General features: G+C 42.3%; 1 protein-coding gene and 2 long non-coding RNA genes across 3 annotated transcripts; 2 read left to right on the top strand and 1 right to left on the bottom strand.

Moving 5' to 3' along the window:
* Positions 1–45,630: 45,630 nt before the first annotated feature.
* EHF (ETS homologous factor) lies at positions 45,631–86,144 on the bottom strand. The gene is made up of 9 exons (XM_004446852.5): positions 86,030–86,144; positions 65,870–65,966; positions 61,879–62,124; positions 59,601–59,663; positions 56,852–56,920; positions 56,670–56,738; positions 51,538–51,600; positions 50,112–50,307; positions 45,631–50,008 (listed from the first exon to the last, which is right to left on the bottom strand). Exons 2-9 carry the CDS (start codon positions 65,961–65,963, stop codon positions 49,909–49,911), a joined length of 900 nt encoding a protein of 299 aa, XP_004446909.1. The 5' UTR covers positions 65,964–65,966; positions 86,030–86,144; the 3' UTR covers positions 45,631–49,908.
* Positions 86,145–86,877: 733 nt separating this feature from the next.
* On the top strand, positions 86,878–110,190 carry LOC139439837 (uncharacterized). Its single transcript, XR_011649921.1, has 3 exons — positions 86,878–87,173; positions 103,562–104,588; positions 106,643–110,190. It is a non-coding gene; the product is annotated as an uncharacterized lncRNA (long non-coding RNA).
* Positions 110,191–110,215: 25 nt separating this feature from the next.
* On the top strand, positions 110,216–118,645 carry LOC131280033 (uncharacterized). Its single transcript, XR_009187594.2, has 3 exons — positions 110,216–110,379; positions 114,508–114,626; positions 118,153–118,645. It is a non-coding gene; the product is annotated as an uncharacterized lncRNA (long non-coding RNA).
* Positions 118,646–122,430: the final 3,785 nt, after the last annotated feature.

Consider the following 122,430-nt stretch of genomic DNA (forward strand, 5'->3'; position numbering starts at 1 on the left):
CATTATTTACATGGTAAAACTTTAAAATAATAGAGATGCCTATGAATAGGAGAAAAATCAGGTCAACCATTTTTTGGTCACTTGATAAAATATTATTTAGTCGTGAAAAATAATGTTTAAGGAGAAGGGGAAATATGTGAGCGCCAAGAAGGAGACAAACAGAGGTTGGTGGAAAGCAGAGCTCGGTTTCTTCCTGGTGAGTTGTTTGGCTGGTATCCGTGGCAATTTTTCTCATCTGCATTGCAAACAGTGTTCAATGTAACAAATTCTACCCCTCCACCAATCCTGTGGGAATTCAGAATGATTGTTGCTGACAATAACGAGTTAAATATGAAGAAAAAAGATAATGAAATATTTTTTTTTAATTTGACTGGGTGAGTATTTAGAGTCACAGAGACTAATACTGATATAATATTACCAAACTTATTAGTCAGGGCCCTCCAGAAAAACTGAACCAACAGGACATGTAAATATTAAAAGATTTAGCACATGAATTGGCTCATGCGTTCACAGGGCTTGGCAAGGCTGAATTCCGCATGGCACGCAAGTTGGGAACTTGATGGCGATGTTGAATTCCCCAAGATAAGCCACAAACTGGAAACTCTGATGATGGTGATAATGAATTCCCAGAAGAAGCTAGCTTGCTGAAGTAGAGATAGAAATTCTTTCCAACTGCTGAAGCCCTCAGCTCTCCTTTAAAGAATTCAACCAATTGAATGAGGAGACTTCTCTCATCACTAAAGGCAATCCCGGGTGTTAATTGTAGTTGTAATCAGTCAAAGATACGATCACCAACTAATGATTTAAATGTCTGCGAAATGTCTTCATAATAACAAAATAACAATCAGGACAGTGCTTGATTCACCAAATAATTATACACAATAATCTAGCTACATTGACACATGAAATTAACCATCACACTAAATTTCATCTATGCTAAGATGCCTCTGATTTCAAGCTGTGCCATTATTTTACTTGTCATTAAGTAATAAATTTTTTAAAATGCCAGTTAAACCACAATGTTTAGCAGCGTGGCAAGCCTAGGTTTATACCCCAACTCTTTCATTTCTAGCTGTGTAACTCTGAACAAGCAAATTAAGCTCTGTACTCCTTAGTTTCAGGATGTGTAATATAAGAATAGCAATAGTACCCATTAACCAGGGTTTGTGTGGAGATTAAATGAGATAATGAATGGGGTTTTGCATGGTATCCAGGACATAGTGCTCATTGATGCTTAAAATATATTAGTTATTTTAGTATTAGTGAAAGGTTTGTAATAATAGAGAAAGTTCTCATGGTATGATGAAAAAAAGAAGATAAAAAATTATACTTGTCCATCAACTGATGAAAGGACAAAGAAATTGTGGTATAGGTTACTAGGAGATTGAATGGAAGTTTGGAATGGAAGCTGATCCTTAATGTATGGAGAATTTAAATAAGACTTGTTCTAAAAGTGTGGAAATGAATAGTTGATTGTAACACATGATAGTGAGTACCAGTAATATTGATGATTTATAATGTGATTGTGGCTGCAAGGCGTAGTCTGTGGATGTAAATGTCAATTGAAATTAAGCTAGAGGACAATCACTGATGGATAAGGATTGGGATTGGTAGCATAAATATTAGTATGTTCTTTTACAAAGTGTTAAGAATATGGTGATACTGGATAAATCCAGCTAATGTAACTTATGGATGATAGTGAACAGTAATATTGGAATATTTTTGCAACAATGGCAAAGAAGATATTATATTAAATCTAAGGGACAACAATGGAGGGGTAAATTAGGGCATTGGATTTTTCCTTGTGGAGTAATCAAAATGTTCTAAAATTGACTGTGGCGATGACAGCATAACTCTGTGATGAAAATGAGAACCACTGAGTATGCAATTTGATTGTACAAAGGATGGGACTATACAAAGGATAGGACTGTATAACACAGGCAGTCCTTTGGTGGAAGATGGGCTGTGGTTAACAGGACAAATAAAATTCTTGCATGAACTATAACAAAAATATATATATTAGTACAGGTGTTAATAACCGAGTGGGTCAGGAGAAAATAGACCAAATTTAAGATATGGGCTATAGTTAGTAGTAATATTTTGACAATGCTCTTTTACAGTTTGTAATAAATGTTTCACAACATCGCAAAGTGTTGGTGGTGGGGTGATGTATGGGAGCCTTGCATGATGATATGCAGGTTTGTTTTTTAAGTTCACAACTTTTACTAGACACTTTTTTTTTTTTTTTTTTAAAGATTTATTTATTTTATTTATTTCTCTCCCCTTCCCCCCCCCCCCACCCCACCCCGGTTGTCTGTTCTCTGTGTCTATTTGCTGCGTCTTCTTTGTCTGCTTCTGTTGTTGTCAGCGACACGGGAATCTGTGTTTCTTTTTGTTGCATCATATTGCTGTGTCAGTTCTCAGTGTGTGGGGCCATTCTGGGGCAGGCTGCACTTTCTTTCACGCTGGGTGGCTCTCCTTACGGGGCACACTCTTTGCGCGTGGGGCTCCCCTACGCGGGGGACACCCCTACGTGGCACGACTCCTTGCGTGCATCAGCACTGCGTATGGGCCAGCTCCACATGGGTCAAGGAGGCCCGGGGTTTGAACCGCGGACCTCCCATGTGGTAGACGGATGCCCTAACCACTGGGCCAAGTCCGCCGCCCTAGACACTTACTTTTATATAGGTGCATGTATGAATGAAATACTTCAATTAAATTTTATTAAAAAGCAAAAAAGTATATTGTAATTTAACCTCACCTATGTTTAAAAAAAGTATTATATAGAAAAATATTGGAAAAAGTATACAAAAACATTAACAGGTTTTGGGAGGTAAAACTATGGTTTTTTCAAATTCATATTTTCCTAGTTTCCTAACTTCTCTAATGGGAACAGAGCATTTGGTTATTTTAAAACTTTTCTTCTTGATGTTTCTTTCACAATTTGAATAAGGAAGCAAATGTCCCTATTGTAGAGTCAACAAATGCACCTGCAAAAACATACATCCTTCCTCTTCTCGGTTTGTCCCAAGGAGAATATTTTAATCAGCACATCCCTTTCCCCCTGAATCCAAGCTGAGATTTATAATCCTCAATACAGCAGTCCAGCTGGTCCTTCCTTTTAATCAACTGAAGTAGCACAATGGATGAAGCCTATATCTCTGGTCTCATGTATTATTCCTTCCAAAGATATTTGTGTGTTAACAGCCATCAGAACTTCAGCCAAAGACATAAAACTCTAGGTGGGATTTTAGGTGACTGTATTAGTCAGGGTTCTCCAGAGAAACAGAATCAACAGGAGATATCTGTCAATAGTATGTGATTCTGTCTCTCACGAAGCGGTGGGGATGCACAAGTCCAGGTTCCGCAGGCAGGCTTCAACCAGTCCAACGAAGCAAAGTCCAATGAAGGTTCTTGACGCGTTCTGGGAGATGTTGGCCGTCCAAAGACGAGCTGGGAAATTCTCTCTCAGTATTAGAATCACTTCTCTTTTTAAGGGATTCAACTGATTGGGTTAAGCATCACTCATTGCTGATGGCAATCTCCCTGATTGATGTAATTATAACCAGCTACCTATGATTTACCACTGCAGTAAAGTCAATGGTGACTAAAGTCCATAAATGCCCTCGTATTACAGTTAGCCTAGTGCTTGCTTGACCAAACAACTGGGCACAATCACCTGGCCGAGTTGACACAATAGCCTAACCATCACAGCGACCAATACCTGGGAGAGGAGACTTGGAAAAGGGGGACTTTAAAGCCCCGTAATCTCATTTTCCTTTACCAAAAGATTGGAGGATTAATGGCAGTGTCCATGTCTTAAATCTATGGTAAGGTTCCAGACATTCTTAAACAGTCACAGTATCAAGTATTCTACCACCTGTGATAGGTGACATATTCCAACCTTGGTTTTACTTCTAAAGTCCTTGCACGCATCCCTCTTTGTGTTCCAGGAGCCTGGCTCTCAACAGATCCTAAATTAATTGATTTTTCTGACGACCAATTCCTCCTAGCAAAGGGGAGCCCTCTTTCTTTGCTGGCAAAACAATGTATTCCCCTTGCTCCAGGACTTCGTTCCTTACCTCCTCAATCCACCCTAACAAGACAGCACAGCACAGATGACTGACACATGAACTAATCTTCCCAGGCGTGTCCTAAGGGAGACAAAATGGGTGGTCAGTGCCATAACATGCCCATGATTTGGGAAGCCACTGGAAATGACTAGCAGGTGATTCATGTGACTGTGTCATTGTGTGTGTTTACAGACACCAAAGCTACATTTGAGTTTTCACTTAGAGATTCAGAGAAGAAAAAATCTGAGGAAATAGCCAGAGGCTCGTGTTACTACAAAGTACGTGCAAAAGGTAGACGGCTAGGCTACCTGCAGATGGAGGCATTATAGCCCTTGAATCTCCTTTGGGGAATTAGAGGCTGCAGACACCTGTTCCTAGTGTAGAGCATGGTTTGCAAAGAGATATGTACCTATGAAAAGCCCAAGGAATAGGGAAGAGTGTGTCCTTTATACACTCAGAGGGAGGGATGGGAGCTGGTTCTAGGATAGCTTTTGACATTGTTGGTTAGTGCTGTGAAAAGAATATATGACTTCGTTTCAGAAAACTTGCATTCAAGTCCTGCTTCTGACACTTTGCCTCCCTGAGCCTCAGTTTTGTCTTCTGTAAAATGCTGATCATTATCATAGGGAGTTGAGATCAATAACTGAGACAGTTCATATGGGTCTTCTAGTATATAGTAGGTGCTCAATAAATGTTTTTTTTTAATTTATCCATTTATTTCCACTTTTTTCAGATAAGGAAATTTAAATTTAAGCCTGCAGAGACACTTTGATTTGCTGTAGGTCTCTCACTTCAATGGTTAATGGAGATATCATTTTCTCTCTAGAAAGTGGAAAAATTAGGACTCACATTGAGTTTTCCATTTTAAAATCTAATGCATTCTTTAAAAATTCTTTTTCCCTTCTCATTTACCAATGCCAGTTGGTGGGGGCCTCATTAGGGACTAAAGCTTAGAAGGGAACACAGGTTTTTACAGACAAGAAAGAAGATTCAACAGGAAGATCTCACTGAGAATAGCCACCAGCTCTGTAGAGCCATAGAGCCAGGCAGTGGCAACACAGGGAAGGGTCCAGCCCAGCATCCCATGTGGGCATCCACTGCAGTCGCCCCACACCACTGACTCAAAAGCCACACCATTGTAACAGCAATAACCTTCAAATGACAACTGTCACTTAGACTGCTTCTCACAAGCCAAATATACCTATTTCATAGGACTTTTATTGCAGGAAGGCAATATACATAAAACTCTTAGAGCACCTGGCATATAATATTTGCTCAACTAATTGTAGAGGCTAGTGCTTTGCATACATGGTGGCCTCTTTTCATCTTTGTTATAACTTTATGAAATGAGTACTACTATTATTTCTACTTTACCAACAAGAATATTGAGAATATTAAGGGGGAATGGGGTTCAAGGAATTTGCCCAAGGTCAAAAAGCTAGAAAGCAGTAGAAATTAGGATTTAATCTGAATTTAGCCCGAGTTCAAAGTCTGTGCTTTTAAATATTAGGAGGGTTCAGAGTCATGCTACGAAGAAGTTGTGACCAGCTGTATTTTCTCCCTTTAATGGTTCTACTGTCCTCCTTTCCCCATCATTTCCCACGGGGACAAAACCCTGAAATAGAGCCAGATTAGAAGGAAGCAGATGCTGTACTGACTCTATACTCACTTTTCTTTTCTTTTCTTTTCTTTTCTTTTTTAACAGTTTTTAGCATTTTTTAAAATTTTTATTATTTTTTTCTTTTTTTAAATTTTTTAATTAAAGTTAATAGATCAAAAGGAATGTTACATTAAAAAACTTAAAAAAACAAGAAACATAAGAGGTTCCATATAACCCACTCCCCACCCCCACCACATCATTTTTGTAAATTGTATTTTTTTGAAGATATATACATCACAAAAAAAAAGTTACACTAAAAAATACAAGAGGTTCCTGTATACCCCCCACCCCCACCCCACTCCTCCCACACCAACAACCTCCCTCATCATTGCAGCACACTCATCGCACTCAGTGAACACATTTTGGGGCACTGCTGCACTATACAGGTAATAGTTTACCCTGTAGTTGGAACTCTCCCCCAGTACATTCAGGGGGTTATGGCAGGATATATAAGGTCCAGCATCTAACCCTGCAATATCATTAAGGACAACACAAAATCCCAAAAATGCCCCCACATCACATCTCTTCTACCCTCTCTCTGCCCTCACTCTTTATTGCCAGGAGTCTCTGAGACTGAAGACAGATGGCTCAAGAAGAAAGAAACTGGAGTGGTTTTTATAATAGAAACCTTAGAAGTTACCTAATCATCAAAGTTAGTGGACTTATTGGTTTGTTTCATTTTTATTTCATTTGGTTTTGCCTTGGAATGTTTTGTCAAAATGAAATTTTACAGAAAAGCCCAAATGTAAAGCCAAGAAAAGTGGAACTGCTCTGTTAAAAACTAGTGGGGGCAGGGGGAGCCAAGATGGTGGCAGAGTAAGGAGCTCCTAGAGTCAGCTCATGGCACAGGGCAGTTAGTAATCACCCAGAGCTAACTAAAGCACCTGTTTGGGGGCCCCAGGAGACCAGAAGAGTATCCTGAAACATCTTTGAGAGTGTGGAAGAAGGAGACTGCCCATCTACAGAGAGGATTCATGAGTGGAGCACTCCACACCACAAAGGTCAGTGCCAGTGGCACAAGCTGCCTCAGAAGCTATTCCATGGCTGGAGATGGAAGCTCCATTTCCCAAAAAAATGGGGGATACTACTGGGTTGGGCTTTGCAGGCTTGAGGGAGGCTAGGGTTGGGAGGATGGGTCAGATGGTCCAAGGAACTGGGGAGAAGGACGAGGGGGAGCAAGTGAACATGGGAGATTGTTGGGTATGTGGTTGAAACTATAATGTTGAGAAAACCCTTTAGAAAATATAATAAAGAAGGGTTACTGGTATAAGGTGTTTGACGGGGGGCATTTGGCATAGGGTGCTCCTGGGGCAGGCTTTTAGAGAGTGTGCAAGTGCTTATCATGCCATAGTGTGTTATATCACTGGGTGGAGACCCATACAATGAGTGGGAAGGTATTATGCTTCCATCCTGGGGAGGCCTGATGTTCTCAGAGGGGAGGGTGTCTCTTGAGAGCATGGGTGACTCCCAATGGGGGAGGACAGACTAGTGTGTCAAGCCCTCAGCATTGGGGCAAGTATCTATGAATTTTGTCCTTCAAGCAATGAAGCTTGGTTGTCACTGTGGGCCCTAAGGGGAAGGGAAGAGAGGAATAAAGTAATTGGAAAAGGGGGTAACTATGGGACAATGGAAGTGTTCTGCATGATTCTGCAATGATGATACAGACCATGTTAAATATCACCAAAAATTTACAAAGGTATATAGTCTAAAATGTAAACCATAATGTAAACCATAATGGAACCATGGTTGGTAGCTCTGTTTCAATATCTGTACATCAGTTGCCACAAATGTAACATTCACATGTAAAAAGATCATTGCTGGGGAAGGGGGAAAGGGTTTGATGTTGGGTATATGAGAGTTCCCTCTTTCTATAAGTGACTTTACTGTGACCTTCAAAACTTTTTTTGATGATATAATAAAAAAAAATAGATGTAGACACTGAGGAAGAAATGGAAGAAATTGCCTTGCCACTGTACATACAGGGCAACACCTATTACAGTGAAAAAAGGCAAAATGTCAAAAAAAAAATTTTATGATACTTTTCATTTTTTTAATGCCCCAATTTATTTTTTACTTTACTTTAGTTTTTCTAAATTGTAATGTATTCTATTTCTAATCTTTAAACCTGTCATTACTATTTCATTTTCCTATTAATTGAATTTGGCAATATATTAGACTTCACTTTTGAAGTTTCGGATCACAGAGGGGTTCAACTATGACAGGGGAAGAGCACTGATGTGGGATATCATTGATGGGGCTGCATGGGTGGGAGGGAGTTCTCCAGGGCATGCATATAGGGTATATAGATATTTTCAGATGTTCATTGAGTATTGACATAGGGGTAGAGTTTCACATGACAACTGAGGGAGTGCTGAATTCCCATTCTAAGAAACTCTGTTACTCTCCCCATTGGAGCAGCAACAATCCCACAAGCACAGAGGCAAAGACCAGTGAAGAAGGATCATCCAAGGATGGGCCCTTGATATTGATGATGATGCTTATGAGCCTGTGTGCTTGAAATTTCAACTAGGCCTAGAGCTTCAGGGTGCCCAAGAGTTACTTCCTGAGAGCCTCCATGTTGCTCAAATGTGGCCACTCTCTAAGCCAAACTCAGCATGTAAATGCATTACCTACCCCCCAGCATGGGACACGACTCCCAGGGATGAGCCTCTCTGGCACCAAGGGATTACTACCAAGCACCAGCTGGTGATGCAACTAGAAAAAGATCTTGAATAAAATGGGAAATGGTAAAGACAAATGAGTTTATATGGTTAAGAGACATCAAAATGAGTTGAGAGGTCATTAGAGGGGTCACATTTATGCACATCTCAGCACGATCTCAGATACAGCCAAAGTCTCCTGAAGGCTACGGAGACACCAAGATCCTACATCATGACAGATGGCTCTGGAGTTCAGTGCCTTACCATTGCACTCTACTTTGGAATTTGTGCTCCTGAATGTGATGGAGTTGGACTCAGGTGTGAACTCTCTAAGCATGCCTCTTCTGTCACTTTTACTGAATCTGGGGTTGGTGCTGGGGTTGCTGTGTGCTCAGGAGACTTGAATCTCTGGACTGTCTATGAGCCAGCTGGGCCCTGAGCCTGAGCAGAGTTACAAAACCTACTTTCTGGTTCATTGGGCTTACCCAGGTTAGCTAATAAGGAGGTGAGGATGGTCAACCATCACACTTGGGAACTGAGAGTCTACAGCTGCAAGCAGGAGAATCCCATCATCAGCCATGTGGGACCTAAGCCCCTTCTCAATATAGAGGTGGAGTGGACATCACCATCCCAGGGTCCACAGGATGGAGGAATAAAATATGGATTAGACTGGACTTACTGGTATTCTACCATAGAAATATTGTGATTCAAACAATGGAAGAAATTAGATAGTTGATATGGAGACATAGCCATGGCAATTGCTGAAGGCAGGGAGAGAGAAAAAGAGATGTGATATTGGGGCATATTCAGGACTTAGAGTTGTCCTCAATGATATTGCAGGGACATATGCAGGACATTATATATCCTGCCATAACCCACTGAATGGACTGGGAGAGAGTGTAAACTACAACATAAAATATAATCTATGCTGTGTAGCAATGCTCCAAAATGTACTCATTAAATGCAATGAATGTACCACACTAAGGAAAGAAGTTGTCAATGTGGGAGGAATGGGTGGTGTGGGGACTGGGGTATAGGGGAACCTCTTATATTTTTTAATGTAACATTTTATGTGATTGATGTATCTTTTGAAAAAAAATAATAATAAAAGGAAAAAAATGGGGGAGGAAGACACAATGTGGTATTGACTTCAGCTACTGATTAGTGGGTTCGGTGGGCTGAAGTATAATCCTAGGGACAGTTAAACTTTGAGCCTGTCCAGGTCAGAGGGAGGCTAGTGGCTGACATTTTGATTCTGCCCCTGGCATGAGGGGGAAGTGGGAGTGATTGAAAATCACAGTGCTGGTAGAGACTACCTTCTTTCTAACCAGACTGGATTGCAGCTGTAGCCTAAACCCAAGTCCCAACTCCAGAAGGGAGGAAGGTGGGGCGACCTGCAACACCTCTCTAGGAAGCTGCAAGCCACACCATAGATGCCAGTGCCCATCCTACTCTAGAAGTGCAAGCCACCTCAGGAGCTATTTTGTGGCTGGAGTTAGAGGCCCCATTTCCCATAAACGGTGGAGGAAGAGACAGTTGTCCACCAACCTCAGCTACTGATTAGTGGACTCAGCTGGTTAAAGTACAATCCTAGGAACAGCTGGGTTCTGAGCCAATACAAGTGGGAAAGAGTCTGGTGGCCCCCATTTTGACACTGCCCCCAGCATGAGGAGAAGCCTGGCTGATGGAAAATCCGGTGAAGTTAGGAACTGGCTTCTTTCCACCAAGATCTGACTGCACCCCTAGCCTAGGCTCCAGCCCCATGTCCAGCAGAGAGGAAGCAGAGGCAATCCAGGCAATGGAAAGAGCTCTCTGCTGGCACAGACTGAATAGTTGGTCACCTGGGGCTGCATGCCCACTCCCCAGTAGGATAAGAAAGGTGCTGCATATCCTCAACCTCTCTGGGCAATGGCAGTTTTCAGTCCACAAGTACTGAGAACTGGTTTGTTAAGTGCCTTAGAACCCATCTCCACCTCTGTCTCCGTATAGGATAGGAAGAGGCTGGTATTCCCTCAGCTTCTCAGGGAAACTTCAGGCACTTTTGGCCTGTGCAAGCCTGGCCATTGGGCACCTGTGGCTCCATCCCCATACCCAATAGGACAAAAGATGGTCTGTGTTTGCTCAACCTCTCTGAGTAACTGCAGGTGTTTTTGGTCTATACAGCCTGGACTGAAAGGTATTTGTGGATCCACCTTCACCCCCAATAGGAAAGGAGGGGGCTGGGGTTTCCATAGCCTTTCTGGGCAATGGCAGACCTTCAGCCTACAAGGACTGGACTGTTGGATGCTTATGAATCCACCCCCACCCCCAATAGGATAGTAGGGGTCTGGTGTCTCCAAAGCCTCTCCAGCAAATGGTATATACTTTGGGCCTACAGGGATTGAACTGTGGATCCAACTGTAGTTATTTTGGACCCACATAGCATAGATTGCTGCCCACAACTATAGCTCCATCCCTGCCCAAGGTAGGGGAGGAAGGGGTGTGAGGCTTCATCAGTCTCTCCAGGAAGCTACAGTCTTGTCCTGCCCAACTTGGATTATTATACAAGGCTGCAGCTTTGTGCCTACATCTGACAGAGGAGAAGGGTGGGAGAAGCTTCATCATTTCTTGGGGCAATGTCGGAAGCTTCAGCCTCCATAGCTTACAGTACCAACTACAGCCTTGGCTCCTGCTACACAACCAGCAAGGGAGAAAAGGCAAGAAAGCCCTAAACTGAAGGAAGAAACTGCATCCAGAATACATCCATCTAGCAAGCCAGATGCGAAAACACCAAGAAAAAATTGCAATCCATACCAAGAAACAGGAACATATGGTCCAGTTAAAGGAACAAGATAAGCCTGCAGATGACATAAAGGAGTTGAGACAACTAATCTAAGATGTTAAAAAAATCTCCTTAATAAATTGAATGAGATTAAGGATATTAAGAAGACATTGGATGAGCACAAAGAATTTGAAAGCACACATAGAAAATAGCAGACCTTATGGGAATGAAAGGTGCAATAAATGGAATTTAAAATACACTGGAGTCATGTAACAGCATTTGAGGAAACAGAAGAAAGGATCAGTGAGCTTGAAGACATGGCCTCTGAAAGTGAACATACAAAGACCAGACGAAGAAAAAAATGGAAAAAAATGAGAAGGGTCTCAGGAAACTAAAAGACAGCAAGAGACATGCAAATATATGTGTCATGGTTGTCTCAGAAAAAGAAGGGAAAAGGGGCAGAAGGAATATCTGAAGCAATAATGGTGGAAATTTTCCCAACCCTATTGAAGGACATAGATATTCGTGTCCAAGAAGCACAACATACTCCCATCTGAATAAATCCAAATAGACCAACTCTGAGACACATACTAATCAGAATGTCAAATGCCAAAGACAAAGAGAGAATTCCGAGAGCAGCAAGGGAAAAGCAATGCATAACATATAAAGGATACCCAATAAGATTAAGTGCCGATTTCTCATCAGAAACCATGGAGGCAGTGTTATGATATATTTAAAATACCCCAAGAGAAAATCTGCCAGCCAAGAATATTATACCTGGCAAGAGTGTCTTTCAAGAATGAGTGTGACAGATGCAGGATATTTTATATCTACCATAACCTTCTGAGTGGACTGGAGGAGAGTGTAAACTAGAATGTAAACTATAATCTGTGTGGTGTAGCAGTGCTCCAAAATGTATTCACCAAATGCAATGGATGTGCCACAATGATGAAGGAGGTTGTCGATGTGGGAGGAGTGTGTGGGGGGTGTAGGGTATAAAGGAACCTCTTATATTTTTTAATGTAATATTTTTTGTGATCTATGTATCTTTAAAAAAAGAGACAATTAAATAAAATAAAAAAATTTTAAATAAAATATATACATACATAAGAGCTTTAAAAAATGAGTGTTAGATTAGAATAGTCACAGAAAAAGAGAAACTGAGAGAGTTTATAACAAAAAGTCCAGGTTTGCAAGAAATACTAAATAGAGTATTATAGCCTGAAAAGAAAAAACAGGAGAGAGAAGCTTGGAAGAGAGTCGAGAAATGATGACTCTATCATTAACTATAACTGAAAGTGTCAAAAATAAAATGACAGATAAAACACAAAGATCAAAATGGATGAAATAAGAACTGCTTTTACATTAATAACATTGAATGTTAATAGCTTAAACTCCCCAATCAAAAAAACATAGTCTGCCAAAATGGATAAGAAAATATAAGCCAGCTATATGCTGCCTGCAAGAGACTCACCTTAGACCCAAGGATACCAATAGATTGAAAGTGAAAGGTTGGAAAAAGATATTCCGTGCATACAGTAACAAAAACAAACAAACAAAAAAAAAGCTGGAGTAGCTACACTTATGTCACATGATACTTAAAGGCAAAACTGCTATTAAAGACAAAGAAGGATATTATATATTAATAAAAGGTATGATTCACCAAGAAGAAATAACAATCATAAATATATATGCACCTAAACAGGATGCCCCAAGATATATGAAGCAAACACTGGAAAAAATTGAAGGGAGAAACAGATATCTCTACAATAATAGTTGGAGACTTCAATACACCACTCTCATCATTGAATAGAACATCTGGGCAGAGGATCAATAAAGAAACATCTTAAATAATATGATAAATGGACTAAATCTAATAGACACATATAGAACATTGCATCCCAAAACAACAGGATATGCATTCTTTTCAAGTGCTCATGGATCTTTCTCCAGGATAGACCATATGTTGGGTCTTAAAGTAGATCTCAATAAATTAAACAAAATCAAAATTACACAAACACATTCTCTGAACACAATGGAATAAAGCTGGAAATCAACAAGCAGCAGAAAAAGAAAAAAATCACATGTATGTGGAGTTGTTTTTTTTTTCTGGCTTTCTTTTTTTTGTCTTTATTTTTTTAATATTACATTAAAAAAATATGAGGTCCCCATATACCCCCCAACTCCCTCACCTCCCTCCTCCCCCCCCCATAACAACAATCTCCTCCATCATCATGAGACATTCATTGCATTTGGTGAATACATCTCTGAGCACCGCTGCACTTCATGGCCAATGGTCCATATCATAGTCCACACTCTTCCACATTCCACCCAGTGGGCCATGGGAGGACATACAATTTCTGGTAACTGTCCCTCCAGCATCACCCAGGACAACTCCAAGTCCCAAAAACGCCCCCACATCTCATCTCTTCCTCCCATTCCCTATTCCCAGCAGCCACCATGGCCATTTTGTCCACACCAATGCCACATTTTCTTCGATTACTAATCACAATAGTTCATGAATAGAATATTAGTAAGTCCACTCTAATCCATACTCTATTCCTCCATCCTGTGGACTTTGGAATGATTGTGTTCACTCCACATCTATATCAAGAGCGGGCTTAGATTCCACATGGATGCTGGATGCAAGTCTCCTGCTTTCAGTTGTAGGCACTCTTGGCTCCACGGTGTGGTGGTTGACCTTCTTCACCTTCATGTTAGCTGAGTGGGGTAAGTCCAATAAACCAGAGTATAGGGGTTGCAAGTCTGTTGAGACTCAGGGCCTGGCTATCACGTGGTCAGTCCAGAGATTCAGGTCTCCTGGGTATACATTAAACCCCAGCACCAACTACAGTTCCAGTAAAAGTAACAGGAGAGGCTTGTGAACAAAGATCACAACTGAGTCCAACTCCATCACACAGAAACACAAACTCCAAAGTGGGGCCAAATGACATGGCACTGAACTCCATCTTCCATGACCATAGAACCTGTGGGTCTCTGTAGCCCTCAGAAGAACGAATACCTGGGGTTGTATCTACTTTATCTGTCTCTGGGACTCTGCTGAGGTGTGCATGAGGGCAACCCCTCTGATCACCTCCCGGCTCTTTTTGGAGACTCATAGCCATATAAACCCATTTGTCCTTTCCATTTCCCCCTTGATTTAGGTCAAAAAGCATTTTTAACTCCTGGCATTATATGTAGACTGAGATATTCTGCTGGTCTGAGTTGACCCTTTTATTCAAGGTCATTTTCTAGTTACATCATCAACTGGTACTCGGTAGTAATCCCTCGGTGCCAGGGAGGCTCATCCCTGGGAGTCATGGGGGGGGGAAGGCAATGCATTTACATTCTGAGTTTGGCTTTGAGCCTGGCCACATTTGAGCAACATGGAGGCTCTCAGGAGGTAACTCTTAGGCACCCTGCAGCTCTAGGCCTTGTTCTTATTTCAGGTGCATTGGCTCACAAGCATAGTCATTAGTATCAAGGGCTCATTGTTGGACCTTCCTTCTTTTTTGATCTTTGCCATTGCACTTGGGGAATTGCTGCTGTTCCTTTAGGGACTGTGATAGAGCTCCTCTGGCTAGGAACTCAGCACTCCCTCAGTTGTTTTTAATTGTATTGTATGTGGAGATTAAACAACACACTTTTAATAATCAGTGGGTCAAAGAAGAAATTTCAAGAGGAATCAATAAATATCTCTAGACAAATGACAATGAGAACACAACATAACAAAACCTATGGGATGCAGTGAAGTTAGTGTTGAGAGGAAAATTTATAGCCCACAATGCTTGCATTAAAAAAGAAGAAAGAACTAAAATGAATAACTGAAGGAACTAGAAAAAGAACAGTGAACTAACCCCAAAGCAAGAAGAAGGAAGTTTGGTTGTCACTGTGGGCCCTGAGGGGAATGGGAGAGAGGAATAGTATAGATGGAAGCAGGGTAACTGGAGAACAATGGAAGTGTTCCATAAGATCATGCAATGATTGATATAGGACATGTTAAATTTCACCAAAAATGTATAAAAGTCTAAAGGTGAAAAAGTAAACCATAATGTAACCAAAAATTTAGAAAATTGTACAGTCTAAAATATAAACCATAATATAAACCAAAATGGAACCATGATTGATAGATATGTTTCAATATCTGTACATCAGCTGCAGCAAATATAACATGAAAATGCAAAAAAAAATCATTGCTCAGGAAAGGGGAAAAGGGTTTGATGATGGATATATCAGAGTTCACTGTATTGTATACGTGACTTACTGTGATCTAAAACTTTTTTGAAGACAAAATTAATAATTAGAAGGAAAAAATAGCATGTAGACACTGAGGAGGAAATGAAAGAAATTGCCTTGCCACTGTACATATAGGGCAACAATTATTACAGTGATGAAAGGCAAAATGTCAAAAAGAAAACTTCATGATATTTTTCATTTTTTAATACCCAAATTTATTTTTACTTATAGTTTTTCTAAATTAGCATGTATTCTATTTCTAATCTTTAGACCTATCATTGCTATTTCATTTTCTTATTAATCAAATTTGGAAATATAATAGGTTTCATTTTTCAAGTAGTTTTGGAACACAGAGGAGTTCAATTGTGGCAGGGGAGGAATGCTGGTGTGGGGTGTTATTGATGGGGGACATATAATTGGGAGGGAGTTCTCCCAGGCATGTATATAGGGTATATAAAAATGTTCGGGGGAAACGGACTTTGGTCCAGTGGTTAGGGCGTCCGTCTACCATATGGGAGGTCCGCGGTTCAAACCCCGGGCCTCCTTGACCCGTGTGGAGCTGGCCATGCGCAGTGCTGATGCGCGCAAGGAGTGCCGTGCCACACAAGGGTGTCCCCCGCATGGGGGAGCCCCCACGCGCAAGGAGTGCGCCCATGAGGAAAGCCGCCCAGCGTGAAAAGAAAGAGCAGCCTGCCCAGGAATGGCGCCGCCCACACTTCCTGTGCCGCTGACGACAACAGAAGCGGACAAAGAAACAAAAGCAGACAAAGAAACAAGATGCAACAAATAGACACCAAGAACAGACAACCAGGGGAGGGGGGGAAATTAGATAAATAAATAAATCTTTAAAAAAAAAAACGTTCGGATATTCGTTGGGTATTATCATAGTAGTTACAGTTACAAACGACAACTGAGGGAGTGCTGAGTTCCTAGCCAGGGGAGCTCTATCACATTTCCCAGTGGAAAAACAACAATCCCCCAAGTGTAAGGAAAAAGACCAATGGAGAAGGATGGTCCAATGTTGAGCCCTTGATACTGTTGACTATGCTTATGAGTCTGTGTGCCTGAAATTTCAACTAGGCCTAGAACTGCACGGTGCCTAAGAGTTACCTCCTGAGAGCCTCCATGTTGCTCAAATGTGGCCATTCTCTAAGCCAAACTCAGCATGTGAATGCATTACCTTTCCCCCAGTGTGGGATATGACTCCCAGGGATGAGCCTCCCTGGCACCAAGGGATTACTACCAATCACTAACTGGTGATGCAACTAGAAAAAGACCTTGAATAAAAGGGGGAAATGATAAAGACAAATGAGTTTATATGGCTAAGAGTCTTCAAAAAAAAGTCAGGAGGTATTCAGAGGGGTCACACTTACACACACCTCAGCAAGATCCCAGAGACAGCCAAAGTTTATACAACCCCAGGTACTGGTGTTCCTGAGAGCTATAAAGACATGGCAGTTGGCTCTGGAGTTCAGTGCCTTATCAGTGGGCCCTACTTTGGAATTTGTGTTCCTGAGTGTGATTGAATTGGACTCAGATGTGACCTTTCTACACATGCCTCTTCTGTCACTTTCACTGAACCTGTGGTTGATGCCAGGGTTGATGTATTCCCTGGAGACTTGAATCTCTTGACTGTCCATGTGTCAGGTGGGCCCTGAGTCTCAACAGAGTTGCAACACCTACTTTCCAGTTCATTGGACTTACCCAGGTCAGTTAATAGGGAGGTGAGAATGGTCAACCACCACACCAGGGAACTGAGAGTGCCTACAACTCCAAGTAGGAGAATCACATCCATCAACTATGTGGGATCTAAGCCCCCTCTCAATATAGAGGTGGAGAGGACATCACCATTCCAGGGTCCACAGGATGGAGGAATAAAATATGGATTAGATTGGACTTACTGGTATTCTACTATAGAACTATTGTGACTACTAATGGAAGAAATTGTAGCATTAATGTGGAGAAAGTGGCCATGGTAGTTGCTGAGGGCAGGGATAGAGAGGAAGAGATGTGATGTGGAGGCATTTTCAGGACTTGGAGTTGTTCTAAATGATATTGCAGGGACAGATGCTGGACATTATATATTCCTGCCATAACCCACTGAATAGACTGTGGAGAGTGTAAACTATGACATAAACTATAATCCATGCAGTGCATCAGAGCTCCAAAATGTATTCACAAATGCAGTGGATGTGCCACAATGATTAAAGAGGTTGTTGATGGGGGAGGGGTATGTGGGAACCTCTTGTATTTTTTAAAGTAACATTTTTTGTGATCTATGTATCTTCAAAAAAATACAATAAAAAATAAATGCTAAAAATAAATAAATAAAATTAAAAAATAGAATTAAAATGAAAGTATGTTCTTCTAGAAGATTAACAAAATTGGCAAACTTTTAGCTAGACTGACTAAGAAAAAGAGAGAGAAGATGTAAATGAATGAAATAAAAAATGAAAAAAGGAATATTACTACAGACTCCAAAGAAATAAGAGAGAGCATAAGAGGATACTATGAACAGCTTTAGGCCAAAAAACTAGACAATGTAGGTGAAATGGAAAAATTCCTAGGAACATATAAACAACCTACTCTGACCCTAGAAGAAATAGAATACCTCCACAAACCAATCACAAGTAAAGAAACTGAAACAGTCATCAAATATCTCCCCAAAATGAAAAGCCCAGGAGCAGATGGTTTCAGAGGTAAGTTCAACCAAGCATTCAAGGAAGATTTAATATCAATCTTATTCAAGCTCTTCCAAAAAACTGAATAAGAAGGAATGCTACCAAACTCATTCTATGAAGCCAATAACACCCTAGAACCAAAGCCAGATAAAAATCTTATGAAAGAAGAAAATTACAGACCCATTTCTCTAATGAATACAGGTGCAAAAATCCTCAAGAAAGTACTTGCTAATCGAACCCAACAACAAAGTAAAAGAATTATTCATTATGATCAAGTGGGTTTTATACCAGGCGTGCAAGGCTGGTTCAACACAAGAAAATCAGCATAATACTCCACAATAATAAATCAAAAAAGAAAAATCACATGATCTTTTTGAGCGATACAGAAAAAGCTTTTGACAAAATACAGCATCCACTCTTGATAAAAATACTACAAGAAACAGGAGTTGAAGGAAACTTTTTCAAAATGATAAAGGCCATATATGAAAAACCCATAACTAACATTGAACTCAATTGTGAAAGACTGAAAGCTTTCCCGTTGAGATCAAGGACAAGACAAGGATGCCCTTTGTCATCACTGTTGTTCAATATAGTGCTAAGGGTTCTAGCTAGAACAATCAGGCAAGAAAAAGAAATAAAAGGCATCCAAATTGGAAAGTAAGAATTAAAACTTTTGCTATTTGCAGATCATATGATATTATATCTAGAAAATCCCGAAAAATCTACAATAAAGCTGGTAGAGGTAATAAGTAATTTCAGTAGAGTGACAGGATACAATATCAATATGCAAAATTCAGTGGTGTTTCTATACACTAGTAATGCACAATCTGAGGAGGAAGTCAGGAAAAAAATTCTATTTACAATAGCAGCTAAAAGAGTCAAATATTTAGATATAAACTTAACCAAGGATGTAAAGCACTTGTATTCAGAAAACTATAATGCATTCATTGCTAAAAGAAATAAAAAGTGACCTAAATAATTGGAAGAACATTCCATGCTCATGGATTGGAAGACTAAATATCATTAAGATGTTAGTTTTACCCAAATTGATATACAGATTCAATGCTCAATGCAACCCCAATAAAAATCCCACCAGCACTTTTTAAACAAATGGAAAACACAATTATCAAATTTATCTGGAAGGGTAAGAGGCCCCCAAATAACCAGAAACATCTTAAAAAAAAAAAAAAAGTGAAGTTGGGGGACTCTCGCTTCCAGACTTTAAATCATATTACCTAGATACAGTGGTAAAAACAGCATAGTATTGGCATAAAGGTAGACACATAGACCAATGGAACTGAATTGGTGGTTTGGAAACAGACCCTCACATCTATGGCCAAGTGATTTTTGACAAGCCTGTCAAACACACCCAGCTGGCACAGAACAGTCTATTTGACAAATGGTGCTGGGAGAACTGGATATCCATAGCCAAAAGTAAGAAAGAAGACCCCTATCTCACAACACAAAAATTAACTGAAAATGGATCCAACACCTAAATATAAAAGCAAGTACAGTAAAGCTCCTAGAAGAAAATGTAGGGAAACATCTTCAAGACCTGGTGGTAGGTGGTGGATTCTTGAAACCTTACACCAAAAGCACAAGCAATGAAAGAAAACATGGATAAATGGGACCTCCTCAAACTTAAGCACTTCTGTGATTCAAAGGTATTCATCAAGAAGGTGAAAAGGTAGCCTACTCAATTGGAGAAAATATTTGGAAACCACTTATCTGATAAGCGTTTGATTTCCATTCTATACAAAGAGATCATACAACTGATCAATAAAGAGCAAGCAATACAATTTAAAAATGGGCAAAAGATTTAAATAGACATTTCTCCAAAGAGGAAATACAATTGGCCAAAAAACATATGAAAAAATGTTCCATATCTCTAGCCATTAGGGAAATACAAATTAAAACAATGATATATCATCTAACACCTCATAGAATGGCCATTATTTAAAAAACAGACAACAATAAGTGCTGGAGAGGATGTGGAGAAACAGGAACAGTTCTTCACTGTTGGTGGGGTTGCAAAATGGTGCAGCCTCTGTGGAAAGCAGTTTGGAGGTTCCTCAGGAAGCTAAATATAGAACTGCCATATGATCCAACAATTCCTCTACTAGGAATATATTTAGAAGAACTAAAGACTATGACACGAAAAGACATCTGCACACCAATGTTCATAGCGGTGTTATTCATGATTGCCAAAAAATGGAAACAACCTATGTGTCCATTAAACAATACATGGATAAACAAAATCTGGTGTATACATATGATGGAATACTATGGTGCAGTAAGAAGAAATGAAATTGGGACACGTGATGACATGGATGAATCTTGAAGACATTATACTAAGCAAAGTAAGCCAGACACAAAAGAACAAATATTGCATTTTTTCATTAATATGAACTAAACACAAAGAATAAACACATGGAGTTAACACCTAGAGTATAGATTATTTGGAGATAAGAGGAGGGTTGAGAAGAACTACCGATGCTTAATGTACGTAGAAGTTTTAATTAACTTGACTGTAAAGTGTGGAAATGGATAGAGTTGATGGTAACCCATTATAGTGAGTAGCAACTGGTTTATAAATGGAATTGTACCTGAAAGGGCTCATCTCTCCCTGGGGCTCCAGTCTAAAAATCAAGTTCTCTCCTCTGCCATGTCTTTTTCTGTGTATCTACTGCTCTGTATCTCCTTGATTGTCCATTTATATAGCCCACAAAAGGGGCACAGGGATTCAAACTGAGTCACCCTAATGACATGGTTGAATCAAAGCCCTGATCTTGATTTAATCAAGTAAATGTAAAGTCTTTGGATTTAAATCAATCAAAGGGTATCATGCCTAGAAGAACAGACCAGTTTACAAACACAATTAATATCTCTTTTGGAATTCATAAATAATATCAAACTGCCACAACAGGTAACCTTTCTGAGAATATTTCCTCATCTGTAAGACAGCACTTTGATCCCAACCTAAGAGTTGTCAAGGGAATAAATGCAATAATACAGGAAAATTGTTCTATACAATGTATGGCATATAGAAAGCAGTGAACAGTTGTTAGCTGTTGGATCATCAATCTGGGTTGTTTTGCTTTGTTTTTGTAGGAGAGGGAAGAGTTTTCTTTTAAAGAGTTCAAATAAATAAAGAAAAAATATATTAAAATAATCATATACAGTCACAGAGAATGAAAATGTACATATCTGCCCTAATCCCACATTTATTTACTATGTTCCTAGAACTGTGTGGTCCTAAAGATGCAAAGCAGAATATTACTCAGTGCCTGCCCTGGAGGAGCTTGTCATCCAGTGTATATACAGTCAGGGGGCAGGAGGGTGGATGCCAAACTCTGCCCAATGTGGCAAATTATACATGCAATAGCTTGGAGTCCTGGACCCTGGTAATCCCTTTCCTGGCTCTTGTTACAGCAGGAAAAATACTAGAGGTCTTCCCAACCTGGGTTCATGATTTAAGATACTGCATTTTGCATCTTTCCCAGATCTAACTCAATCCTGAGCTTCATAACCAAACTCTGCCTTGGTTTTCCCAGTCCTGGTGTGATAGAATGACTTGAAAATCTCTTCTTCCCTTCCAGGGATGCCCTTGTCACTCTAGACTACCCCCTCGAAAGAAATATGGAGATCAGAATGAAGTTTTTAAATGATGACTCCTTCATGGTCTAGAAAAGGAAGAGGCAAGTGTGGAATCTTGGGAAAGTTACTTAATATCTCGGATTTAGGATAAGGAAACCAAATATAGGTGAACTAAATTATTCTACACCTATAAAGGAATGTATTAGTATTTATCGTTGAATAGCAAGTTACTCCAAACCTTAGTATTCTAAAATAACAAACTTTTTTTTCCTCACAGTTTCTGAGGCTCAGGAGTCTGGAATCTGTTTAGCTGGGTGGGTCTGGCTCAGTCTCTCATGGAGCTGCAGTCAAGCTACCAGCTAGTGCCACAACTGTCTGAAGGACTGACTGCGACTGGATGATTCACTTCAAAGCTCACTTACATGGCCATTGGCTGGAGACCTCAGTTCCTCACTATGTGGATCTCTCCATAAAGCTGCTGATGACATGGCAAATGGATTCCCTCAGAGCAAGAGATCCAAGGCAGAGAGGAAGCCCAAGAAGGAGACCATGACCAAATCTTGACACACAGTCACTAAGCCATAATGTCGTGGCCACAAAGAACAAACCCAATACAGCCTGGGATCAGACTCTACAAGAGTTTGAATACCGGGAAATGGCACTCATTGGTCATTGGAGGCTATCTTGGCAATTGGATACCACAAGGGGTACACTCCTTGCCATGAAGCAACAACTAGACCGTTACCTTTCTAACTTCAACATTTTATAATGCCAAGATTTCTATTAACCTGAACAAATAAGCTTTTCTATTATTCTTCATTCAACAAGATCAGAAAGGCAAAGATTTTAGAAGAAATTTAGTAGCAATGTAATTATTACTTTTATTTATTGCCTTCACTATGTGTTATGCAATATGCAGACTTTACATAGATTGTCCCTGGACTCCAAGTTCCTTGAGAGTAGTGAGTGTTGTTTGTTGGTTCATTGTCATATTCCCAGTGCCAGACCAGTACTGGTAACAAAAACTGGGCAATAAATATTAATTGATTGATGATTTAATTAAATCCTTTAAATAACCTCCCAAAGTAGATGTTATTCCTATTTTACAGAGGTGGAATCATAAAATTGTAGGCTTGCCCGAAGTTATAAAGCTATGAAGCAACAGAGCCAGATTTGAGATCAGGTTTCTTTGATTCCAAAGCCTGGGTTTTTACGCATCATACTTTACCATCTCCTTCACTTCCAGTGAGCATTCTGACCTGTGGAAACACACATACGCAAAATAAAAGAACTTGTGGTTACCTCAAAAGTCTAGAACTTCATAGCTGTTTTATAATAAGGTGTTTGCAATCAATTATAATTTGAACATTTGAATCCTTGTCACTTGTTATTGGGGTAACATTGTAGCTAAGGATAAGCACTAAGGGCTTGAAAGGAAAGGAAAGTTGGTAGATCCATGTGCACACACACACATGTATGTGTCGAGACCACTTACTCAGCATGGAAGACTTATATAAAGAGATAAAATTGTTAATATATAACTGTTCTAAGTGTTTTCTAATTCTCTGCTTAACAATGATTATTTTTATTTTGATTAGTCAATTCCTCCCAAGTCCACATGTTTGAAGAAAGAAGAGTTCTTCTTTTGCCAAAGGAATCAAACTGTTGGGATAAGAATCAGTTAAAAGGGTGGTAGAGAAGCTAGAGAAAAAAAAGACGAAATAGGCTTGGTGGAAGAAATCTTAGCGGGGGTTGAAGAATTGGAGAAAGAAAAGGTAGCAGCTGCTGTTGTGAGAGAAGTGAATAGAAGAAGATAAAGAAAAATTTTGAAGAATTGTTATGAATGTTTACCCTTCACAGGTTTTTAGAAATGTAAATAAAGAAGTGAGTTATTTTGAAGTTACTTTTTGTTTTCTGGATGGTATTCTTTAAGTAACATACTGTATTGAGACTGGACCACATGAGATATGGTTTTGTACAGTTATACGAAAGAATCCCTCCATAAGAAGTTCATAGCCAAAATGAAAACACTGTGCACTGAGAGATGCTGTTAAAGTTAGGAAGAGGAAATACAATATAGAGAGGTGGGAACATACTGCTAACAGGTGATGTTTAATATCCTTTTCTCCAGAGAATATTAATAGATCCCAATTGTTAAGTTATTATGGTGCCAGAGTACTTGAACAGAAATGCACATAAATTTATGTGGTAATCTTGAGAGCCATGGAGTTTTGTTCTGAACTCCACCTAAAAGTAGAATGCAGAGAATTAGGAGAAGTTTCAATTGATAGGCATGATGATGATTAAATGATTGGGGAATAAAACAAAGCCTGAACGAATTGGCAAAACTTAGTGAGGATATGAGAAGTCTGAAGTCATTATTGCAACTTTCCAAATATAACAAGAGTAAATTTTTACTGGGTTTCTAAGGGTTTGGTGATCAGTTGATCTCAAGCACTACTGAAAGACACAACAAGAGGTAACAGAGTCAAGTAAACATAAAATTATGTTCATATTAATTTATAACCAAAGAAATAAAAATAATAAGATGATTTTTTTTCATTTCTCAAATTAGTACTAATTTTTAAAACATTATAATATTAATAATTAGGAAGATTTGAGAAAATAAGCTTTGCTAAACAGGATTATAATTTGATATTTTTTCCATAGGGCATTTTAGAAATTTTTATCAAAGGCCAAAAATAATAATTCATAGCTTTGACCCAAAAATTTCCTTTCAGGACTGTATCTTAAGAAATCATTAGAAATCTAAAGATTAAGAAATAATATCTATAAAATTACTCATAATTCAAAAATAATGTGAAATAGCCTATATATCCAATAATAGAACAGTAGCAAGATATCAAAACTTTAAAAATGTTTATTTGATGGAATGAGAACATGGATAACTTCTATTTCCATGTCATTTCTCTTTGTCTTTTATATATTTTATTTTTAAAGAGATGATCAATTCTAACAGTGACAGGAGGAATCCGAATTCACTATGAAGAAATACAACCAGATAGGGCAGACTGTCAATCCCTGGGCACACTAGTGATTTACGTGGTAGAATTTTTGTGTGTGGAGATTTTAAAAGAAAGTCTTTGAAGACTTGGCCAAGGTAGTCAATGCAGAGATAAGGAAATATACTCCCCAAAAGATAGGGAAGGATGGGGGATCTGTGCAGTTCGTTTCCAAACTGGGTAATTTTCTTCCCAAAGAATTCCTACTAGTATTTATTTTAATGTTGGTCTGCTAGTAAACTAGTTTTCTTTGTGTCGGTATAAAATGCCTTTATCTGACCTTCATGTTTGAAGAATTTTTTGCTGGGTATAGAATTTTCAACTGGACCTTTTTCCGCCCCAGCACATAAAGATGCTACTCCATTGTCTTTTGGATTCCATGGTTAAGAAAAGTCAAGTTTTTTCTCTTTTTATTCTGTCCTCTTGTAAGATTTTCTCTTTGTCTTTGTCTTTGGGTTTTAGGAGTTTTAAAATAATATTCATAGATGTAGTTTTCTCCTTAGTCATTCTGCTTAGAGTTTTCAGGAATTATCAAACCTGTGAGTTTCATCCATCTTGGAAAATTCTTGGCCATTATGTCTTCAAATATTGCTTCAGCTTATTCTATCTCTTCTCATTCTGGGATTTCAAATATACAGTGTTTAGACCTAATTATTATGCTCAATATGTCTATTACACTCTTCAATTTTTAATCATTTTCTATCCCTTATTTTATATGGATGTTTTCTATTGACCTTTCAGTTAATTAATTCTGTCTTCTTCTGTGTTTAATCTGCTCTTGAAAATACTATTAATGAATTTATTAATTTTAACTAATTTTTAATTTTTAAAATTTTTTATCTATTTTCAGAATCCAATTTTCTGATGAATTTCTCTATATTTTGTCTTTTTTGTTATTTTTCTCAAGCCTGTTAATCACGACTATTTTAAAGGCTTACCGAAGTCCTATTGGTCTTTTTCTTTTGTCTATTCTTTCTTTTTTTTTTTTTCATTTGTCCATTTTCTTGACATACCTAATAATACTCTATTGACTTGTGTATGAAAAATTGTCAGGGTTCTTTTTTTAAAAATATTTTTATTGCCTTTTTTTAAAGATATATTGATCACAAAAAATGTTACATTAAAAAATATGGGTTTCCTATATATCCCACTGCCCATACCCTTACTCCTCCCACATCAACAGCCTCTTTCATCAGTGTGGCACTTTCATTGCATTGGAGGAATACATTTTGGAGCACTGCTACACTGCATAGATTATAGTTTACTTTGTAATTTACACTCTTCCCAGTCCATTCAGTGGGTTATGGCAGGATATGTAATGTCCTGCATCTGTCACTGCAATACCATTCAGGACAACATGAAGTCCCAAAAATGCCCCCATATCACACCTCTTCTTCCCTCTCCCTGCCCTCAGCAACTACTGTGGCCACTTTCTCCACATCAATGCTACAATTTCTTCCATTAGTAGTCACAATAGTTCTAATCCATATTTTATTCCTCCATCCTGTGGACCCTGGGATGGTGATGTCCACTCTGCCTCTATATTGAGAGGGGGCTTAGAACCCACATGGCTGATGGATGGGATTCTTCTGCTTGCAGTTGTAGACTCTCTCAGTTCCTGGTGTGGGGGTTGACCATCCTCGCCTCCCTATTAGCTGACCTGGATAAGTCTAACAAACTGGAAAGTAGGTGTTGCAACTCTGCTCAGGCTCAGGGCCCAGCTTGTACATGGCCAGTCCAGAGATTCAAGTCTCCTGAGTATACACCAACTTGAGCACCAACCACAAGTTCTGTAAAAGTGACAGAAGAGGCAAGTATAGAAAGGTCACATCTGAGTCCAACTCCATCACACTCAGGAGCACAAATTCCAAAGTAGGGCCCACTGGCAAGGCACTATACTCCAGAGCCATCTGCCATGACTGTAGGACCTGGGTGTCTCTGTAGCCCTAGGAGCACATCTACCTGGGGTTGTGTCTACTTTGGCTGTCTCTGGGATCCTGCTGAGATGTAAGTGCAACCCCTCTGATGACCTCCTGACTCATTTTGATGCCTCTTAGCCATATAATCTCATTTGTCTTTACCATTTCCCCCTTTTATTCAAGGTCTTTTTCTAGTTGCATAATGAGCTGGTGCTTGGTAGTAAACCCTCAACACCAAGGAGGCTCATCCCTGGGAGTCATGTCCCACAAAGGGGAAAGGTAATGGATTTACATCCTGAGTTTGGCTTAGAGACTGGCCACATTTGAGCAACATGGAGGCTCTCAGGAGGTAACTTTTGGGCACCCTGAAGCTCTAGGCCAAGTTGAAATTTCAAGCACACAGGAGATTCTTAATAATGGTATCTTCTTCTAGAAAGTATATACCCTTTTCTTTGATAAAAAGATTGGGGGCTTATCAAATTTAATCAATCAAGAACTAAGATTATTTGAAGTAGGTGTACAATTATGATAAGGATCTATTTCCTCTGGTTTATTTCCCCTTGCTGGGATTCTCAATAACAGCCTGAGAAATTCTTTGGAGATTCTTCTACCTGGTTGGTCTAATCCTTATCCTTTTGGCATTGTGAGACTGACAAAATTCCACTCTCCTTTTCAGAGCCTAGCTTTATTACCCACCTACTCCAAACAGCTTCAGAATTTGGTAAATATTTGCTGGAGGTGGTGGGATATCTATTGGGATTAGTATCCAGCTCGCACTTCATACTCACATTCTGACCCCTCAAGTATTTTATTTTTTGTCTTTACAGCCTCACAAGACTATCAAAATCTCTGCTGGTATTAATATTATTAGTGGCTTCCTATCCAGACCCTTTATGCCAAATCCAAAATTGAAAAAAGCCCTGAGTAAAAAAGTCAACTCATCTTTCTGCATGATTTACTCTCTCTGGGATTTTTTCCCTTCCAGAAAAGTCAGATAGATGAAAGCTAGCTAGCTAGATAGATAGATATAGATTTAGAGATATAGATATATATCTGGCTTTTCTAGTTGTTTATAGTAGAGCTACTCTATTATGGTGACATGAGCAGAGTTGTGTTTTATGCAAATTAGCTTGTCAGCAGTTTATGGAATTGAATGGAGAGATGCAAAAGGTAAAACAATGGGGAGACCAGTAGTTATTTCCTTACTTGTCTCTGCTTAAGAAATGACTTAACCTTTCAAGTCCCTCCTACTCTGAAAAAAATCATAAAAAGAGGTGTTCACCCAACAAAGATGGTTATGGGCTGTACCTTCTGAGAGAAATGATAAAAGGTAGTTCAGGGGTAAAAGTAAGGACTTTGAAGCTAGATAGAACTTGGCTTAAATCCTAGCCCTGCCACTAACTAATTTACACAACCTATCTGATCCTCCCTTTTATATCTATAAAGTGAAAATACTAATACCATATAGACTTTTTGTCAATTAAATGTAATTTTTAAAAAAGATTTATTTATTTATTTATTTCTCTCCCCTTCCCCCGCCCCTGCCCCAGTTGTCTGTTCACTGTGTCCATTCGCTGCATGTTCCTCCCTATCCGCTTCTGTTGTTGTCAGCAGCACGGGTATCTGTGTTTCTTTTTGCTGCGTCATCTTGCTGTGTCAGCTCTACGCGTGTGCGGCACCATTCCTGGGCAGACCGCACTTTCTTTCATGCTGGGCAGCTCTCCTTCCAGGGCGCACTCCCAGCGCGTGGGGCTCCCACATGCGGGGACACCCCTACATGGCACGGCACTCCCCGCTTGCACCAGGACGGCACATGGGCCAGCTGCACATGGGTCAAGGAGGCCCGGGGTCTGAACCGGGGACCCCCCACATGGCAGACGGATGCCCCAACCACTGGGCCAAGTCTGCTTCCCTTAAATGTAATTTTTTTTTGTCTTTATTTTTTAATGTTACATTAAAAAAATATGAGGTCCCCATATACTCCCCAACTCCCTCAGCCCACTCCTTCCCCCATAACAACAACCTCCTCCATCATCATGAGACATTCAATGCATTTGATGACTATGTCTCTGAGTACCGCTGCACTTCATGGTCAATGGTCCACACCATAGCCCACACTCTCCCACAGTCCATTCAGTGGGCCATGGGAAGACATACAGTGCCTAGTAACTGCCTGCAGCACAAGCCAGGAAAACTCTAAGTCCCCAAAACACCTCCACATCTCATCTCTTCCTCCCATTCCCTATTCCCAGCAGCCACCATGGCCACTTTCTCCACACCAATGCCACATTTTCTTTGATTACTAATCACAATAGTTCATGAATAGAATATCAGTAAGTCCACTCTAATTCAAACTCTATTCCTCCATCCTGTGGACCCTGGAATGGTTGTGTCCACTCCACATCTATATCAAGAGTGGGCTTAGATTCCACATGGATGCTGTATGCAAATCTCCTGCTTTCAGTTGTAGGCACTCTTGGCTCCCTGGTGTGGTGGTTGACCTTCTTCACGTCCATGTTAGCTGAGTGGGGTAAGTCCAATAAACCAGAGTGTAGGGGTTGCAAGTCTGTTGAGGCTCAGGGCCTGGCTATCACATGGTCAGTCCAGAGATTCAGGTCTCCTAGGTATACATTAAACCCCAGCACCAACTACAGTTCCAGTAAAAGTAACAGAGAGACTTGTGGCAAAGATCACATCTGAGTCCAGCTCCATCACACAGAAACACAAACTCCAAAGTGGGGCCAACTGACATGGCACTGAACTCCATCTTCCATGACCATAGAACCTGTGGGTCTCTGTAGCCCTCAGAAGAACCAATACCTAGGGTTGTATCTACTTTATCTGTCTCTGGGACTCTGCTGAGGTGTGCATGAGGGCAACCCCTCTGATCACCTCCTGGCTCTTTTTGGAGACTCATAGCCATATAAACTCATTTGTCCTTTCCATTTCCCCCTTGATTCAGGTCAAAAAGCATTTTTAACTCCTGGCATTATATATAGACTGATATATTCTGCTGGTCTGAGTTGACCCTTTTATTCAAGGTCATTTTCTAGTTACATCATCAGCTAGTACTTGGTAGTAATCCCTCGGTGCCAGGGAGGCTCATCCCCAGGAGTCATGTCCCACGCTGGGGGGAAGGCAACATGATGGCTGAGCCAGGACACAAACCCAGGCAATCTGGTCCTGGAGCTAAGTGTTTAAATATTACAATATACTGCCTCTCTGAAAATCTAAGCTGTGGTTGAAATCCCCCAATATGAATTTTCCCAAAAGACTAATGAAATGCTTCATTGTGTGAGTCAGCTTGAAAGCAATAGGTATCCTTTCAAGTTACCTCAAGTCCTGCAGTTGTCCTGGCCTACAGCTTCAACCAGATCAGTGATTGGTATCTCCAAAGCTGAGCTCTTTTGGAAGAATGCCGGAGAAGGCTTAATCTTAAAGACAGACAGTTGCAACCAAAATTTCTGATGAAAAGCTGTTACTTTCATTAGCATAAGTTCAGGTTTACCTTACTTAGGAGTCTGTCTCTGTTTCAGAATGCAAACTTTATCAATGCCTTAAAACACTCCATCAGAGAACAAAATGGATGAAGTCTTTCTCCCAACTCCCAATTCTCCCACTGGGTTCCTCTTGTCTCCCCAGTCTCAGGTAAAATACTCCTAAAAGGAAATATCTACTCTAGTAGGCAAGCTGTCTATACAATGTTCTACTTTACCTTAGCAAGAATAAAGTCCTTTGAAACAGGAGAAAAAGCGAAACTCCAAAAGACTGGGCCACATGCCTTCTCTTCCATGGCTTCTGAAACTTTGTTTAGGTCATTTCATCTACAAGAGAACTCTTTCATTAACCCACCACCAGCTACCTTCCTAATTACATCAATTAGCACTGTTCATTTTACCATCAACAGAAAATTCATTCTGTCTTTAAATTAAGGAATTCTAAATAGTGCCTGTAACTAAAAAGTCTAGCAGTAGGGGAGGGACAGGGAAACTTTAGATGGAGCCTGATCCAGAGGTTCATGATAGCATTACAAGCCAGCAACAGTACTTTGCAGTTTGGTTTTTCTGTCCCCCTAAATGCATTGACTTTATCCTTAGGCTGGTTTCCCTTGTGGAAGCAAAAAATAGTTGCAACAGTTCTAGGACTAAAATCTTAACATTACACAACCTTGAGGAAGAAAGTCTTATGTCCCACCATTCCCAGCAAATAGTCCTGATAGTTACTCTGATTGTGCTAGCTTAGGTCATATTGATAACCCTCCCCAAGGATATGGAATGATCTGATTTGCTCAGCACGGGCCATGTGCTCCATACTTGGAACTGAAGGAGGAGCTAACTTCCTCAGAACTACATGGCTTTCCAAAAAAGAAAGAAGAGAGACTGGATACTCAGGAGGCAAACAATGGGAATTCACCACAGTAATGAAATCTAGCCAACCAAGAAGTGAATCAAAATAAAGAAATACACAATGGATAACCATGCTAAATACATTTTAATATAGATCTAAGACTTAACAGCTATTGGAATTTTGCTTTTTATTTTGTCAATAAGAATAAAAATATTTAAACTTAAACAATGTAAAATTTTTTAAAAATCCTACCTCAAATTAGTAAGTGGGGAAAGGGAAATGTGAGGGCCAATGCAGTCATTAATCATCTTTTACAATAAGGAGTCTATTAATCCTTCTAAAATGGAAACATGTACTTTTAAAAAGCATAATTTTTATCCTACATCAGTATTTTCATACTTTATTTTCATGAACTTAGAGGTACATTTTTAGAACTAATATATTTTGTATTAAAGAAACCTTTATTTAAAATTCAGTGATTCCTCAATTTCTTTTTCTTCAGTTGAGTTCAAGTCAGATGGAATGGTTTTAAAATTTTAAATAGTATGTAAGCAAGGCCACATTTTTATAAATTATTTGTCTATATGCCTCTCTGTTATGTTTTTTATTGAATAGATAATACATAAAGAGGGCTCAGATATAAAGTATTATAGTGGAAAGTCTTGATTTCACCCATATCCTCCACCCTCCCAGTTAATAGCCCTCATTCTCTCATTTCATTACTCTAGATTCCTGGAATGGTATCTGCCAAATGCGTACAATGGTATTAGGAGTGGTAGGAATTGGGTATTTTTTTTTCACTTTCTTTGTATTTTTTGTATTTCCTGATTTTTTCAAATAAATAATCGGGCAAAATTTTTAAATTATTATATTAAAAATGAAAACAATTCCCTTCCTTCAGTGGCCAGTTAAATCCCTCTCTTTTGTGCTTATCAGAGCCAGAAATTACCTTGCTCTTCTCTACCATCCTGTAGCCTTTGCTCAATACCACTCACACACCACACACCTTCTCTCTAGGACCAAAGCTATTGATGGAAACCCTGCTGTGTGAATTCTCTGGGAGTCCAATCTATGGTTCTATAGGTAACATTACTGGGACCAGTTAGACTCAAAAAAAGTTGACATCCCTCACGAGTTTTGAATTTCAAATGGCATTCAATGCCCTGAGTATCTGTTTGAGGTTTTGGCAAATTTCTGCTTCCTATTTCTAAGAAAATAGACTCAAAGAAGGGACTTCATCCAGCTGTTCAGATCTCAGCTGGTGCTTCCTTTAGCAGCCAAGGTAGTTAAGTCATTAAGAAAAAGACATTGCTTGGGAGCTAGGTTCAAGTCCTAATTCTACCACATGGGCAGATTGTTTAATCATTCTGTCTCAGTTTCTTCATCCCAAGGAAGCAGCAAGCAGCTTTACCAAATATAGACACAATTCTTAGAACCAGAAGGGCAACTTCCTCTGAACTGCTTACATATATTCTGGGGACCCAGGTACTGCTGCTTTTGTCTCCACTCCCCTCCCAGCTCCACAACCCTACAACCCTACCAGAGAGAACTTAATGTTCACTTTAGCACCCAACCCATCCCAGGGGCGGGGGGGGGGGGGAGGGGAACAAGGGAGCCATTTTTAAATAGCTTGAATCATAAACATTTAAATTATGGAACTATATTAAAAATTTATTTTCTTAAATTCTTGAAAATTTCTCTTTTGAAAAACCTTAAGAGTATCTAGTCCAACCTATTGATTTATACTTGAGGAAAGCAAGGCTAGGACCTCAGGGAAGATGACACCAGAATTGCACAGAAGGGCTCAAACATCTTGCATAAACAACAGAGGAAATGCAAAGAGCTGTTTGAGGGACCTGCTTTGGGGGCCTTCAGAATAGGAGAGTGCTGCACACTGTCCAGGAGAGAGGGACAGAGAGACTAAGAGGCTGAAATGAAAACTGTGAGTTACTAGTCCCTGCAACCAAGACCAGCACCACCACTACCTTCAAGGTGAACAGACTGGGTAAAACCCATGGTTCACTGCAACCAAGAAGGGAATGTATGTCTTCCTCCCTAAGAGGAGAGAGGGTGTGGCAGAGGATGGAGAGTGGTTTCATTTTGGTGAGTTTAGCCAATAGAGCCTGTTTTGAATCTTGCCTCTGGCCAGACCAGAATCACCAAGCAGTGGAGGCTGAAAAAGAAACCTCTGTGGAAACAGTCACTGAAGTGTGCCATCTGCTGTCAAACCAGGAAACTGCAAGAAATAAAGATGCTTTTTGGAGTCTGTCTTATTCAGGCACCATTAAATTTGGCCTGCACATGAGGGTCTCAGGCCCTGTTTGATAAACTGGGAAATCTTAAAGATTTAGAATAAGTTGAAGAAAAATTAAAGAGCTGTAACACAAAACCACTAAGCAAGAGAAAGAAATCAACCATCAGAGTAAATTCACCAACACAATCAGAAGCCTAGACATCAGTAAAAAAAAAATACACATCATACTAAGAAACAGGAAATATGGCCTAGTTAAAGGATCAAATAAAAAGTCCTGATGAGACACAGGATTTAAGACAACTAATCAATAATGCTCACACAAAGTTGCTGAAAGAGAAAAAGGCTATTAAGAAGCCCCTGGGTGAAAACAAAGAGTGATGTGAAAACCTGCAAAGAAAAGTTACAGAGCTCATGGGAATGAAAGACAAAAAGGATGAGATTAAAAATACATTAGAGGCATATAATTGCAGGTTTGAATTGGTTGAGGACAGAATAAGTGAATTGGAGGACAGAGCATCTGAACTTGAAAAGACAGGAGAAAAGAATGAAAAAAATGGAAGAGTCTCAGGGAATTAAATGATAATGCAAAATATACAAACAAATGCATTTTAGGTGTTCAGAAGGAGAAGATAATGGAAAAGGGGCAGAAAAAAATACTTGAGGAAACAATGACCAAAAACTTCCCAAATGTTATGACATGAATATTAATATACAAGTAGAGCAACACGCCCCAAACAGAATAAATCTGAATAGACCTAATCTGAGATACCTACTATTTAGAATGTAAATGTCAGAGATAAAGAGAAGATCTGAAAGCAGCTAGAGAAATGTATCACATAGAGAGAAGCTCAAAAAACCTAAGAGTTGATCTCTCATCAAAAACCATGGGACAAGAAAGTAGTAGTATGATATATTTAAGGTTCTGGAAAAGAAAAACTGCCAGCCAAGAATTCTGTATCTGGCAAAACTGTCCCTCAAAAATGAGTTTGGGTTTAAAGTCATCCCAGCTAAACAAAACTGAGAGAATATTTTACCAAAAGACCAGATTTACAAGAGATACTAAAGGGAGTTTTGCAGCCTAAAAGGAAAAGACCAGGGTGAGAGATTTGGAGAAGAATGTAGAAATGAAGAATCTTGGTAAAGGAAACTAAAAGGGTAAAAAAAGACTAAACTAAGATATGACAATGGAAAGTCAAAGGATTAAATGGCTGAAGTAAGCAATGCCATGTAATGTAAGCAAAGTCAATATAATAACATATAATATTAATGGATTGAAATTCCCAATCAAAAGACATAGATTGACAGAACAGATAAAAAAATATGAGTCAGGCAGAGTGAGTGTATCTCAGTGATTGAGTACCTGTTTTGCAAGTACGAGGTCCCAGATTCACTCCCTGGTACCTCCTAAAAATATAATAAATAAAAAATAAAATAAAATGAATTTTTAAAAAATATGAGCCATCTATATGCTCACCTTTAGAGGCAAGGGCACAATCAGGCTGAAAGTGAAAGGTTGGAAAGATATATTCCACACAAACACTAACAAAAAAAGATCTGGAGTAGTGACACTAGTATCAGAAAAATAAATTTAAAATACAAAACTGTTATAAGAGATGAAAAAGGTCATTATATATTATTAAAAGGGACAATTCACCAAGAAGAAATAGCAATCATAAATATTTATGCATCTAACTTGGGTGGTCCAAAATACATGAAACACACACTGGCAAAACTGAAGGGAGAAACATACATCTCTACTAATAGTTGTAGAGTTCAATGCATCACTCTCAGCATTGAATAGAACATCTGGATAGAGAATATATAAGGAAATAAAGAACTTGAATAATATGATAAATGAACTAGACCTAACTGACATTTATAGAGCATTACATTCCAAAAGAGCAAGACATACATTCTTCTCAAGTGCTCATGGATCATATTCCAGGATAGACCATATGTTGGATCACAAGACAGTTCTCAATAAATTTAAAAAGATTAAAATTATACAAAGCACTTTCTCTGATATGATGGAATGAAGTTGGAAGTCAATAACCAGTGGAAAATGGGAAAATCCACAAATATATGAAGATTAAGCAGCACACTCATATAGTCAGTAGGTCAAAGAAGAAATTACAAGAGAAACCAATAAATATCTCAAGACAAATGAAAATGAGAACACAACCTATGGGATGCAGCAAAGGCAGTGCTGAGAGTGAAATTTATAGCCCTTAATGCCTACATTATAAAAGAAGAATGAGCTTAAATCAAAGACCTAACTGTATACCTGGAGGAACTAGAAAAAGAGCAGCAAACTAATCCCAAAGCAGGAAGATGGAAAGAAATAACAAAGATTAGAGCAGAAATAAATGAGGTTGATAACAATAAAATAAACCTACGGAGAGAATTTTAAAAACCTAAAATCTGGTTCTTATATAAGGTCAATAAAATTGACAAATCCCTAGTAGACTGACAAAGAAAACAAAGCTAGAGAGTTTAAGGAACTTGCCTAATGCCCATGGCTAGTTATTGGTGGAAACTTGATTGGAATCTATGTTTCCCATCTCCCTATAGTACCATATTATTGATCACACACCAATGTAGTATCCTGGTTATTTGGCCATCTTCCCCATAATGCACGAGCTCCAAATTAGTACTCCCTGCTTGTTCATGAGGAAGCTAAGTTTAAGAGAGGTTAAGGTCTCTGCAAATCTGTTCTCCAGTCCCAGTGATTTGAAGATACCTCCTTCCTAAAGAATGAATGGTCATCAACAGGCAGTGTAGTGGACAGGAACTGAGAGTAAAGCAAGATCTTATATTAACCCACTGTAACTTGGTCCAGTTATTTGACCTTGAATATATCTTGTGCACTATGGCAGCATTCCACGAAGTGCCTGAAACCTTGAATGTGATCGATAGTAGTTAAAAATTGTTGAATAAGTGAAGTATTTTTTTCCTGTACCATGCAATCACATCCTCCAGTTATTCTTCCTTTCCCTCTAAGAGAGAACCTCAATGGAGAGTCCAAAATGGCCCCAGAATCCTGTGTATCCCCTATCAGGTGAGATGTGTCCTCAGGTCAAACTTAAGAGATCTTCTCTATTTTCAGTTTCAGCAGGGATCATCAACTCTATCTAGTGTGAATACACTGTTTATTTTTCTTCTTCTCTTTTTGTTTGCCATTGGAAAACTCCATTAGTGGTGAATGACATGACCAAACAGTAAAGAGGAGAACAGTTGATGTGTTAATAACTCTTAAGTAAATACCATTTGTTATTGTCACCACTGAGGCTTTCAGAGAGGTGGCACCATTCCTGGTCCAGGACTATACTCTTGCCGGCTCTCTGTGTTACAACAACATGGGAAGACAGGTTTGGAGAGGGAAGGAACCTGAAATGGACTAGTTAACAAAAGGAAGGAAGGGTATGGGAAAGAAACAAGGACTCCGAAAGAGACACAGAAAGCAAGAGCAAGAAGGGTAGACTTATGCACACACACACACACACACACACACAAATAAGCAGAGTAGGGAAGTCAGAGGGCAGATGGTTAAAAAGGGACCTTTTACCAGATTCCATACTCTTGTGCTTCTTTCTCAGCAATGCTAAGGATTTCTGCAGACATATCTTGGCAACTTTGACTTGGTCCCTATGGTTCCATATCTGCTTTTCCATTAACATCTAGGATGTGCGATTTTCCCTCTGTGACCTGGCTAGGGCATAGAAAGAAGACAATTTTTGTTGGATTCAAAGAGTCAGCATAAGAAATTTGCATGGGATCACCATGGAGGCCATAAGGAAAAAGAAGTCTCTCTGAAGTCATATTATAGGTTGCAGACCCCTATGATTATGGGGCACTCATGGAAAGGAAATTTCATGTTCGGATAGAGAAGTCATAAATGGTAAAACCAGAAAATTGGTTTCCCTTCCCAGCTTCCCTTCTTAGCTGCCACTAATAACCTGGGTGACTTGAGTCTGTTCATTAAAGTTTTTGAGCTCTTATAACTGGTACTAAATTATCTTCTCGTTCTAAGCTTTTCTAGGGCTATGATTTTAAGGCAAATAAGGCATCAAATCCTCTTTGTACCTTCGTTCCTGGCCAAAGATGGTCAGGTCTGACTATAATTAATGGTAAAAATATCTAGAACAACATCCATGTTGGCTAGATGTCATTGTATACTCAACCTAGATTCGTCTAATGCATCTCTTTGGATTGTCACAATAATTCCTTTCCTTTGTTCAGTGCTTAATTCTTTCCAAAACATTTTCAAAGAAAGACAGTAGAACATAATGATTAAGACCCCAAATCTGGTCACAGTCTGGCAGAGGTCCAAATATCAGCCCAGCAACACAGAGCAGGTAAACTCGGGCATGATACTTTACCTCTCTAAGCCTCATCTATAAAATGTAGATAACAGTAAAAACTGTTAGGAAGGATTTAGAGTAAGGATTAAATGGAAAAATTAAAGCCAAGTGCTCAGCATAGTGTTTTCATATGCAAGCAAACCCTCCCATAAATTGCAGAAGGATCAACTGCTAGAATCTGTTCCTTTGATTCCCATGATACCACTGTAAAGTAGTCTGTATTTCCATTTAATTGATGAAGTAACTAAGAAATGGACAAGTTAAGTGACTGGCCCATGGTCTCCAACTGAGTTGAAGCCAGGACCAGAAATACATCAGCCTGTACCTCTTGATATCACTATGGAATCTCTAAGCTGATCTATTGAGAGGCTAATTTTTTTAATTTATTTTTTTTTAAAAAGATATTTAGATCACATAAATGTTACATAAAAAATATAAGAGATTCCCATATTCCCTGATCCTCACACCACCCACATTTGTCCGCATTAACAACATCCTTCATTAGTGTGGTACATTCATTGCAATTATGAACACATTTGGAGCATTGCTGCTAAGCATGGATTATATATATATAATTTGCATTGTAGTTTACACGCTCTCCCACACAATTCCATAAGTTATGACAAGATATATAATGGTCTGTATCTGTTGTTGCAATGTCATTTAGGGCAATTCTCAAGTCCTGAAAATGCCCCCATGTTACACCTATTTTTCCCTCTCCCTCCCCCAGAACCTCCAGTGGCCACTGCCTCCACATCAATCATACAATTTCTTCCATTGCTAGAAGCACAATAAGTCTAAAGTAGAATACCAGTAAGACCACCCTAGTGCATAGTTCATTCCCCAATCCTGAGAATTCTGGGATGGTGATACCCACTCCACCTCTAATTGAGAGGGGGCTTCAGTCCCATATAGCCAATGGATGGGACTCTCTTGCTTGTAGTTGAAGGCTCTCTCAGTTCCTTGGTATGGTGGTTGTCCATCATCGCCTCCTTGAACTGCAGAGTAGGTGTTGCAACTCCATTGAGGATTGGGGCCCAGCTGGCACATGGACAGTCCAAAGATTCAAGTCTCTTGGACACACACCTACCAACTTCAGCACTGATTATAGGTTCAAATAGAAGTGACCAAAGAGCCATGTGTAGGGAAACCACAACTGAGTCCAATTCTGTCACACTGTGGAGCACAAACTCCAAAGTAGGGCCCACTGGCAAGGCACCAAACTCATGAGCTATCTACCCTGACCATAGTGGAGAGACTAAATTTCAAGGGAGAGAATGTAAAGGGAGAAGAAAGGGGGATTGAGGATTTATTCTTTGGAAATACAAACAGAGAGATGGGAAGAATAACAAGTGAAGAATGAGTCCACAGAAAAGCAGGAGTCATACAAGGCTTTCAGTATTGCAGAAAACAAGGGAGTAGATCTTTTCCAAAAGTAAAGACAGGGCAGGGGAGGGTGGATCACCAGTGTCAAAAATCATGAAGTCAGAACAAAAGCCTCAAAACTTGAAAATAATAGAGATCCTTCATTTATCTATTCAACAATATTTAAGGAGCCAGGTGTATGCATCAAGCACATCCTAGCTCTAGAGATATGTTTATGAAGATAGCATAAAAGTCCTACTCTCCTAGAATTTACTTTATAACAGGGAAAGTGAATACTATGAGTAAACTAATAAATTAAAATATAATTTCAGAGTGACATCATTAACATGGCAACATAAGACATCTCCCGGAAAAGTTTCCCCAGAGAATCAGTGAATAAAAGGCCAAATCCCACTTGCTTAGAAATCTGGAGGACAGTAGAGACTGGAGAAGGACCCCAAAAATGCTGAATTAAAGAAAAATAAAAATATCAGTTTGGAAATTTCTGTCCAGGACCCACTTGTCCATTCCCTTCTTCCTCACTCTGTTCTGTGCAGCTTGGGAGTTGTATAGATGAAGTGGCCTGGGTCCCCCCATCACAGAGGCACACTATAGATCCTCACACAGCAGTAAGTTAGAAACCCATGCATATCCTGGCACAGGGACCCAAGTCTGCAGAGACCCAGGGTGGAAGACAAGCCTCTAAGTCCTGTTGGAGTCTGGGGAGAGAAACTGCAGCAGAACTGTTGGCAAGAGGTGCTCACTCAATCCAGTTTCTGATAGCTGGACACCTAAAAGCAAAACGGACTTTTGTGGAGTAATCCATTATGTTGGATTAACCCTGTCTGGCTCCCTGGGGTGGATATGTTAATGGGGCAGAAATCTGAGACAGTAAAAAATAGAGGTGATTAAACTAAGCTGCTATAAGACAAGACAGGTCCCAGAACTAAAAATTGAAAGGAAAAGGAGGCACTGAGTGAGGGAGATAATTTAAACAAATAGGAGCTGGTAAGAAAATTCTGCCCAAGAACGAAGAGAACAGATCAAGATTACCAGATAAGGAAAAGATTTCCCCTGGAGGTGAAACAATCACACACAAAAAAATGCAATCTTAAAAATTGTACCACATATCCAAGGCGAGAATCAGATGAAGAGCTGAGAAAATCTGAATAGTTAAATATGGGCTATTTTAAAGTCTGGAATAAGTTGGACCAAGCATCAAAGAAGAGCCTTAACATAAAGCCAATCAATAATAAAACCCTAGAAAGAGGAATAAACTGATTTTCAGAGTTAACCCATCAAGATAACCAGATGCTCAGACGTAAGCAAAAAGTTACAAGCCATATTAAGAAACAGATATGGCTCAATCAAGGGAACGAATTAAAACCTCAGAAGAGACACAGAATTTTTAACAACTAGTCAAATAAGTTCAACAAATCTCCTAAATCAATTCAGGGAAATGAATGAAAAGATGCATAAATAGATAAAGGATATTAAGAAGACAATGTGTGAGCATAAAGAAGATTTCGAAAGTATAAAAAGAAACGTAACAGAAATTATAGGAATTAAAGGCACAATAAAGATTAAAATACAGTAGAGGCATAGAACAGCAGATCTGAACAGGCAGAAGAAAGAATCAGTGAACTAGAAGACAGGACAATTGAAATAAGACAGTCAGAAAAGCAGAGAGAAGAAAAGAAAAATATGAGCAGTGTCTCAGGGATTTGAGTCACAGCACAAAGAGCAGAAACATACATGTAATGGATGTCCCAGAAAGATAAGAGAAGGGAAAAGGACATATGAAAAAGATACAAATATACATGTACAAGAAGCACAACATACTCCAAATGGAAGAAATCCTAATAGACCTACTCTGAAACACACACTAATCAGAATGTCAAATGCCAAAGATAGAGAATTCTGAATGCAGCAAAAGTAAAGTGATTCATCACATATAAAGGATCCTCAATAAGACTGTATATTTCTCATCAGAAAGCAGGGAGGCAAGAAGGCAGAGGTTGATATATTTACGGCACTGAAAGAGAACAATTGCCAGCCAAAAACTGTCCTTCAAAATGAGGAAGAGTTTAAAGTAGTCACAGATAAACAGTAACTGAGACAGTTCATCAAGAAGAGACCTGCTGTACAAGAATTACTAAAAGAAGTTCTGCAAGTTGAAAAGATAAGACAGGAGAGTGGCTTAGGGTAATGTGAAGAAAATGAAGATTATCAGTAAAACTGACAAACTTTTTGCTAGATTACAATGAAAAAAAGAGAGAAGATGCAAATAAATAAAATCAGGAATGAGAGGGTGGACATTACTATTGACCCCACAGAAATAAAAAGAAGCATAAGAGGATTTTATCAACAACTGTATGCCAACAAGTCAGACAACCTAGATGAAATGGACATATTCCTAGAAACACATGAATGACCTATACTGACTCAAGAAGAAATAGAAGATCTCACAGACCTATTATAAGTAAAGATATTTCATTAGTCATCAAAAACCTCCCAAAAAAGAAAAGTCAAGATCAGATGGCATTACAGGTGAATTCTACCATTCCAAGAATAATTAATACAATCCTGATCAAACTCTTTGTGCAACAAAGAACTTTGTCATGAAAGTGAAAAGATATAATGTACTCAGTGGGAGAAAATATTTCAAAACCACATATCTGATAAGTGTTTAATATCCAAAGTATATAAAGAAATCCTACAACTCAACAATAAAAAGCCAAACCACCCAATTTTAAAATGGGCAAAAGACTTGAATAGACAGTTCTCCAAAAAAGGATCTACAAGTGGCTGAAAATCTCATGAAGCTATTGGGAAAATGCAAAACCACAATGAGATATCATTTCATACACAGTAGAATGGCTACTGTTAAAAAAAAATTACAAGTTTTAGAGAAGATGTGGAGAAATAGGAACAATCATTCATTGCTAGTGGGAACGTAAAATGTTGCAGCCACTGTGGAAGATAATTTGACAGTTCCTCAGAAAGGTAAGTATAGAATTACCATAGGACCTGGCAATCCCACAACTAGTTATATCCCAGAAGAACTGAAAACAGGGGCACAAACAGATATATGCACACCAATGTTCATAGCAGCATTATGCACAATTGGCAAAAGATGAAAGCAACCCAAGTGTCCCTCAACAGGTGAATGGATATATTATTCAGCCATAAAAAGGAATGAAGTCCAGATGCATGTGACAACATGGTTGAACCTTGAGGACATAATACTGAGTGAAATAAACCACACACAAAAGGAAATATTGTATGACCTCCTTGACATGAACTAATTATAATAAGCAAACTCATAGGGTTAGAATCTAGGATATAGGTTACCAGGGGATGGTCTGGGGGTAAAGAATGGGGAGTTGATGTTTTATTTGTACAAAATTTCTATTTAGGTTGATGGTAAAATTTGGAAATGATGATGGTAATGGTAGCACATTACTATGAGTGTAGTTAACACTTAATTATGTATGTGTTAAAAGAGTAAATTTTAGCATATATATAAATATATGTTACTAGAATAAAAATCAAAAGATGAAACAAAAGACTGTATAACAGTGAACCCTACCTTAAGTGATGGACTATAATTAGTACAAGTATAAGAATGTTCTTGCATGAATTATAACAAATATATGACAGTAATACAAGATGATAATAATAGAATGTAAAAATATACCTAATGTAAACTATGGGCTGTAGTTAGAACAATTTTAATATTCTTTTACCAGTTTTAACAAAGGTACCACAGTAACGCAAAGTATCAACAATAGAGGGTATATGTGAATGCTGTATTTTTACATGATTTTCCTGTAAAACTACAACTTCTCTAATTTAAAAAAATTGTAAGCAGTTATGTATAATTCCAGATAGCATAATTTCTGAATATATAAAATGAGGATAATAGGAAGTGATGGCTGAGTAGTTGAGCAACTGAAGCTAGTGTGATTAAGTAAGACAATATTTTGAACTGAAACCTGAATGATTTGAAGGAGCCAGCCACATGAAGATCAAGGGAAATGCATTCTAGGCACAGGGAACAGTTAAAGCAAAGTCCCTGAGGCTAGAATGAGTTTGCCTATGATCTTCAATAAGGCATTTTTAGGAACTTGAAGTGAACAGAAGCCAGATCATGATAGTTAAAGGAGAAATGACTTATAAGGAAATAGAGAGCCCAAGTAGACTACTTATTCAAAAAGGAAGACAGTGATATTAGTACCATTTGTGGGCAGTGGCAGCCATTCCCTTCCCTTCCCATTCCAGAGATCTCCCATCAATGTCAATATTCTCACCCAGACAGTCACATCCTGGGAGCATTCAGATTAATGATTATAGGGTATCTGTGGGGTTTGGAGATAAGAATAACCAAATCATCCCACTCCATAAGCTCCAATGACAGCATCAAACTTGTTTGTACTCACAGATCCTGTCACCATTTTAGCAAACACAGAGATATTTGCTTTGGATCTTTACTTTTTGTTTTCTACTATGCAGGGTTACCTTTGGCTTCTAAGGCTCATCGGGTCTTATTTCACTGTTTGCTGATTTCCTTCACTCCCCTTTGCACCCTGACAGATTCTAGAGCAGTAGCGTACAATAGAACTTTCTGTGGTGCTGGAATTTTTTTATATTTGCACTAACACAGTGACCACTAGCCATATGTGGCTATTCAGCTTTTGGAATGTGGCTGGTGTGATTAAGAACTAAATTGTCTATTTTATATAATTTCAATTAGTTTAAATTTTAATAGCTACATGTGGCTAACGCCTATAGTTTTGGATAGCATAGTTCTAGAGAGTTAAAATTCAGGATAGTTCGTAGTTCCCAGAGTTATTTTCCAGGTTCTGGTGATTACTGAAAATGCATCAATGGAAATAAATAATGCCCCGAACAATAAATGAAGTATTTTCTTCTAAATGAGAAACAAGTGGAACATATTCACAGTTAGCCAAGTTTGATGTGCAGGAATATTATCAAGGTACTTAGTTCGCCCAAACATGAAAATGTCTCATTTCTAAGTCTGAGGAGTAATCCTCTCAAAAATCGTCATTTGTAAAGACAAAAGAAAAAAGAAAAAAAAACGTCATTTGGGGAACAGATGTGGCTCAAGTGGTTGAACACGTGCTTCCCATATCGGAGGTCCTAGGTTCAGTTCCTGGTGCCTCCCAAAAAAACAAAAACAGCAAGTAAAACTAAAAACCAACTCAGGGAACCAGATGTGACTCAGTGGCTGAGCACTGGCTCACTGAGTTCCCAGGTTCAATCCCCAGTCCCTGGCATCAAAAAAATAAGATATATTTAATTTTAAAAGCATCATTTACATAAATGTGTTCTCAGGTATGCTGGTTCCATAAAGTGTTTTCCCTCTCTTAGAAATACACAGTACATATAACATAATAAAAAGTCTGAGAAATCCTGCAGTCAATAACTCTGTAAAACATTAACAGGATGTTTTGCAGATATTTTTGACCATGTAATCATGTGTGTGTGCGTGTGTGTGTGCTTGTAACATTAGTATCCAGAGGAACCAGAGAAACATTTGGAAAAAGAGAGTCTTGGGCAAAAATGCCAACTCTACCACTTACTAGCTATGTGACTCCAAGAAAGTCATTTAATTTTTTCTGACCTTCATTTCTTTCTTTTGAAAACTGGAAATATTATTTAGATGTCACAAGGTTGCAAGAGGATTAAATGTAAAAATGTGTATAAAGAACATATTACAGTATCTGGAATCAAGTGAATCTTCCCAAACGGTTAGCTACTATTTTCATTATCATTTATGAAGTTGAGAGACTGGATGACTGAGCCTTCTGGGCCCGGGGAGAAATGTACTATGAACTGGGGGAGCTCGCTTACTGCCTTGAAACATTTTTGTTGAGAATTGAATTGGAAACCTGGATGTGAGAGTGATCTTTCCTAACCCATCTTTGGTTATCCTTTACTAAGGATGTACTCCTAACATCAAATGCCCCCTGCAATCCACTCTCAACACAGCAGCCAGAGGCATCCTTTTAAAACAGAAGTTGGAGAGTGTCACTTCACTGTGGCTCCCCATCTCACTGAAAGGAAAAACTAGAGCCTCCACAAGTGCCTCTAAGCTCTGTAATTTTGTCTCCAAGGGCCTCTCTTATGTCATCTCCTACTATTGCTTACTAGGCTCTGGCAAACAGACTTCCTTGCTGTTTCTTAGACATGCCAGGAACACACCTATCTCAGAACATTTGCACTTACTGGTCCTTCCATATGGCTCACTCTCCCCCAAATATCTGCAAGACTCCTTCCCTTATATCCATGAGGTCTTTACCAAAATGTTTCCTTCTCAACTCTGCCTAAACTTGCAAATGCCCCTACATGCTCCAGCACTATTCCTCTGCCCTGTTCAACCTTCCTATTCTACACAATTGATATGCTTTGTTTTATTGGTTTGTTTTTTGTTTCTTGTTTGTTTCCACCCAATAGAGCAAGTGCTCCATGAAAATACAGAATTTTGTCTCTGGTGTTCTCTGCTATAACCCAGAGCCTAGGACAGTGCCTGGTACATAGTTAGTGTTAAATAAATGCTTGAGTAAATGAATGCAGAAACTGCTTTTGTTCCGTTGCTATAAACTAAGTGCATTTCCTTGAAGTCCAGTTTCAGATGGCCTGTTGGAAAATGAAACACATTTTACAAGCTAGTCTCTGTGGTTTTTATTAGTGTTTTCTGGGATCCATCCAACAATAACCCAATTTTGAAAAATAAAATTCATTCGCAAAACAGAAATAGTTTGAATTTGACATAAAGGACAAGATTTCTGATTGAAAAAAAAAATAGTGGCTGGAGGGTTTTTTCCCCACAAATTGTCAACCCAGAAGTCAGATGGGATGAAAAGCAAGAATTGTACAGATAGCTACAGAAAGATTAATCCCAGTTTAGCTAAACATGAAGGACTGTACATTTCAGTGGTATAGAAGACACCATCTCAACAGGTTTTTGTAAATGTTCTTATTCCAGACACTGAATTGAACTCCAACACTGAAGATAATTCAGCTCTGATATTGGATTGCTGTGCTGGTTTTTTTGTGTTTTTTTAATGCATATAGTAAGCATCTGTCCAATAGGTACTTATCAAGTATCTGTTACACCCTATATAATTAGACAAGTTCCTCACATGTATGGTTCCATGTGCTACACAATGTAGACACTCAAAAAAATGCTTGTTTTATGTACAGAATAATATAATTGCCTTTCCCTCTTACTATTTTACTTTTTCCTATATTTTATACATTTGAAAAACAAGACACTTGCAAAACTAAAATCTAGCATGCAATACTAATCTTATCAAAAGATTCTCAATATTTTTCAAAAAGAAAAATAAAATAAAAACCAACCCAAAAATACTAAAACTTAGAACTGCTTTATATTTAAATACCAATTTACATCATATACACACATTCATAATCTTCATTGGTTAAAACAGGTCAAAGGTTCGTTGCTGGCTACTTGTACCAGATAAGTCTCACAGTTCCAAATAAGGCAACAGAATTCTCATCCAACACAAATGGACTTGTGGAACCGAACAGCTGGTTTCGGTTTCATTTCAGCGCAGGTAGGAAGGCAGAGTAAAGAGTCTCACAGTAAAAAGTTCATCTAGCAGATAAAATGTCCTTGAAGATTTGGCGGTTGTGCTCTTATTCCAGGGAGGAAATAACTCATGTCCCAATTATAGATAAGGCTTCCCAAACAGAGGAGTCTTCCAAAAGATATGAATTCATTAATTTGACAAATATTTATTGAGTACCTGTCTCATGCATTGGAAAACAAGGATGACAAGACATAGTCCCTGCCATCAAAGAGCTTACAGTCTAATAAGGCAAAAAAAAACCTTTAAAGAACTAGTGCACTCAAAAATAACATGGGCCTGCCTGCCTAGGGGCACACTAAGAGGTTATGACACATCTCTGGGAGTCAGGGCGTTGCTCAAATTTTATCAAGTCAAATATCTAGGCACCTCAGATTATCTGAGTCTGGTAAAATCTTAGCCTCAAAATCCCACAAAATTGCTAATAAGAGCCCAAGCCTTTGGCTTAAGGGGGGTTCAAGGAGACCATGTTTCATGACCACCTGTGCTTCTTGAGTCACAAGACATGTATCCCCAAAAGAACGTGGGGGCTTCACCTTCTGCTGGCTTATCTCTGGGACTTTGCTCTCCCTTTCAACACTGTGTTGGGAAGAACTTTGTGCACACCTCAAGTTGGCATGGCTCAATTACCTTGAATTCTCCAAGTTACAAAGAGTACATAGAAAACACATCAAACTCAGGCCAAGACAATAGAAAGACACTCTAGGAACTTAATAACGCAGCCTATTTAAGCAGATCCCAGGTGTCAAGAAATAGTCCTTCCAACAAATAACATAATCTGCTAATTATCTGCAGACCTGTTCAACTTAGTACTCCCAGATTCACTTACTACTTAGCAGTGATTGCTTTCCAATGGAGAGGTGGCAGAAAGAGCCAAGGCTAGTGTGGGAAATATACAGGTTTGGGGAAAGATGAATTCAGAGAAGGATCTAGCCACCTTAGATGATGAACTGGGGCAACCCAGGGAAGGAATCATAGAACTTCAACTGGGACACACCCCAGTAACTTCACATAATCCAGACACACATGGACACACAAATATTCCTTGTTACACCACTTTCAGATATCTGGATGGTTAATATGCTCTATGTATAGTATAGCCAGGTACTGGGAAAGGCGCATCATTCTTTACTCTTGCTTGAGCAGGGTATGTCTTTTCTGCAGGAACATCTCAGCTGCATAGTGAAAATCTTCACTGTTCACTTGTTTTTCTCAGCTCCCAAAGTAGCTATTGCTTGACAACACCAAGCAACACATTTGTGAAGGAGACCATGCCAGGCAGAAAGAAAAATAGACAGACTCGATTGTCCCTTCAGAAGGTCGTTCATCTTGCTAAGCTTGCTCCAAGGTCACTCACCTGTTTCTCATTATAATTAGGACAAATTCCTGATTTTCCTTACTTCCACTCTTCTGAATACATCACAAACCCTTTGCAACCTTCAAAAACGAATTGCAACCCCCCGCTGGGTAAGGCCCTGTGGTAGACACTCTATTAACTGAAGGAGACAAGGCATCCCCCTCCCTCTTGTTTATGCATGTCTTCATCCCCATATGCTTTACAGATAAAGAGCCAGGATAGAGGAGAAGGCCAAGGACACAGGCGGCCAAAAAGAAAAGTTGCAAAGGAGATCTGGATGTTCAACCCCATTTTCAAAATATCGACAGGCTCACCTCTCCCCAGATCACGTGCCCACATGATAACTCTCCAGGTACCACAAAGCAATCCCATTACTGAAGAAGAGGCCCCCAACTTCCTACTGGTGAGATCCTAAGCAGAGTTTGTTTTCCTTTTCTATCTTTCACTTCTTTGTTAAAAACAATCCTCTGGATGCAAATCAAGGCATTGTTCACTTTAGGATAAGTTCAGATGAGACAGGAAAGAGAGGATCCAAAGGAGTCAAGATTTTAAGACAGTTTTCCCTGTAACCCAGAGAAAGAGAGAGCAAGAGAGAGAGACAGCAGCATGTTCCTATTTCGTCTTTCTGTAATATAATTTTTACTCTGCTTTGTAATTCCGACAAAAATGTTTTCTATTCTAGTTCTTATCACACGACTGTTTAATTTGTCAGACTTTGGCTCTCATCTGGGTTTCTGAAAAGACGTTCCTCTAGGTATTTAAACCTATTGTCCCTAATATTTTAACAATTAAAAATTTAAATCAAAATTTTAAAAATTAAAAAATTAAAGGTTGACTTCAAAGTCTTGCTTTTGCTTCCCTCTAGGGACAAAAAGGCCTGATCTCTCTTTTTGCTCTGAAAATACATTACCATGTTTCCTCTGGACTGGCTGAAGCCATGGTTCTCTATAAGGGGCAATTTTGTCCATCCCCACCTTTACCTCCAGGAACATTTGACAATGTCTGGAGACATTTTTGGCTGTCACAACTGAGGTGGCAATACCAGCATCTTGTGGGTAGATGTCAGGGATGCTGCTAAATCTCCTAGCATGCATAGAACAACCCCCCATAACAAAGAAGTATGCTACCAGAAATGTCCAGTAAGCCGCGGTTGAGAAACTCTAGGCTAAAAGGATGTAATAGAAATTCATCAGTCATTTTCCTACCACCACCTCCTTTTCCCATTTATTTTTAGTGATTGGGATAAAAACAACCAAGGCTGGACCTTCACATAAATACAAGGGAGCAGAGGTGATTCCAGCATGGAGAGGGGGATAGTTTTGGCATCAGGGAAATCATTCCGAGTATAAATCCTCCCACCATTATTTTCCTTACTGATTTAAACCTTGCAGATCAGGTGATTATGCGGTGATTACAGAGGCTTTGGGGCGTCTCCATTCTTCACTCACTGGCTCCTAATGCTCAGGTTGAACTCCCCAGCATCTTCAGCGTTACCACGTCAATCTGAGACTCTGGAGTTCAACTTGGCAACTATGCCTACCTGTCTTGACAAAGTCACGTGGATGCTTATATATGGAGGATGCATCACCTTATTCTACATCATTTTGCACATAAAAACATTTAATGCCCTCTGATTTTTTTTCCTTTCTCTTAGATAAAAGCACAAGGTTACAAACCCTGTTATTCGTACAGTGGAAAGAACTTCACAATAGAGGCAAAAACAAATCACAACCACATACAGCATCATAGTTCACAGAAAACTGTGTACGCTTGTTCCCCATATAGGATATACTTCAAAGTAACAAAATAATTTTATCAACTGTAGTGTTCCTTCTTCCCGTTAGAAGTAAAAATTTCGCCCCTTATGGTACATAAATATCAGGAAAAAAGTAGTCTTTGAAATATTTACGTCCAGGAGTTCTCTGTTTGTTATTATTTGGTGTGTTTTGGTTTGTGTTCAAAGTGTTGGAAGCTTCAGTTTTCATTTTCTCTCCATCCACGAGCATTCTTCCCAAATTTATATACCAGTCGTCGTCCATCCACACGTTCCAGAATTTCTCTTTTGTAGTAGTATCTGTAACAAAGGAAATTGCATAAGGTATTTAGTCAGATGAAGACTTCTGTGTAAATGAGTGATCCTGTGGCCTCATCATTTTTAGCCACATAAAGCTCCTCACCTCATAGCCCGGCTGAGTTTTTCATAGGTCATGCTGCTGTTGTTTTTCTTTTTTCCCCATAGCTGAGCCACAGCCTCTGATTTCAAGAACCTGAAAATGCCCTCAGACCGGTCTTCCCACTTTATCAACCCTGGGTTCTTGTCTGGGTTCAGGAGGATGTCGCGGATAAATTCCCATAAATGTGTCCCTCGTGGATCTGACCAAAAAAAGTAAAATATGGGGTTATTAATGGCCTGCTTCACAGCAAAGAAATGGGTAGAGGAAGCATCAAGTTAGAACATCTCCCATCAAAGAGATACTCGCCTCCTTCTACTCATCCAGGAAGCTAATCACACACTTGTTGGAAAAAAAATGGAAATAAAAGAAATTACTTGAGGATGAACTCGCTCAATTTTTAATTTTACAAATCAGGAAACTGAGACCCAGAGAGTTTTTGACTTGACCGAGGTCAGACAGCTAACAAGTGACAAAGTCGTAACTAGGGAATTAGTCCCTTAAGTCAGGGGCATGGGGCAGGGGAGGGTCTTCTAATTATTGTTGACAAATTGCTTTACCCTGATTTCAACTTACTTCCCTAGAGAGCAACCACTTTTAATAATAATGCAACAATTATATCACTCCAACCCAGCAACTGTACTCCAGCCAAATGCCTATCAATAGGGCTCTAGAATTTTAACTCCTGGAATATGTTGGGGTAGAGGGGCAGTTGTGCTGTGATTTAGTGGCAATTTGAAAACAAAGCACATATTGTAGTGAGATTAGCAACCAAATTCAATTTACTCCCACTGGACATAGGAGCCCCCATTTGGGGGAGCTGTGTTAATTCGGTTCTGTGGGATGATGTGGAGCAGCTGATGATGAAGATGTCTGATCCCCTATAATTTCTAGATTATTCCATCTCCAATTTCTTTCTATGCACCCCCAACTCCATGTCTCTGATATTTCACACACTTTTACAAGTTTTTATTGTGGGAGGAAACCTGGCTTACAAAAAACTGTTGAATCTTGAAAATAAAATCAGTCCTTGGAGTGACAACTCCACAAAAATAGGAATCCAGCACTTGAGCAAAAGCAAGAGTAATAGATCTCAGCTGTGTCCTCTCATCTTTCTCTTCTCCCTATCTTTTTTTCTGGGAGAGAGCAAAATCTCTAACCCTGTGACCGCAACAACTTCTTAATCACTGGGCATCTCCATTCTAAAACGCTTATGGCGGAACGAAGAGGAAATATCCAGTAGAACTCCACTTTGGGAAACTAGAGAGGAAGGTGACTTTGTCAGTGAACAATGCGTCTATTTTCTCACCCTACCCAGTATGAGATGAAGAAATCAAGGCAGGTACAGAGGCAATGTCTGTCCAAAAGCAAGTAGCCTCCTGTTTTGCCCAACTTTAGGAGTCAGCGGCCATCTGAGAGCCAAGCAACTTACTGTGCTTTTTGGTGTGGGTCTTTGCAGGGTGGTCTTGCTCCTTTTTCATATCAGGAGACTCCGCTAAGGAGGAAAATGAGAGCCACTTAATTTACCTATTTCCTTCAATTATATTTCATTCATTCATCTATTCATTTAACCAAAATTTATCAAGCACTTACTACATGCCTGGCACTGTTCTAGACACTGAGAATAGAGTAGTGCACAAAACAAAAGAGGTGATAAGTGTTATGGAAAAAGAAACAAAAACAGGATAAGAAATGGGGATAGAAGCACAGAGATGGGTAATTTGCAATTTAATATAAATGGTCACAGAAGTCCTCTCTGATAAGGGCATCTGAAGGATGCAAGAAAGTTAACTATGCTGAGAGCTTATGGAAGAGTCTTCCCTGAATGAGAACAGTAAGTGCAAAGGCCCTGAGGTCAGTGGGTGCTTGTTATGTTCACAGAACTAGTGTGGCTGTGAGCACAGGGAGGATGAGTTGGAACTGAGGTTCAGCTCCTCAGGGCCTGTGGGGCTTTGTAAGGAGTTTAGTCTTGACTCTGTGAGAGATGGGAAGCCCAGGAAGAATTTAGGTCCATTGGAAGGGCTTTTTTTTTTTTTCCATAATATAAAAATGTAAACATGTATAAGAAAGAAAGATGGCTTTTAAGCTAGAGGAGTGCTTTTTTGGCATGCAAAGTTACACTTTAATCAGCTTGACAAAGGGCTATTGACCCGCCTGAACTCAATACAGAGGACTACAGTGGACTATGGAAACACAGATTAGGTTAACAAATGACTCATTATGGTAACTCTTGTGACTACCACTAAAGAAGAGGCAAATGTGCGAAAGAAAACTTCCTGTAAAGAAAACGAAATAATCTAGCAGTGTGTGAGTGTATGTGTATGTGTCTCAAAAGGCACTTTGAGTATTAGAAGGACCATGGGAGATCTTATAAAAAAATGAATGTAACATACATTCAACAATCAAAAGCCAATGAATTTTAATACAGAGACGTCCCTAAGCACAGGGCAATCCTGTTAAGCAATTAGGCTAGGAAGACACAAGCAAGCCTTCCATGCTCCTTAGAACACGGCTTCACGACCTAGGCTTCATGACCTACATGTGGCCTTCAGGAGCATGTGACCCCTTGAAAGTGCATGCAAAGGGAAAAGACAGCGTTCATTAGATTCTTAAGAGTGTTCCATTATTCAAGTTTATGAACCACTGACCATTAGCTCCAAATCAGAATGCAGGTTAAGAAGAACAGATACTATTTATTGAGCAGCTGATATGTACCAGGTGCTGTGCTGAACAATTTGCATGAATTATCTTATTTAATTTCTACAATAATCCTATGTGATAGGTACTATTATGACCCACAGTTTAAAGCTGAAGCAACTGAAAAACAGAGAGGTCACTTGACTTGCCTAAAGCCACACAGCCTAAAGGTGGAACCAGGAAGTGAACCCAAAACAGTTTGAATCCAGAGGCTTTACTCATAACCATTATTCTATGTTACTTTCAGAAACGGTGGTCTGCACGCAATCACCTTCAGCACATAGCAGCTTTCACGAAAGTCTTCCATGCCAAGGAATTCCCATTATTCCAATCTGACCAACTCTGTGTGTCCCTATGTGCATGGACCCATTTCCTCTCTGATACCCAGCTGGTCACAAAGTTTCTCCAAAATCTCCTTGGAAAGGTCACAGCAGGATGGAGGAGAGGGATTTAATACTATCTGAGGAGAAGCAAAGCCTCTCATTCAGGTTAAGAATTTCTCTTCCATCACCAGGATCAGGAGGACTTGCACCTGACTTGGTTTTCTCAGAAATCAGAAAGGACAAATTCACAGGAAATGCACGGAGACTTCTCTCCTTCCTCCCTGAAGGTTGCAGAGCAGGGTTGCAACATCCCATCAGGATGTGACAATATTGCAACAGGGCTGGCACACACCCGGGTTTCCAAGTGATACATCACTCTGACAGGGCCACGTTGTTCTGCAGACAAAGAGCAGCATTTACCCAGGAGGCCACAAGCTAAGCTCATTTTCAAATGGCATCCAGGAGGGATGCAGGGCCATTATTTCAGAGCCAGGGTTGAAGTCAGAAAAAAACGAAATGTCTCTCAGCTTATTGGCTTCAATCATTGCTTATTGGTTCCAAGCTAAATTAGAAGCAGTAACATTGGGGTTTAGGTAGTTTTCTGAATAAGATGAACACATTGGACCCTCTCTCCAGAAAAATGCACAGATGTATACACTCGTGAACTTTTATAAACAATTTCAAGTGTTCGCAACCCACCTCAGAGTCCTGGTTAAAAACTCTCAGACTGGATAAGTCACGAGGGAAAAGACGTTCTCTTTGAGATGTCAGTCATTTACCCAGGTTAGACATTTATCCAGCTTGGGAAAGATACAGCTCCCCGCCCCCCCCAAAAAAAAACAATCCCCACATAAACACGTTTTCTTCCTGTGTAGGAATAAATGACCAAAGGCAAAAGAAAAATTAAATTTCTTCCAGCCCCAATGTGCTAGGGTATGGTGTAGAATCAGGGAATTGCTCTAGCACTAAAATCTTTTGATCTAAAAGGTCATGTCAATATGATGGCCTCTCCTCTAAAATGAAAATCAATCTCTTTGAAGGGAACCATGTAGTTAAGCGATTCCTTCTTATAAAACAATGGCTTGCTCTGGGCAAGTTTTCCCACTTGGTCTTCTCTTGCTCTGCTCCCAGGCACTGCAGGCCGAGGTCCTGTCCCGGGCAGGGGCAGCAATGAGCCCCGGGTTTATGATGCAAGTGGGAGAGCATGACTTCAGCTAAACTGCTTCGCAAGAGGCAGAGATTAGAAGCATTTGCATATGATTCACCTGTGAGCCATTTCTTTACGGGATATACAAATTTCAGTGTTATAATAGATCGTGCCACCCTGGCTTTAGGCTCAACAAGTCAGGGAATAAATACATCAAGCCTGAGTTGGCGAGATTGGCTCGAGGACTAGAAGGCAGACCTGGAACACTGGCAGCGGCCATTTCATGAAATGGGCCACTGACAGAGAAATCAAAACAAAGCCTGCTTCCCCACCTGTGTTTATCACAGAGGGCATTAGTTCACGCGGAGCCTCGCCTTAGCTCAGCTTGTAATGTGCCTTAAAACAGAGAGAGAGATTTAACTGCACTCTATTTTATAGGGGCTTGAAATCTGAAGACTCAGGCAAATGACAAAGGTCTTGGAAGGGATTCTGGTCCCACCCGGCAGAGACTCAACTGTTCTAAAAGAACTGGAACATACCAGGCTATAATTAATTTTCCTACTGCAGGGTTGTTACTGAGCTTCCTTCTCCAAAGAATTTAGCAACCGGACTCTGAATTAATTCTTTCAGTGATCATTCTGACAGAGGGCATGGGTGGCTTTTCTCATTTTTCAGCCTGTGTTTTAATCACAGATTAGGAATGGGGTAAACAAGGGCGGTGAAGCACCGCAGATTCGTAACGTCCATTTTAAGGACAGTACAAAACTACAAGAGGCGGACTCAGGAATAGTGACTTCCCTACCCCAAATATGAACGCAGAAACTGGCCTTGCAAGGCCCCATGGATTCTGAAATTCAAAAGTTAAGTCAGAATACAGTAAAATGAAGGATGACCTGGCTGTAGGCATTGTGGAGCTGCAACTATGGCTTTTAGGTTTCCCAGGAGCCCCAAGACCTAACAACCCCTGAGATTCAGGAAGTGGTTGGTTCAGTCTTACTCGCTGCTGGAAACTTTTGCCATAAGTGAAAGACCCGACCGGAAGGACACGGGAGGCAACACCTTAGGAAGTTTGAGAGGAAGTCAGAGGTGACTAGATAGTTTCCTCAGCTCTTAATCCCTTGCCTTGACAGAGTGGCAACCATTGCCACAGAAACTTTGCCCCAGCTGGCTCTAGTTCCCCCAGAAAGGCAAACCTTGCTGCAGAGCCTTTCCAGTGTTTGATCTATTTCCTAATTTTAACAAATATTTAAATAAATATACATAATATTATGGGGCATAGGCAGGAGGGTGGAGTGGTGGTTGGGGGAGTAATGAACTCGCCTTAGTTCTTAACCTCAATTTCAGAAGAATTTACACTGGCTTCCCATCCTGTCTCATTCAAGGGGCTTAATCCAAACAAAACCTCAAACCGAAAGTTTTCAATATTTCAGCTCTCAAAAACACACAGTCAAAAAATGCAAAAAAAAAAAAAAGGAAGAGATGGCTGTGGGTGTTTGAGACCAAGATTTCTTTCACAAGGACTCATTTAAATCCCAGTTCCGAAGTTGCTCAAAATTCAGATCCAGGAGAAGCACACCTCATTCATGATGAGTGTCCAAGTTCCATTTCATAGACCCAAACAGATCCAAAAGTTTGCATCCAAGTCAAGGGACAACACGAAACCATCTATTTGAGTCCCCAAAGTACGCATTCCTAATGCTGTACATGCCAGTGTACCTAATTGTGAAGCGGGGAGGGGCTAATCTGAAAGATCCTCTCCACATTCCCAAAATAACATCCCTCTTAATTGCTGTAACATTGATTGAGAGTTTTGGATAGCCCCTAGATGCACCCAATCTTAACCAAATGGATGAGAACGTAAGTCATAAAGGAAGGTGCTCTGGCTGATTGGAAAGTCCAGACGAGCCATCAGAGTCCAACCTGAAAATTGACACGTTGCAGCCAAAACAAAGGGAATTTTCTTTGATACCCCTCCACCCAGAGACCATCACCACACTTTGCTGACCTATAAAATTCCACTGTTAGACCTTCTTTCTTCAAAGCCAATTGTAATTTGTTGAGATTTAAATACAGCCTCCTTTCTCATAAATATACCAAGGTATGAATTATTTAATCAGGTAGTTTCCCAAGAGCAAGTTTTTGTTGAAAAGGAAGGAGTGAACAACTCTGGAGAATGGTTTCACGGAAGACAATCCCTTTGCCTGGAGGCATCTCTGCTGGTAATTTTAAATGGGCTCAAAAGTAGACCTCTTTTAAATGTATAACTCCATTCCTTTCCTAGTCTTTTAATGAGAAAGACTCCAGCAAAGTGGAAACGTGGGATGCAAGTAATCCTCATTAATTCTCAGTAAGCACTTGCATTAGACACATGCAACCACAGACGTCAGGATAACTTACCGGCAGGAAGGTGACCTGTGGTTGTCATGGAGATCTGGGCCCGGCAGAAAGTTTTGCTGTCCAACAAATCTGTAGCAATGAAAAGATAAAGGGAAGTAAGAGCCCCTCTTCACAAAATAACACTATGGCTGTTAGACAGAGTAAGAATATAAAAGGGCCGTAAGTGTTGGGGAGTTAGTTACCTACTGTACTACCATAGTTGGTGTCGTATAAATAGTTCTCTTCTTTCCAGGTGTTCATGATCGAAGGATCTACAGAAGACAGAAAATGAGAACAATCAGCAATCATTTCCTCCAGTTTGGAGAGCCTGCTTTCTCTAGTTCACTGGTCATCCAAGAACACGGCTGGGGGAGATGGGGCGTCCTCCAAGAGAAGGGAGAAGAAGCTGCTTCGGCCACATGTTACGTCATAAAGTTCTCACATTTTTCTTCAGTGTCCTCAGGGAAATGAGCTTTGCTATGACCCTGTCAAGGCATCCCTACCTTTCACATTTTAGGGACCTGAGGGAAGTTACAACAATGGGATACTGCCCTAGACCAGAGATTTGGTTTCTCGGGAATTTTTCTAGGTAGGACACGGCAGGAGAGAGTTCAGGAGCTTGAGTTTATTTTAGACATCCTACTCTATAATTGGTAATATTTTTACATTGGAAAAGGGGGCATGTTGTTAGGGGACAAATAAATTTACAATGAATAATGGTCATCTTTCATGCTAAAATCTTTCTGGGAGAATTAACAAGGTTTCTTTCAGTAGAGGTCTCCAGTCTTATCAAAGATGCTCCAGAGTGTCTCACCTCAAGGTGTGTGAGCCCCTTCCCTTTAGGATTTCTCCAGTTAGGTTAAGCGGAGATAAAAAAATCTCAAAACAAAATTAAGGAGAAGGGGAGGAGAGTTACAAAATCAAATATTTCAGAGTGGGCACCATTGCCTGGTCCCAGAAAAATGTCATCAGTCTCTCTCCATCACGCAGGAGCACGGCTCACTCTGATTGACTCTTTAGATTTCAAATTCAGAGAAACTCCCCTCCACCTATCCCAAATGAAGTCCACCTCCTACACAACCCTCAGATCTGGGCTGGTCTCCAACGGAAGCCTCTTCTGTTGTCCAAGAAAAGCCTTTTCTGGCTGTCCTAGAGCTGCCAAGTCTGGCAGGAGCTCTCACAGTGCCCATGAGGAACTTTCTGCTATCCCCTCTTCACAGATCTGGGCTGCCCTCAGCTCCCCTCCTGCCCACTCTCTGAATTCTAGAGCCCATGTGGTAAGTCGCTGGCCGAGTTTCATTATGTTTTTATAGCATAAAAGGTATAAAACCTGACTCATTGGCTAAGTCCTCCTGTTTACGACATAGGGATTTAGCTGGTATTTTAACTAATAGCTACATGTTTGGGCACCCCAAGCCCAGGCTCTTGGGGTTACACCCTCTCTACTTGTTTGGTCACCCCATACACCTGTTGTTGTCTCTGAAAACAAAGTGAACCAAAAAAGGTTTGGGGGTGTTGGCCCCTCTACGAGCCTCTTGTCCCCTCCTCCCAGGGTGGACCTTCTTCTCCACCCTTCAGCTCAGCTTTTCTGAACTGGCAGCACAAGAATGTCTGGATGGTCAAGGAGGAATTATCAAGTTATTTGGGACCTCTCCAATACCACCCCTGGCTCTTCTGGTGGGGCAATCAGTCGGGTCAACAAAGCTGGGGACAGAGGGCCAATGTCAGTCAAGTCTGTCCGTCTCTAGGGCAGGCAGGTCGATAAAACACAGACCATCCGGGTGACCCAGCCCTGGGACCTGGGGAAGGGCAGGGCTAGGAAAGCCTCATTAACATGCTTAGCAGACGTTGTTTTTTCTTTAATAATGCCAGGCCAGCCCCTTTATAAAAGAGTAAATAACTACATGAGGCCAATTTTGGCTGCAAGTGACTCACAAATCACCCCTGGTTCCAATTCTGTCCTTGGTGACTGGCACGCAACCCTCGGGGAGGTGTGTGGCAAACGTAGCCCCACACTGCTTGCATTCTCACCGACTTGCCTTCTCACTGATGTGGACATGGGGAGTGGCCCTGGAGCAGTGGCAAATTTTAGCCAATGAAACCGCTGAGTTTTATCATGGCCCATGAGCTTTGAGGGATTGTATAGCTCTCCATAGAGTGAAAGAACATAGGCCATAGGTCAATATATTTGGGATTCTGATTGATGCAGGGCCCAAAGCAGAAAATTCTTCCCTCAAGGGAATTACTGTCCCCTCCAATTCCAACCAGATGGACAGAAAGTCCTCAAGGGAGAGATTAGAGACAGATGAAGGAGAGATGCTCAGGCCAGGAAAAAGGAATAAAAATGAACGTCAATGCTGTGGAACCCCAGACTCTGCTCAGAGCTTTCTTATACATGTGCACTTAGAGCAGGAGTTTGGTTCCCTCGCTACCTTCGGACATCCCTACAAGAGCCCCAGAAACTGCAGTAATCACAGCACCAAACCGGCATTCTCCATCCTCTTTGGAAAACACACTCCCACCGAGGGAAGTAGGAGAGAAGAGGTGCCAACCATTCCTCCTTTCCTCTTCCCTTGCTTTTTCTAACGTGGCCACATTTAATCCCTTGCCCCTTTTCATGGAGAGGAGATCCACTTTAGACTGCATTTTATTAGTTACTGACCTGAAGTCTAGATGATACCCTGACCAGTCATGGGAAGCAGGGAAGTGTGATGGAGGGGAAACTCTCCATCAGTTTATAAACCAGAAAGTTGGTGGTCTCTGGTCCCAAGGACAAGGAACAAGTTCACGGTGGGGTGGCCCATTGGAGAGGGCCAGGACAGAGGCCTCCCTGGGTTCCCTGCCCAAACGCTGGATGCATCCTGCTTCCCTGCTCTCCCCCATACTCCCTCCCAATTTTCTCCCCAGGGCTTTGCCTGGCCAAGTTGGCTCTCCTCATCCACTACTACTCACCAGTTTGTTCCGTCTTTACAATGACATTGTGTGTGGACTGGAACAGGTCACTGCTGCACTGGCCTGTGAGGGACGGATTGGGAAAAGTCAGAGAGGATCCTGATGGAGCCGAAACGTGGGGCTTAAACAAGGACGGAGCTTGCTTCTTTGAAGCCCTTGCTGGCTTGCCTTTGTTTGCTCATGGCAGGGGTCACCCTCAGCCTCTACAAACTCAAACCTTACATCCTCAGCCTCATAAGATCAGAAGTCTAGAACACCCATATCAGATGGAATTATTTGGAGTTGTGTTGGCAAGGCATCCAGTATAGAGGAACCAGAACTTCAGCAGTCAAGAAACCAGTTTTGTCACTACTGGCTGTGAGCCCTTCAGCTTTCTGGGTCTCAGTTTCCTCATCTTGTAAAATTAGGAAATTAAGTCAGGTAAAGTCACTAGATGACCTCTAAGGTGCTTTCCAATACTAAGATACGATACCAAATGAAAATATAAGGACAGCCATTTTAATTTAATTAGCTTAATTCTTCTTTGATATTAAATTTTATCAAACCCATCTTGATTAGAGCCAATCTATGGGCTACATCTGGATAAATGCAGTGATCCTTCCCTTATTTATGCCTTCAGCACATGTAAAGCAGTACACACCACACTCCTTGGTGTTTGCTCACAACTCCTTTCTAGTTGTATCATATACAAAAGCACATCTCTACAGGTGAATAAATATAGTATGCTTTCCTTCCTAGCTAGAATTGCAAATGTCTGTGTCAATTGTACCTTTAACCTCTCTGGCCCTGTTTCCCCATTTGTAGAATGGGTACAATAATAGTTCTTTTCTCTTAAGGCCATTAATGAATCAGTTCGCTGAGAGTGAGTATAAGTGGGTACTAAATATAAGTTAATATAATGCTTGCAAATAGCAAACATCAAAACAGGGATAGGAAACCTGGCTGGTCATTAAGCAAGTCAGAAGCATCAGCAGCCTGCTGTGAGCCAGCCAAAGCAAGTCACAGAAGGTCAAAGAAGGTCATATCTGGCTACAGCACAGCCTTCCTGCCTTAGGCTTCAATCAAGGCAAAACTTTAAAGGAGTAAATTTAATTGGAGGTAGGGAGATAAATGTTTTTAATTCTTCAAGTGTAAGTCTTCTCTTTCTGATGATTCCAGGGGGTTATTTATAGAACCTTGTCTAGTTTGGTTCTAGTAAAAGAAAAATGGGCAGCCTGGTGGTGATGTGGGCGGGAAGAGGGGAGTGCCAGGGCTCCTAATGAGGTCATCCAAAATGGCCACCACAGCCTCATTGCCCAGGTCCCGCCTCCTCTGTGCTGATGGCAGCTGTCAGGGTTTAAATTTGGTTCAGAGTTGTGGGACTCATGCTTCCCAAAGCCCCAGCTACCTGCCTAAGCACAGGCTCTGCTAATACAGATGGGCCATTTCAATGTGCACACACCAGATCACCGCTCCTAGACACCGTCACTTTCCAAAATGCCGGTAGTTTTCGGAGGAGCTAGTTTTCTTCAGCCATTATCAGTGGAACCTTTATGCCAGGGAAGTGTCAAAGACATTCTGCAAAATGAGTCCTTTCTTCTCCTGGGACTTAGAAGGCCGTGTAGAATGTATTCGTGTGTGAATGAAGCATCACCCAAGGCCAGCGTCTGGGTTGGTGGCCTGTCCGGGTGTGAGGGGAAGCCTCAAGACAGACATCGGGGGTTTTAAAACAGCACCAGTTCCAGAAAGCACAGCAGAAATATTCCACCTGTGCCCAGACCAGTAGTTCTAACCCTTTTTTGAGTTACAAATCTCTTAAGAATCTACTAAAATATTGTGCGCTTTCTCCTTGCCCCAAACTCAAACAAAGATCTAATTTTGCTTATCTTTTTCTTCTCAGGCCCTATTGTAAAAGTCTTGGATACAGAGGTTAAAAAAAAAAAGTAATGATGATCTTAAACAAGCAAGTGACTGGGAAATAAACTATGGAACCCTAGGCTGCAAAGGAAAGAAGAAAAAAAAAGTACTCAGAGTTAACATGTGTTCTGAGACTACCCAGCCAGCCCTGGTCTCCTTGAAAATTAACATCTCCGTGAGGAGAGAAGGAAAAAAAATAAATATATGGCATTTAGAGCTTCGCTCCTGTTCTCTCACCTCCCTTCCACCTTCCCTGTCTTGGGAAACAGGTAATTTGGAGGTGAGACCACAATTTTTCATCCCTGACAAGGAACCCCTGCTGGCTGTGGAGCCTCCACTCTTCTCAGCTGGTTCCTAGTGAGTTAGGGAGAGAGATAGTCACCATTCCACTTGAGATGCTGCAGGTTGCTGTACAGGAGCTGCCCTGCTGTCCCCGCAGCCCGGGTGAATTCCTGCAAATTCATGCTGCAGAGGTGCTCGCCGTTGATGTCGAACTCCTGGAAAGGGATGCAGCTGGCGTCCAGCTGGTTGGTGTCCAGGAGGTGCTGGAGCCACTCCCACACCTGGTACTTGGTCCAGTACTGAGGGTGGATTTCGTACCACTGGCCTCCAAAAAACCCGCCAGAAACTGCAAAACAGAAGGTGGGCCCATGAGTGACCCGTGGGTGTGCCTGGGCATAATCCAGACATGGGGATCCATTGCTGGCTGCCGGATGTCCCAGAAAACATACCACAGTCTGTGTGCATCAGCGAGGGGGTGGAGAGCCTGAGATGGGCTCATGGAGGTATGATTCTTTCCTCAGTTATCTTGGGGCCCATGTGTTAGCCTCTGTGCCTCTTCATGTCCTCCTGAGCGTAATACTACCTTCCCCTAGGCACTTCATGAGGACCTAAGATTAAGTGCCCTGAAAATGTCCTGTTCACCCCCACCAAATCACCATGAAAGCCAAAGCACCTCTATAGTTTCTGCAACTTATTGCTCACAACCCAAGTAATTCTCAATCTCTCCCTCCCTTTCTCCCTCCCTTCTCTTCTCTCTGCCGTTTTTCTCTCTCTCTTATATACACATATATACATACATACCCAAAATTCAGACCATTCTCAACCAAAGCTAAGGCCTGAGATGAAGGTTATTTTTCCTTTGAATGCCTTTGCTTTCCCCCCAAAGTGGTCCAGCTTACTTATCTGCTATCTGTGCTGATAACCCCCACCCCACCCCATACTGATGATTATAGCTACTATGATGTCACTTCCCTGCTCAGTTACCCTCAGTAACTCCCCATTATCCACTGAAATTAGGTACAAAACTACCCAGCCAGGCCTGGAGGCTCTTCATGAACTAGTTAGTGTTCAAGTGACCTATGGCTTTTTGTCTTTCTTTTCTAGGATTTTCTTTCAGCCTAGTTTGTATTCTACCTACTGCTGCCTATTGAATTCCTATCCAGCTTTCAAACTCTAAGCACCCTATAAAGCCACCACCAATGCCCCTAACTTATCACCAGAGATTGTTCTCCTCTGAATCTCTGGAAGGTTTGCTTGGCATTTTTCTTAATGGCTTTGGCCTTGTTCTACTTTTCTTTACCGTCTGCTGTGTACTGTCTTATTGTCCTTTGTAAATTGTATGCTCAAGGGCATGCACTTCATCCTACTCCTCTTTTTATCTTCTATAAAACCTACCTCTGAGTCCTTGCCTTAGCATGTTCTCATGCTCATATATTTATTTAATGAAATATTTTGCTTTAGAAAAAAATAATACAGGAATCTAGAAGAGTCATGAGGTACATTCACAAGATGGTTAATTCAAATACCACTGAAGAGGTGTAGTTCGTTCAAGCCAATAAAGATTGCTAAACCTACTACATATATAAAGCACATCTATATATGTGACTCAAGATGACTTAAGACTGCATGATATATTCAGCTCCAAATCATGGGGCGATGGAAAGGGATGAGCCAGCCTCCAGAAGCATTTGACAGGTCTGAAAAAGCTTACAGTCCCCTTGAAAACAGAGGTCAAGGGGAGGAGCTATATCTAGGCAAGGTGAGGGGCAGGGACAAGGGGAAGGCACTATTGCAGCCCGCCCAGACTGAAGCAGGGGAAATCCAGCCCAACCAACTTTGCATACCTCAAACTCAAGGATGGACCAATAGAAGAAAATATCATGCAAGAAACCTTCCTAACTTTTTTCTTCAAGGTCAGGACTTCTCACACATTATTGTGAATATGAATCACCTGGGATCTTGTTAAATGCAGATTCTAGTTTGGTAGGTCCAGGGTGGGGATGGAGATTCTGCATTTCTAATAAGCTTCCAGGTTAAGCCAATGCCCTTGCTCTGTGAATACATTTTGAGTGACAAGGTGCTAAAACACTCAGGAAGGTTGGTTCCCATAATGCCCTAGGCCTACCCCTCAAGACCTACAGAGAAGAGCCTGGCACAGGGCACGTTCCCAACCCAATACCACCTTTGCACACCCACTCAGAATCCACCCACTGCTTCCAGACCTCAGAAACACTTACAACAGGAGGTCAAACTCATTTAGGGCATGAAGGTGACCACTTTGGCAATACCTGCCAACACAATATGTTGTACTGATTCTACCTCTTTGCCAAGCAAAAACAGCCCTAAATCCTCAACTTGGGGCCTGAAAGAGAAACCAACAGGTAGAACCAGGAGAGCTGGAAAAGTCTAGTCTAAAAATTTTGTTGTTTAGAAATATTCCCAAATGCACAAACATACGGAGCTTAGACTAAATGTTTCCATTCCCCCCCAATGTTTTGACATCTCACAAATATTGCTATTCAAGGGTAGGATTTACTTTTTTGTTGCTCTCCAAATCTTTGACCTTTTATCCTAAAATAATCATGTTGCTTTGATATGCAGCTCTGAGTTTGCAAATGAAAGACAACAACTCTCAATAACCCAACCACAGTCCTGGGATAATTTCTTCGCCAAACTTATTATGTTCTAGATAAAGCATAGTTCTTGATGTTGCATCCTGTTATAAGTTGGAAGAACCAGAGGGTTCTATCTGAAGTTTACTGGGGGAAACTCCATCCGCCCATAGGGCCCATACAATTCCTGAAGTTTCAGGAGAAACACTGAAAATCCTGTGAGTTCACTTCTTCTCTGTCATTCAACTGACCTTCACTTCCCCATCAACCATGCCCAGGAGTTGGGCCTTCTTTGGGGCCCCTGGAAGTTAAGAAATAAAAATTTTACCTGAATTCTATTTCCCACTAAACGCGTTTCCCCAACTTTCTCCAAAACACATAGGAGGAGTGCTTCCTTAATCTAGGTCCGGTTGTCTGGGATCCCAAGAAATGTCCAGTCTGAAATACCTTCCTTGTCAATTTAGAATCCTCCTTCCAGGTCTGCACAGGGAATCTGAGACTTGTAACAGAAGATGTACCTACTCAGAAAGGGCAGTGATTTGGTGGGATGGATGCTCTATGAAGGGAAGGTCCCCTGTTCAAGTTTTTATCTGTATTTGGCTAGAATTCTAAATTAAAAAGGCAGAGCTCCACATGGATCAGTGGTTGTTAGAGAAGTATAACTCTCCTATTATCCCATTGCTCCTGCTTCTCATCAACAGGCCATTTCCATTTTTCAAGGAAAGCAAGAGCCACAGACTCTCTTGCTCGAGGATTAGCAGTAGGTCTGGGCCTGGACCTTCAGTTTGATGCACTGCAGTCTGCCTAAACTGACTACGTTCACAATGTACTTGTCACTTGTGGTTTGGGGCTTCTGATTTGGCAACAACTTTATTCAATCCAGCTTCTACCATAAGCCACAGGCTCGATCACCAAATCCTCTGAAAGCTCCACTAATGGGCCCAGGATTATATCTAACCCCTTCCTCTAATCAATATATCTAGGTTAAAGCACTGAAGAAGAGCACGGGGCATCCTAACAAATCTCTTCTTCCTTTACAAAGGGAAGTCCCTGGGAGATTAAATAAAAAGGTTAAGCTGCTGTAGCCCTCTGCTCCCCAACCTCCATCCTTGTGTGTCCATGTGTGTGTGTACTCACACACACACAAACCCTCACACATATGTACCTTCTCTCCTTTCCTACCTTAGTATCCCAGCCAAACACTGTTAAAAGTTTCAACACGTGGCCTTCTCTTCAAACTGCCTCCAAAGCCTCTCCAAAAGCCTTGCACCTTGTATATTTGGAGATGATGGAAAAACTCAAATGGGCTTCTGTTTGAAGGCTGGGGACGTTGGGAGCTTTCCCCATTCCCCTGGTTCCCACACTCTCCGTTGCATAAGACCTGTACTTTTCAAACGTTAAGCTGGGAGAAGGAGCATAATTAAAGCAAGCAAAGAATCCCAGTGGGGAGTGACACTGACACCCACTTGGCCCCCTTACCATTGCAAGTGGGGTAGTTGTCTGTCCAGGCTGGCTGCTGGTGGAGGTTGTTGCTGGGGTTGAGATTCATTACACCACTTCCTTCCAGAATCATGATCTGTAAGGGGATCAAACAGCCCGTTCAGTCAGTGCCTGTTGGACAAGCGTCATTTGAGAGTGCAGATTGTAAAATCAATTCAGGAAGGAAAAAAAAAAGGAAAATTTGTCCTTCCACCTATTGCCTCCAAAACATGTTGCCACAGCCCTTTCAGTAAAAACAAAACTTACCAGCAATTAAAAATTTCCAGGTCCAATTTTCATATGCATGAGGCAAGTTTTTACAGCCACCCATTCATAAATGAATAATCTCTGATCAGGAATGAAGCAGGAGGAAAATGCGATACCTGCTCGCTGGGCGGGCTGGCCAGCATCCAAGAGTTTTACAAAAGTGAAAATGCCAAAGAGATTGTGTTTAAAGTGGAATTTCAATCAATGAAAATCCAAGCCAGTGGCGGCACAAGCCCAGCTCCGGTGTTGGACCTCTGACCGAAGCCAGGCATTCACCAGCCTCAACACACCCAAGCAGCCCCACACCCAGGCACACAGTGACAAGTTTCTTCAGTGCAGGTATTTGCCAGGGATGGGCTGGCCATCAGAGGGCCACAGCTGTATCTTAGCTAGAGTGCCTAAGGCATTTGGCTCTGTGATAACATGAGGAACCGACCCATTTCTCTCACAGGACACTGGACACTGCCCCTTTCCTTGCTGCCTGGTAAAAATCATGACCAGCTTGCCCCCTCCTTTTAGAGACCTGGAGGACACAACAGGTTCTGAAGCTGACCCCAAGGCAACTTTCTCAGTCTGGAGGAGCAGGAAGTAAAGGGCCCAGGAGAAAAACCTTTATCCCATGGTCCTATTTGTGTTTTCTAAACAGCGTAAATGTTTAATACTTTAAACGTACCCTCTTCAGTGCTCCAACATCTATAATGCCCCCTCTCCCAAGCCAGCAATGCCCCCACCCCCCATTCTCAGGCCAAAGCCCCTGGAGTATATTCAGTCATTCAAAGGAAGAGCACCGTGTTCCCAGGCTGTTGGACAGGACCCAGGGTCAGCTAAGGCAACTGGCGCTTTAGGAAACGGCGGGGTGGGGAGGGAAGTATAGCCTGTTGGAAGGGGATCATAGGGAGTTTTCTACCTGTTTTAGGGACATTTCATGTCCTCAGGGCGTTGCCCATGTCCAGGATTTAAATTGCCCACCCAGAGCAGTTCCAGCCTTCGAACCCCTTCCCCTAATTTAGCTGCTGTTCTTCTGGGACTGGATAGGGTCTGAGCAGAGAGAGGAGGGATCTGGGAAAGGCATAAAAATGTGTTCAAGTACTCCTCTATTCAACAAATATTTATCTCCCTTTAATGGGCTAGACACTGTTCTAGGTATTGAAGATTCAGCAGTGATTAAGAGTTGAATTATTCTGGCATTACTAGCATGGTCACCATTGTTGGTTAGTAAATAATTAGGCCTGGATCCAGCCTAAGGAGAAGGTGGAGAAGGAAGGACGGCCCTGCCACACCGTGACAGTGAAGATGGGAGAGAGAGCTGGCGCCACATGTAAGAGCTTTGGAGCCAGAAACAACTGCAGCTGATTCCAAGCTCTCTCACTTATTAATTTAGTGCTAACTCAGACAAGTTACTTCACCGCTCTGAGCCCCACTGTCCTCATATGCAAAATACCTCTGCGTATGTCGGTTAGAGGTTAAATGAGTCTCTATACCTCAAGCACTTGGCGCAAAGTAGGACACAATTACATGGAGAGTCGTCACCTCTTGGGATCACCTGAACCAGAAACAGAATCGGGCCTCAGTTTCCCCACCTAAAAATTTAGACAAAGAAAACCTCCCAGTCCCCGGAGCCAGTGGCTGGGGGGAGGCGTGGACATGGCCCTGATCTCTTGTTTGCTCAAGGCTGGGCTTGTTCCTTGCCAGCATTTGCTCAACCACAAGCTGTAGGAAGGTTACTGTTTAACCCTGGAAGGGCTGAAGCTCAGATCCCAGTTCATTTGCATGAGGGATTGAGGGACGGGCCCACAGACTCAGGAAAATGGGCAGAGAAAGGCCTCCCAGAAATTCTTTCATGCGGATTTGCCCCCAGGGCTGTTTCAAGGTAGCTGTTTCAGTGGGAGCAAGACTTGTCCAGGCCAACTGAGAGCTAGCCACCTCTGCGGCAGTCTCAGGGATTTCTTTCACTGTGTGTTTGTTGCCCAACAAGCAGGAGCAAAGTGGTATGGGGGTTAAGCCCCTAGGATTTGAGGCTGGGGAGATGTGGGTTCGGATCCCAGTTGCCCTGCTTACTATGCAGAACTTTGGGACTTTATAGTCTTTCTAGCCAAAGATTATCTGATTCCCACTGTTTTTGGAGAACGACCCCCAAAATCAAAGGATGGCGAGAATCAAATAAGGTCATGTAAGTAAGAGTTCAATAAATATCACAGTGAAGGCCATTTCTCCACTTGTGGTCAAATGCCTGCGAGCCCCTTTCCTTAGAGCAGGCATCATTTCTCACCCATGACCTTCTGGAAGATTCCAGAACTACTCATAACCCACAGAGAAGGTTTCGGGTCTGCGGGTCACCACTGCCCCTTCCCTGCCCACCGGCTGACCCGCAATCACTAGCACTGGTTCCTGCTGGCACCCCCTTTCCAAGGGAAAGCAGCCAGCTTGGTGAGGGGCCCTTTTTTTTCTTTTACAGGGCACATTGAATGCTTACTATCAGAAAAGAATTTACGTGGCTTAACCCTTAGTGAGTCAGAGTTCACTTGAGCTCACCGAGGCCTGTGAGGAAAGAAGGTCAGTGTCTCCAGCCCAGCAGGGAGGAGCTCGTCCTCGGGTGGGCACGACAGCCTGGGGGCAGTCTAGCAGAAGGGCCTTTGGACAAGCCACACCTCTCTGAGGCTCAGCTTTTCAGGTGTAGAATGAAGACATTTTACCCCCTAGCAACTTCACAAGATCATTGAGGAGATCAAGTGAGATAATGGGTAATAAAAGTGCCTTGAGAATTGTAAAAAGGAGTTATTATAACCAACTCACTCACACCCCCATATTCCAATATAGACTTTCTATGGTACATAGTGATTACTTTATGGAATGTATAAGTGAGCCTTTTAATTAAAGAGTAGGGGTCTTATTGAATGCTCTTCTTTAAGCTCCCTGCTTTACGTTCAGCATAGCTTTCAGTATTTCCTTTTTTAAAAATCAAATACCTATGTATCTTTTTAAAAAAGACACTAAGAAAAGGTGAAAAAAGAAAAAAAGAAAAAAAAATCATATATGTAAAGAAGAGGCTTTAGAATCTGAGAGACCTGTTAGACCCTGGCTCCATTTGCGAGGCATGTAACCTTGCGAATGTTCACCTTTCTTGAGCCTCAATTTCTTCCTTGGTTTAAGAAAAAAAAAAAAAAAAGGGAGACAGGGCCATATTGATTTCCTCTAAACCTCGGTGCTGTTTTGAAGGATAAAAAATATAGTAAGTTTGAAGGAGCCTAGTCCAGTCCTGGCACACCTGCCCTCAATAAAAATGCTTCCTTTCCTTTCTTTAGACATTCATTTTCAGGGTGTTTCTCTACCATATCATACTTCTTCCAGGACTGTGTCCTCAGCTCAGAGCCTAAGTAAGGGCGATTACACCCTGTGAATCAAAAGCAAGTTGGGAAACGACTTGCTTCACTCCACCTCCAGCTTGAGGACTACACAGACTTTCACACGCACCTAAGACTTTACACCTTTGTGCAGCAGTTTCAGAGACTGCCAGTTTTGGAGACAGTAGTTTGCTCTTTATTTGAAAAGAGGAGCTATACTAAAGTATAGACAAGTACCTCATGTCATCCTTCTAGCCTGGCCCCAATTGACCTTGAGCAGTGTCTCCTCCATAAATTAGGGGCCACCAACTAACCTGGCAGGGCTTGGCCAATGCAAACCCCAATTCTGCAAGGAGAAAGCACTGTGCTCTGCTGAGTAGCCACAACCCGAATCCCTGGTGGGAGAGACAGGCCACTCTTTGCTCCTCACTTTTTTTTTTTTTTTTTAAGCGGGTGATTTCAGATAAATGCCTGAGAGCAGACTGAGCCCCTTCCCACACTGCCCGAAGTGGCTTTGGACTTGGATCACTTCTGCACCACCCACACATGGGGACAACGCCCCCTCCACTGCACCCATCGCCCTCCTTGTCAGAGAAGCACGAGCCCAACCACCATCTTACTCTGGCTGGACTGAATGGGGGTAGGGGGCATCAAACACTTGGTCTGACCCTGAAGTTTAAGGGACCCTCACATTTTGGCTGCTGTCCGAGGACAAATTTGTGTAGAGAAGAGGTTGAGGCTGAGCCACAGGGAATCACCTCTACTGAAATCTGCATTGAAAGGACATGTATTCAGGGCTGTGAGGACCTTCAAACTCAGCCCAGCACTGCTGAGTTTCTCAGAGGACAGCTCTTAAGAGTAAGAGCCTGAGGGAAGCAGATGTGGCTCAAGCAATTGGGCTCCCATCTACTATATGGGAGGTCCAGGGTTTGATGCCCAGGGCCTCCTGGTGAAAGGCAAGCTGGCCCATGTGGCGAGCTGGCCTACGCAGAGTACTGCCCTGAGCAAGAGTGCTGCCCTGCGCAGGAGTGCTGGCCCACACAGAGAGCTGGTGCAGCAAGATGACACAATGAAAAGAGACAAGAGGAGAGACAAATAAGAGATGCAGCAGATCAGGGAGCTGAGGTGGCACAAGGGAATGATCGCCTCTCCCACTCCAGAAGGTCCCAGGATCAGTTCCCAGAGCTGCCTAATGAGCATACGAGTAGACACAGAAGAACACACAGCTAATGGACACAGAGAGCAGACAATGGTGGGGGAAGGGGTGGCAAAAAATCTTAAAAAAAAAGAGTAAGAGCTCAATAATTAGATGGTGAGGGCTGAAATTGTGGGTGGCTGGCCTGGTGATTTGGGGAAGTACTAGCCTCTATCAAGCCTCAGTTTCCCCATATGACAAAAAAGTAGAAATGGAGTTGATATGAAAAGTAAATGAGAAATGTAAAGTATCCAGAATATTATCACAAACATGGCAAATGCCCAGTAAAATTTGTCATTATGGCATTTGCCCATGTCTCTCTTTGAACTGTACTGGTTGCTTTGGGAAGATGCTTGGGGTAGGGGTGATCTCCTCAGAGGTAGGATAGTTTAGTGATTGAGATCCCAAGGCTTGGTTCAAATCCTGGCTTTGTCAACTGACAAATGGGGCAAGCTTTGACAAGTTATTTAACATCTCTGGGTCTCGGTTTACTAGTCTATAAAATGGAGATGACATTAAAAGGGTTGTTGAAAGACAAGATGAGATGATCTCTGTGAAATACTTAGAAAAGTGTTTGGCATATACTAAGTACATGATAAATGTAAGCTGATTTTTATAATAATGATAAGAATAGAACTCTTAGAGCTGTGGTTGTTTTGTTATAATTATTATTATTTTATTGAATTCCAAGGAGGAAATTGAGGGCCAAGTTCATTTCAAGTAAAACCTTGAACTTCTATTGTTTACACAATACTCTACTCTCCAACTCCAACTGGCTGGCACAGTCATGCCTAGGATGGGATTTCCTGTCTCCCTAGCCCCTATCCTGAGTGCTGCTCTGTGGCTGCACCATTACAGCTGAGCAATGCACAGCACGTCTCAAGCATGTCTGGGCCCCTGCTCACAGAAGCTGTGAATGCCCCTCTGGGCACTGTCCTGGCCCAGGGGACTGAAAGCCACCTGTGATAAGTGTCTCCTGCTCCCCATCTTCTCATCAGACACACTGTGCCCGAGGCTGTCAAGAGCAGTGGGGACAGAGGGGCTTTCCTCTGCAGGCTCCGCGTTCCCTCCCACCTTTGCACACCCGTACACTGTGGCTGACTTGTGGGGTATAGACAGACCTGGGAGAGAGCAGCATGTCTAAAATGGAAGCTCCCAGCAGAGTGTGGCCAGAAGGTTTCTCTATCCTGTACGATTCCTTAGCACAGGGAATGCTCAATAACTGCAAAGAAATGGGCTCAGGGATTTGGTCTAAGAGGGAGAGAAAAGCAAGGGGAAGGGGCTATCACAAACAGAGAGTACTCCCAGCAGAGATAAGTGCAGCCCAGCTTTGGGGCCTGCTCAACTGGGGGGAGGCTTTTCTTTTGTTCAGTGGTGGGGCTACTGCTGTAAAATAATAGGAACTATACTATACAGCTAGGGTTCATTGAACATTTAAAATGTGCCAGCTGTGTCCTAATAGATTTAGACGCATCATCTCAGTCAAAACTTACACACTCTACATAGTAGATTCTATTATTGTGTCCATTTAATAAAGGGCCTATCTGAGACTCAGAGGGGCTAGGTCACTTGCTCAAGGTCACACGGCTTAGCAAGAATTGAAACTAGAAGAGAATTCAACCTCAGGCCATCATGCCACAAACTCCAGGCTCTCACTTTCTACTGAGAAAGGGATGCTTTGAGAAGAAAATTGCTCTCATCTCTATCACCCCAACCTCATTCCATACATGGCCATAGCATTCTCCTGTCCCTCTTCTGCCTCACACCTTTATCAAGCTTCTCCAAGACTTTAAAATTCTCTATTTCAACCGCTCAGGGACCCTGACAGGACTGTCTTCCCCTTCACTGGAACAACCTGCTTCTCAACACGCCCAAGAGCTCCTTCAGGATGAAAGCAGAAAACTGCTTTCATTTTGCCACTTGTAAAATATGCTAAGGTAGGAAACATGTTAGTGACTCAAAAGCAGGGCCAGTTTTCTTTCTGATACTCTATTATCAGTCATTAAAACAGATCTTCTATGTGCTTACTATACACATACATGTATATACCAATATATGTATGCATGCAGATATACATACCTACATACAATACGTACATATATTCTCCCTATGACTCAAAAAAAGTAATTTTCATTTTTTATCTTGGGGGAATAAACACTGGTTCCTAATTATTTTTGCTTTACTTCAATTAGTCCTCAGGCCAAAAAGCATGGTTTACTGCTGCCACAAGATTGAAGATACACTGGGAGCAGATCTTAAGCAGAGCTTCATCCCCTACATTGCTATCTCCAGCCTCAGGGGACTGCAAGGCAAGGAGAAAACCACTGCCTGCCTGCTTCCCAACTCACTCCTTTATTCATTCCACCGCATCATCTCCCAAACCACCACAGAACTGACTGCCTTGTGAATATTTTTATTCCTCAGGACAGAGGAGCAATTAGGCATGTTAAATAATTACTTTTGTGATGACAGTGATATTCAGACCATTCTCAGTCCTTAATCAAAGTTATCAGCTGGTGGACTTACAGCATTTGCCCTAAGGATGTTGCAACAGCTTACTGACTTCCTGTGTCAATATGTCTGCCATTTCAAAAACAACTGTTCTCAAGCAGGAGAAAAGGAAATTCATGTACACTCTACATCTAACTGATTGTGATACAGGCAATAATTCATGCTTTTACAAATGAATAAAACTGTGACTCAAGTTTGGGAAGGTATGTGATCTCTTGGGATTACATCACAGATAATGTCATACCCTCAAAGACTGACATTTCATGCTCCTAGTGCAACATCTCAAGTATTATTCCTGGACTTTCAGGCATTTTCATGATCGACGATGCAGTGTTAGGAGGCCAAGTCTGGATCCATTACAGGTAGGCTTTATTGAATGTAAGCTATTTGGAAATATACATATCATACTGATCTTTATCAGTCCTGGTGCCAGACCCAGACAAGAGACAGATGTTGACAGCAGACAGGCACCAAAGTTGATCAGAAGATTACCTTAGATGATCCCTGGGGCCTTTATCAACCCCATTCAGGCATAACTAATGAAGACAAATAGGGCAAGCCTGGGATCTTAAAAGGCCACAGAGACTTTCAACACCTCAACAGATGCTAGAGCACTCTCCTTCTACCAAAAACCACATCTACACATGGGTTTTATATTTTGCAAGTGCCACATCCTGTGAAAACTGTCCATTGATCTCTAGAGATCTGTGGACATCATGGGTCTTTATGAAGTCTTTCTTGTACTTATGCTGGACTGGAATTTAAAGAAATCTTTGTAGAAGAGTCGAGGTTGGGAGACACAAGATAGCTCAGAGAAGGTCTGAGAGATTCCATTCTTGTCCTTTTACTCTCTCTGTCAGCAGCTAGAGCAGGAAAAGTGCTGCATCCTGGCAAGGCCGTGCTAGGCCTCTGGCAACTCAGAAAAGGGCTCACCATTTTTCCCACCACCCCTAAGCCTCAGACTCTGTCTCTTCACTATGTCCCTTTCTCTATTCTAAAACAAAATGATCATAAGGTAGAGTAAATAAGGTGTAGCAAAAAAACAGACCTCACTCTTATTATAACCATAGGTCTTTGAAAAGATGCAAGTAAGACTGGAATGCCCAGGATTACTCTCATGAAGCTATTCTGCCATTTGGCTGAAGAGGCCATAGGAGTGTTTCTGAAATTTGGTCTATCAACCACCTGTACCATCATCCTTGAGGAGGACTTAAACTTGATGGTTCCCAGGGTCCCACCCCAGACCCTTGAATCAGACTCTGCATTTCTAAAAATCTTCTTAATGAATCCTTACATGCTCACTCGCACAGGTGGGAATTCCTGCTCTCTAGACTGATCTACTTGCCCCTCTTCAATTTCCCACCCCAAGATAACTAACTCCAGGAGATACAAGCCCAGAGGGAAATGCCCACTAAATTTGAGGGAACCCTTATAAAATCAGAGACAAAAGAAGCAATCTAGAGAATTCAAGCTCAAATCCATCTGTGGAGAATCTATTTCTATATTATTCACCAACTTGAAATAAGACAGTTCCTAATGCTCAGTATCACCAAATTGTTGACTTAAACGATGTTTGGCTTTTTATGAACATGAATTTCTGCAGGTCAATGAACAATGAACAAATGAACAAATCTGGCCTCAGAACACAGCATTTGCAGAGGGTCTCTAAGACAGTTACTTCCATCTAGAGAACCTTAGATCTCCACACCAGCTGAGTCCCACAAGCTTAGTCCTTAAAAAGATTACCGAACCATTCTGTTTTGGGGACTCACATCCAAGAAAATTGGTGTCTTGCCCTTTAGAAAAGAGATATGATCATCCAGAAATGCTTGTCCAGTTATTACAAATATTTATTCATCTCCTCAATTAATATATATTTATTGAATGCCTACCAGATGCTGGTTCCTAAGCCAGGTGCTGGAAACACAACAAAGCAAAACACAGACCCAGCCCTGCCTCCATGGGCTATTCCGCAAGGACACTGCTTCCAAACAAAAGCAGCTCTTTCCAAAGTCATCTCAGCTCATTCCCCGCCTCCTGGTGGGAATGGAAATGGAACAAGAGCAGAGAAAGCCAGGCAACCTGTTACAGCGTATGGAGACAACCAACCTTGAAAAGAACTTCAACTAAGTTTTAAAGCAGGACAATCCCCCTTCTCTCCGGCAAGCCCTTCACGGAAAACCCTTACTAAGACATGGAGTTGGCAGGCAGGATAATGCCCCTGCGTTTCCCAAAGCAGCCTCAGCCAAAACTGATCTCCACTTAGGGCAGAATAAAGCAGTTCGTTGTCTGGAAGGTTGAATGTCTCTCCCCGAGACAATGGTGTGTTTATGTGTCAGAGGGTTAGGAGCAGGTTGTTAACACAAAACCCACCGTAAACAGAGCTGGTAATTCAGTTTCTGGCAGGGGCTTCTGTTATCTTCGGAATACCTCCCAGAGGGGATAAGCCCTACCTTTTCATTTGAGTTGGCAGCAGAGTTATTTTTTTGCACCTGTTGCTCTGCTCCGATAACAACGCAGTTAAGCATTGATTTGTTGGAAAATAAACAGAAAAAAGCAAAGAAAGGCATCTGCCCGAACAGCCTGAGCTGGTTTGACTGAGCATTCATGCCAATTTGTTTTTCCTATAAAAATTAAAGAAAACCCTGTGCTTTCAGTTTGGATGGGACCCTCCCACTTGTTCAGAATAAAGTGAGGTATCGAAGAGGCCAGCCAGCGTTGGCAGGGCCAAGAAGCCAGAAGACACTGTACTTTTCCATTGGCTGGTTCTGTGAGGGCACTCAGGGGTGTCCAAGATCTGCAGAGTGACATGGCCAGCCTCCAGCCAGCCCAGGTTCAGATCACGAATCAGATTAACAAGGGCAGAGAAGGGGCTGTTAGGATATGATCAAACCCTAAACCAAACTCCCAAATGGTTGAATTCCAAAAGTCAATATGATTTAAAGGACTAGGTGTGGTCCATGGGTTACCTACTAAAGTGGAGATTCAGCATGCCTGAATCTCAGGCTAGCCTTTCCCACAAACTTCCTATGTCCAGCCCTGGGCAGAGAGCATAATTTAATTGCCCCCAGGCCTTCGGCCATCGGGGAATTGAGGCTACTTCATACCCACCTCAGATGCAGGCTGTGTAGACTCACTCATGTCCTGCCAAGTGACTTAAGGTCTCAGGTCACAAAAGGCTGGAGAGGTTCAAGGTGTAATTTCCACATTAATCCAAGCATTATCGCACTCTCATTTCTCATTAGTTTGCCAATATCACATGATGGGCTCAGACCAAAAAAGGGCCACAAAGAGCTAAACAAATCACTCAAATGGAGAGCATGACAACACTAATTAAGCAATGGCATCACCACCCAGTCCTCAACATACACAGTCAGAGGAAGTCTCTTCATATGTCTTTGTGCACTTTGGAGAAGAAAGAACTTGGGCAATATGCAATATTCCCCCAGGTAACCACTTCCCCCAGCTTTTCCTTGGCCAGGGCCTTCATTACCATCAGATCACTGGCCTAAAAGGGGAGTCACAGCAGTGGAGAAATGCCGTGGAAACATCACTTCTCAAGAAGCGTTGAGAACAGGGTGTTCCAACAGGGGAGGGATATGGCTGGCTGAGCATTTCCAAGCATTCTTGTCATGAGCAGGGCAGGGAGTGGAGTGTCTCAGAACCAAATTGGGCAGCCAGAAAAATAAAAGATTTAACAACACCCTGAGATGACTGAAAAATAAATAAGACCAACTGCACAAGAATGCAGGAAGGGTAGAGGGAGGCAAGAAAAGGGGATTGGAGCCTGGGAGAGGTTGGAATGGACTGAGACAATGGATTTGGCCAGTTAGAGTTTCAAGGTTCCTCCCAGGAAAAGACCAAGATGTTCAAGCCAAGAACAAGCCAACAGACAACATTTTGGGACTTCACAGACTGTATAATTATAAAACAACAACAAAAACCATGACGGTGATGATAGTTCATGTTTTTTAACATTTTCAATGTGCTAGGAATTGAGCAAGGTTTACATTAATCAACTCATGTCATCATCTCAATAGTCCTAAATACTGGTACTAATATTAGGCCCATTTCACAGATAAGGAGGCACAGAGAGATTTAGCAACTTACCCAAATATGCAGGGCTAATAAATGGACTGGCGATATTACAGTAAGTATACTGGACATGGGGAGAAGAGCTATATAATTCTTTATAGCTTCAAAAATGGATCTTTGTTATTTCTAAAGAGAAGGAGGATGTCCCTTAGGATCTCATACTTTTAATTTGAAAGTTGGGATCCTTTAAGTACAACTCCTCTGGGAATAGGAAGCATCATAACCATTCTTGTGCCATAATATGAAAGTTCCCCTTTAGTGTACATCAGTCTAGATGCTATGGGAACACCAATTCATGGCCACTCAAATCCACCCATCAAAATGACAGTCCAGCCTCCTGATAAAAGCATTAAATTGACTCAGGAGTTGGGCTTGGCTGCCTGAAACCACCTCAGATGTGCTAGCCATGATAAAAGAGCAATAAGAACAATCAGAAAAAAATTGTGAAAAATTAAGAGAAAATTATGGCTCTTCGGAAGAGCACCCGGATGTCTGAGTAGCCACACATTGGTCTTGATGACACAGTTGTTTGTGTTGTGGACGTGACACCTACTAGAGAAGACCTATGGGTGTGTCACTGAGGGAGCCTGAATTCCACCCTTCAGACAAAGAAATCTAGGAAGATTCTCCACCTCTCCCACCATCACCATATCTACCACCCAGTTTCAAACCAGTTTTTAAATATTTAGCCTTAAGCAAGGACTCAAAAAGATACTTGTACACCAATGTTCATAGCAGCATTTTTCACAATGGCCAAAAGATGGAAGCAGTCCAAATGTCCGTCAGCAGATGAATAGATAAACAAAATGTGGTATGTATGTATGTATATGATAGAACATTATTCAGTCACAAAAAGGAATGAAGTTCTGATACAAGCAACAACACAGGTGAACCTTGAAAACATACCGTTGGGTGAGATAAACCAGATGAAAAGGACAAATGTTGTATGATTTCACTTACATGAAATACCTAGAATATGCAAATTCATAGAGGCAGAAAGTAAATTACAGGTTACCGGAGAATGGGGGTAGGGAAGGAAGAGTTAGTGCTTAATGGGTACAGAGTTTCTGTTTCTAGTGATGAAAAAGTTTCAGTAACGGGTGGTGATGATAATAGTACAACACTGGGAATGTAATTAATACCTCTGAATTGTGTATGCGAAAGTGATTAAATGGTAAATTTTATGTTGTATATGTTATCACAATAAAAATTTTAAAAATAAAATGGAAAGGAAAAGCAAAAATAAAAAAACCAACTTAGTCCTAAAACACAGAATCTCTAAAGGCTTACTCCATTATAATATATTGAACTTAAGGAAGTAAGACAATCCCTGAATTTTCTCACAAATTAGAGGATCTCCTCTTTAGAAGAAGTTGGCATTTCTTTTTGTACAGACAGTCATTAAATGACAGTAGGCAAGAAAGCCAAGTTCCCTTTGAGTGCCTTCCTACAGGAACAACAGGCTCTCAGTGCACCTGGTTTTACTTTCCCTACCGAAACAGCCCTGCTCCACTTCCCTGGTTCACGCTGGTCTACGCAGCAAGCCCTCTGGAAAATGACAAATGGAAAGACCCCACCAGCAAGGCAAGCAACTGTCTACCAGAAAAGTTTTCCAAAGGAATCCTGACCTCTTCTAGCTGATCACTCAGCCCCTCCTCCAGCTGCTTTGGGAGGAATCCTTGGTGCTCAAATAAAATGATAATTCTTGCCAACTCAGAAACTACATCTTCCCTCCCCAACAGGCCTCAGCTTCCCACCAGATTTCAGTTAGATGAGCAAGAGAAGAATGAGTGACTGCTGTCCACAGAGACTTCCCAGGTGGCCGGCATCACCCTTGTCTCTTATTTGAACAATTTCACCACATTCAGACACAGGACTGACTATGTCATTTGCAGGGCTCAGTGCGAAAAAGGGAGAATTTCCAGGCAGGGACAGCAGAGCATTACATCAAATATGGGCCTTTCTAAGCTTGGGACCCTGTGTGGCTGCCCAGGCCCATGAAGCTGGCCCTGTCCAGAGAGTCACCACACATCAGCCTTCCTGGGTGCTGATGATCCATCGCCATGGGGAATGGGGAGAACTTGTCTGTCTTTGCCCTCTATTGACTTCATAAGGTGGTTGGGAGGACTCAACAAAATATGACATGGCTCACATCTGGAAAAGTATCTGGCTTACAGCAAGCGCTCCACATATTTTAGCGATCGTTACCTTCATAATCATCACAACCATCATCCTTATGCCAAGCTCCCTCTACACCTCCAAGGCTACCCATAGACAAGAAGAGAAGACAGGAAGGACATATTTCATTTATCAGCAGAGGCTGTCCAGAAGTCAGCTCGTTGGCCCTGTGCAAGAGAATCCTATAAATCAAGAGTTCTTAACCTTCTATTTATAGCCTGAACTCCTTTTTCATTCAGGTGAGGCCCATGCACCCCCTTCTCAAAATAATGTTTTTAAATGCACAAAGTAAAATTAATAAGGTTAGGAAGGAAATTTATATTGAAATTAAAGTATCAAAATATTTTTAAATAAATGTGATGTGATTTTTAAATAAATGTAATAATATATGTGCTCCTTTATTAACATATTAAATAAGAAGATCTAGTGCACATCTAATAACCTCAATGAGGTCAAACTAGTGAGGAAAGTCAGTAATTTTTAAAGACATTTGCAACAAGTGGGATGCAATACGGAAATGTTTATAATTTTTCTTGATGACAAAGTCATATTACAACTAATACGACTGTGGAGTTTTTTGTCACATTCATACAAAAAATGTTAAATTTTAGTTAGAGGTTAGCAAAAAAAACAGAGATGTAATTCTTTTACTTCCAAGTTCACAGACCTCTAGAATTCTACCCATGGCCACCAAGAGACTCTTAGACCCCAGGTTAGGAAGACTTGCTGTTTTATTAACAGCAAGGACTGCTTGTTAAACTCAAATAGCCTCTAGAACCACCTCCATGTAGCTAGAAAACTCATCCGTACAATATACCAGGAGGGAGACTTTCAGAAAGTCTTGACAAAATAACTAAGTAAGAATTTCTTCGAAGGCCCGAGGATGCCTAGGGTAGTACCTTCAGCAACAGTGGTCAGTAGACATCTGGAGACACTACAAGGATTTTAGGAGCGGGCGGTGGTGTATGAAGCTGCTGGTGGTTGTGTCAGCTGTCTGAGGGGGTGAACTTTTTCTGGAGGCCCCTACATCTCTACTTGCCAAGCTTCAAGACACAGCTGTGTACCTGCTCCAGGTCTTCCCAGGTACCCCATGGCTTATGGTTTGCCTACTCAAGACAAGGCTCCATTTGGAAGTTCCCATTAGCATAGTTTATCCCATCTCCCCATTGCCCACCTCCCCCAGGGTAAATCCTGTTGCATTTCCTTCCCAAGGCTATAGTGCAGAACCAACAATCATCACCATGAAAAACAAAATCTCAGAGATCCCACTCCAATCCAGTGGAGACTGCCCGAAAACACCCAATTTAAGAATTTATCCTCAACTTCCATTCCACAAATTAATATTTATTCACTCACGCACACATCCAGGCACTTCCCCATTCTTCATCTAGTTTAATCCTTACAACAATTCTCTGAAGAAGGTTTTATCAAGCCCATTTTCCAGATGAAGAAATTTAGAGTCTAGAACTTAAGTAGCTCATCCAAAATCTCGAAGCCACCCAGTGGCAGAGTCAAATTTGAACTCAAGTATTCCAACTATAAATCCAGTGCTCTTTGCACCACTTCCCAGTTGTTCTAGACAACACAAAGGCATAGCCTCCTGTCCCTCAGGCACATCGGCAGCCACAGTCTACCCTTCATCAATATTCCTCACCCCATAGTCTTCTGGACAGTGAGTCAGGTGGAAGGTAGTTTGGGCTCCCTGATTTTCCAAGTGGACATGGTTGAGGCAGAGGCTGAATTGAGGATGGAATCAAAAGCCCACAGTGAAGAGAAAACAAGCCTTGTCAATAGTTACATGCAGGCAGAACTGAAGACAGCCCTCACCTCTCAGAACCCTCTCACCTCCTCAACTGAAACACATCGTCACCCCTGACTGAAGATGCTTTCAGAGGTTCCTAAAGGGGTCCTGGAAAATCTCTCTGCAGTGACTGTATTCTCCAAGCACCATTGTCATGTATAAAATATAGAAGGCACTCTTCTGACCCCAAAAGAGACTCAGCCAACTTTTGGAAGAAGTTTGCATCAGGCCAAGAAGGGGCTGGCAGGGTGAGTAAAATTTCTCAAATCCACAATTAGGCCAATCAGAACTGAGCCCTCAAGATGGTTTATTTTGTGTCTATGACATAAAGTAAGGAGGAAATGGCAGAATCTGAAATTTTAAGCTCACACAATTGTAACATAAAAGTAAGTGTGCAAGTAGACAAGGTCATACAAAAGTAAAAATAGGTTGTTACTATTTTCTACTTCCAAGTTCACAAGTTATAAAATACTGGGGTTAATGATGTGGCCTCATAGGCTAATAATTAAAGCATTACAGCAGACGTTTGGCTCTGTTTTGGCTTTGGCTTTGTTTTTACCAGAAGCCTTCTTTTGAATGTACCTTTGCTGGCCATATGTTTAACAAATGAGCAAGTAGCCTTAATAAAGATCAAGATACCTTGAGAAAGGAGTGAGGGAGGCTCTGGGCCTAGGTGTGGGGGAGATTGGAGGAGGAGAGATAATGCAAATCCAGTGCGCCCGAGCAAGGAGCCCAGCCCCGTAAAACAAATCAAAGATGGAGTGTGGTTGGGTGCTAGCGAAATCAGTTTTCAAAGGCTGTTTTACAGGGTGTCTCTTTTTAAACAAGGCAAATTAAAACCCTGGGAGCCTCTTTAAGTGGGCCACCCTGCTTGACCCTTTTGCAGGTTCTGGTTATCCCAGATCCAGAGGTCAGGGCTCTGGAAACACCAGGACTTCCGGGTTGGACCGCCCAGTGGCGGGGCCAGCCGAGCCCCTCTAAGGATTAACCATAGAAGCTGCCACAGGAGAGCCCCTAACTCAAGAGAACTCAGTCAAGTGAGCTCATCAGCACCATACAAAGGGAATGGACTCAGTGAGCGCCAGAAGGTTCACCTTCCAGCTGGCCGCTTTGGTGTTTTATAGAAGATGCCCACTCATATACACTAACTGTTCCTTGTGGTCATGGGAACATCAGCTTCATCCGCATCTATACTCCCACCAGCTTTGGAACTATGAGACAAATTGATAAAGATGAGGTGGAAGTTGTGAAGGGAGTAGATTCTCACTCCCGTAATAAAGGCTCCAGGTACCTCAACTAGATATCTCCCTTGACTCAAACTCTGAAGACCCCCAGGAATGCCATTTAAGGACCTGTCTCGTCCTTAGGAGGCCATCTCCCACCTCAGGCCCAACTTTCCTGGAATCAGGCCCAATCTTCTGACCTATAGGCAGAGTTGTTTCTCCAGTTCATCAGAGCCATAGACAATTGGAACTGGGCTTTAAAAATTATCCAGGTTCAAAGCCATCTTTGTACCAATGAGGAAACTAAAGCCCAGAGAGGTGGAGCATGCTGCTCTAGGTCACACAGATTTGGCAAGGCTAGAAAGTCAGGTGTCCTGACTGCCAGGCCCGGCATTGCTATTACTCCAAACTGCCTTCCCCACTCTGGGCTCCAATCACCAAAACCCTGAGACTGAAATTCTCCAGCAAAGATGTTGGATGCAATATCAGTTTTTTTCTCTGCAGTCCAATACAGTGTTTATCAAATAACTCTATAGGAATACCTGGCAAGTTCTACACCAGCATACCCTCGCTTCTTGACATCAATGTCATTTGGCTTAAAAATACCCCCCACCCTAGTTTGGGTGGTTGCGGGCCATTCTCATCACTGCGCTGTTCCACTGGCCCTTTAAAACCCAGTCCAATTGAAATGAACATAACAAAACATCACATATTTTTTATAAGAAAGCACAATCACCTCCTCCTTCGAAGAAAGCATATTACTTTAAATAGAATTATTAAAAATTAGATAAGAGGATTTTAAAGAAACTTAATGATCTGACCCCTCCCCTCAGTTATTCAGCCACAGGATAAAGAGAGCCCAGGAAGATGTGGCTGCCTTCCTGCCCCTGTCGCTACAGGACAATCCTCAGCTTGGTTCCAGCTTACCCAAGCTGCAGGCCACCGCGCTTCATTCAGTTGCCCACTAACAAAGCCAGGGTAGAATGAGTGGTCCCTGAACACCAAGCCTGCAGAGCAGTCACCGCCTCCCGACCAGGGCCGGACTCAGACAGGAGTGGCTGTCACTTCAGCTCTACCAGAAAGGCATCTTAACCAGAGAAGAGGGCTGAGACCGCAACAACACGATGTTGCTGAAAATCAGGTTCCCACTTTCTACTCGGTTCCTTAAAACCGTGGCAGTGCTTCTCAAGGGTGTTAGCAGGGCCTCCCCTCATGTTCTTGGTATCCACCCCACCCCCTCCTCCAGAGGTCTTTGAAAATCACATCTGTTTGGAAAGCCTTAGAAATGTCTGTGCTGCAGCAAAGGGACACGACTGCATGGCTTTCCACAACTTGTAAAGGTCTATATGTCTGTCCTTGAAGTTGTGACATTGAACCGGATTCTTAAGCTGGGCTTTCAGAAAAGCAAGGTGGTCTAAGGAAAACAAGGCAATGCTAAAATTCCCTGATTCAGAGGGGTTGGGGGAGAGGGTTGAGGAGAAAATAAAACAGTGCCAGACTCCAGAAAGCGAAATTTTGCTTCCTAAAAGTGAACTTTGGCCAAAAGCACGCACATTCGGATATGATTTTCTTCCAGTTTCCAATTAGCTAATTGAATGCAGTTGAGTAAGTAGTTCAACCTCTCTGTTCCCATTTTGTCTCAGCCCCTCCAGGAGTCAAAAAGATATTGCAAAGAGCATCTGGATAAAGTTGGTAAATTAATGGAAGCACTTTAGCACCACTATAAGCACGGACTTGGGAAGTCAAATGTAGGACTTCTCAGAGGTCCAGAGAGGCTGAAAGCACTCCCATTTCTAAGAGCTCAAAATATATTAATAAAAGAAAAACTATCTAAAGAGAGTTGCTTGAATTTAACAAATAGATCCTTTTAATGCAAAACAACAAATAACAATTGAATTTGAGGACTTTTATAAATAGGAGGACTGTATCGAATGATTTGCGCTATCCACAACCACCCTAAAATATCCTAACATCACCATCTCAAAGAGTAACACGAGAATTTGCAGCAGAGCTACTCCCTCAAAGTTACTTTCTTTGAAAATGTTTCTGTAAAAACATTTGGGAAAGAAGGAGAAGGCTGTCCTCCACAATTTATTATATTACGAATGTGATCACAGACTTCCAGACTTCCAAATGACCCTCGTTTCATGGTCAATTGTTGTTTTTCAAATCTATCTATATGAGCCATTAGCTCGTGGTATGGAAATGGCCCCACATGAGAAGAAGTTGGATTGATGGGCTATCTCACAGCTCTCAGAATTCTAGGTCTCAAAAAGAGGACTAGGTAAGCCTTTTGCAAACTCCAAACACAGCTATTAAAACATTCTTAACCATCTCTTAAGAGCCTTTTAAAATAGTTCTCTTATCCATGAAGTTCTTCCTACTAACATGCCTTCGTCTCTCCAGTTGGAAATTGACCTGAGTGGAATTAGCACATGGCTAATCATGACCCCAACTGCTCCTTTACACATTGAAAGGCTCTGTCTGAACACTTATCTTCATATCCAGGCTGACAAAACCAATTCCTGAATGAAACTTTCCATCAGAGAGTTCTAAGAATTCAAACACTCTCTTTCTCCACAGGTCAGGACAGATAACCAGTAGAATCTCCTGTGAACTTGGACTCACAGAATCTTAGGCTTTGTCAGAAAAATACATCTACTCCCACAGGCATGTGCTAAGTCTTAGCAAGACAGATGGTAAAATGTGACCTTCCCACCTTGGTGCTGTTATATACCAACAAGAAGATTACTTCCCACTGTTTCCAGTTCTGTACACACTGAGGCCAACACTTCTCCATGGTGTCCAAACAAAATCAAAGAGTCCCTGTTAGAAGGTATGTGTTGCTGCTGAGTCACGTCTGCCTGTCTAGTTATCCCACTATGGAACACACAAAGGGCTAGTTTGTCCTCCTGTGATATGTTGAAACCCTTTGCCAAAATTGATTTCTTCTCCGGACAGAGTTTTTAAAAGGTATGTGGCTCTCCTCCATGCACCTACCTACCTTGACTGCCTGACCACTTTTTCCAGTGTGGATGTGTCCAACCCTGCACATTTCCAGTCATAGTGAGAATGAATTTGCCTTTGCCTAAAGCTCATGAGTCAGAAAAATTACCCGCAGAAGACCCTCTAGAAAATGTGGCCATGTGCTCTGAAACCCAAGAGCCATTTAGCCAACTAGTTCCTCACTGAGCTCTATCCGAGTCACGTTGAACTCTGCTATTAGAAGAACTCAACCCAGGGAAACAGCTGTGTCACACAGATAGCCAGTACCCAGGGGCTTCTCAGTTCAGCGATTGGGAGTCCAGATTCAGTGCAGGAGATTCACAGATAGCATCCAAAGCAGACCCCCTGCTCTCCAAAACAAAATCCCAATAAGAACCAGTGAGGTAACCACAGGTAAGGCAAGCCTCATTTCCTGCCATAACAGAGACCAGCTGCCACCGAGAGTCCGTTTTATTTTCATCGGTCTGATTCTAGGCAGACTCCTCTTTCCACACAGGTGTTTTAATTCAAGATTCAAAAGAAGATTTAAAAATAAAGACTTACCTCATTTACCTAAAGATTCTGGGTGGGAAATCCAATAGCTGTGGCTAATGGAAGGGAGGCAGCAGGCAGCAAACACGCCAGCTCCTATGGGGATGGGTTACCACGAGTGTTATCACGTCTGAGTCCTCATCAGAGTGGAGATAAATGCATATGACAATAATTTTAAATCATTTTGTAGGATGTTAAGCAATAAGCCACCAACCGGGAATTCCCTAAGTCACTTCCCCCTCCTCTGATTGGCTGCTGGGCCCTTTAAAAAAATAAAATAAAGGATTGCAAACATTGGCTCATTTGCATTTGGCCAACTCACACGTTAGTGTTCAAACGAAACAGGTCTAACCAGGTTATGCCTGTGTCTCAAGAACAGAGAGACAACCTGTTAATGGATGAGGAATTGATTTGGTGGTGACTGTTCTTTTCGGCTTAGAGGCTGTTTCAGGTGAAAAGCACGGTGCTCCCCAAAAGACCCCATCAGGAAGGGAGAATGCAAAAGCAAACTGAGCAGAAGTTTAAATCTGGAGGAGCTGGTGGTGAAGAGGAGTGGGAGCCCTCTTGCACATCTCTCTCCTTTACTAAACTGCCTTTCGTCCCCTCTGCTTTGGCACCAAGATCTCTGCCTGCCAGCGTGGAGCCTGGCTGTTTAAGGGGTTCCGAGCAGGGCAGCCCAGAACATGGGTTCTCTCTCCAAGCGCCATAACCACCTCTCTGACAGTGATCCTTGGCAATTTGAATGGACTCTGAAAAGTCAATCATACCCCGCCCCAGCCCCAGGAAAGCCCCAGCAGAAGGTTTGAAAGCAAGGATCCTGCAGGGAAGGTTCATTATGAATTACTCAGGGGAACAGTCAACTCTCAACAATGCAAGTGCTGGTGATCCAGGTGGGTGATTATCCGGGTTCTTCCTCTTGACACTCACATGATCTTTCTTACTGTTTACTGACACTCCCTAAGGAGCTGGAGAGGGAATGACCAAGGAATAAACTGGAAATAAAACAGCACAGTTTGAACAAGAAGGAGGTGAAATCTTTGAGGATCATCTGTGGATTTCAACTACCCATGCAAGCAGAATCCCCAGGGGCCAGAGGCATGTAGGGAGTTGCCTACACCTGTTTTGCTGGGTCACAACTGCACCTCCACCTATACAGGTGAGTGACCTGACCGCTCCTGGCAAGGAAAAATACCGTCCCCTAACCATTAACTTTCTCTCTTGGGTCTTCCTGGACACTGGCCTGGCATGAGCTCATTGTCCAAGCTGATTTCTTTAATCAGTGGGGGCCTCCCCTCTGTTGGAGATGGGCAGGAAGTTGAGTTTTGGCAAACAGACAAATGCTTTATAATCAAAACCAAGAACTTCTCTATGTAAAAAGGAAAATTCTGTGTATGGGCAAAGACGGATTGTTAATAGAAAAAAATGGTAAGTGGTTGCTGAATTAAGGAATGGTGGATGGTGAGTGTTTGAGAGTAATAATTCTTCCTTTTTTTTCTTTTTCTTTTTTCCTGAATGCAAAGGAGAAAAAAGCAAGTTTGGGGGAGTGTAAAAGGCTTGGTGTGGGAGCAGGGGTGGATTTTGGAGAGTTTTGGAACTCAGGCAGGGCACACTTAAAGGTTTGGGGAGGGCAGTTTAGGGAGGCTCTTAAAAGGCCCTCTGCCTCCCCAACTTCATCCAGCATTCCCACCACTCCCCAAGGTATTTCCCAAGGGCGCTGTTAAAAAGCAAGTCTGCTGTGTCTGATAAAAACAGTAAAGGTCATTATCACCCATTATCACATTAGCCTCAATTAGTTTATCAGCTCCAGATCTGACAGCAGGGCCCTGAGGGAAGAACCTGTGAAGTTTTGCTTGGAAGATAAATCAAGAGAAATCTGAAGTAGCAACTCCTCCCAGGACAAGGTGGTGGGGAGGCCTATGGTGGAGAGGGGAGAGTTAGCAGGACCAGTTGTACTCCAGGAAAGCAAACTTGACCTTCTTTATAAATTTGCTTGAGAAAGCAGGGGCTGGGGGAAGCGGGAGAGAGGGGTACAGGAGGTAGAGAAGTGTGGTCAAGAGGTGGTAACTTCAAATTCAACTCTAAAGTGACATGGCTCACTGGTCTTGTCCCAGCCACCTTTATTAAAGGGCCTTTAATTTATCTTTGATTCTGGCTGCATCTTCACCCATTCTTATTTTGCCCATTTTAGAACAGAGTACTGCTCCATTAAGGCACCCCTAAATAAAATCATTTTGAGGTACTTGTGGAGGAAGGGGAGGGAAAAGATGTCACCTCATATTCACAAGTGACAACATGGGAATTCTACATATGAGAAATGGCTAACAAATGTGCCTGATGCCTAGTGGGTACTTAATAAGGATTGATTCTTTCCTTGACTTGAGACTTAGTTGAACCTCCCAGAATAAAAACAAAGCACCTCCCCCCCTCCACCTCCACCCCACCCCCACCCCAAAGAAGCTATATTATTAGGCACATTGCATCCATAGAGAAAGTCCTCTGGAATATGTGGTCTTGTACCCTGTGGCAAACTTCCACAAGGTAATCAGCATCAAATTAGATAGATAGAAGGTAGAAAGGTAGAAGGATGGAGCACTGGATGGATAGATGGATGGATGGATGGATGGATGGATGGATGGATGGATGGATGGATGGATGACTAGATAGATGGCTGGCTGACTGGCTGGCTGGCTGGCTGGCTGGCTGGATGAATGGATGGGTGGATGGATATCCTGGGTTTTAAGTGAGAATGCTAAAAGTTGAAGTTGCTGCTGAAGCCTTCTACTGCAAGAATCTCAAACATATCTAGCATGTCCCTCATGGATAAGAAGTTTAGAAGTATAACCACAAAAACATCAAAGACTCCAGCCCTCAGCCCCTAGAAAAACCTTTATATGGACACATTGTTAGTTCCTTAAAAGTCACATCAACCTTCTCAAGGAGGAATTGGATGAGAATTTCATTATCATCTCAGACCTCCAATCCTAGGAAAAAATGCCATCATTTCTATGTTCCCAGGATTCTTTTGGGATTGATGTAGAATGGGGAAGTGAATCGAGTGGTGAGACAATGCTTACTGCCTTCATTTTATGGATGGGAAGACTAAAGGGAGAGAGGCAAACAGTTTGCCTTCAAAGCAATAACAAAATAATACTGAGAACTGGAACTAACTCTAGAAACCCAATTACTCTGCAGAGAAGTCTTCCTGGTCTTCCTACATGTCAAGACCCCATCACTGTCTCAGACCTGCACAAAGACACAGAGCATTTGCCGAGTCCTGAGGTTGGTGCCCACAGAAGAAGGTGGAACATATCAGACCAGTTTCTATGCAGTAACTTGGGGACTCCAAGTTAGTTGGGTTATCTAGTCACAAAATCAAAAAACCTCAGGGACCTTAATGTCCAAATCGAGGCCAAGACAAAGAATCTCTCTAAGCCAATTATCAAGCCATGAGGGGTCTTAACACCAACACAGGCTGTGGTTACAAGGTTAATGGGAGTCATGCCATTGTTTTCCAAGAAAGAGGATGCTCACTTACTTTACACAGTAGCTTTTAACTAGAGGCCCTATATTTATTTTTGAAAGCAAGTGTGTTTGTATATGTTTATGTCTGTCATCCCCTCCTGATGTCATAGAGTTAACCTCCAGGGCAGAACATGACAACCATTTAGTAAGAGCCACACTAGAATAGTAGGTAGGACTCATGATGATGGAGGAGGTTTTGTTATGGGAGTAAGGGGTGAGGGGGGTGGGGAGGTAGATGGGGACCTCATATTTTTTTAATGTAACATTAAAAATAAATTAATTAATTAAAAAAAAGAATATTAGGTAGGACTGACTGAAATAAGAACCTATAAAACTCACCATGAGAAAGAGGGAGATTAAATAGAAGTAGACTAATATCATTAATTACCTTGTCTAGAGTCAGATAAGGAAGTGAGGTTAATAAATTTTGTCTTGCCTCTTTCTCTACCCTCTTCCAAAAACCACATTTTCAAACTCTTTAAGTTTTGTGGGCTCTGAAGGTGGCACCTGATTTCTGTTTGGGAGGTCCCAATGTTGACAGCTGTCCTAACAGATGTGTGTGAAGCCCTCAGATCATGCCTTTTGCGATCACATCTGCACCTACACGCTGAACAAACCCTTTGCCAATGGCACCACCATTGAACTGCTGGAGTGGGGGACAACCTTGGTGTTGGAGGAGGGGAGGGTGGCTCACTTGTTTCAGGAAAGAAGGAGCCATCACATGTGCATGTGCACACATGTACACACACACACAGAGCTCAAACATCTGACTATATCCCCAACACCAGTCTTACCTATGCACCAAAGATGGGTTTTCTTAACTCCCTCTTTATGTTTTCTTTATCTTCAAGATACCTCCCTTCTTACCTAACAATTTGTCCCTGCCCTGTTCCTTCTGTCTTGCCTACACATTTATATTCTCTTTTTGACCTTATCTTTCTTCACAAGTGGCTTTACATGGTGCCCTGACAATGCACCATGCAGCACTAAGCACTTATTTCTTGAATCAAACTGTTTTGGGTTTCTAAACAGAGGTTTTCCCTCCTGGTCTTCAAAAAGGCTCATTTTCTCCATCTCAGAGAGAGAAGGAAGACCAGACCACCTCCAGGCAGCCTTCTTGTAGCCAGTATCATCTTCTTTTTTTCTGTGGAGAATAGTTTCTTATAATTATAGAAACAGTTTTCGTACTTCATTTTGGCATACTAGCCCCTTTTCCATACTATGGAACCCCAAAACGTAAAACAGATTAAAAGTGCATTGCATATGGATTGGAGTTGAGGCAACTAGAGCCTCACTTACTTGGCTTCCCTTCCCTCCTTGCCCAGAGGCAACTCTGAAGACCCCGTGTTCTCTGCTATATAGTCCTCCCTACTCTGTGTCCTTGCTCTCAGCCAGTGGAACATCAGAATTACATTTGCAAATTCAGATACCTGAGATCCTCCCCACACCTACGAAATCCACACCTCCAGGGGTGGGATGATAACAGAGAAAATAATTTTGCATCTGTTTTACTTTTGTGGGCTCTCACATTGTTCCATTGTTGATGAACATGGTTCCTATCCCAGAGGACATTTTAATGGTGCAGTTCTTAGATGAAGATCTCAGTGCCTAGTCTTTCTTACTCAGGAGTCATGAGAGACAACAAACTTCCAGACCCAGAGTAGAAGCTATGTAGAACCACCATGCAGATGTCAAATTATTCTGGAGAACCTGTGGTGTTCTAAGAACCTGTTGCCTTGCCCAGTAAAAACAAGATGGGGCTAAAGGTTTTTCAGAAGCAGCCTGGAGTGTTGGGAGGGATATAGTTTCTGAACCCAAAAGACCAGGATTACCTTGTCACATTTACTTAAATTTTAGGTCACAGTTTTCTCATCTGTTTATTGGGTATATTAATGTTCTTGGTAGGTTATTTGGAGGGTTAAGTGAGAAACTGAATAAAGCGTTAGAAGAGTGCTTGGTACTTGGTGGGCTTTCAGGAAATATTGGTTTACTCTATCCCTCTAAGGACTGAACTTGAACCCCAAGAGATCCCTTTGTCAGTATATGAAGTTTCATGCAGGTAGTCGGAGAAATAACCCTCCTTTTTGTGAAAGACAAAGTAGGAAGGGGTTGAGCTGGAAAGGCATAGAGAAAAGGGAGTAATAATGGCTACTCACATGTAATAAGTCCTAACCATGCACTAGCCACTAGACTAACAATTCACCTCATTTAAGCCTCACAAAACCCCAGCAGAAAAGTCCTATAACTAGTCTCTCTTTACAGATGAGGAAACTGAGCATCATAAGCTGAATAAATAACTTGGCCAAGGTAACATAGAAAAGCAAGTGACTGGAGCTCAAACCAAAATCAGTGTGATTCCAAATGAAATCTCCCAACTACAACCCTGTCAGAAAAGAGAAGCTTAGCAACTTGTTGAAATTTGGACTATAAAATCTTATATAGACTTGAAAACCAAGCTCAGTCTGGAAGGGAATTGAAGATATGAATATTTGTTAGAAAAGTGATATTGGAAAGTTGAAATGCAAAAAATATGAAATATACAAACTCCAGGCAGGATTGGGTCTTTTAGGACAGTCTTTAGTCCCTGCCTTTCACTACCAAATATTTAAAAGGCTTAACACTCAGAATAAGAATTGAGGGGAAACCCATTGGAAAAAGTTGTGACTTGGCTTTGCCTGGGAAGTCATGAGTCTCTTTGACACAAAGGTCACTCTACCATTCACCAGGGTTAACAGCACTGGACAGGCTAAATACCACAATGAGAAGCTCTTCAGCACCTGGATCCAGAAATAGCAGGAAGGAATAGAGCCAAGAGTTGAAGTGAAGGTGAAGGCATTCTATATGAAGGTTGAGGGCAGTGGTTACACCAGGTTGGGAGTGGGAGCTCTGTCAGTTTTTTCATCTCTATCTTCATAAATGATTGATGGTGTCTCAAAGCAATATAAAATGCTAACCAAACAGATTTTTGCCCTTAAACACCTTCTAGATAGAAATGAAGAATTCTGGATTTGCCCATGTCCCTGGAAAGAATGCATCTAGAAACCTCCTGGTAGTGATATCCAAGGTATCAAGCACATCCATGTGACTATGCAAAAACTCATTTGCATAAATAAATTATCCATTCAGTCCATTCAAAATATATGCACCTGCACCTTTGTGGAAAGTCAAGAAAGAATAATTCCATATTTGGGGGAAATCCAGATGAAATCTCCCCTGCATGTGTCATGGTAGATCTACGATCTTTCTCCTCTCTCCTCCACCCCCATTCTTAATAATCACATGTGAGTTCAGGGTTTTGAATTAGTCAATCTGTCACCTTGGACAAAAACTGTGTGCTAATCAGTCCTATTTTGAGATCTAGTTTCTCTTATGACCATGCCCAGGAAAGTTTTATGAGAGTCCTATTTAAGTTCTGAAATTCTAAGGACCAAAAAATATTGTGTAGGTTGGTATACAGTAAAACCGAAATAAGGAACTCTTTTGCAAACTTAACCAAAAATCTGCAGAGTCAGTTCATCTGAAAACTTCTCTTGGGATGATAACCCTGCTGGGAAAAGGACCAGCCACAGTTTACTCACTTCCTTACAGTGAAAAACACAAAGACCCTCAATTTATGTTACACTGGAAAGAATGAGGAGGGTGGGTTAGTCAGGGTTCTCCAGCAAAACAGAATAGATGGGGGGGGGGGGAGGGGAGAGAAAGAGAGAGTGAGAGAGAGAGAGAGAGAGAGATTCATTATATGAATTGGCCCACAGAAATGTGGAGATTGGCAAGTACTAATTGCATAGCCACAAAATGGCAATTCCAATGAATGCGAAGTTGAATTCCCCAGGAGAAGCTGGATGGATGTCCAAGGTAGAGACAGAAATTATTTTTCAACTTCTGAAATCCTCGGTTCTTGCTTTAAGACCTTGAACTGATTGCTGAGGATTGTCGATGCAATCAGCTGTAGATGTAATCAACTGACTAATGATGTAGATCCATGTACAAGATACCCTCACAGCAACAGTCAGACCAGTGCTTGCTTAACCAAATACCTGGACACCGTAACTAGCCAAGTGGACTCATGAATTTAACCATCACAGTGGGCAAGTGTGAAGTGTGACAGGCCATGCCAGGCTTGCTGTGGACTTTCTCCATCAAAGTGTACCCCAGGATTATGGTTCTCAAATTCATCTGCCCATAGTTCTCCAGGAGTTTCCAGAATCACTAGGGCAGAAAACCTGAGGGAGTTCAACCTTGGAGCTCACAATTGTGTGTGGTTGTGGTTGGGGAGGGGGTGCCTTGGCAAAAATCTGATTTTTGCTAATCCATTTTCTTTCCAGCTTGGCAGGTCACCTTAACTTGGAAGCTGAATGCACAGCCAGGAAAAAAATGCTTTTTATGGGATGGGCCAATCAATGCTCTGTGAACTTGAGCCTTGGCTGGGGGTAACATTCTTTGAACAGCGAGGTAAGGTGAGACTAGAAAGCTGCAGTACCACGCTAATTGGGCAGAGTCGCCGGGCATCCAGACCCACCCCGGGTTACTGCTCAACCCACCACCCATTCACTCTTCTAACTGCAATCCCTCTCTGTGCTCACTTATTGGCAGCAAGCACGAGGCAGTGGAGCAGAGTGGCTGGGGCAAAGGGTAAAGTGAGACCAAGAAGGATAGAGATGTTAAAAGACTGTAGTTCCTGTGTGTTTTATCCTGATGTGCATAAAGAGACTTCAAAATGTCCCCCAAACTTACCTTGGCTACATTCCCTACCCTTTTAGTCACAATTGTATGAGAATTTTAGTATACTTCCCTACCTCCACTCCCACCCCTGTCCCAATGCTATACTTCCTCATATTCACAGCCTTCTCAGAAAGCAACCAGATAATAACACCCTTACTCAAAAAATTTCACAAGTTCCCCATTACCTGGAGTTGTCTTCCTTGGAGGAAAGTACACCTATTGTGGGTGTTACACAAGATGATTTTAAGTACAAATAAGAATACTTTTTATTTGAACACTCACATGGTTTTGATATAAAAACAACTTTAGAAAAATAAAAAGTGACTAGATTTAAGGAAAGCTGTTAGGTAAATACTCTACATGGCACACAAACATAGCAAAACAACAGTGATAATGGAATGCAATAACTGAAATTTGGAAAACAATGGCTTAAAGATAGGCAATCCAAACTCCCCAAGGACATGACATTCCTGCACCATCTGGTCCCTACTACACGTCCAGTACTAAGTCCCTGGTCTGCAGTTCTCTCTCACAGGGTACATCCCAGGCACAGTGGGCTCAAGACGCTGTTCTACCCATGCTCTGTGTTTCCCTGCTTCCCACTTTCGCTGCCACATCAGTCATCCTTTCTCCATCTTTGCACAATGCGCTCTACCAGTTACCAACACCATTTTCTCCTTTCAGTCTTCCCTGGTTGCCTTCATCAGAATTAAAATCTCCCAGAACAATTTCTACCTGTAACCAGTCAGTATTCAACATTCAACAAATACTTACTGAACTTCTACCATGAGCTAGACACTGTTCTAGGCACTGGAGAATCTGCCACAAGGAACAAAATCAAAACAGACACCTCTTTCATCACTTAGATTCTAATGAAGGGAGGCAACAACACGTTTCCTACTGTGCCAGGTGGGGCTGCTTTGGGGTGCCACTGTCCCCTGGCCAGCCTGTGTAACATGGGCAGAAAGTGTCTCCATCTTCATATACCCAGAAGGGCCTGACATGACTCCTCCCATGTAGCAGGGCATTCAAGCCCGGTTGATAAACAGAATGGGTTGGTGTTTCTCAGAGGCTGAAACCCCAGATTTGGGGCCCTAGTTTCTAAAAGCAGTGGCCTAGCTAACACCATCCTGTGTGCTTTGGCACTTTAGAAATTGCTTTCTCCATGTATCACATCAGACACTCACAATGTCCCTGGGACATGTGATGCAGACAAAATGACCCCATTATGCTTGGCATCTTCCCTGAGATCATTCAGTTGGTAAAGTGCAAGACAGATCTAGAGGTCAAGTTCATGACCACCGTCCCCCCCTTGGCCACTTGTCATCATAACTGCTCTCCTTATCCCTCAGGGTGAGACAATCTCCAGGCTCAGACACTTTAATTCCCACTGAGAATCAAACTCACAGCACATATTGAGCATCTACTGGCACAAAGCTCTGTAGGGACTGCTGGAAAGAGGAGGACACCCTGGAACACTGTCAGGGATGGTAAACCCTCCGTAGCTTTCCAGAGAGAATCAGCACAGAGTTGCTTCTGCTATTCTCCCCCTGCATCTTCCTCTACTCCTCCCTCTCACTCCATCACTTTTCCAGGGCCGTTGCTAAGCCTCAGCAAGACAACTGCATGGAGGGTTACTAACTTACCCTTAGTTTGCCCCAGACTTTTCCAGTTTTAGCCCTAAAAGCCCTGTGTCCCAGGAAGCCCCTCAGTCTCAGAAAACAGGAAGGTTAGTCCCACTACCTCATGTCACATTGAGGTTTGCTCCAGTCTGACCTTCTTTTATCTATTCTTTCTGAGCCTACTATCTCATCTGCAAATGGAGATAATACCCACCTCCCAGAGTTGCTATGAGGATTAAAGAGATAATGTATATATGGGGAATTCACTAGTGCACCATTAGTAGCTGTTATTACTATCTTTGGAGACTGGACTTAGAGTAGTGGAATCAAAGAAACTTGGAGCTGGTTAATGCCAGCTGAGTGACTATCTATCTTTTAGAGACCCACATGACAAGGATCACGTGACCACCAAGGCATCTTGGAATGGCAGGAAACAAGAGATTTATCAGTGAAATGCTGGAAACCAAATCCCGAATCCACTCAGTTCTGCCTTCTTATATTTCTTAAGCACTTGCTATGTGCCCGATGCCATACTGTTTTATTTACATGCAATTTCTCATTTTATCCTCACAACAACTTCAGAAGGTACCATTTTTGTCCCTCATTTTAAGGATAAGGCAACTGAGGCTAATAGAGATTAATAACTTGCCCACTTTCACACTACTGGTAAGGACAGAGGCAAACCAGGTCTGCCTGACCTCAGAGCCACTAGCCCTCACCACTGCCTAACCAAGCTTAAGAGATCTCCTCCCCCTGGGCCTCAGGAGTTGACAGCTTTTCTTCCCTCCAAGTAGAAGGAATTGGCATATTATTAGGCACCAGGCAATCTGATTGGTCTTGGATTGGAATTAGGCAAGTCCCTGCTTGCTGGGAGGTAGCTTGCCCTGAAACCCTGCTGGGTTTACCAGAACCCTGAGAGAATATTTACGTAATCTAATTACATTGCTCTCAAGCTTCAGATTGAGAAGAGCAAACCAGGTCAAGAACCACAGTGGCTTGGACAGATTTTTTTTTAAGATTTATTTATTTATTTATTTCCCTTTCTCCCCCCCCCCCCCCCCCCCCCGCCCCAGTTGTCTGTTCTCTGTGTCTATTTTGCTGCGTGTTCTTTGTCCGCTTCTGTCGTTGTCAGCGGCACAGGAATCTGTTTCTTTTTGTTGCATCATCTTGTTGTGTCAGCTGTGTGTGCGGTGCCATTCCTGGGTGGGCTGAACTTTCTTTCAAGCTGGGTGGCTCTCCTTACGGGGCACACTTCTTGCACGTGGGGCTCCCCTGTGCGGGGACACCCCTGCGTGACAGGACACTCCTTGTGTGCATCAGCACTGCGTGTGGGCCAGCTCCACATGGGTCAAGGAGGCCCAGGGTTTGAACCACGGACTCCCATGTGGTAGGCGGACGCCCTAACCACTGGGCCAAGTCCGCTTCCCAGATTTTTTTTTAAACCCAGAACATTTTAATATCCAGACTAATTCCGTTGGTCAAGTCCATAATAGAGGAAAAGGCACCAGACTTGGAAATAGACTGGGGTTTTTATCCCAACTTTATCATTTACTACCTGTGCTGCCTAAGACAACATCAGGCTCAGTTCTCCCATCTGTAAAATGGGCATAAAATTTATCCCGGTATCATCATCATCATCATCATCAATTGTTGAGTACTTAGAGTGTGCTAAGCATTACTATGCTTACCTCTTTACATCTAACTCTCTCAAAAGCCCTTTGGTAGAGTTACTATTTTTATCTCCACTTTAAATATGAGGAAATCAAGGCTCAGAGAAGTTTGGAAATCAGCCAAGATCATACATCTAGTAAAGTGGCAGAGCCAGGTCTGTAACCCAGTCTCCTGAACCCCAGCATCTCGCTCTTGACCCCGGCATACTAGCTTCTGAAGCCCATATTGTAAAGCTTTCAATGAGATGACGTGTATGAACTTGCCTGGAAGCATCCTTTCTCCTATATGTCTCAGTTCACTGCTCCTTCCAAAGTTCTAAAAAGAAGAGAGGCTATGGGAGCACCTTCTCCAAGGGTCACTCTCTCCATGGGAGTACTCTTTCCAGGGAGCACCTCCTCCTTCCCAAACTGCACTGTCACCCTCTGAGGTGATAACGAATGACTCCCCAGTCAGGATAAGAGCATGTGAGCTTGAGAGTGACTCAGAGAAACAAAGGGTCCCAGGAAAGAGCATCCAACTGCAGAAGAAAGCCAGGCAGCAACCTGTGGCAAAGATAATTACAGACTGGAGAGGTGACAGGAAGGCCAGAGGCCATCCGGTTTACACTACATTAAATCATAACCCCAAAGACTGCAAGGAGGTCCACAGGCTCCAGAGGGCCCTGGGGACCCACCTGGAATTTTTTTTTAAATTCCCCCTTCTAACTGCCACATTCTGAATGGCCTCCTTGCCTTTCCTCCCACCATAAGTCCATGCTCAAGATCTCCCACACTGTCCCCACTGATCCAATATTCTCAAAGCATGGGAAGAAGGTATAGGGTTGAAAGGATGAGAGAATTAAGAAAAATACAAGTTCAACAATGTATCTTGGGAAGATATGGTTCTTCATGTTGTTCTGTAACAAGGTAAAAATAGCTCATTTTTCATCAAGATAGAAAATGAAAACCTAGTACTATCTTATCCAGCAATCTACAACACCTTCTATGTCCAGGCTGAGCCGTGCTTAAATAGAGGCTATACACAGCATTTTGGTTTGAATTCAGGTAGACGTAGTTTTGTGTTTCAGATCTGCCGCTTGTGGCTATGTGACCTTGGCCAAATGACTTGACCTCTCTGAGCTTCATTTCCTCATTTGTTAAATGTGGATTATAATAGTACTCACTCTGTAAAGTTTTCAAAGGGACTAAATTTTAAAATACACATAAAGAGCTCCGATGACAGCTATTTTATTTATTACTCCTGTAATTCTGAATTCTGCCTCCTCCTTTCCTCAGGTATTTAACCCACCCAATTTCCATTGCTCATCATCTCCCCCCAGTCTTTTTTATTTGATCCGTTGTCCCTGTTCATGGGGGATTTTAAAATGAGGCACGTTGAATTGGGGACCATCCTCAATCTCAGGCTCCTACTTCTTTGGTTATCCCAGGTTTCCTAGCAGTTCAGGCCTGTGTGGCCGGAATTCAGATTCTGGAACTTCCCGAAGGCCCCGTGTTTCAGGCTTCAGAGGCTGCATGCCTCCTTCACCTCCTCCCCACCCTGGCCACCCTCCCCATTCTGAAAGTTCTCTTTCTCCCAACTGCACGCAGCATCAGGGGTGCATGGGCTCTTTCCATGGAAATGCTATTTGGTTACCTAGTGTTTTGCATTTTGTGACACCAAGGGCCTGGATGTGACCAGGATGTCGTGACCAACCACAGCTTGGCAATGGCAAAGTCACACTTGCGTTAAACTAACACCTCAACAATCCTACAACTTCCTCCCTCCCTGGCTTCCATCCCTCCAAGCACAACAAAGATCTATGTGTCAGAAGTTTCTGTAATAACAAAAATAGTAACTTACTGAGACTTTACTATGGTGTCAAGCACAGTGCTTCATATTTGAAATACATTACTCCTTTTCTTCTAGTTTTTCTGTCTAGATGTGAGGATCCTCTATTTAACCCTTGATGGTAAGCTTCCCCAATATCCTAGGGCCTGGTTTGACCATTCCTCAAGATGGCCCCAGCCTCCTGGTGTCATGAGGACCAAGTCTGTCAGCCAGAGGAATAAAAGTGGCTCAGGCGGCCACAAGGCAGGTAAAGGGAGGAGGGTCTCATTGTTTTAAAAGCCCCGACAGAACTGCTAACACCTGGAGTTGGTTGGCGCACAGAGAAGCAGGCACTCTGTGGGAGTGTATATTTGCACAGACTTTATGGAGGGCAATTTAATAGTATTTATCAACATTTGAAATGGTCATATCCTTTGACTCAGCAACTCCATTTCTAGGAATCCCTCCCATGATTATATGTACAAAAGATCACAAAATAAGTAACGAAAAATTGGAAATAGCACAGTGTTCATCAATAGGAAAATGCGTAAATAAATTATGGCCTATCTATACAAAAAATAATAAGACAACGGAATTTGGTCTATATGTCATTATGTTGAAAGATGTTCATACAGTAAATGGAAAAAAAACAAGCTAAACAACAAGGCTTACGGCATGACTGCATTTTTTGTTTTGACATACGCACTCTGTATATGTCTGGGAGGGTATACAACAAACAGTTAATAGTAGTTACTGCTAGAAGTGGATTGGGAAGAAAGTTCACATTCTTCTTTTAGTTTTATAACATGCATATATTTATCTATATTTATGTCTCTATAATAAAAAATGTCCAACACAACAGATCTTTCCTTTTCTTTCCATGTCCGATAGAATCTTCTAAAAAGCAGTGCATAATAATCCAAAGCGACATGGTGGCTAATGGGTATGGGGAATGGCAGGAAGAGACGAGATGTCGAGGCATCTTTAGGACTTGGAGCTGCCCTGGATGGTGCTTCAGGGGCAATCACCGGACATTGTAAATCCTCACAGGGCCCACTGGATGGAATGGGGGAGAGTATGGGCCATGATGTGGACCATTGACCATGAGGTGCAGAGGTACCCAGAGATGTACTTACCAAATGCAATGGATGTGTCATGATGATGGGAATGAGTGTTGCTGGGGGGGGAGTGGTGGGGTGGGGGTGGTGGGGTTGAATGGGTCCTCATATATTTATTTTAATGTAATATTTTTACAGAATCAATAATAAAAAAATAAATAAATAAATAAATAATAATCCAAAGCGTGCATTTGTTCAGAGCGCTGCAGTCTAAAAAGCACTTTCACAAACAAAATCTCCTTCACATCTCACACTATCCCCGTGAGAGTAACACTATCCAGTTTTACAAATAAGGCAACTGAGGCAAGGAATCTTCCCTATGTCAAGTGACTGGTGGTTGAGAGCCAGGACTGGAAGCCCAGGTCACCTGCCTCTATTGTTAATCACCTTTCCATCCTTTCCCAGCTTGTGTCTGAAGAGTTTCTTTCATGGCAAAATAAGGTGGCACTGGCCTCAGATCTTCTCTGTCTCCAAGTGAAAATCAGAATACCCAGACATGGCTAAGAGGGGAGATATGGGGACTCGAAGAGCATGGTGGAGAAGAGCTTTAGAAAGGTTTGAGAAGGAGCAAGCGGCCTGAAATGCTGTTCTGCAATTAAATGCGTAGGCCATCTGCAATCCGGGCCGGCAAGACCCTAACAGGTGCCTCCCTCCCAGGCCTCTTCCTGTTTGGGGTGAGTCATTTAGCAAGATGAGCCAAGCCAAAACCCAGTTTGGGGACCAATTCCATCCTAGGTAGGTACCAGAACTTCTGCCCGGGACCCTCTAGAGAGCTGTCCACAGGGCCATGGGAAGGAGGAGAGGAAAGCTTTCTGGCCCTTCTCTGATGCCCGCCTGCTAGTTTAATGCCCTTCAGTGCTCCTGTGCCTTTTGGAACACAGTCCAGCCCCTGTACCATGATTTACGAGCCCCTTTGTGAGCTGGCACCTACTGATTCCTCTATATTGAACTCTGCACATTGACTCCTTTCAGTGCCCCAAAAGGGTGTTCTCTCTCTCTCTCCCTCTGTCTTCCTCTGTCTCTGTATATATCTCTCCCTTTCTCTGTCTCTCTGTATGTCTCTCTCTCTCTACCCCAAACTGTCACATATACTGTACCCTCTGCCCAGAGCACATGTACTTTCAGGAGTTTCTTCCTTGGTAACTTCTACCCTTCCTTCATCTCTCATCCCAGAGCTTCCTCTGGGGATCCTCCCCTGATCAAGTCACCCTACCACTGGCTCACCTGACATTTGGGAGACTTGAACTAAGCAGTTCTATCTGCCATGGACAGACATCAGGAGCAGTTCTGCATCTAAACAACCAGACATGCTCAGGCCATCTCGTTCTTGGGCGTTTAAGAACCAGAATCCCAGGGGCTGGTGGGGGGGGGGGAGCGGTTTGCTGCTTAATGCTCTAATTGATACCACACCTGTCACTTTCTCCCTCCTCCCACCCTCCAGCCACCCCTGGGCTCAAACCACATCATCCCAAATTGAGAGGCCACAGGAGCTAAGCCTGGAGCCAAACAGCAAACGCCCTTCCCTTCCTCCCAGCTGCCTGTGATTTATCTCCCTTATCTTAATCTCCACACTTTCTCTGGGGCAAAGGTCCCTCGCAGGAAGCTCCTTCAAAGTTAACTACCATTATTTCTCGGAAGACAACCCCCTCTTACTATAAGCGAAGGCCCACGTCCAGCCCCACAGACACCCAATTTCTCCCTAGATCAATGGGCTCCAAACAGGCTCAGAATCACCTGGGGAGCTTTACCAAAATGCTGGTGCCAGGGCCCCACAGCAGACTTAATGAATAAGAGTCACTTAAGGAAGAGGCCTGGGAAGCTGCATTTGATACCTCTCAGGCGAGGTTGATGCTCAGCCAGATTTGGAAACCAAGGTTCTTGGTTGGAGACCCCTTCACAATGGGCCTCCTGTTTAGCCAATCAGCCACCCACAATTGTCTTACAAAGCAGTAGGACACAGGCTTTGGAGTAAAGGAAAACTGGATTCAGACCCTGTCCGCCTCTAGGAAAAGACTAAGTGGCCTCAAATAAGTGCTAAACCACTCTGAGCCTCAGTGTCCTCAGCCACTGCCTGAGGGTAGTGATGGCTCCTAGACAATGTCAGGTTGTTTTAAGAACTCTGTAATAGAATTATGTCAAGTGCATGGCACAATGGCTGGCTTGGGGTAAGAGCTAAAATCTGGTCATATTTATCTAGGATTTTTTTCCTCCTGATTCTGGTGACCAAAAGGAACTCAAAGTGGTTTAAAGAGAAGACAAGAGGAGAAGAGGAAAGAGAAAATTGAGAGTGAAGGGAAGACAAAGCAATCTCTGATGTCCAGTCCTTATTTGCCCCTTTTCCCTGGACATGTGAGGTCCCTAAGGCCAGAGGCCAGGATTCTAGGTCCTTCTTTACCACTCTCCCATCTTCTGATCCCTACCCACACTGGACATGAGTCCCAAGCTGCCAAGAGACACGCTGATGTGGGGCAGAAATTCCCCAAGTGATGGAGGACTATTTTGAGGGGCCACCCAGGATGCCCACCTCTTGCCTGGCCCCGCTACACTAGAAGGCCTTTTGTCTTTCTTTTCAAACGGTGGGTCTCTTGCTTGTGGTACAAACTGAACCCACGTGGACACCAGTTCACTCACTCTCAGCCCACACTCAGCGAGCCCTGCCCTGTGCAGGTTGAACACATCCCAGGGCATGCAGGACATCTTCTGGTTCACCTTCCTGTTGTTGTTTTTTTGTTTTTTTGTTTTTTTTAAGCCTGTTTATTTTATTTTTCAGCACGTTTTCCATCCCCAAATGGTCAATTAGCTGATATGATAGTTTGATGTGTTTCTTTCCAACCCACTTTCCATTCATATCTTAACACAAACGCACACACATAGATTTTTAAAACAAAATACATAATACTTTACATGATCTGAAATTTTTTTTATTTTAAGGTCTCAGTTGTATATATCAGCACATAGAGAATGTGCTCCTTCTACTTAATGGCTATCATTACATGGATATAGCATGATTTGTTTACCAATCACTCCCCTTTCAGTTGGCTTTTTTTTTTTTTTTTTAATTTTCTTTATTTTCTTTTTTACAGAACCTGGGACCCAGGAAAGCAAAATGGCTCAGTCACAGTCTCACAGCGAGCGCAGGGATTTGAAGCCGGGGATCCCGGCTCTCGTCCCCTCGCTGCACTTCCCCTCGCTGCACTCCACGCTGCCAGCATAAAGGCACGGCTACAAGCTCCCTGAGGACCTAGGTCTCTTTGTCTGAATCAGTTGCATGACACAATGTCTGGAGCTCAGTAATTATTCACCAATTGAATGAACTTGCACACCGTATCTACTAAGGGGAGTCGAGCAGTATAGGGTAGTGGGGGCAGTGACTCTCAAACTTTAACGTGCAAGACTCACCTGGGGTGATTTTTAAAATGCAGATTCCTACTCAGGGGCTTGGGGGTGGGCTCAGATTCTGCCTTTCTAGCAGGCTTCTGGGAGATGCTGACTCTGCGGCCCACAGACCCTGGTCTGAGAAAGCAGGTAGCACAGTCTGGATTCGAAGCCCGGCTCTGCTATTTACCAGGCCTGCAATCTTGAGCGAGTTGCTTAAGCCTGCTGAACCTTGGTTTTCTCACCTGTAAAAGGGGGTGATAATAAGTGATTGCACTTGCTTTATAGGGTTATTGTGAGGTGACTCTGTGTTCAGCAGCTTGCCCGGTGTCTGACACACACAGTCTGTCGGCTGTTACCAGAAGGCTGAGAGTGCGAGGAGGAGCCTTCCCTGTAGGAAGGTAACCTTCTCGCATTTCATCCTTGACCTCTGCCAGCCAGCTTGTGGTCCAAACTACCACCCTTGAACAGCCCCCGACCCCAAAAAGAATGAGTCCGCTGCTGCCGAGATATGCGGCAGGGTCGCGCAGGGTGCTTCCCTCCTGCCCTCCCTGGCTGCTGTGCAGCCGGGTGACGTGTGAGCCCAGTGGAAGGAAACGTGCCGGCAGGCAGAGGAGCCCGCCCCGCCGAGCTGCACTTCAGCTGGCGGTCCTTTGGATTTATTTTTCCTAAGAACTGCTCAGAACTTTGAGGAGGTAGAGCGTTTTTATCTCCAAGATCCCAGAGAGCCAGGAGGTAAGAAAAATCAATGAAGTAACTCTGCCGAGCCCTGCTGATAGCATCAGAAAGAGAGTGGGCATGCTTATCAGGAGAGCTCTGGGAAGATAGAAGTGGGAAACCCTGTGGGGTTATCAAGTCAGCAGGGCCTGAAGAAAAATGGGAAAACTCTGGACACCCAGGCCCCTCACGCTGGCTCCTTTTCCTGGGACCTTTTTTCTCTGCTCTGGGGCCTGCCGCCCATTTCCGGCCGTAGCCATTCTTCCCATTGTCATCACTCATACTGTGGCGTGAATGGCTTGCAGCAGCTTGAATGGAAGTCGGGTACTTGACTTTAGAATTCAATTGTTTGGCAGAATGAAAAACACTCCACTGAGAAATTTTAGGCATCAGCCTTGGGAAAGGGGTCCTTGAAAAGGAAAGCTGAATGGTTTTAAGGTCAAGAAGACCTGAGTTCAAATCCCAGCTCCAGCACTTCCCAGTTGTTCACTGGGCAGGCTGTATACCTGGACAAGTCACCCAGTCCCTCATCTGTAAAGTGGGGTGAATACCTCCTGTACAGTGTGGTCATGGGATTAGAGATAATGGGTAGGATGCTCCTAGGATAATGTCTGACCTAACAAGGCCTCGTTAATTATTGAGATAATGACCCCTCGGAGAAGCCTTCTGGAACTCCCAGGTGCGGGTGACCACTTCCGTTTTTCATCCTAGCCTGTCTGTCTACTCTGCCATTTGGGCTTGGAAGGCGTTGGAAGGCGTTCATTTTCTCCTGCGAGCTCACTGAGGGCCGGGACTTGTCTAATTTATCTTGGATCCCCGTGCCTAGCCTAGAGCTGGCACAATGGGAAGGCCAAGCTGAACTGAATTCCAACCCCGATCTTAAAGGTAAAGGTAAAGAGAGCCCTCCTTAGGTATCTGCTTTCATTTGTCTGGGGCTGAGGCTTGGCTGAAGGAAAAGGGCCTGGGGGAGAAGGTAAGCGACCCATAGAAGCGCCCCCAGCTTGAGGCTCTGCAGCCCCCTGAAGACTGGCCTGTCATTTCTGTCTAGTGAACAGCCCTCAGTCTGCTCCTGGGCTCCTCCGAGGGCGAGGTTCTGGCCTGTGCAGGCAGGGCCGCCCTAAGCTCTGGGTTGGGCATTTTCTCAATTGTTCTCTCTTGCTTATCTCCAGCTAGTTAGTGATTAACTGCTCTTTGAAAGTTTCTCAGCCTCCCCCAGTCTCCCTGGGAGCACAGGTGGCCACTGGGTTGGAGCAGAAGAACCTGACTCAGGGCCCAGTTCGCCCCGTGCTTACTGGCAGAGGTTTCTGGGAAGGGCCCGGGGGAGGCGTGTCTGCAGGCGGCCTGTTCTGTGGAATTGCATGTGTGTGTCATGGGGAGGGGGGGGCGGGGGCGGCAGATGACAAGCAGTACCTGGGAGAGAGAGGCTTGACTGCACCCCCACCCCACCCCCAAGAGCTTTCTTGACAAGCCCTGAGCCTGTGTCGTTTCCATCAGACAAGAGCTCCTTTAACAGTCGGCCACTGCAAGTTGGAGCGCCACTCCCACCCCTTTGTAGCAAGCCCCACACAACTGCGCCACAAAGGGGAGCAGGTAGGGGAAGGAGTTGACTTGGTCAAGCACCTTCCAGAACTTTCCAGGAAATACAAGGCCCTTTCCTTTGGGAGTTTGGGCTTTTCCTCCACCTTTTCTTTAATGCAGGAGTTTTTGATTTGAGGTTTGCGCTTCAGTGGTGTGGAGGGGCTTCTAGGCAGACCTAAGAATCCCTAAAAATAGAAATAATAAGCAAAACAATTGGGAGTATGTCTCTAAGGGCATTTTTCTAGGGTTGGTCTTCTATATTTGGCAGCCAAATTGGTGTCAATCAGATGTTCTACTTCTCACCTTAAAATCCTTTACCAGCTATTATTTAGAAAACGGAAAATAACAAGTGTGGGCACGGATGTGGAGAAATAGGAGCCCACAGGCATTGCTGGTGGGTTTGTAAAATGGTGCAGCCACTGTGGCAAACAGTTTGGCAGTTCCTCAAAAAGTGAAACATAGAATTACCATAGGACCCTGAATTCCACTTCTAGGTATATACCCCAAAGAACTGAAAGCAGCAACCTGAACAGATCCTTGGACGTCAATGTTCATAGCAGCATTATTCACAGGAGCCCAAAGGTGGAAACAACCCAAGTATTCATCGGCAGATGAATGGGTAAACAAAATGGGGCAGAGCCACACAATGGAATATTATTCAGCCATAAAAGGGAACGGAGGACTGACCCATGCTACAACATGATGACCCTTGGCGACACTATGTTGAAGGAAGGAAGCCAGATGGAAAAGGACAAATATTGTATGATTCCATTTATTTGAACTGTCTGGAACAAGCAAATTCATAGAGACATAAAGTAGATTAGAAGTTATGGGAGGGGGGCAACAGGGCCCTTTCCCTTTGGGGTCATGTGAAAGTCTTGGCCATGGATGGTGAGGACGACCGCACACCACTGTGAGTGTCATGACCACCACTGAAACGTTTAAACAGGAAACGGTGCATTTTGTGTATGGTACCACAGTCGTAGTTCTTACTTCCTATTTATTCCATTGCTTTTAGAGGGGAAAAAGACAAAATCCCTGTCATGACCCAAGAGGCCCTGCCTGAGCTCAGTCCCTCTCTCCCCCGGCCCTGGATCTCCACGCCCAGGCCGCCCTGGTCCCCCTTGGACTTTGCCTCTGAGGCTCCTTCTGCTCCAGCTCTGCCCCCAGCTCTCCTCACAGCTGCCCCTTTCTCGTCCTTCAGGGTTCAGCTCCAAGGTCTCACCCTCCTAGCGGCCCCCCCCATTGCCCTCGCGGAATCAGCCTCACCCCCACCGTGAGCACCGCCGGCACTCTGCAGCACCCCGCTGATGTCTGCCGGAGGCTTGCCAGATCTTGCTTTGCTTATTTTGCGTTTAGAATGTACGCTCCTGGGAGAGACAGCTTTGCATGGCTCACAGCTGTAGCTACGGCAGGTGGCAGAGAGCCTGGACTGTAAGAGGCCTGAAACAGGATGAATGAATGAAGGTGAAATTTTCCTTAGGTGCTCAGAGGGGTTGGGCTTAACCCCCCAAATTTAACAGCAGTTGCTCTAAATCAGGGGTTGCAAACTATGGCCCCCAGGCTGAATCCAATCCAATTTTTGTACAGCCTGTGAGCTAAGAATGTTTTTCACATTTTTAAATGGTTGAAAAAAATCAAAAGAAGAATTATCTTTAGTAACACATGAAATTATATAAATTCAAATTTTACTGCCCATAAATTTTGTGTTTTGGAACACAACCACAGTCATCCATTTATGTAGTCTCTGTGGCTGTTTTCAACCTACAACGGCAGAACTGAGTAGTTGCAAACAGAGAACCATGTCTACCCTGCAAAGCCTAAAATATTTACTAGCTGGCCCTTTAGAGAAAAAATTCGCCAGACCCTACTCTAAATTATGCTAAGAAGGGAGGAGGGGTGGGATCCAAGCAGATACAGGAAAGCATGTAGAAAGTATAGAGGAAGAGCAAGGAAGAAAAGTAAAAGAGAAGGGAGAAAGGAAATGGGAAATGAATGCGGGGAAAGGAAAAGAGGATTTTATCAAGCCTCTACTAAGTACCATGCATGATATCTGCTGCTTTATCTCCTGTATTTCTCAGCACTAGATAAAACTTTAAGTAGAGACAAAACCCTTTGTTAGGAAACCTCCACTCCCAAGCTCTGTGCTTTCTACGCACCTGTTGCCCCTTGACGGTCCAGCCGCCTCCTCCCTCTTGTATCTCCAACCCTGAGATGGCCTGGCCCGGCCCCTGCCCCACAGCATTCCCTGCTCCAGATGTTTCCCTCTGCAGTGATCCAAACTTGCTCGCCTCTATCACTCCCAGGGAGTCCTGCTCTCCGCTAAGCGACAGCAGAAATGAAGACAGGTTTTCCCTGTATTACTCCCACCCTCACCCATGCCCCCCAGCCTAACACAGTATTTGGCATATAGTGAGAACACAGTCAATATTTGCTTATGACTGGATTGAACAATCAACCACACAGAGCCTTAGCCCAGTGAACCACCATTTCTCAGGACAGACGACCCCCGTGGGGGGATCTCTGTGAGGAAGATGGTTGAGAGCAGTGCAGTCCTTCGTGGCAACATCACGGTGCACCCAAAAGCCTTTCCCTAAAACTTAAGACCCTCAGCTCCTGCCGCACCCCGACCTCCTGCCCCGCTACCCCTTCTGCCCACCTCTCATTCCCAGAAAGCCCTGTCTCTTCTGCCTGTCCCACCACTCTTCTAGGCTCTTGGCTGGTTCAGGGCAAACACAAGTAATAAAATAAAGGTTAGGGGGATGATTGGGGCAGATGGCAGAGGAAAAAGGGGATTTTTTTTTTTTGGGAAAATACACTTCCCCTGTGGCCAAGCCAAAGCAGGAGCTGGAAAAACCAAGCCAGAAGGCTCTATCAGAAGCCAAGCGGAGAGTACCTCCTTGTGTGGTTCTCGTGTCTGGCATTTCCTGTGAGGCATGATGACTTTCACTTGAGCTTTTGTGGTTGGTTGGAGAAAAAGGACGGGTCTCCTTATAAAAGAGAAGAAAGAAGTAAACTCATGAGCACCAGCCCTGGGACTTCAAAGAGAAACAATGTGGGCAAGGGAGAGATTAATTTAGAAAGAAATATGGCAAACACTAGTGAAGGCAACTGAGAGACAGCAAGGCAGTTTATGCCCAGATCTTTTTTTTTTCTCCTTTTCCTTTATTTTTTCTTTTATGACACCATCTACTAAAGCTTTCCATCTCTTTGTGCCTTCCCCATGGTTTTAAGTGTGGTTCCCAGTGGCAACCACCTATCACTCCTAGAGGACTGCAACACTGGACGTGAGGCAAAGACTATGGGTCACAATATCTCTTTCTGGCAAAAGGAAGAACCCAAGAAGAAAAAGGTGGCAGCAATGGAGGAAGTGGAGGCAGATCGACCCTTGGAAGCCAAAGTAGAAGAAACAGGAGCTGGGTTGGGTTGATTACCCTGACATCCAGATCTGATTTATCTGATCTAGGGAATCAAGTCAGACCTTCCTAAAAATTGTCCATCTGTACCTCAGTCTGCGAAGTGCCATTGTCTCTTCCAGTGGTGAGAGCCAACAGGGAAACTAATACAAATATTTATATAAATCATTGGGTTTTTTTTTTCATTCAAAGGAAAAGTACTTTATTGGGTGTGTCCCGTGGAAAGAAATAGATACTCTTACATCTTAAATTCACTACTTTTTTTGCATAGAAGAAAGTCAATTTAAAAAATGAGCATCATATGAAATGATTTTCAATTTCGCTGGTAATTAGAGAAGCACAAACTAACACAAAAGAGGTCTCTTCATTGACTTCAACTTAGCGATTTGTTAATATCTAGAGAGGAGAGAGATGCACATGGCCATGAACTCAGCAAACCTGCTTGCAGGGATAAGCCCTGGGAAACTCTAACATGCGTTCAAAAGGTGACTGTACAAAGATATTCATCCCAGCGCTGTAAAATGAAAAACTGGAAACAGCCTAAATGCACTTCAGTAGGAGAATGAATAAATAAAGTGTGGCAGCATCCTCATTAGTGTTTCATTCATTCTTTATTCATTTTTCACTAAGCACATTTCCATTGAGTTGCAGTTAATATGCATAAGAATCACTGAAGAAACTTATTACAGAGGCAGAATTCCTTAAGTCTGGGAAGAGGTCCACAGAAAGAGGCCTTTTGGCAAGCACATGGGATACTAATGCATGCAGTCTTTGCGCCCAACTTCGGGCTATTCATCCTGACATTGGATTTTAAGGTGAGTTACAAAGCTCGGTGGGCCACACATGGTCCCTAGTTGCTCATCACTTATGAGGTAGAGCCCAGGTTGGAGGTAGGAGTCTTGGGTTTGAGTTCTAGTTGCATTACTAACACACCATTTGTTATTGGATAAGCCATTTTTCCTCTCTAGAACTCACTCCCCTCTTGTATAACAAGAGAGGGTCAAACTAGAGGATCGCTCAAGTTTTCCTTCCAGTTCTTATCTCTATGATTCTCTCTCTGGAGGGGTGTGTTGCCGAGTAAGTAAGCACAGTTTTCCATATAAGCCCATAAAACTGCTTCTGTATACAGAAGCTCTATGTTTGCCAGCACTCGATTAACTGGAATTCTGTTACGTGACGCTTCCAGCTCCCGACATTCCTACGTAGTCCCTGTACAATCCCAAAACATCTTCATCAAAGAAACATTAAGTTATGTTTAAAGACCATTTCCCAGTCAGATGTAGATAATGGTAATCTAAAACCCTTAAAAATCAATATATGCATGTTAGATATCATGGCTATAAAACCCAGAATATCTGATTAATTATTTGACTGTTGTTAAACAGAGGAGGGTTTAAGCAAAGGTTAGCCAAATTCTCCACAAATACTTAACTTTCCTGCCTCCGTGGAAAAGGAAAAATAATATTGACAATATGTTCAAATCAAAACTTGATTCAGTGCCATCTCTTTCCTCATGATTCTTGGTCATTGTTGAGGCAGAGGCTCTGGCCTAGAACCTTAGCCTTGGAGACTTTTTTTTTTTTAACTTTGGAGCTGAGAATCATCAAGTGTCGCAGTTTTCTTCCTGCCAAGCTAAATTTAACAAAGATCTGCAAAAAGTTCCAGGTCCAGGCAAAAGCTGTGTTTGTGCGGGTCTGTTTGCCTTCAGGCTCATTCCCTGCCCTTCCCTCCCTCTAGCAATTCCTCAGACTTTGGTGTCACCTGGCTTCAGCCTGGGGTCAGCCAGTGGGGGTGGCAGCAGGAGACTGGAGGGAGGAGGTAGAAACCAGGGCACTTCTCTCTCCATCTCTGCCCTGGGCTGTCTCCAGCAGCTGTGCCGTCTAGTCCAAGGTTCCAGCTCCCTCTAGACAAGCCCATCAAGGACCCCAGTAAGACTGCCTCCTGCTCCTCCGTCTAGTCCAAGGTTCCAGCTCCCTCTAGACAAGCCCATCAAGGACCCCAGTAAGACTGCCTCCTGCTCCTCCTTCTTCAGCTTATTCATGGTGCTGGCTTTCGGTTGTTCTATCTTTTGAGCTACCACATCCTCTCCATTTGGCTTCACAGCTCTTCTTACAAGGGTGAGACCGATTCACTCTATTAAACACCTTATGTTAAAGCCACTTGAGTTCAATTCTGCTTTCTGATTAGACTCCAGCTGATAAAGAAGGTAAATAGCCTTTACTTCCCAGTCCCTTCAATAACTGTCACACTTTGTCTTCCATGCTCATCAAGTAGCTTATCCTTTTCAAAGCCTATTCAAGCGCATTATCTCATTTAAGCCCACAGTATCCCTGAGACATAGACAGGACAGGGGTCACCACTCACATTTGACAGAAGAAAGAATGGACCCAGAGATGCTAAGTGACATGCCAAAGCTGCACAGCTTATGAACTACAGAACAAAGGCCAGAATCCAGGTGCTCTGCCACCAGGCTAGTATTGATTTCCCTATGGCATTTTGTCCCTTCTCTCTCTCCCCAGTGCTTACCTCAGAAGGTGTACTTTCTGGGTCAAAATAACAATTCATTTGGGTCTCATTTGCACTTGATGAAAGGTGCTATAACATGCAAATTGCACACCCAGAGGAGCTGGAGGGAACATTCATTTCTATTTTGGTCTTTATAAGAATATTTTGCATTAGAGTCAACCAGGCATTGTCAGCATTCTGTTAGGGCTCTAGGGCAGTATTTCTCAAAGTCACAACCATCTGAGGGGAAGGAGAGGAGGTTTGGTAAAAACTCAGATTCCTGAGCCCCACCCCACGCCTAACAAAACAGGTAATCTGGGCACTGGGAACCCAGAACGTATATTTTTAACTAGCACCCCAGATGATTCTTATGAAACACAAATTTTGAGAATCATCATTCTATGAGCTAAAAAAAAAGTTGTCAGTGTGAAGGAGGGATCAGCAAGGTGACTTAGGGGACTAGTTTCTGACCAACCAAATAAAGGGCCAGCCCTCTTGCTCCCAACCCTATAATAAGAGGCTCCGTTCACTGCCACCTACTCTGTCATGCTATGTCCTAGTAACTGTAGGTTCATGGTTTCGTTACTCTTCACAGCAACCCTGTGAAGTGGGCTATTGTTGCCATTTTACAGATAAGAAATCCGAGGTTTCAATCAAATATCTGTCCCTGGGTGCCCCCCGGCTATGAGCCAAATTCCAGTTGACTCTTGCTTGATTCCAAAGCCAGGCTCTTGTCTGCCCACCTCATCTCCAAATGATCCTGGGGACAATTTCATAATCACATAATTAGTGAATCCTTACCCTGTTTTTCAGAGAGTTCTGGGGTTTTCTTCCTCCTTAATCCTGAACTAGGCACCAGTGAAGCTGCAAGGGGTGTGAGTGAATCCAATCCCCATCTTAAATCACCAGCTAAGAGGAAGGAATTCTGGCAGGCGTGGTGTCCAGGGGTCTCTTCATTCTCCTGAGTTTTTCCCAGAAGATCTTGGAAGCTCTTTTGCCCCTGGATGTGGCCCAGAAGCTTCTGTTTTTTTGCCCCAAACCCGTGGGAACCTATCAGAAAGCCCAAAACAAGAGATGCCTGCATTAATCCATCCACGGAGGCCCTGAGAGAAGCAGCCCAAGTGTTGTTCTTATTACAAATGTTTAAAAATTAATAACATGCATGGGCAAGTGTGCAAGCACGTGGTGTTGCACATCTGGTTGATCTCGCCTCGTCTGAGCAGCCATTTCTTGCTTTCCAATGCTTTGCTTTACATGTCTGGTCACCATTTCTCGGTTGGCGCTGCTGTTTGGATCAGTCAGACTAAAGAAAACTCCCAGATAGCGATCAACCAAGACGGGCATAGGCATTCTCAGATCAGGCTGATCATTTGAAGGGTACAGAGAAGATGGCTGGCCTTTTAGAGAATGTCTTGTGCTCCCCCACATCTTCAGTGTGTTTTTATCCTTCCCAGCAGATGCTAAACCCCAACCTGCCTCTGCTAATTTCATATCCACATCTCAGAAGGCATTTGTTACCTATGTGAGGCAGCTGGCTAGAAGGCAAAAGGTTTGAGTTCAAATTTCAGATCAATCACTCACTAGCTGGGTCCCCTTAGGCAAGTTGAATAGACTCTCGGAGCCTCAGTTCCCTTATCTGTAAAATGGGGACAATAATAATATAGTAAATCTTTAGAACTGCAGGAGGCCTTTTTTTTTTTTAATTTCACATAAGCAATCTTTACAGGGCCTCATCATAGTAAGTGCTCAACAAATATTTCTTGAATGTGCCAGACACTGTTCAGGCCCTGGAGATAACAATGGCGAACAAAAAACAGAGTCCCTGTCCTCAAAGAGCTTATAAACTGGTAGGAGAGACAGAATAAAACAAATAAACATACATTTACAACATACTATCACTAGAAACAATACTGTGAAGCCAAAAAAAGCAGCATGAGATGATAGAGAATGTCCTGAACTGGGAGAAAAAGGTGCTATTACTGATATGGTAGTCAGAGAAGATTTCTCTGCAGAAGTAACATTTGAGAAGAGGCGTAAATGAGATGAGGCCATAAGATAGATGGAGAAGGCATAAGGAAGAGCAAGTGCAAAGACCGTGAGGCTGGAGCATGTTTCACTATTTAGAGAACAGCAAGGAAGCCAGTGTGGCTCAAGAAGAGAGAGCCACAGGTAGAATGAGCCACGGAGAGAACTTTCTGGAGAGGCAAAAAGTAAGTCAGAGATAGAAATGATAGAGACAGATAGATGAGGCATGAGAGATAGATACATGATAGGTGATTGATAGATGGCTAGGGAGATGACTGACAAAAATATTATAGATATATAGATAGGACAAGTGATTAGATATATAAGACATAGACAATAGATGATAGAAATAGAGAGAGTAAATCCATGCATTTATTTAAAGCATCTTCATATCTGGGGTGGAATTCTTCTAGGTACTATGACAGACACAAAGCTGAACCAGAGATTTTATCTTGAAACTTAAATCTACTAAGGAGGAAAAATCTTAAAACAAAGAGATAAGAAGAAATGGCGTCATAGAAGAGAGACATGGGTAAGTACTATCGGAGTCTGGAAGAGAGAAACTTTGACTCTCATGGCCAGCCCACCTCCAGAAACTTGGACTGGTTAATAAAAGAGATTACATTTACATAAAGACCTTAAAATAACAGTGCCTACCATGCTCAAAGAGATAAGACTTAAACTATTTCAGTAATTAACTAAAATAAAATCCTTGTAAATTTGAAAAAGAACCAAATAGAAATTCTAGAATGAAAAGTTCAGTGTATGGGTTTAACAGCAAATTGAACACAGGTAGAGAATTAGTGAAATGAGAGATATGTAACAAAATACTCAGAATTAAGCAGAAATGAATGACAGAAAATACAGAGATGAGAAGAATACAATGAGCATATATATTTTTCAAAAGGAAAACTAGAAAAACATCAGCAAAATAATCTCCCAAAAATATGGAAGGAAGTAAATCAAAAAGATAAGAAAATAGTCCAATAGTACAAAATCCATTAAATAGAAAATAGTACAATAGACATGATCAAAAAGGTCAAATTTTGGTTCTTTGAAATGACCAATAAAATTGGTATACCTCTGCTGAAACAGAAGAAGACATAAGAGGGGGAAGGTAAAAATAGGTCGGTAATGAAAAAGGGAACATCATTACAATGGTGCAAGATAATAAGAGGATATTATTTTAAAATGTTATGCCAATAAATTTGAAAAATTTGATGAAGTAGACAAATTCCAAGAAAACATGACTTACCAAAATTAACAAAAGAAGAAATAGAAAATCTGAATATTGTTGAGACTATTATAATAATTGATTCTTTAATTAAAAATAAATTTCTCCTAAATAAAATTTCAGAGTTAAATGACTTCAAGCAGATTAAACAAAATGTTTAAAGAAGAGATAATGCCAGTCTTGTGCAAACTCTTCCAGATAATAGAAAAAGTGGGAATATTCCTAGTTTATTTTGTGAGGTGAGTATAATTAATACCAAAACCCAACAAAACAGTATAAACATGGGTAGAATCCTAAAAAATGTTGATAAGTCAAAGTCAGCAATATATAAATAAAAAGGAAAACAGGTTGTGTCCAAATTTGGCTTATTCCATGATGCAAGTGTAAATGCTAGTGTAAATGTTGCTTTAACCTCAGGAAGCCTTATTTATTAAAAGAAAGAAGAAAGTGTGATAGGTATGTTCATATAAGAAATACTTATTAAATAATTGGGGTCACTGTTATGCATAAATGTCAACTCACAAAAAGGGTCTTGGAATATATTGGTTATGTAAAGCAAGGTCCTACCGCACTAACCACAAAAATTTATAATATTAAAAAATAGAAATTATAACATTTAAACTATTATAAAAAGTTATAAGACTCAGGAGAAAATCTTACGAAAGGTGTATGAGACCTCTGTGCAGAACATTATAAAACATTATTGAGAAGAAAAACAGTGGCCTTCTGGTGAAGACAAAATAACTTTAGTATGGTAAGCCATGAGATGTTGGATGGTTTGTCTCCCCTAGCCTGTTCAACGGACAGACAGAGCAGTGGAACCCAAGAGAGCCCAGAAAGAAATTCACCTATGTGTGGACAATTGGTTTTTCAACAAAAAATGAAACTGCAAAGCAATGGGAAAAGGATGTTCCTGGTAGGAGAAAAAAGTGAACCATGTCTCTACCTCACACCATACACAGAAATCAATTCCAGGAAGACTGTACAAACTGCAAAACTGTACAAAGCTTTTAGAATAAAATATAGGGGAATTCTTCATGACTCAGTTCCTAAATAAGAAAGAAAAATAATTTAGCATAAAGGAAAGGTAGTTAAGTGGTAGCCTATCAAATTTCACAAGGAAAACTAGGGTTTTTAAAAAAGAAGATATCAAAAGAACAAACCTTAAATTTTAGTAGTAGCTATCTCTAGGTGATTAGGTTATGGGTTGAATTTATCTGTTTTTCCAAATGTTCTACAATGAATACGGATCTCTTCATAATGAGAGAGAGGGAAAAATAAGAAATTATTAGGTTTTGCTTGTTTGTTGATAATCAAGAAGAAATAGTCCAAATGTTTTTAAGACGGAGAATGATTTCCTAGACCTCACTTGTACTTGGTTATTAACCCAAAGGAAAGAATATCTAATGGTGGAATTTCAGGCCATGTGGTAGGTAGATGGAGGTGATATTTGGTCACGGTTATGGCCTTTGCTATGGCCCTTTTCCATTCAGCTACTAGAACATCATCAAGGCAGCCTTATGGTCACTTTTGAAAAGACTTCCTGTTGTAGACCCAGAGTTCCCATTCCTCAAGGGAGGTAGCTTTGGGAGAGCTCCTCCTTTATCCTTCCATTTCTGGTCCCCTTTGTTTGGCACACATTTTGAGTGTCCTTCCCAGAGTTTGTCAGATATGGAGATCTGGAGCCCCTGGCCCTGCCCAGACAGGGGTCCACCCGGCCTCCTGGCGACAGACACTAGAGCCTCCCTCTTCCCCGGGTCATGCCATTCCAGACCCTTTGTAAAATCTTGGTTAGATACGTGTTTGACTCTGAGCAGGCTGAATATGAAGACCTTTTAAGGTCTAAAGCACATGTGAGGATACTTATTTGTAGCCTGGTTTTTATAGTTTTATGGGCGCTTATTTATTCAGTGAACATTCACTGGGCTTGGGTAGTAAACACATCACAGACCATGGCCCCTGAAGCCCTGAGAATTTACAATCGAAATCCGGAGTCTGACAAAACGCGGAGTTGGGACATGGTGTTCTCCCGTGAGCAGAGTCCTTGAGATAACTGGGTTTTAGAGGTGTTCCAAGAGTCTACAGCTCTTTACAATGGTCATAAAGAACGATCTGGAGTAAGGGGTGGGCAGCGAACTGGCAAAGGGGGTTAGAAACAACCTCCTCATTACTGAGGTGTAATGAACACTCATTCTGTGCCAGAGACCGTGCCAAGCACTTTACAAACATTTTCCCACTTAATACTCGCAACAACCCTGGGACGTTAATAATCTTATCCCCTTTCTGAAGATGAGGACATTGAAACTCAGAAGATATTAAGTGATTTGCCCATGGAACCACGATTAGAAGGGGGCGACGCTGAGCCAGGAACGCGAGTCCGTCAGGCTGGAAATCCATCTCTTTTTCTGTGGCCGTAACTTCTGGTCTGAGCACTGATTGTTAGGCATCTACTTCTGAACAAGACATTTCAGTTTCAATCTTACACCCTCTGAGGTGAAACAGGAACCTTGGTTTCTGAAGACCATTTTTGCCTGGCAGCAGTTTCTTGAGGATGACTCCCTGTGTTGGGTCCACTTGCGAGGTGGGGATAGAGGAGCCCCGCGCCCCGGGCTGTTGGGCGGCTCAGAAGAAACGGTGCCTATAAAACGCTTCTCTCGGAGCGGGCACGCAGGAGGCTCCCCGTCAACTCTTTTCCACTGATATTTTGTTACTCCCTCAGTCCCCAGGACTCACTGCTCCACCTTACCTCTGCAGGCAGTCAGTAGGAGTAAAATTTTCAAACAGGGGCATTTTCTGACAGTGCCTTTTGTTCTGGGGCTGGCAGTTTCTTGCAGGAGCATCTCTCATCCTCCCATGTGGCCACATTCCGCACATCCTGAAGGCGTGACACTGTTACCCCAAGTCTCGAGTCACCTGGGCTGACTTGCTATCAAGGAGCTTTCATGTCACAACAGGAAAATGATGAGATGGTGACTGGGGCTCCGGTAACCAGCTCCAGTACGTATGTTTCTACATCAGATTCTCTAAATGGGAGAAGTCATCAGGAAGCACGCCGTGGGGGTTGAGAGATCAAATCTGGAGTCAGGCAAACCAGGATGTGATCTCTGCTCTGCCTATTCCAGCTGGGTGACCTTGGGCAAGTTACCTAACCTCTCTGGGTCTCTAATGTAGCTGTAATATAGAAAGAGTTGCAGCTTTGACAGAACTCAGCAAAGTGCTTAGCACAGAACCTAGCCCAAAGGAAAACTAAATAAATGTTGATTATTATTATATTATTGTTAAATGGGGGGGAAAATACAAATAAAATTTCACTACTAGATTTGTTTTACAGCTACTAAACGATGACTTTGCATGACATTTCTCCCCCAATGGATCAGCCGGCTGTTTGATGGCTTTGATCACATCAGTTGTTGGAGTCTGGTTCAGCTCAGGTGCCCTGGTAGGTGCAGAGGCAGGGGCTTGGCTAGTCTGGAGGCCAGCAGGTTTGGGAATGTATGCTAGCGGAGCACACAAGATGGTATATTTAAAATGTCCCTTTAAATGTTCAAACTGAAAGCAAGTTGGCAAGGAGATAGAATCAGGAGAGCTGACCCCTGCTGTGCCTCAGTTTCCCCATCTGCACAAGAAGGGCCTGGACTTGATGCTGCTCTCTTGCACCTCTGCCCTTCCAGGAGGTCAGAACCATCTGAGCAGCTCTGTGTGTCCTGCAACTCCTACTTCAGCCTGGGCTGGAAAACTTGGCATCTGATGTCCCTCTCTGGGGTAGAGTTTTGCAGGGGGCAGGGCTCCTGCAGGCCTACCAGTCAGGGCACTCTCCACCGACCCCTCAGTCTCCCCATGAGCCGCGATTCCAACATCTTCACCCGCCCCCCCCTCCCCCATATGCAAGCACAGAGGACAGTTTCCACCTGGAGTTCTCAGGACTTGCAGAGAAGAGAAATCTTCTCTAAACAAATTTCTGCCCTATCGGTTAACAGCATAAACTATCCAAGGTGTTCAGAAGGAGAATTCTTCAGGAGGAGAAAAAACTGACGATAAAACTTGACGCTTTTTTCCCAGAGAGAACTAGTTTTGGGATTTAGGAAACATCGCCACCTGGTGGCAAGATGTAGAAATAGCTAGACTGAGGGTGATGTCTCCAAGCAGGTGAAGTCCAGAGTCCCAAAAAGAAAGCAGAGCTTGGATCCAATACCCTAACTTTACTGAGTAGTGGAAATGTTGTACAGAGATGGTTTGTGGCTATCAGGACTGGAACCTAGATCTACTGGCTCTTTATATGAGTAGCTCAACCTCTCCCCTCTTCAACCCCCACCCCAGCATATGCACCTCTGATATTTTAGCCTATTAATAGTCGTGGCTGGAAGAATCAGGATCATTTTCATCCTCAATGTTTCCCCTTGATTTTTTTTTTAATTAATTTCATGGGAGGCAGGAGAGAAAGATGAAAGGAGCTTTCAATAGGCTAAAGGGTTTACAAAGACATGGAGGAAGCAAATCAGAAACCAGAGGGAAAGAGTGTGGATTGATTTGGAGACTAAGTATTATGTTTTATGTTTTTTAGTGTCCAGCCCAAGAGTGAGTGTGACGGGGCTTGGTTTAGCCATCTTGTCTTCATTAGTCTCTGGACCAGCAAGAAATATTTTACATAAATAGTGGGGGAATGCTTCCGTGTCTGCGCAGTGAGTTGATTATGAAAAACCTCATTTATGCAGAGTGTGGAAAGCCATTATTGTGCAAATTGTACCTTATTATTGGCATGGTCATTTTCATCTCTTATATTTGCATAGCACTTCCCAGCGCACTGTGCACTGCAATGTATTTAAAATTATTTACTCCTAACACTTTAGTGGAAATATTAGTCATTACAGATGAGGAAATAGGGGTTCAGAGAAGTTAAGTAATCTTTCTGAGGTCACACAACTATAAATGGAAGCAGTGAGAATTGAAAGAAGTGAGAAAACGTAATATTTAATCTACTGTGTGCCAGGTAAAGTGCAAAGTGCTTCCAGTTCAACTCATCCTAGTTTCTCTCCACTTGGGCAGTAGCAAGAGAGCATGTACTTGCTCCTTGTTTTTCCAGCCTGATGACCCCAGGGGCACCCAGTCCTATGGTTATTCCTTTGACTGTAGGACATACTGGAGAGCCACATGATGTAGGTTTTAATTTAAAATTGACTTGGAGATATTTTGCCAACTAGCCCGCCTCCTCTGAGAACTGACATAGCAGGCCTCTTTACCACCACAGTGGCCTCCAGCCTCAGTCAGGAAGGCCTCTCGGCCAATCCCCACCTAAACCATTTCCAGATTACCCTTTTGTAAGTGCCCAGGCAGACAGCATCCCTCGTGCCTTTTCATTCTATGAATGCTGCATCTCCTTTCCTGGGTCCTCATCAGGAAACATCTAGACCCAAAACTCCAGGCTCAGACCACTTCTCTCCTAATCTCATCTCCCTCTGTATGTGGGCTAATCTAGTCTCACACACTTAAATGTGTCTATACATGGATACTTCCTAAATTTATACCCACAACCCCAGCCTGATCCTCGGCACTCCAGACCCAAAGGTGCAGCTCCTTACTCGACATCTGCACCTCAATGACTACACCATCAAAACTGGCATGTCCAACATCCAAACTCTTGGTTTCCCTCAACCTCTAACTCCTCCATTCACTACCTTTCCCATTTCAGTAAAAGATGGCCTCCAGTTTCCTAGGCCAAAAACTTTGGAATCATCCCTGGATTCCTCTCTTTCTATCACAGCCCATGCCTGTCCACCCAGAAATGCTGTTGACTCCGCTATCATAGCATGCTAGAATTTTACCACTCCTTATCACCTCCACTGCTACCCAGCCACCTTCACCTGGACTATTGCGATAGTTTCTTATCTGGTTTCCCTGTACAGCAACCAGAGTTTTTCTTTTAAAATTTAAGTCAGATCATGATACCTCCTTGTTCAAAACCTTCCAAGAGATTCCCATCTTGCCCCCATAATCACTATATGATCTAGCCCCACTCACCTCTCTAACCTGACCTCTTACCACTCGCCCACTGCTCTCCATTTTCCAGCCATATTGGTGTTTTCTGTACCATCCCACTAGAAATGTATGACCCATAACATTAGGGTCTTCACTTGATTCCCTGCTGTAGCCCAGCACCAAGACAAGGTCCAGAACATAGATGGTGCTCAAAAAATATTTGTTGAAATGTGAATACCTTTTCCTTTCAGCCCAGACATTCATTAACACCAGCAGTCCAGAACCCAACCTAATTCCCTCCTACTGCATTTTCACTCTATTTTCCTCCTTATACTGTGCCCCATAGCAGAGGAGTTCTGTATCCCCAGGGCTTCAGAGAACCTGCTCCTGCTCGAAGGCTGTCAGGCAAGTGCCCCTGCAGTCTCCCCGCCTTCTCCTCAAGGTGGTGTTTTTCAATGACTGCTGTCTTCCCATTGGCAATTCTGCCCATCACCACCCTTCGTGGTGCCAGGAGGTAGAGCCATCCAGGACTTGGGAACACAGTGATTCTGATGATACACCAGGTGTGCTCAGGTATTAGCCAAGACCACACACATCAGGAGCCAAAGGTTCTGGCTAAGTACCAACAGCCATTATGGATTCCTGATCTCTCTCTCTAGCCGAGTGTCTGAGACATCTGCCTCACCCTAGGCACAGCTATGAGGTTTACACGAGGGGAGAGCAGGGGAGGTAGGAGCTAAAACTAAGACGAGAGAACAGGAAAAGGTTTTCAAGAGAAATGAGGAACATCTAGGCTAAGCCTGGATGGGCGTTATACCACAGAAGAAGACTAACTGCCTCGCTGGGACGGAGGTGTTGGCACCCTAGGATTCCAAAAACCCCACCCTATACCTGCTATATCACCAGACATACTTTGATGTGAGCCTCAGGACAATGAGAATCCTTTTTATAAAATGCAAATATTCCCAAGAGTGATGAAATAATCAACTATTGATCATTTATACCTTACTGTAAATGGTTGCAGCTGTTTGATATCAACTCTACTATGGAAATAAGAGTATTGGTGGGAAGCAGATGAAAGAGAATAAGGTGGTTTCAAAAGCAAGTCAGGCAAAACATGGGTCCCTGG

Source organism: Dasypus novemcinctus, chromosome 10 (assembly GCF_030445035.2).
Source record: "Dasypus novemcinctus isolate mDasNov1 chromosome 10, mDasNov1.1.hap2, whole genome shotgun sequence".
Taxonomy (NCBI): domain Eukaryota; kingdom Metazoa; phylum Chordata; class Mammalia; order Cingulata; family Dasypodidae; genus Dasypus; species Dasypus novemcinctus.

Excerpts from the sequence above, each read along its gene's own strand:
- EHF (XM_004446852.5), bottom strand. The coding sequence starts at position 65,963 with ATGATTCTGGAAGGAAGTGGTGTAATGAATCTCAACCCCAGCAACAAC. Across the intron at positions 56,921-59,600 it reads TGTAAAGACGGAACAAACTG|ATCCTTCGATCATGAACACC; the intron begins GTGAGTAGTAGT and ends TGTCTTCTGTAG. Across the intron at positions 50,009-50,111 it reads AAACTCAGCCGGGCTATGAG|ATACTACTACAAAAGAGAAA; the intron begins GTGAGGAGCTTT and ends CCTTTGTTACAG.